Source organism: Odocoileus virginianus, chromosome X, assembly GCF_023699985.2.
Source record: "Odocoileus virginianus isolate 20LAN1187 ecotype Illinois chromosome X, Ovbor_1.2, whole genome shotgun sequence".
Taxonomy (NCBI): Eukaryota; Metazoa; Chordata; class Mammalia; order Artiodactyla; family Cervidae; genus Odocoileus; species Odocoileus virginianus.
The window spans coordinates 9,030,890-9,175,068 of NC_069708.1; positions in this window are offsets into that span (position 1 = coordinate 9,030,890).

Here is a 144,179-nt window from a genome sequence, read left to right on the forward strand (position 1 = left end):
AACTATGTTCACCGTGGAGACTGACATCAACAGAATGGTGGACTGCTAGGCTCTAAGCTCTTGTTGCTCCAAGGAAACAAAGTTGAAGGGTTTATACTATCAGATTGTACTTTTTTAAAGAAAATGATTACATGTACATATATTTACAGTGAAACACTATTCAGTAATAAAAACACTGAAGAAATAAAGAAACTGAATTTGGGATTACCATAGGGGAAAGGTGATTGGGGGAAGGGCTAAATTAAGATGTTGGAATTAACATATATACAGTATCATATATAAAAAAAGAGGGTAAAGAATCTGCCTGCAAGGCATAAGACCTGGGTTTGATCCCTGGGTCGGGAAGATCCCCTGAAGAAGGGCATGGAAACCCATTCCAGTATTCTTCCCTGGAGAATCCCATGAGCAGAGGAGCCTGGCAGCCTATAGTCCATGGGGTCACAAAGAGTCAGATGCTACTGAGCAACTAACATTTTCACTTCACACATGGGAAGAGAAACTGAAAAAGAATATATGTGTGTGTGTGTGTGTGTGTTACACACATATGGGTTTCCCTGGTGGCTCACCTGGTAAAGAATCTGCCTGCAATGCTGGAGACCTGGGTTCAATCCCTGGGTTGGGAAGATGCCCTGGAGAAGGGAATGGCTACCTACTCCAGTATTCTAACCTGGAGAATTCCATGGACTGTATAGTCCATTGGGTCACAGAGTCAGACACAACTGAGCGACTTTCACTTTCACTCACACACACACACATATATACACACACACACGTGATTGAATCACACACACATTTATACACACACACATATAATGGAATCACCTTGCATCTGAAACTAACACAACATTGCAAATCAATTCAATGAAAAAGAATGAAGTTCTAATATGTTCTACAACATGGATAAATTCTGAAAACATGCTAAGTGAAATAAGCCAGATATAAAGCATCAAATATATATGACTCCATTTATATGAATTATCTAGAATAGGTAAATTCATATAGATAGAGAATAGCATATAGAAGTTACCAGGGGCTGAGTGGAAGGGTTATGAGGATTTATTGTTTAATAGGTACTGAGCTTCTGTTTGAAATGACAAACAGTTCTGAAAATGGATAAAAGTGATTGTTGCACAACATTAATATACTTAATGCCAGTAAAGTGTACCCTTAAAATAATTAAACTAATAAATTCTGTAATACATATTTTACCATAATGAAAAATCATAGATGTCTGGTTTAAAATTTATGTAAATTGAATCACAAAGGCTATCTACTCTGTTGTGGCTAGATTATTTTTGTCTGTGTTGTTTGTAAAGTTCATCTATGTTAGTACATATAGTTGCAGACCATTTACTTTCATCGTTGTATAATAGTCCACTCTGTGGATATAGTACTATTTATATATCTATGCTACTACTAATAGATATTTCAATTGTTTCCAATGCTGGGTTATTATGCATAATAATATTCCGTTTAGTGCGGTCACTCAGTTGTGTCCAATTCTTTGCAACCCCATGGACTGCAGCACGCCAGGCTGGCCTGTCTATCACAAACTCCTGGAGCTTGCTCAAACTCATGTCCATTGGGGTGGTGATGCCATCCAACCATTTCATCCTCTGTCGTCCCCTTATCCTCCTGATTTCAATCTTTCCCAGCAGCAAGGTTCCAATGAGTCAGTTCTTCGCCATCAGGTGGCCAAAGCATTGGAGCTTCAGCATCAGTCCTTCCAATGAATATTCAGGATTATGAAGCAATATTTTAGCCTCCATAATAGGAGGAAAATGAACATGCTTTTGTCATTACACATTGTAGATAAATGGGACAAAATACCATAATAATTCTCAGAGGTGATTAAGCCACAGTGAAAAAACTTAAGGTGTCTTATATATAGGCTATTTATTATATAGTTGAATTGAAATATTCCCAACTTATCTTCAGCTTATACCTGCCTTTCATTAATTTCCAGCCTCATTCTTACTTGATTGCTGTGTGTGAAAAGGTAAATAACTTCCCTAGATACTTATTTTTGCCCCAAGTACCATATACCCATATGAAAATTAGGTACATAAGATCAGAGTGAAGATATTTCACTGAGAGAGTTAATTCAAATTCTTCCTGCTTCAAGACTCAGACGTGCACTGTACTTCTAGAACATATTTACCTAAGTGTTATAGCAGTGATTTGCCTACATATACGTATATGCACATACACACACACACACAGTGTTTAGGTTAGGTAATAATTGTGAGGATGTTTTAGGCTTGGAAATTTATTTCCCAAAGCAGGCAAGAAAAGGAAAGCAAATACAACTATGGTGTTTTACAAGCACTGGAGATGCTGTGCTATCTCATAGGCTACTGTGAGGATGAAGTTAAATGGATCTGTCTCTTCAAGTAGAAAATTTCTTCACATCATCTTGCAATTTTTAGAACTCTTCTAAATTTTGACTTCAAGATAGTATTTTACAGGACAGGTTGTCAATGCGATCCTGTCAAATATATGTATAATGACAAATCTAATTTCATTTCTCTGGGTTGTTATGAAATTACCTCTCCAGAAGTGAGAAAGTACCAACTTCTTAGAAAGCATTCTATTCAGTTAAATTAGCTTAGGAACCTTATTGCCTCTGCTTTAGGTTAAATCTGCTAAGTTAACATTGCTATGTCTATACAAACACTTCAGTGATGATGGGTTAGGTAAGATATGTTGACTTTCAATTCCAAAGTTACTCAGCTTGGAATCCCTGATCTGTCTGGTATCCATGGATACCGTAGGCTGGCCACAGCATCTTCCATCATCTGAGTAAACTCACATGAATGGAGATAACTATATTAATTACCAATATAACACAGTTTAACCAAAGCTAACAAAGAGAAAAGTAATTATATGTACTTTAAAATCGAGCTGGTCACTCATGCAATGTTAGCAATCTTTAAAATATGGCATTTAGTACCTAAGTAACAAAACACTGATTTTAGGGAATGTTTAGAAAATTGTTTTCAGGAGATCACAACAAGTTGTGGAAAATTCTTAAAGACATGGGAATACCAGAGCACCTTATCTGCCTCTTGAGAAATCTGTATGCAGGTCAAGAAGCAATAGTTAGAACTGTACATGGAACAATGGACCAGTTCCAAATTGGGACACAAGTACATTAAGGCTGTATATTGTCACCTGCTTATTTAACTTATATGCAGAGTACATCATGTGAAATGCTGGACTGGATGAAGCTCAAGCTGGAATGAAGGTTGCCAGGAGAAATATCAGTAACCTCAAATATGCAAATGACACCACCCTTATGGCAGAAAGCAAAGAGTAACTAAAGAGCCTCTTGATTAAGGTGAAAGAGAAGAGGGAAAAAGCTGGCTTAAAACTCAAGATTCGAAAAACAAAGATCATGGCATCTGGTCCCATCACTTCACATCAAATAGATGGAGACGCAATGGAAACCATAACAGACTATTTTCTTGGGCTCCAAAATCACTGCAGATGGTGACTGCAGCCATGAAATTAAAAGACACTTGCCCCTTGGAAGAAAAGCTATGACAAACCTAGACAGCATATTAAAAAGCAGAGACATTACTTGCTGACAAAGGTCCATCTAGTCAAAGCTATGTTTTTCCCAGTAGTCATGTATGGATGTGAGAGGTAGACTATAAAGAAAGCTGAGCGCTGAAGAATTGATGCTTTTGAGCTGTGGTGTTGGAGAAGACTCTTGAAAGTCCCTTGAACTGCAAGGAGATCCAACCAGTCAATCCTAAAGGAAATCAACCCTAAATATTCATTGGAAGGACTGATGCTAAAGCTGAAGCTCCAATACTTTGGCCACCTGATGCAAAGAGCTGACTCATTTGAAAAGACCCTGATGCTGGGAAAGATTGAGGGCAGGAGGAAAAGGGGACGACAGAGGATGAGATGGCTGGATGGCATCACTGACTCAATGGACACAAGTTTGAGCAGGCTCCGGGAGTTGGTTAAGGACAGGGAAGCCTGGTGTGCTGCAGTCCCTGGGCTCGCAGTCGACCACAACTGAGTGACTGAACTACAACAACACAAGGAAGTAAAAATGATTGAGACTATACGGCTAGGACATGACCTCTCTAATAACTCAAAGGATAGATATGTAAGATATCTACCTTTTCAAATTGGAATGAGATTGAATTTTAATAATCACCTACCACTTCTATGCAAATAAAAAATTTCTAACATAGAAGAAATGTCAATTGTCCACATAGGATATTTATGAATTCTCATTGTTAAAAATTATTTTTTCTTGTTGTCATATATAAGATAATCTTGGTATTCTTAACCTTTGCAATACTTATAAAGATAGAAATGGAAGCAATTCATTATTATCCCTCGAGCACTTGCTCAAAATGTATTTTAAATACTTAAAGGAATGGCGTAAAGAACTTTCAGTCTTAGAATAAACTGATCACTAATTGCTTCCCCCAATAATCTGATTTCACACACTAACCCTGTTGGTAAGTACATTATTGTTGAAAATTCTATGCTTCGTTGAAAAATATGAGCTGCTAAATAATTTTATCTAAAATTATTCTGGCATACACTTTCAGTTCAGTTCAGTTGCTGAGTCGTGTCCGACTCTTTGCAACCCCATGAATTGCAGCACGTCAGGCCTCCCTGTCCATCACCACTTAGGTTTTATTAATTACATCAGCTATTTTTCCAAACTAAAATGCTGTAGCCCCTGGAAAGTAGGTAAAATAGCCTGACAAATATAGCTACAGAATTCATGGTTGTAGACAGCAAAAGGTATTCAGTGATAGAAACAGCATATTTCTTTGTAAATATTCTAGTTTTCATTTCCTCCCCAGTTTTGTGTGAAACACATGTCATCATATCCTATTTTCACTTATATCTATAGGTTTGTCACTAATGGAATGATAAAAAAAATATGTAAAAACTCACATTACCATAAAATTGAAGCTTCTTGAGTTTTCTTAATTTTGCTCAATGATACAGCATTATTTCCAGCATGAATAGTGTCTGCTGCACAGGGATCCAACAATGAAGGTTTCAAGGGCAATGGGATCACTTATTACTCTGCTAAATGACCCGAGAATAATCCTTATTTCTTAAATTGTGTTGAGAGATGTTACTAGGTTTTTCTGTATGTTAGTTTTCTATTGCCCAATCAGTTTGTAAGAAGATGCAGGTAACTCTGTCTAACTCTTGGGCATTAACAGAATCTATTGAAGTCTCTCAATAGTCTACAGTACTATGTAATTTTACTTAACCTATAAATTCTCAATCATCAGATCTCAAACATCTGATCTAATCAAATTGCGCTTATCCTATTGTAAAACACTGGGAAATCCTAGTGTAGAAGAGTATGTTTTTACAAGTATCTCATTCTTAAGAGTATTAATTATTGCTTAAAAAATGGAAAAATAGAAGTGTACCCAATATTTAGTGGCATAAAATAATCACCATATGTGGGTGAGGTGAATGGGCTGATCTTGGCCAGATCAGAAAAGTCAGCTATGCTCCATGTGTCTCTAGCCCTCCTTAGACTAAAGGGTTAACAGAGGCACATTCTTTTCATGTTGATGGAATAGGCATGAAGGAGCAAATAGGAACACTTGAGGCATATTAAAGCCTAGATTTGGAACTGACACACTTTCCAAATTGCCTCATTCTATTTCAAATGCAAGTCACATGGCCAAGCACAAAGACAAGGGGGCAAGGAAATATTATTTGCTTTAGGGACAAACAATAAAGTCACATGAAAATGGTATGAAGTAAGAATGGGTGAAACACTAGGACCAATAACACAAGCTATCGTAACTCTTCTCTCTCATTTGAGATTGTCAGCTCTCAATTCATATTGGCATCATTGTTACTGTTTCTGATGTACTTCTGATGAGATTTAGGCTGGGGAAATAAATCACAAATATATATGCAAAGTAAGAATAGACAGGTTCTCATCAGAAGCTGTCTACTTGTTTTCTTATGAATAAAATCTACTATATGTAGGAAATAAGTTCGGGGCCATATATATTGGGCAACCCAGGCTGTCTGTCTATTTTCCAGTTCCTCACACCTGAAAAAGAGGTGACATGTAAGGTTTAGATCCATATAAGTGAAATGCTTTTACTATCAAAGTTTACTTTTCTTACTGGCAATTTTTCTGTGCTTAAATTATTATTATGTGTATTACCATTCAAATAAGGATATGTCAAAGAAGAAATCAGTGCATCACAAACTTTAAGAACCATCTTAGTAAACAGGAACCAAGCAACTCTGGAAACAACAAGATCATTATTTTTGTTAATTATTTACTTTCTTCTTCCATGTACTAGAGTTCAAATTGACCTTTTCTTTAGCAAACAAGACTTATTTTGGTCAATGGATGGTAAGTGAATACAATGTTTGGAACATCTAAAACAGAAATGTTTAGAGCTGTGACAAACTTCCATGTGTCTTCCTCCTCTCAGTCCTCTACATAAAATGAGAAAATTCCAAATTAGAGCTCACCCTTCAGTCTAGAGCCTGGAAATAAGACATGTACAAAGCCAACTTGATTCCAGCCCACAGACTGAAATGAGTTGAGCAACAAGCATGTCTCAAGAAAGGAATAAGTATCTCTTGTTACAGGCTGAAATTTTGGAGTTGCTTATTACATATAATAACCTGTAGAAAAGACTACTATATACGATTAATACAGGAGTATGTAGGAATTCTTCATTAGACTGCAACTTAGTGCTAAAAGAATACAGAACAACAAAACTAGAAACCTGAAGAGATGATTAACAGGAACATATATAACCGTCTTAATCACTTCACTGTGGTTTTGCTACTCTCAACATTTTGTTCTAAACTGAAACACGAGCTGAATGGATTTGTGGGAAGTGCCTTTTAAGAAATATTTTTGTCCCATGTAAAATTCCAGTGTTTTAGCCCTATGCCCCATGTTTTAGGCTTCTTTATCACAAGTAGAAGCAGCACAAAAAAATAGTCAGACTTGAATTTTGATATACTGCTTATCATACGAAATGGAAGGCAGGATGAAGCACAAGCTGGAATCAAGATTGCCAGGAGAAATATCAATAACCTCAGATATGCAGATGACACCACCCTTACGGCAGAAAGTGAAGAAGAACTAAAGAGCCTCTTGATGAAAGTGAAAGAGGAGAGTGAAAATGTTGGCTTAAAACTCAACATTCAGAAAACTAAGATCATGGCATATGGCCCCATCACTTCATGGCAAATAGATGGGGAAACAGTGGAAACAGTGACAGACTTTATTTTCAGGGGCTCCAAAATCACTGCAAATGGTGACTGCAGCCATGAAATTAAAAGACGCGTGCTCCTTGGAAGAAAAGCTATGGCCAACCTAGATAGCAAATTCAAAAGCAGAGACATTACTTCGCCAACAAAGGTCCATCTAGTCAAGGCTATGGTTTTTCCAGTAGTCATGTATGGATGTGAGAGTTGGACTATAAAGAAGGCTGAGCGCCAAAGAATTGATGCTTTTGAACTGTGGTGTTGGAGAAGACTCTTGAGAGTCTCTTGGACTGCAAGATCAAACCAGTCCATCCTAAAGGAAATCAGTCCTGAATAATCACTGGAAGGACTGATGCTGAAGCTGAAACTCTGATATTTGCCCACTTGATGCGAAGAACTGACTCATCAGAAAAGACCCCGATGCTGGGAAAGATTGAAGGCAGGAGAAGGGGACAACGGAGGATTAGATGGTTGGATGGCATCACCAACTCGATGGACATGAGTTTCAGTAAGCTCCAGGAGTTGGTGATGGACAGGAAAGTCTGGCACGCTGCAGTCCATGGGGTCACAAAGAGTCAGACACAACTGAGAGATTGAACTGAACTGATGAGCTGTATACTAATTACAAACGAACCTGTTCTACATTTGAAATATTTTCCATCTGAATTAACTCAGCTCTCTGGCTCCAGTATTCTCTAATCTTAAGGAAAAAATGAAAACTAAATTGGTCAACAACCTTCCACTTACCATGTATATACACTGCACTATCTAAAGGAGAAACTGCAGTGTACATGTGTGTGTTAGTCACTCAGTCGTGTCTGACTGACTCTTTGCAACCTCACGGACTGTCTGTCCATTGGATTTCCCAGGCAAGAATACTGGAGTGGGTTGCCATTCCCTTCTCCAGGGGATCTTCCCACCCAGAGATCGAACCTGGGTCTCCTGTATCACAAACAGTTTCTTTACCACTGCACCACCTTAGTTTTCAATTTTGGGCTCATTGTGCCTCATATACTTTTCTAACAACATGAATTCTTATGAGTATTACTAAGAGGAAGTTAAAGTATATCATTTGTTAACTTAAGCATATTTAAGCATTTTAATAACTAAAGTGCTACATACATATTTCAATTTATCTTGCATTGTACATTTGCATTATTGGTAAGCAGATACAAAAGCTGTTACTTAATAAATGCAGGTTTCTACCACAAACATGTGGGGCCCAGGGTGAAACAGTCCTGTGGGTCAGTAGTTTTTAATCACTTTTTATTGGACTACAGTTGATTTACAATATTGTGTTACTTTCTGCTGTGTAGCAAAGTGAATCAGTTACACATATACATATATCCATTCTTCATTAGATTCTATTCCCATATAGGTCATTACAGGGTTTTGACTAGAGTTCTCTATGCTATACAGTAAGTCCTTATCGGTTATCTATTTTATATATAGTACTGTGTATATGTCAATTCAAATCTTCCATATATCCACTGCTCCTTATCCTCCCCTTGGTAAACATAAGTTTATTTTCTACATGTGACTATTTCTGTTTTGTAAGTAAGTTCATTTGTACCATTTTTAATATTCCATATATAAGTGATATCATATGATATTTATTTTCTCTAACTTACTTCACAATAGTTTTTAAACTCTGGGGATTAGCCACACTTTTAAAAAATACAACAATATATCCTCTACACTTCCCAGTCATGGGCTAGGAGCAAGGCAGAAATGATGAAGTAAAGAGAGTATAGGAAACTCTACATTGTCTTCTTAAATTACAGCTCAGTAGAAACTTTGCTGGCTACTTCCTGGATAAGATAAATATTGCCAACCCCTTATTATGAAAACTCAGATGTTTAAATTATTGTATGCCCTTATGAAAACATATGCCACTTTACCTTACAAAATTGTGGAAGAGAACACTTTAATTGAAAACCACACCTATCTATCACCTGTTAAGCTAAAATCCACCCTTACAGTGCACAGAAAATTACTAGGTTACCCACCATTGCAGCTTTTGATGCTGCATGCCAAATCCCACACCCCAATTCACTGTAACCTTATAAGAATGTATGTCATTAGCTGCATACTTTATTTTGAGCTTAACTTTAAGATTACACTATATTGCTGCTCAGACAGCTTGCAAAGTATTGTCTGAATCACTATTACAATAATTATATATAGTGATAATTTTAGACATATTTCTTGCTTTTAAGTAAGGTACTGAAAAAAATTTCAACTATAATAAGGCATGTGTGCTCAGTTGTGTCTGACTCTTTACAACCACATGGACTGTAGCCTGCCAGGCTCCTCTGTCCCTGGGATTTTCCAGGCACGAATACTGGAGAGGGTTGCCATGTCCTCCCCACAGGGGATCTTCCTGACCCAGGGATCAAACCCGTGTCTCCTGCATTGGCAGGCAGGCTCTTTACCACTGAGACACCAGGGAAGCCCCTATAAGAAGCCAATGGTTTCTTAATATTCTCTAAGCATAGGCCCTAAAATTATAGTAACATATTCTTTAGAAACTAAAGTACTAGAGTCAGAATAAAAAAGAGTATGTTGCCTGCAATCTGAAAGAATACATATTTAAGCATCACTTTCCACATAGACAGCAGGGCATTTTAATTTTATAAGGTCAAAATACATTAATAAGTAAACCATCTGTGTCCAAAGTTACTGTGTACAATCCTGAATAGAAAACTTGCAATAAAGCACATATTACTCATAATGTTCACCTCCATGTCACTGAAAGACTAAGAGAGTAGCATGTGTGCCGATTTTAATTTCACACAGTAAGAAACATGTGGTCTCATATAAGGTACTTCACCAGAATATGAGGATAAAGCCATAAATCGTCCCTTGAAACTAAAGGAAGATTTCTCAACATAAAACTCACGCTAGGTACGGCATCATCTACATGCAATGTAGATTTGTTTATAAATGACATGTGCAAAGACACCTCACATTAAATAATGTCAGACATAAAATGTTTTTAAAAAGTAGAATGACTATAGTGTTGGAGAAACAGAAAAATAAATTATAATCTCACTTTTGAGACTAACTTTGAGACACTGGATAATATTTGAGTGCCCATCTTTTTATCTAAAAAGGGAAAATAATGATTTCTCTGACAACCCTTGTAAATACTAACGTATGTCTCATCACAGCATGCATACATCAAAATCATGTCAGAGACATAATACATTAGAAAGTGAGACATGGTCCAGTATATGGTGGGGGAATGGGCAACAGAGGTGTAGGAAACAAAGTCTTTGCCTGGAATTTTGACTTATGTAAAAGAACACTTGACTCATTCATTCCTCTGTAGTTTTGCAAGTTGCCTGATACTCTAGTTTATATAAGCCAGTGGGCTTCCTTGGAACTTCTCCTTAAAGGGCGATTTGACTACCATGACTGAGTCTGATGTTTGATATCAGTCATCAATTTAAAGGACTAGATCTGATAGACAGAGCGCCTGATGAACTATGGATGGAGGTTTGTGACATTGTATAGAAGACAGGAATCAAGACTATCCCCATGGAAAAGAAATGCAAAAAAGCAAAATGGCTGTCTGAGGAGGCCTTACAAATAGCTGAGAAAAGAAGAGAAGCAAAAAGCAAAGGAGAAAAGGAAAGAAATACCCATTTGAATGCAGAATTCCAAAGAAGAGCAAGGAGAGATAAGAAAGCCTTCTTCAGTGATCAATGCAAAGAAATAGAGGAAAACAATAGAATGGGAAAGACTAGAGATCTCTTCAAGAAAACTGTAGATACCAAGGGAACATTTCATGCAAAAATGGGCTCAATAAAGGATAGAAATGGTATGGACATAACATATGCAGATGATATTAAGAAGAGGTGGCAAGAATACACAGAAGAACTGTACAAAAAAGATTTTCACGACTCAGATAATCACTATGGTGTGATCACTCACCTAGAGCCACACATCCTGGAATGTGATGTCAGGCGGGCCTTAGGAAGCATCACTACAAACAAAGCTAGTAGAAGTGATGGAATTCCAGTTGAGATATTTCAGATCCTGAAAGATGATGCTGTGAAAGTGCTGCACTCAATATGCCAGCAAATTTGGAAAACTCAGCAGTGGCCACAGGACTGGAAAAGGTCCATTTTCATTCCAATCCTAAAGAAAGGCAATGCCAAAGAATGCTCAAACTACTGCACAATTGCACTCATCTTACACGCTAATAAAGTAATGCTCAAAATTCTCCAAGCCAGGCTTCAACAATATGTGAACTGTGAACTTCCAGATGTTCAAGCTGGTTTTATAAAAGGCAGAGGAACCAGAGATCAAATTGCCAACATCCGCTAGATCATTGAAAAAGCAAGAGAGCTCCAGAAAAACATCTATTTCTGCTTTATTGACTACACCAAAGCCTTCAACTGTGTGGATCACAATTAACTGTGGAAAATTCTTAAAGAGATGGAAATACCAGACCACCTGACCCGCATCTTGAGAAATCTGTATGCAGGTCAGGAAGCAACAGTTGGAACTCGACATGGAACAACAAACTGGTTCCAAATAGGAAAAGGAGTACGTCAAGGCTGTATATTGTCACCCTGCTTATTTAACTTATATGCAGAGTGCATGATGAGAAACACTGGGCTGAAGAAGCACAAGCTGGAATCAAGATTGCCAGGAGAAATATCAATAACCTCAGATATGCAGATGACACCACCTTTATGGCAGAAAATGAAGAAGAACTAAGGAGCCTCTTGATGAAGGTGAAAGAGGAGAGTGAGAAAGTTGGCTTTAAGCTCAATATTCAGAAAACTAAGATCATGGCATCCGGTCCCATCACTTCATGGCAAATAGATGGGAAAACAGTGGAAACAGTGGCTGACTTTATTTTTTGGGCTCCAAAATCACTGCAGATGGTGATTGCAGTCATGATATTAAAAGAAGCTTACTCCTTGTAAGGAAAGTTATGACCAACATGGACAGCATATTAAAAAGCAGAGACATTACTTTGTCAACAAAGGTCCATCTAGTCAAGGCTCTGATTTTTCCAGTGGTCATGTATGGATGTGAGAGTTGGACTATAAAGAAAGCTGAGCACCAAAGAACTGATGCTTTTGAACTGTGGTGTTGGAAAAGACTCTTGAGAGTCCCTTGGACTGCAGGGAGATCCAACCAGTCCATCCTAAGGGAGATTGGTCCTGGGTGTTCATTGGAAGGGCTGATGCTGAAGCTGAAACTCCAATACTTTGGCCACCTGATGCGAAGAGCTGACTCATTTGATAAGACCCTGATGCTGGGAAAGATTAAGGGCAGGAAGAGAAAGGGATGACAGAGGATGTGATGGTTTTAATGGCATCACTGACTCAATGGACATGGGTTTGAGGGGACTCCCAGAGTTGGTGATGGACAGGGAGGCCTGGCGTGTTCATGGGGTCGAAAAGAGTCAGACACAACTGAGCAACTGAACTGAACTATAGAAGATTCCTAAGTTCCCCATCATCAGGCTTTACCTGTGTGAAAGGATGTTCCCCTTCTACTGTTTTATAAAGATCTATCTGGATTCCTTTCCCAACATGTCTTATTCTCCATTCTGGAAATGGTTCTACTGTCCATCTAGATACCTAGAAATTATTTATTGCAGGATGCGCCTTAGCATCCAACTTCAAAAACCAGTTGGTGTTTCTTTTTTTTTTTTATTTTTTAAAAATTTTATTATTATATTATTATTTTGGCTGTACTACATGGCTTGTGGGATCTTATTTCCCCAAGCAGGGATTGAACCCATGCTCTTAGCAGTGAAAGCATGGAGTCCTAACCCCTGGATTGCCAGGGAAGTCCCAGAAATGCAGTTTTAAACTGAAATACCTTTTTTCTTTTTTTTTTTTTCTTTTTATTTTATTTTTTTTTCCCATTTATTTTTATTAGTTGGAGGCTAATTACTTTACAGCATTGCAGTGGTTTTTGTCATACATTGAATTAGCCATGGATTTACATGTATTCCCCATCCCGGTCCCCCCTCCCACCTCCCTCTCCACCCCATCCCTCTGGGTCCTCCCAGTGCACCAGGCCTAAACACTTGTCTCATGCATCCAACCTGGGCTGGTGATCTGTTTCACCCTAGATATACATGTTTCGATGCTGTTCTCTTGAAACATCCCACCCCCGGGTTCTCCCATAGAGTCCACAAGTCTGTTCTATACATCTGAGTCTCTTTTTCTTTTTTTGCATATAGGGTTATCGTTACCATCTTTCTAAATTCCATATATATGTGTTAGTATACTGTAATGGTCTTTATCTTTCTGGCTTACTTCGCTCTGTATAATGGGCTCCAGTTTCACCCATCTCATTAGAACTGATTCAAATGAATTCTTTTTAACGGCTGAGTAACATTCCATGGTGTATATGTACCACAGCTTCCTCATCCATTCATCTGCTGATGGGCATCTAGGTTGCTTCCATGTCCTGGCAATTATAAACAGTGCTGCGATGAACATTGGGGTGCACGTGTCTCTTTCAGATCTGGTTTCCTTGGTGTATATGCCTAGAAGTGGTATTGCTGGGTCATATGGCAGTTCTATTTCCATCAAGACAGTATGGTACTGGCACAAAGACAGAAGTATAGATCAATGGAACAGAATAGAAAGCCCAGAGATAAATCCACGAACCTATGGTCACCTTATCTTCGACAAAGGAGGCAAGGATATACAATGGAAAAAAGACAACCTCTTTAACAAGTGGTGCTGGGAAAACTGGTCAACCACCTGTAAAAGAATGAAACTAGAACACTTTCTAACACCATACACAAAAATAAACTCAAAATGGATTAAAGATCTAAATGTAAGACCAGAAACTATCAAACTCCTAGAGGAGAACATAGGCAAAACACTCTCCGACATAAATCACAGCAGGATCCTCTATGACCCACATCCCAGAATTTTAGAAACAAAAGCAAAAATAAACAAATGGGACCTAATGAAACTTAAAAGCTTTTGTACAACAAAGGAAACTATAAGCAAGGTGAAAAGACAGCCCTCAGATTGGGAGAAAATAATAACAAATGAAGCAACAGACAAAGGATTAATTTCAAAAATATACAAGCAACTCCTCCAGCTCAACTCCAGAAAAATAAATGACCCAATAAAAAAATGGGCCAAAGAACTAAACAGACATTTCTCCAAGGAAGACATACGGATGGCTAAAAAACACATGAAAAGATGCTCAACATCACTCATTATCAGAGAAATGCAAATCAAAACCACAATGAGGTACCATTACACGCCAGTTAGGATGGCTGCTATCCAAAAGTCTACAAGCAATAAATGCTGGAGAGGGTGTGGAGAAAAGGGAACCCTCTTACACTGTTGGTGGGAATGCAAATTAGTACAGCCACTATGGAAAACAGTGTGGAGATTTCTTAAAAAACCAGTTGGTGTTTCTAATCTCAGAGTCACACTTGAGTGTAGTTACACTCAAAGGTGTTATGATTCATGTTTGTTTGTCCATTGGGCCATGACTATGGAGAATGTTTCTTTCTAACTATTATGCATTGGTTGAACACTTCAAGCTTGTTTGTGCTGTGCTGTGCTTAGTCTCTCATTCATGTCCAACTCTTTGTGACCCCATGGACTGCAGCCCACCATGCTCCTCCGTTCTTGGGGATTCTCCAGGCAAGAATACTGGAGTGGGTTGCTGTACTCTCCCCCAGGGGATCTTCCCAACCCAGGGATTGAACCTAGGTCTCCCACATTGCAGGCGGATTCTTTATTAACTGAGGTGCCAGGGAAGCCCAACAATACTGAAGCATATATCCTATCCTATTCCTTCACCAGGGGATCTTCCCAACCCAAGAATCAAACTGGGTTCTCTTGCATTGTAGGCAGATTCTTTACTAGCTGAGCTACCAGGGAAGCCCCAAGTTTGTTTACCCATGTCATTATTTAAGGATGCAAAGCTATAAGTATGATGGATGATGGGATTACCCTAATTTTACTTCCAAAACTCGACTGTAATATGTTAACCTACTCTGGCAAGCCTCAGTGCCTGGCAAAGTTGGTAGGACAATTCACGATCACTGGGTCTATGGTGGTACAAATCAAAAGCAAACAAAACTTAATTTTAATACTATCTCTGCTACTAACCCAATTTCTTCATCTGTACAAACTGATGGTGAAGACTAAATGGTATCACTCAAGTAAAAATGGGTAGCACAGAGATTAGTTAGTATAGTTAGGACATTTAAGAAGAGAGAAAGGATCTGGCCCATACCTTTAAGTACCTAAAATCTTCCTGTGATAAGATACTGGAGAACATGAATCAACTGCAAAATAATGTTATTAGTAAATAATTAAGGGCTAGATGATGAGCTATAGAATTTATCATGTATGAGACACTCAGGCAATTTCTCTTTTGAGATAAGTGTGCATACTAAGGATTTAAAATAGAGGATTAAGTTTTAAAGAATTTATTTTATTTTTTAAAGAATTTTTTAAATTCAAAGGATTTTAAAATAAAAATCCTTTAAATTTAAAGGATTTTAAAATAAAAATCCTTTAAATTTAAAGGATTTTAAAACAAAATAAAGGATTTTTAAATTTAAGGATTTAGCAGATGATAAATATGACCTTACCAAGAGTAAGACTTGGCAATAAAATCCCAAGAAATTCAAAATTTTCCTTCACATTCCTTACAGTAACATGACTTACTTAAACTTTGTAACACTTAATCTAAGAAGATAAAATCAGTTACACATTATGAAAGTTTAGAATAGAAACAGTTAAAAGAAAAATGAAAATAATATGTGAATAGCTTAAAGTCAAGAAAAATATATCAATTAAGTTAGAGGCCTAAGGAATCCATGAAAATTAAAGTAGTGTTTATCTATTAACATTCTATTTTCAAGTTCTAGATCCTAAGTTTTGATAAAATAAAAATTATAGAAACATTTTTCACATTCATGCACAGAATGTTGAAACTGTACTATCAGAGTCATCCAACTCTTTTGCCATCTACAAATTTTAATGTTATTACAAAAAAGATACATACTACTATTACAAAAAGCAAAAGAAAACCCAAGTACAACTGAAATAACATACTGAAGGATGTATTTAAGTTTCCAAATTTTCTTAATGTAATTTAGGGACAACCCTTTTAATCCTGAAAGGCCAAAAACGAACACACTAGGACCCTGAGTTTTTTAAGTTGACTTGCTTCAAAAAGTTTAAAGTTCTTGCTGGTTTGCTTATTTATTTATAATCTTTTGCAAATGATTTTTTTACTTATTTCTAATCAATAGATTGCATCAAACTTGTTTAATAACCCATGCCATTATCTATGAGCATAAATCTGAAAATATTAAAAGTAACTAGGTCTTTCTTATTTTATTTTTAATGATTTAACATAATCTGCTTTAATCTTTTGTGGCAGTCAACACTAAATCCTTCAAGGAAGCATTTTTTCTATTGATTATAAACTCATTCCATAAAACTCACTTTATAATGAAGAAACTAAATTTTCTTCATTCACATCTATAGGCTTCTTTTCAAGAGGAGAACATATTATTAAATATTCTATCATACATTCATTCTAAACATATCTTTGCTCCAGGATGACTGTTATGAACACTCACTGGAAACACTTTAAAAATCCATTTGATTAAAAATAAATTTAAATTCACACACATACATCTATATTCATGTATAAAACTTGTGCCTTCTTACATATACACATATCTAAATATGGCATACACACTTCCAGTATGTCCTATTTTTCCCTAAAAATCAAATTCACACAAAAGTATTCCAACAGGCCACCAATCTTTATCATAACTTCTAAATGCAGGGAAAATATTTCTGACTTCAATGAAACAGGTCTGGGACTCTCTATGGTAATTCAGTGACTCAGCACTGTACCCACTGATAGAGGAATAACAAATTCAAGACTCTCAAAGTCATGTGGAAATGTATAGCTGAATATTATAAAATTGTCTATATTTAATAACTGTTTTGACTATATGACATCTTATATGGTTCAGCCATATAAAATGTTTTAATATGGTTATAACTTCTGATAAGGGGTTAATATTCAAAATGAAGAACTCATACTGCTTACAGTGAGAAAACAATTTGAATGAAAATATGTAGAGGATTGGAAGTAGTTTTTCCAAGGAAGATATACAGATGCTGAATAGGTACAAGAAAAGGTGCTCAATATTATAATCAAGGAATTGCAAATCAAAACCACAATGAGGTAACACCTCATATCTATTAGAAAGGCTATTATCAAAACTGCAAAAAATAACAAGTGTTGGTGAGTAAAGGGTTCTTACCAAGTAAAGGGTTGAGCAAAGGGAACCCTTATGCACTGTTGGTAGGTATTTAAATTGGTGCAGTCACTATGGAAAACGGTATGGAGGTTCCTCAAAAATTTTTTAAAAATATATACAACTACCATATGATCCAGCAGTCCCACTTCCAGGCATTTACCCCCTCAAAATTAAGACACTAACCTGAAAACATATCTTCACCCCCATGTTTATAGCAGCATTATTTACAATAGCTAAGACATGGAAACAAGTGTCCACTGGTGAATGGATAAAGAAAATATGGTATATATGTAAAATGGAGTATTATTTAGCCATAAAAAGGAGGATATCTTGTTGTTTGCAACAACATGGATGGAACTTGAGGATTTATGATAAGTGAAGTAAGTCACAGAAAGAAAAATACTATATGATCTCCCTTATATGTGAATCTACAAACAAATACATCCTATCAAGGTTATATAGATTGGTGGTTGCCAGAGATAGGGGGTGGTAGATGGGGCGTGGCTAAAATGGATAGGGAGGTCAAAAAAGTATACACTTCTAGTTAAAAAGTAAGTAAGCCATGGGATGTAACGTACAGCATGGTGACCATTGTTAATAATATCATACTGCATATTTGAAAGTTGCTAAGGGAGTAGTACTCAGTCACGCCTCACTCTTTGAGGTCCCATGAACAGTAGCCCGTCAGGTTCCTCTGTTCATGTTATTTCCCAGGCAAGAATACTGGAATGGGTTGCCACTTCCCACTCCAGGGGATCTTCCCAACCCAGGGATTGAACCTGCGTCACTTGCATCTCCTGCACTGGCAGGCATATTCTTTACCACTAGCATCACCTGGGAAGCTGCTTTTATCTCTCTCTCTCTCTCTCTCACACACACACACACACACACACACACACACACACACACAATGTAAGCATGATGACAGATATTACCTAGACTTACTGTAATTATTACTTCACAATATATACAAATGTCAATCATTTCATTGTACATCTGAAATATATGTCAGTCTGTTTCTCTAAAGCAAAGGTCTACCAACTATAGCTGTTGGACAATCTCACCTGATATTAGTTCTTATGAATTTTATTGGAACACAGCAAAAAAATAATAATATTGGCATAGAGGGCCAATTACTTAAGTCCTAGTCAATTAACTTTCCCAAATTTACTAATAGTGCATAGTCTAGGGTAAAGCTTCCTATTTTCAGAAGTGCAATAAGCATTCAGAGTAGGTCTTTGAAGAGCAAAAGATACAGGAGGGAGTGGGGTATGGTTTAGTGATAGAAGCCATAGACAAGGAGATCATAACTTTGCTTGAAATTCTGTTTCAGAGTTGTCTAACTAAAGACTGTTGAAAAAAAATTAAACAAACCTTACTCAGAACAAAGTCTGTCTCTGGTTACTTCATTCCCAGTGCTCTAAACACCAAGATTTTTGCTGACAATGATTTTTATGGTACCCTCTCTACTTTATACCTTAAGCAAGCCCTCTGGTTTTCTTGCTTCAACTAGAACACAGTTATCATTCTTATATATTTTCTAGGTTAGAAAAGGATCATTTTGCACCTCTTCAATTTTTATAGAAGCACATACAACTTTCTGAAAGAAAAATAAGCATACACCCTGTACCCTACTTCCTGTTTGGACACTGCCAAATCTGGGAAACTATAATTTCATCAGCATTGTGGTAGGCAGAATGAACAAGATGACCCCCATTGAGGAGTCACACCATTTGCTTTCGGACGAGCACTGCCCAAATAGCTCCTGTTTTCAGAAAGAGTTGTCCTGGGGAACAGAGATGAGCATGCTCTCAGTCTGGCGTCAAGTCCAACCAAGTTCAGCTTAGATGTAGTCTACACTACACACAAACCAATGAATGAGATAACAGTGTTTGTTACTGTCAATCACTGAGATGATTGGTTATAATTCAATAGCATTATTGCTGGAAGAGCTGATAAATACACGAAGAAAACGAAAGATTGCAGAGGATTGTTTAAGTGTGCATACATGGTAATTCACTTCAGTTGTGTCCGACTCTGTAATCCTATGGACTGTAGCCTGCCAGGCTCCTCTGTCTATGGGATTCTCCAGGCAAGAACACCGGAGTGGGTTGCCATTTCCTCCAGGGGATCTTTCTGACCCAGGAATTGAACCCATGTCTCTTACATCCCCTGCACTGGCAGGCAGGTTCTTTACTGCTGAGCCACTTGTTTAAGATCACATAGCAGAAAAAAACGACCAAGCTGGCATATAAAGCCGAGCTATCTTACCTCTACAGCTCTGCTATTAATCTCTAACCTGTATAATCCTTGGAAATCATTAGTACAGAATAGATTCTGAGTAACCAATCTAAATTTTTAAAAGCATAGATGAGTAAAGCTACCATCTGCAAAGCAAGTAACATTTACTTTACAATTAACACCACTGACTCGGAATATTCTAAGACGAGCCATACCAAAAACAGAGTAACAGCAATTTAACAACACTTGTACATATATTGTATGTACACAAGGCATTTTCCCTAATAATTGTCTCACTATGATTCATGTTAAATAGAGCTGGCATTCTGGAAGCACAGACAGACAAGAATTAGATAGACAATGGGAGTGCTCTGATCAGAGGGATGCAAGTCATTTAGGGATCTACCAATTCCTGTAATTCACACAATGATGACAGTGTTGATAACATCACTTGGATTTCTTGAATTCTTCACACATCAATCACTAACCTGCAGATCATGCCACATTTATTTCTTTTTTCTTATCAAATACTTTCTAAAGGGAAAAAAATGTTTCTTTTCCTTCCAATAACTATCTTTTCCCCTGAATCTAAAGAGTAGAATACGAATATATTTTTCAAGATATAGGGTAATTAAAGATTTACAACATTTTTAGCTCAGTGTATTCATTTAAGGTAATGCTTTATTTTTTTTTTGAGATTTTAATTTAAGAAGCCTCAGCTATAACAGATAAAAATACAATGGATTATTAATTATTTACCTATCAACACCGTAGGTAATATAACACAGTAGATAAAATAACAATCAAAAGATAGAGGAAACCATAGGAAAATAGAGAATCATCTTTTCAGTATAGTGAGAAGCTCCTAAAGTTTGCTGGAATACAATGTTTGAAGATACCCAAAATACAAAGGGAGGTTATACACTTGATGAATAAACTTTACAGTTGTGTGAGTTGTCACACAAGTAATTGCCAGAGTGAAGGTGATTCTGTTCTTTGGATCTGGGTATAAGCCTTAAGAAAGTCAAGAAAGTTCTTTCTCTCAGCGCTGGAGAAAAACGGATGTTCATCGACTAAATAAAACTGGCCTAAAGTGAAAGTGTTAGTTGCTCAGTAGTGTCTGACTCTTTGTGACCCCATGGACTGTAGCCTGCCAGGCTCCTCTGTCCATGGCATTTTCCAGGCAAGAATACTGGAGTGGATTCTACAGGGGATCCCTGAGCCAGGAATCAAACCCAGGGTCTCCCACACTGCAGGCAGATTCTTTACCATCCGACCCACCAAAACTTGCCTAATCCAATGGCAAACTTACATACAGGGCGACAACTACATTTATCACCTCTGACATAGGATATATTTACTTATTTCCTCTCTCTGATTGTAAACTGTATGAGTTTGGGAACTATTACTTTGGTTCAGTGTTATATATACTGTGTCCGGAAATATGAATGTATATCATAAATGTACAGAATAATCATCAAAACAGCACTGGAGAGAAGAAAATTAAGGTACAAAGATAAGATATTAGACCCCAAAGAGAATTAGGATTATATTCAGGACATATATTTAGTTGCCTTAAGTCTCTATCAATTGTAATCTTCCTTACACTGTAACAAAAAGATAAGACATAGGAAAACTAGTATAGACAAAATGATTTTTAAAATGATGTAAAGGGCTTTATTTCACCATGTAGAGAACAAAATAAATACAATGTTCATGATACTGACTGTAAGGCAAAAGACTTTTTTTTGAAAGTGTGAGGAAAGGGTAAATACTTGATACATATAATGTCAGAAATGATTTAACTTAAAATGTAATTTTCAATGTAAATACATAAAATGAAAAATTGCTACACTGTGATATCAATACTGGGAATACTGTACAAACGGGAATTGTAATATAAGCTTCAGAAATACCAACTATTCTGTATCAACACATGATAAATAAACAGCGACATTATGAATAGCTATTAATACAGAATTTTAAGGCATAGAACTATAAAAATCCACCACAAAGGAAACTCTTTAAATATTTTTCTATGTTGTGACAGCTTGTGAAAAAAATCACTGAATGACTTTATTCATTAATATTTATGAAATGTGCTAGGAGTTAGCATTCCTTATTTCAAAGAAATACCATCTTTTACAGGAGGATGAATGAATAAAGGGATGATTAGTGGCAAGAGTGACGAGCTCAGAGCTCTTTCTATGGTAGTATGACAACCGTGCAATAGGTATCTGACCCAGACATGGAGGTAACGGGTGGTTGGCAAGGCTTCTTGGAAGATATGAAAGTTGAACGGAGCCTTAAAGGATAAGTAAACATTATCTGGGACTTCCTAGGTGGCTCAGTGGTAAAGAACCTGCCAGCCAACGCAGGAGATCCCTGGGTTGGGAAGATCCGCTAGAGGAGGGCGTAGCAACCCCCTCCAGTGTCTTTGCCTTGAGAATCCCATGGACAGAGGAGCCTGGCAGGCTACAGTCCATGCAGTCACAAAGAGGCAGACACAACTGAGCGACTAAACAATAAAAACAAGCATTATCTTAGGGAGAAAGAAACGAACGGGTGAAGAGCAACCTAGAGAGTTAAAGAGAGCAGGTGGCCATGGATACTCACGGGAACATGAAATAAGTCGGGCAAATTCAAGGGACTTCAAGCAGCATGGTGAAAAAAGCGTATAATCTGAAGTGGATAATGCTGACACGTGAGACTGAATCAGTCATATGTAGATCATACACAATGCTAAGTAGATTGAACACTATCCACAAGTCAATGGGGAGTTAGAAACTACCATTGTCAACAAGGCGACAAAACTAAGCAAAACCATGTCCACCATTTGTTTGTAGGGAAAAGGCTTCATCCTCCCAGACCTTCCCTCAGTTTCCAAGGGTAGATTCAGTTACTATTAATAATTAGGGAAGTGAGGGAATGCAGAACAAAGGAAAAGTAGTCAAGAAACCACACTGCAGTCATAAAACAGACTCCTAGCTCTTTTTTAGGGGATATACATAACATTCTGATGCATCTCTGCGAGTTCTTCCATAAGAACTAGGCTGCCACTCAGGTAAAGGGTGGGAACTTTAGGCTGAGAACAAGCACAGACCCCAGACTGGCTGGAATCAGAAGCCTGATGACTGAGATTCCTGTAACACCACCCTCTTGTCTTACCACCAGCCAATCAGAAGCAAGCCACATACCCTGCCGCCCTCACCCCAAGTTTGCCTTTAATAATTTTTCCCTTAAAACCTGCTGGGGAGTTTGGAGTTTTTGAGCATAAGCTGCCTGTTTCCCTTGCTTGGCCCTTGCAATAAACTTTTCTCTGCTCCAAACTCCATTTCAGGTTGTATGGCCTCACTGTGATGGCCAAATGAAATTGAGATCAACAATAGTGACAGGACCATAGCTGTGTATCAGAAATGAAAACTGTAGGAATATGATATAAACAGAGCAAGAATGGGAAAAGAGTACCTGATGAAGAGCACTACAATATGATTAAAAAATAATTAAAATTTAAAAATGGAGGCTAGTGGAACAGATGCAAGAAATACCACAGAAAATAAGCTAAAACTTTAGTAAAGCCCTTAGAGCTGAAATAGAGTAGGAAATAAAGAAGTAACTCCTTGCTGTCTTGAATGGTCATCTAGGTAAGTAATGCTGCTGTTTGATGAACTATACAAAATATGAGAAGACAGGCTTGCAAAATGAGAAGAAGGGGCTGAGTTGATGAGTACTATTTATAAACTATAGGGTTTTTGAGGTCTGATATCAACTTAGAAATATTCAGTGGGGCATCCCAGTTCTAGAGCTTATGAGGCAAAAGATAAAGCAGATGGATATATAGAATTCAAGATCATCAATATAAAGTTGGTAACTGAAACTCAAGTGAAAGACAAAGCCTATGAGGTGTGACAAGGGGGATTAAAATAGAGCCTTGAGAATTACCAATATTTATAGGAGAGACAGAGGAACCATAGTTAAGACACGAGGCAAGATGAAAACTGCTAAGAAGATGGAAAAAGAAAGAAGAGTGATTTTTCACAGGACTCAAGAGATGAAATACTTTCAAAGACTATAGTATAGGAAACACATGGTGATTTTGCCACCCAGCATGCATTCAGCTCATGTCTGTTGGATACAAGCACACCATTTCCTTTGGGAAACTATTTCCTTTTACTCTCAGGCCAAATTTTTGGAAGATCTTTCCATCTAGCAACATACATCTAGTTTGGGGTCTGTGCCTGGAATGTTTATGTCTATTTGATATGCCTAATCCTCCTTTCAGTTATTGATTCATGAATGATCATGTGACAAAGTTGAATCCAATGATAATAAGACTCTTTATCTGAGAATTCTCCAACATAGGGTACAGCTGTGACTTTGTAACCAGAAGTAGAGACCATACTGTTTCTGAAAAACCACCAAAGGGAGACAAAAAGAAGGGAAACAGAGTAAAGATTCACTATAACCTGCCCTGACGCTGCTACTTTTATTTACAGGGATCAATGAATTCCGTTTCTCTGTAAGTAGGTGTGAGTCATTCTTTGTTTTGTTTTCTGTCTTCTTACTTTAAAAAGAAGTGTTCTATAGTATATAAGGGGGTATTCAAGAGTGTTAAATACTAGCCAAAATAAGAAAATATAAAGACAGACATATTTAGCAACAAATACATTTTTAAACTTGGACAGATATTTTTCATTGATGATTGTGAATAAAAGCAAAAACCAACATATCCTGCTCTACTAAGAAAGTTAAGAAATGGGACATTAAGAGAAGCAAGTTTCATGAGGAAGTGGGAAGTAACAGCATTCAAAGTTTATGTCTAGAAATATAGAATATCAATCTCTGAACTACAGCCTCCCAGTAAGAAAGGTTTCATTGGGCATTAAGTTTACTTGTAGTACTCAGCTATAAAATGTGCAGGAAATATTAGTGTAAGTGCAATCATTCCTATCTTATATTCACAAAATTATATTTTCTACCACCAGAAATACTCATTTTTAAACACTCCTAATACCTAATAATTTTCCTATTATTTTCAATTATTTGCATAGCTCATTTTTACTTTTAATTTCAAATAGTGAAATTTAAATAAAACAGGATAAAGAATAAAATGTGTATACTAAAAAATACATTGTAATATAAATCATAGATCCTTTCTTGACACTGTCAACAATGATTAATAGCCTTACATTCTATAAGATGTTCTCAATAATTAAGAGGCTATGATAAGATAAACAAAAAAGAGAAATTTAAGCATAAAATCAAATGGTAGCACCTATTTTAAATAATGTCTACAAAACGTGTTTTTCTATTGCAAAAAAAAAAAGATGTTCATTAATTCAATTAACAATACTGTAGTACTTTAAAGGGTGAAGATTTTAACAATCTTGTTTCTGATTACCCTAAATAAGTTCTAATTTTAATAGTTTAAGTACTCACATGTCCTTCCACTTATTTTGGGTAGTTAGAATCTAGTCTCCAGACTGAAAGTCTTTGAAAGAAGGAACACATGAGTAAGACAAACGTCCTGTCAAATTAATGTATTTTGTAAACATTATATAATGAGCCTCATATAAGTGTTGCCTGGTTTCAAAACATATTACTAAGTTATGCAATAAAAGCAATATGGTACTAGCATAAAGACAACATATAGACTGATGGAAAATAGAGACTCCAGAAATAAATCTGCACATATGTGGTCAACTAGTCTTTGATAAGGGTTCTTGAACACATGATGGGAAAAAGATAATCTCTTCAACAAACAGCCCTGGGAACACTGGATATTCACAAGTAAAATAATGCAATTCAATTGAGATCTTATACCAGACACAGAAATCAACTGAAAACATGTTAAAGACTTAAATTTTATACCCGAGACTTTAAAACTTATAAGGAAACTTGAGGTTTCGGAAAACTTTATCACATTGGTCTTGTCAATGTTTTCATGAATACGACACTAAAAGCACAGGCAACAAAGGCAAAAATAGACAATGGACTATATCAAACTAAACATTTTTACACAATAAAGGAAACAAAATGAAAAGTCAACATATGGAAGAAGATATTTGAAAAGCCATATATCTTAAAAAGAGAATCTCTAAAATATTTATGGAATTCCTACAACTCAACAGTGAAAAAAACAAAAAACTAGCCTCTGATTAAAAACTGGTTTAAGGACTTAGGCATTTCTCTAAAGAAGTTATACAAAAGGTCAACAGCTATTTGGACAATGCTCAATGCCACTAATTTTCAGGGAGATACAAATCAAAACCACAATGAGATATCACCCTACGCATGTCAAATTGCTGCTTCTCCATTTGAGGTTAGTACATGGAAAGTTCTGTTTTGTCTTCCAGATAACTAGGCCTCCAGTAACTTTCATCTGGTTCTTCAACTCATCGATCTAGTGAGTTCTTATTTTGACTACCATGTATTTCCATACAAGTATCTCTAATTTGTTCATCTTTTAATAATGTGGTTTTTTCTATTTTGTGCTATCTTTAATCTCAAATTATTCATACTTATAGTCTTTTTCTACTTGATTCACTAAATGTCTTTGTCTAGTATAATACAGTCTCTGTTGTTGTTATTTTTATTTATCTTGTTTTCTGTTTTGTTTTTTTTTTTATTATAATTCTTGGACATGACATATCTTGTTTTCCAAAATGGGCTGATATTCCCCTGATTGTTTCCAAACTTTAGTTTATAATTTACATTTGGTAATACAGACTAAGGCAAAATTGTTGTCTGAGGAGGGCTTCCAAAAGCTGAAAAAGAATAGAAGCAAGAGGCAAAGGAGAAAAGGAAAGATATAACCATCTGAATGCAGAGTTCCAAAGAGAACTGCAAGGAGAGATAAGAAAGCTTCCTCAGTAATCAATGCAAAGAAACAGAGGAAAACAATAGAATGGGAAAAACTAGAGATCTACTCAAGAAAATTAGAGATACCAAGGGAATATTTCATGCAAACATGGGCACAATAAAGGACAGAAATGGTATGGACCTAATAGAAGCAGAAGATATTAAGAAGAGGTGGCAAGAATACACAGAAGAACTATACAAAAAAGATCTTCATAACCCAGATAACTATGATGGTGTGATCACTCACCTAGAGCCAGACATCCTGGATTACAAAGTCAAGTGGGCCTTAGGAAGCATCACTACAAACAAAGCTAGTGGAGGTGATAGAATTCCAGTTGAGCTATTTCAAATCCTAAAAGATGATGCTGTGAAAGTGGTGCACTCAATATGTCAAATGTAGAAAACTCAGCAGTGGCCACAGGACTGGAAAAGGTCAGTTTTCATTCCAATCTGAAAAAAAGACAATGCCAAAGAATGTTCAAACTACCACACAATTGCACTCATCTAATATGCTAGCAAAGTAATGCTCAAAATTCTCCAAGCCAGGCTTCAATAGTACATGAACCATGAACTTCCAGATGTTTAAGCTGGATTTAGAAAAGGCAGAGGAAACAGAGATCAAATTGCCAGCATCTGTTGGGTCATTGAAAAAGTGAGAGAGTTCCAGAAAAATATCTATTTCTGTTTTATTGACTATGTCAAAGTCTTTGACTGTGTGGATCACATAAACTGTGGGAAATTCCTCAAGAGATGGGAATACCAGACCACCTCACCTGCCTCCTGAGAAATCGTTATGCAGGTCAAGAAGCAAAAATTAGAACTGGAAATGGAACAACAGACTGGTTCCAAATCGGGAAAGGAGTATGTCAAGGCTGTATATTGTCATCCTGCTTATTTAACTTATATGCAGAGTACATGACACAAAATGCCGGGCTGGATGAAGCACAAGCTGGAATCAAGATTGCTTGGAGCAATAACCTCCAATATGCAGAGGACACCACCCATATAGCAGAAAGTGTAGAAGAACTGAAGAGCCTCTTGTTGAAAGTGCAAGAGGAGAGTGAAAAAGCTGGCTTAAAACTCAACATTCAAAAAGCTAAGATCATGGTATCTGGTCCCATCACTTCATGGAAAATAGATAAGGAAACAATGGAAACAGTGACAAACTTTATTTTCTTGAACCCCAAAATCACTGTAGATGGTGACAACAGACATGAAATTAAAGGGTGCTTACTCCTTGGAAGAAAAGCTATCACCAACCTAGACAGCATCTTAGAAAGCAGAGACATTACTTTGCCAACAAAGGTCCATCTAGTCAAAGCTATGGTTTTTCCAGTAGTCATATATGGATGTGACAGTTGGACTGTAAAGAAAGCTGAGCACTGAAGCATTGATGCTTTTGAACTGTGGAGTTGGAGGAGACTCTTGAGGGTCCCTTGGGCTACAGGGAGATCAAACCAGTCAATCTTAAAGGAAATCAGTCCTGAATATTCACTGGAAGGACTGATGCTGAAGCTGAGGCTCCAATATTTTGGCCACTTGATAGGAAGAACTGACTCATTGGAAAAGACTCTGATGCTGGGAAAGATTGAAGGCAGGAGGAGATGGGAATGACAGTGGGTGAGATGGTTGGATGGCATAACTGACTCAATGGACATGAGTTTGAGCAAGCTCCAAGAGTTTGTGATGGACAGGGAATACTGGCTTGCTGCCATCCATGGGGTCACAAAGAGTCAGATACAACTGAGCAACTGAACTGAATACAGACTAAGGCTATTATGAAGTTTTTATCTCTGTTGATGAGTTTATGGAATAGGTCTGAAAACATACCACAAGATGAAATACCTCTGGAGGTATATTCTGGGCTCAAGGAGTTTCCACCCATTGCTTCTCACTGCTGGTGTTTTCTGAGAATTTCCCCAAGACCTCTCTGTAGGGCCATGTTTGCACTGGTGTGGATGAAAAGTGGGATGTCTGGGGACCTGGCGAGTATGCTTTCTCCTATTATCCATTCCTACTACAACCAGATTTAAGAGCCACTTTGACTCCATGAGCAGTATTAGCCCTTTTCTGTTCTTTCTCTGCCAAACAGACTTTCAATGAAAAGGGGAAATTTGATAAATAAAAGCACTCCATTTCAATATAAGACATTTATAAAATACTCAGTTTTTTAAAAGAAGTGAGTAGACTTGAAAAGACTTTTTACCAACTAGTTTTGAAATTCACTCTATTGCCCATGCACTAAAGAAAAAAAGCCTTAGATAAAATATTTACCTTTACATAAATAAATGAACAACCCCAAATTAAGGATACAGCCTAAAACTTGATCCTACAACTATCACAGCTGGGAAAGTCGTTAAGAGGCAGCTGGCAGCTGAAACCCTGCCAACCTGAGTCTATCATTCTCAATGTTTGTGGTATTAGAGGGAAAATTTAGTTCCCAATAAACACAATCTCTAAAGCTCACCCAGTTCTTCCAACTTCTTGACCTTTAACAAATTGGCAACCTACTGTCTAAATAACTTGATGATTTTGATGATCTTTGGCAAAGGAATATTAAGGCCTCAGATTATGACTTCAAAAACTTACACCCAATATGACTTAATGACTAACTTACAGTCAGGCTACTAATTAAGTTAGACAAACATTTACTTAGAAATTTAGCATATTATATGCTTTTTCCCTTCTCCAGTATTCCTTTTACTATTAAATAATTAGTACACAACTAAAGAGCACAAGATGGTTGACAAACTCATAGTCTTTATACCAAGTTATTAAAATTAATTATGTCCAAAGCAATACTGTTTGAACCCTGAAGCTAGTACTCACATAAAGAAATTCCACAACTTAAGCTTAGGAAAATACATTAAAAAGATTGGAACACATGGAGTTATTTTGAGATGCTACCCTAATAAAAATGTCAATTCAAATTGTCTAATATGGTCCACGTGATTAAATATACAGATGTAATTAGTAATTTACTGTTTTAGAAATACTTTTTATCTCTAGAAAATGAGTTTGCATTATATTTAAAGGAGAATGGGCAAAAGGCAGAAATCACAAGTATATATCCCAACATATTTTCTTCTACATACATCATTTTTAAGATGAAATGTACATAATAAACAAAACATGCAAATAATTTCAGCTTCTTAAACAGCTTTGAGGTATAATTGATATACAAAAAACCTGGACATGATTAACGTATATCATTTGATGAGTTAGGAGATTTGTATACATATGTGAAACCATCACCAAAATGAAAGTGATAAATATATCCATCACCTCTAAAAGCTTCCTGCTTTGTTTTGTTTTTGTGGTTAAGAACATTTAACATGAGATCTATTTCTAACCATTTTTTTCAGTGTACAATACTGACTTTTTAGCTATAGGCATTATACGGTATAAGAGATCTCTAGAACTTGTTCATCTTGCATACCTGCAACTTTATAATTGTTGAACAGCAACGCCCCAATACCCCCATCCTCACCCTCTGGCAAACACCATTTTATTCTTTGTTTCTTTGTGTTTCACTACTTTAGACAGTGAATCATTCAGCATTTATACTTCTGTGCGTGCATGCTAAGCCACTTTAGTCGTGTCCAACTCTTTGCGACCCTGTGGACTACAGCCCACCAGGCTCCTCTGTCCATGGGATTCTCCAGGCTAAAATACTAGAATCAGTTGCCATGCCCTACTGCAGGGAATCTTCACAATTGAGAGACTGAACCCACGTCTCTTACATCTCCTGCACTTACAAGTGGGTCCTCTACCACTTGATCACCTGGGAAACCCATTTATCCTTCTACAGCTGGTTTATTTCTCTTAGCATAATGTCTACCAGGTTCATCCATGTTGTCACAAATGTCAGAATTTCCCTTTTTAAATGGCTGAGTAATATTTAATTGTGTGTAATACCACATTTTAAAAAAATCTATTCATCTGTCAATAGACACTTAGGATGTCTCCATGTCTTGGCAGTTGTGAATAATGATGCTACAGTTGACATGGGAAGGTAGATATTCCTTTCAGACTCTGATTTCAATTCTTTTGGCTACAGACCCAGAAGTGGGATTGGTGGATCATAAACTATCATCTTTAATTCTTTTGAGGAAGTTCCATACTGTTGTACCTAGTGGCTATACCATTTTACATTCCCACCAATAGTGTAGAAGCACTTCAATTTCTACATATCCTCATCCACACATATTACCTTTATTTTATTTCTTTATGGATAATATCCATCCTAACAGGTGTTAGGTGATACTTCATTATCATTTCTATTCACATTTCCCAGGTGATAAATTACATTGAACATCTTTTCATATACCTGTTGGACATTTGCATGTCCAACAGTGAATTCAATGCTATCTCCATCAAAAGAAAATGGCATTTTTACACAAATAGAAACACAATCCTAAAACTCATATGAAATCACAAAACACCATTAGCAGCTACTCAATCTTGAGAAAGAAGAAAAGCATTCCACTTTCTGACTTCAAAATATATTAAAAAGCTACAATAATCCAAACAGTATGATACTGGCATAAGGACAGATATATACATCAATAGAACAGAATACAGAGCCCAGAAATAAATCCATACATATACAATCAACTGAGCTATAAGAATGAAGAATACACAATAGGGAAAGGACAGCCTCTTCAACTAATGACCCAGGGAAAACTGCATGTCCACATGAATATAAAATAAAATCAGATCTGTATCTTATACCACACACAAAAATCAACTAAAATGGATTAAAGAGTGAAATGTAGTATCTAAAACTGTAAGAACCTAGAAGAAAACACGGGAAAAAATAACTTCACATTTGTCTTTACAATAATTTCTTGGATATAGCAATAAAAACAAAGGTACCGAAACATGAAGAGAAAAGTGGGACCACATCAAGGTAAAAAGCTTCTACACAGCAAAGCAAACAGAATGAAAAGACAATCTAAATAATAGAAACTATTTTCAAACCATGTATCTGATAAAGCATTTATACCCAGAATATATAAAGAACTTCTAGAATAACTAAACTGTAAAATAAACAAAAAAATAAAAATTAACAAAGGCCTTTGATATTTTTTCTAAGTATTATTTTTAAAAATTTAGTACCAATGTTGGATAAAGAAAACTGCATTAACTACTCCCAAATATATACATCAATTTGTTGTTTCTTAAACAGAAAAAAAAATCACTGAAAACTATAAAAAAGCATTATGTATAAAACATTTTCGTTCAATTTAAGTTATTTATTCTTTACAAAATATTCACTGCAGCATTATAATACAACACAATGGTTATGCTTTGTCAACTTCTCTTCAAATTTTAAGTTTTGTTAAAGCAAATTATATCCATGACATGATTTGGGGTTCCCTGGTGTCTCAGACAGTAAAGAATCCGCCTGCAATGCAGAATACCGAGGTACAATCCCTGAGTTGGGAAGATCCCCTGAGGAAGGGAATGGCTATCCACTCCAGTATTCTTGCCTGCAGAATTCCATGGACAGAGGGGCCTGGCAGGCTACAGTCCATGTGGTTGCAAGACATTATTATAGTTATTGTTCTCAGTCATATAAGACTCTTTGTGGCCCCATGGACTGCAGCCTGCCAGGCTCCTCTGTCCATGAATTTTCCATTCAAGTATACATGAATTTTCCAGTCAAGTATACTGGAGTAAGTAGCTATTCCCTTCTCCAGGTGATCTTCTTGACCCAGGGATCAAACTCATAACTCCTGGGTCTCCTGCATTGCAGGCACGTTAACCTCACCAGGGTTGTTTTTATTTTTGTTTGTTTTTAATTGTGTTGGTGAAAAATTTCATTACAGTTGTTCTCTAAAATGTATGGAAAAGTCCAAATGAACTTTTGGCCAGCTCAACAGATCCTAATGGTTTGTTATAGGATGGACTATTTCTGTCATCCTAATGGATTGCTCTCATATTAGTGAAATTCCCTTGAAAATATTCATTTCTGATTCAAACACTTATGAACCAAAGGCTTGACACAAAATGTACATTTGTCTCACAACAAAAGCCTTTTTTTGGGGGGGGCGTGCAGCATCACTCACAGATTTTAAGGATTCATTACAAAACATATGCCTCATATCTGAAACTATCTTTTAGCATTTATTTACTTATGGTGTAAATAAGAAGCATTAGAATCCCAAATTATGACAAGCTGGCCCATGGGTTTGATACAGTTTGCACTGCTTCTCCTAATCCTCTCCACCATTTACCCCCTCACCATAAATTGTCATCTAGGTAGGACAGGTAACTCCACCAAGCTTCTCCAGTTGAGTAATCCATGGAGATTATTATTTTAAAAGAGCTACTCAAGAAGGTAAAAAAAGCAGAATATTGGTTTTGTTAATTCTGTAATCATTTAATCTAGTTTAGAACATGTATTTATTGCCATGGACTCTGATGCCAGGCACACTATAATTTTTTGTGTGTGAAGTGTCTTATTAAAAGAATAATGAGAAGAATGTATTTATGAACTTAAATGTTAACCAGGAATATTCAATAAAAAATGATAAAATCACCAGTTTTACCTGTGTAAAATATCCAATACCAAGAAAAATGATGACAGTATACTGCAATAATTAGGTGTGCAAGCTTCTAGACACAGACTGAGTTGATAGTCAAAGGTTGTTACAAATTGTATGCCCTTGGGAATGTCACCTGCCACTATCTGACTCAATTTCTTTGAGAAAAGGATATATACTATCTTGAGTATTAAATGAACTTTAACTTTAAAAGAGCATTTTACATCATTCTTGACAAGTAGCAAGCAATCTCAGTTCAGTCGTGTCCGACTCTTTGTGACCCCATGGACTGCAGTACGCCAAGCTTTCCTGTCCATCACAAACTCCCAGAGCTTTCTCAAACTCATGTCCATCAAGTTGGTGATGTCATCCAACCATCTCATCCTCTGTCGTCCCCTTCTCCTCTCACCTTCAATCTTTCCTAGCATCAGGGTTTTTTCAAATGAGTCAGTTCTTCGCATCAGGTGGCCAAAGTACTGTAGCCTCAGCTTCAGCATCAGTTCTTCCAATATTCATTCAGGACTGATTTCCTTTAGGATGGACTGGTTTGATCTCCTTGCAGTCCAAGGGACTCTCAAGAGTCTTCTCCAACACCACAGTTCAAAAGCATCAATTCTTTGGTGTTCAGCCTTCTTTATGATCCAACTCTCACATCCATACATGACCACTAGAAAAGCCATAGCTTTGACTAGATGGACCTTTGTTGGCAAAGTAATGTCTCTGCTTTCTAAGATGCTCTCTAGGTTGGTCATAGCTTTTCTTCCAAGGAGCAAGCATCCCTATTCCTCTGTCCATGGAATTGTCTAGGCCAGAATACTGTTTCCTTCTCCAGGGGATCTTCCCAACCCAGGGATCGAACCCAGCTCTCTTGCAATGCGGGTGGATTCTTTATCATCTGAGCCACAGGGAAGCCCACGTAAGTAATCTAATTAATGATTGATTCATTTATGAGTGAAGGTATGATATTTTATTTAAAAAAATCACGGACACATCCATTGTATTAATGCTTAATGTACTATGCATAATATATTAATAGGTTCTTTAGAACATCACATGGTTAAGACAAGCAACTGAATATAAATAATTTAAATTTGTAAAATAATTATATCCTGAGATACTACATAATATCTATTTGCTTAGGCATTAAAAAAACCACCAATGAAGAACCAATTAATATTAATACATTTCCAAAGTCACAGTGAATAAGGTAGTTACAACTCTTTGAATTTCTAGTTTTCCTTCATTCTTAGCTGATGAAACTATTTAAAAAATCAACTACCAAGAAAAAGCATTTCAACTGAAAGACTCAATCAAAATATGATCAACACAATCCAACATAATCTAACATTTTAACACTCTTTTCCTCCTGCATGCAGTAAATACTTTTTCTTATTGGGAAACTAGGATCATTACAATGATCTCATTCCCCTTGCAATTGAGGAACATTTATCTCAGGGCAAACTGTACAATATTACCTTTGTGATTTTACAAAAAATGAAAAGCAAGCACGATTAATCAGAATACTCAAAAGGGGCTAGTGTTCACCACTAATTCTGCTTTCTCTATAAAATGATTTCAGGAACAAAATGAAAACTGAAAACTAACCCATTCATATAAGATGTCAAGTTGCTAACTCATCTGACTTACTAAAATGCAGTTTTTGTTCCATAAATTTTAACCTAATAGTAAGCCTTTAATTTCAACAATGTTAAATAGTACAATGGACAGGTTGACTAGAGCAAGGAGTAAGAGACCCACGGTATGAGACCTTGTTCCATAACTGACAGACTGCACAAACTTGAGAAAATCATTTCAGGTTCAAGTGCTTACTGCTAAACTCTCAGAAGTATTTTAAGATAAATGATCATAATTCTCCAACAGATGAGAGATCATGGTCGTATAAACCTGTGGATGCTCAGATAAACATTAATTATGACACCAGTCAAATTCAATTAAAAATGCAAACCAGACTTTAATTTTAGTATTAAGGGAAGCCAATATGAATTTCATTAAAATGCTAACAGCTGGAAATACTACAAAAGTAAGGATTACAATGCTACTATTGAATAATATTTAAGAAAATACATTCACATAACATTTTTACATTTGAAAATATATCACATAAGAGTATGAAGCACAAACTAAGTAAGATTTTAGAGGTATCTTAACAGACTTCAAAAATTGTGTTAGGTTATATTCTGTCAAAAGCCAAAAAACTGAGGGTCCAATTTTTTAAATACTTAAATTACAAACAATACATTTTTAAAAATTTCAAAAGAATCTGCTTCAGTCAGAAGAAAAAAATCAACTTCAAAACGCCAGCTTTTTTTTTTTCTGAAATAGTTATAAATGCCATCAGTTTTTGTGCATCTCTTTAAAAGTTATTTAACATCTTAAAATTGAAGTTGAATCTGAGCAAAAAAAAAAGGACTAATTTAAAATAGAAAAGCTTCAAGAATATGTTTTGTGAATGACAGAAAATGCTAACAAGGACTTCCTAGCAAATTATTGAAATGAATAAATCAAAGAGGGGCTTCTGAGGTAGTGCAGTGGCAGAGAACTGGCCTGCTAATGCAGGAGAGGGAAGAGACGCGGGTTCACTCCCTGGGTCAGGAAGATCAACTGGAGAAGGAAATGACAATCCACTCCAGATTTATTGCCTGGAAAATTCCACGCACAGAGGAACCTGGTAGGCTACAGTCTATAGGGTCCCTAAGCGTGGGACACAGTTGAGCAACTGAACACACATGCAAAGCAAAGAGAGAAATCCTAAATGCAACTCTGGATAGCCAGATATTTACAAACATACTGTTTCTTAAACTGATTTGATATGTGCTCCCTGTAGGGAGGGTTTTAGAGTAGCAAAACATGCATATACACGAACACACGTGATAAAATTGTTTCCAATTTATATGGCCGTAGATAGAGAACCCCAGCAGAAACTGAGTAGCTTCCTTGGGACAAAGGAACATTACCTACTGGTGACTTTCACATGATCTGAGAAGCTTCTGAAGCTCTCAGACTCAGGATTTATACTGTAGCTCTAGAAATGATATCAACAGCACCGGTTCAGTTCAGTCACTCAGTATGTCTGACTCTTTGCGACCCCGTAGATTACAGCACACCAAGCTTCCATGTCCATCACCAACTCAGCTCCTGGAGCTTGTTCAAACTCATGTCCATCGAGTCAGTGATGTCATCCAACCATCTCATCCTCTTTTGTCCTCTTCTCCTCCCACCTTCAATCTTTCCTAGCATCAGGGTCTTTTCAAATAAGTCAGTTCTTTGCATCAGGTGGCCAAAGTATTGGAGTTTCAGCTTCAACATCAGTCCTTCCAATGAATATTTAGGACTGATTTCCTTTAAGATTGACTGGTTGGATCTCCTTGCAGTCCAAGGGACTCTCAAAAGTCTTCTCCAACACCACAGTTCAAAAGCATGCTCCACTAATTCAGTGTATATTTGTTACTCATAGTATTTCAAATGAACTCAGAAAAGTCTCCATCATCCATCAGCAGAAAAGACAACCAGTGCTGAAGTGGCCTCAACTAGAAGATTTCCATAAGTTTGTAAATACTGTTTTTGAAGAAATATTTTCAGAATTAATATTCCACAGAATATGTTTTCAGTATGGCTACTCTGAATAATTTGAAGTTTAGCCTTGGATCATGACAACAGGGTGGGGAGGGGGAGGGTGCACATAAAACACAGAATTGGTTTCACAGTATTTCATCATGAACTTTTATGGTAAGAAATAGATGTATGTAATATACTATTGTAATTATTACAGAGCTGTTGAACAGTGATACCTAGCCCTCAGTACACCTTAATCTCAATACCTGCAAAAGTTAGGGATTTTATGTTTATTTACATACAACAGAAACCTCACTTGGCTAAAATGAGAGTATATGATGAGTTCTTGCTGATTTTGCTAGAATTCCAACTTAGAAGCTAAGGGAAGCAACAAAGAGAATGTCTAGACTCAAATTAATTCTGATTCAAACAACAAAAGCTGGTAGACAGCATCAAAGTTGTAGGAAGCTTGTAAAGCTGTGTTAAAAAGAAATGAAATGCTAGAAGTAGATATATGCTATTAAATATTAGGAAAGCACATTCAATAGAAAGTCAGATAAAATATCGATTTGCAAGCATGGATAGGCAGTGCAGAAGTATGAATAAGGACTCTGGAAAAAATTTTCTACCTCCAAAACAATGTAAAATGCTGAGTTCATTTCTAGTGGCATATTGAAGCAAAGTCCCATAGAGGAAAAAGAATCATCTGTAGAAAACAATATAGCTATTCTTAGGCTACTTATTAGCTAAAATTCTGAGAGACAGACAAAAGGAGGTAGAGAAAATGACCTAAAATAAATGGGAATAAGAATAAATACACTATGGAAGTAAGCACCAAAAAATGTAAACATACAAAGTGATTAGGCACCCTAGAGTGTCATGACAAAAGAGAATGTATCAAGCAAGAAGATGAATATGAAACCCCTAGCTCAAATGTCCTAAAGTTATTAATAAATTCTATTTAACAGCAGAGATGATGAGTTTTCAATCCTTATGTGGCTTACCTATTATCACCTAGAGAGAGCAATCATCAAATTCTAGAGCCCAGAAGACACAAAATTAAGCGAAGGTAGATAACAAGTTATCAAAGAAGAATACTCATCTTCTTTCAATAAGACCAGATGTCCAGGTCTTCATTAATCCAATCTCATGGCACAGAAGAACTACCAAACATTACTGTAAACTCATTATTGGTAATCTATATGAAATCATGAATATTTCATCAAGCATTAATTCTAAAGTCAAAAAAAGTTTTTCAGCTTTTACAGTAGAAAGAAATGTGGAAGGACCACTTAGTCCAACATGAAGCAATATTTGGAGTAAATGCTTTATGTGAATTTAGAGAAGGGAGCAATGGATTCTGTAAGAACAAATCAAGGCAAAGTGATCTTTCTTTTCTGATATGAATACAGATAAGTAAATCAAAGGGAAACTACAATGTATTTTTCTATTGCTTTAGTAAAAGTTTTTTATTCTAAGAAAATATGTATTTAAAAGATTTTTGATAACAACCTTCAACAACCTTTATGTATTGTGTAGTTTTTCATCCATTTACTGATCAGTCATAGCCAGAAGTGTAAGACACAGCTCATAAGTACATATTCTTGAATCAGACTGCTCAGGTTTGATTCCTGCTTCATGCTTCTTAACCATATGAACTTGTACAAGCTATTTAACCTTTCTTAGTTGTATAAGACTATGTGAGATAACTGATGGCCAAAAATCCTTGTTCAATATCAACTTTAATTATTAACTTATTTAATACTCAACTCTCACAAATGCTATGAAATATACTGTCTCCAATTTTAAAAATAAAAAAATGAAATGAGTTGCTGAGAAATCACAACCTATGTCCTAGGTTATCTAGGAATAGCTCATCACTTTTTTAGTGTACTTCCTATGATTTAAAAGCATATTTCCGCAACAACTAGAAAATTTGCAATTTTAGATCTCAGGCCTAATTATCCTAATTTTAGTACTATTAGAGTCCCCATATGTATGTAACTTTGCATTCCACTAAGTTGTATCCTATACTGTCCCTAAAACAATGATTGAAAAACAAGAAATTTAATAAACATTAAGCAAAACTAAAATTTCACATTGGCTTAGATTCTTACCACCATCAAGATATGAACACACATTTACAAATCATGTTAAACAGTTCATATTTCCCCAAAATACTTTTTTTTTTTTTTTTGTCATTGCTATTGTTCTGTACTGTTCTGTACTATTGACTAAAATACCACTGATGAATACATAAACTCCCTCTCTTGCGACAAATGAAGCATTTCTATTTGGCTTTCATTAAAAAGTTAAGGCAATGAGAAGCATTTAATATGAAGCTGTGGATATCCCTGGGAACCTTTGTTCTCATCCTACGTTTCAGTATTTTCTACAGCAGTTCTGTAGAAAATAGTTCTGTCTGCCTGCGACTGGAGGAAGAGTACTGAGTTCTGGAAATAAAGCTGTCCTCCTGGCTCTTCACGGAGAAGGCAATGGCACGCCACTCCAGTCCTCTTGCCTGGAAAATCCCATGGGCGGAGGAGCCTGGTAGGCTGCAGTCCATGGGGTCGCGAAGAGTCGGACACAACAGAGCGACTTCACTTTACTTTTCACTTTCATGCATTGGAGAAGGAAATGGCAACCCACTCCAGTGTTCTTGCCTGGAGAATCCCAGGGATGGGGGAGCCTGGTGGGCTGCCGTCTATGGGGTCGCACAGAGTCAGACACGACTGAAGTGACTTAGCAGCAGCAGCAGCCTGGCTCTTCAAATAAACTTAGAGTTATCTCAGAGAAAATTCAACTAAATAACTTACCTGTTTTTTTTTCATTTATTTTTATTAGTTGGAGGCTAGTTACAATATTGTAGTGGTTTTTGCCATACATTTTGACATGAATCAGCCATGGATTTACATGTGTTCCCCATCCCCATCCCCCCTCCCACCAATAACTTCCCTCTTAGAATGTGCATGTGGCATACTTAGGAAAAAATCTGTGTAAGTACAAACTGGGAATTTCAGCTTTGATAACTCCTTAGTGATTCTGAGACGTTATTATACATGTACTCAGATTCCAGAGTACATATGGCAAAGAATCTAGAGGCACTTCCCTAGATGGGAACAAATACAGACTTTAGCATCAGAATGACCTATGTTGGAAAACCACTTTATTCACTAGTTTGGTGTTTGAATTTACTTGCTTACCTGAGATTGAGTATATTTACTTGTGAAATGAATGTGATGAATGATGTTCACTTCTGAAAGATTTTCAGTGAAATGAAATAGAGAAATATTACACTGAATACAATAGGAAGGGGCTCAGCACAGGCTTGTTTTCTTCCATTTCCTTTCTCATCCACACCCATATCTAAAGGTCTGTCTTCTCCTTTGATGAGATTTCAAGCAAGGTGTAAGTTGATCCTCGAACAACACAGGTTTGAACTGCATGGGTCCACTTTTATGCACTTTTGATACATACATATGACAGTCCTATACAATCCATGGATGTGGAAACCTAGATATGGAGGGCTGACTGTACAGTTACCTGTGAATTTTCAACTGTGCCAGGGGTTAGTGCCCCAAATCCTTGCAGTGTTCAAGGATAAGGAAATCAGAAACTACATCCAGACAGGCAAAAGTTAAAATACTAGGGAAATTTATGATATTAGTAATCATTAAGCAATATTCATTTAAATTATACTATTTGTTAAGCATTGTACTAAAATGCTTTCCACGCATTATCTCATTTATTCTTTCAAAATCTGTTAATATGACAGCTAATTTTATCTATAAACTTGACTGGGCCAAGAGTACCTAGACATTTAGCCAAACTACTCTGGTTGTGCATAAAGATTTTTGTGGAAGAGATTAACAATGAATCAGCAAAGTGAATAAAAAAGATTGTCTTCCTCAGTGTGGGTGGGGCCCATCCAATCAGTTGAAGAAAGACCTTATTAGCACAAAAGGCTGAGTAAGAGGAAACTCCTTCTGCCTGACTACATGAACTAGACATTCCTCTTTTCTGGTCTTCAGAATTAAACTGAGAAGAAGGAAAAAAAAAAAAATATATATATATATATATATTTCTTTTTTTTTTCAGGGGAGGTATCTGGAGCCTGTCAGCTTTCAAACTGGTATGTGCCACTAGTTCTCCTGGGTCTCACCTGCCAGTTGCATTTCTTGGGAGTTGTCAGTAGCCATAGCTGAGAAACCAATCCCTTACATTCTTTCCCTTCCCCCTTCTGTGCCTTCTTCCTCTCCATCCTCCACACCTTCCTTTCCTTTCTCTCTGTATTTAACCCTACTCTATGAGGAACACCAACTAATAAAGTTAACTTCTGCTGCAAACTCAATTTTTTTATGTAGCTTTTAAAGCTGTTATGGATCACAGTGCTAGTTAAGTGGGAGAGCTGGAACTTATAGCTAAACCAAGTGTACATTCAAAGTTCATGTTGTTAATAATAATAGAATGCAGTGTTTAGGCAACATAGGCCAAGTGCAACTCACTGCATCTGTTTTCTCACAGTCCAGAAGTTGGAATCTACAGGTGTCAGTTACAAAAAGATCGGAACACCTTGGCATAATACACAGAATAGCTCCAAGGCAATGGGAGATGATGGACAGTCTGCTTCAGAATGGAGAGAATAGAAGAAGTGGTAGAAACTGTCAAGGACAAACCCATGTTTCCCCAGTTTGAAGAGAGCTGCAGGGAAATAGCTCCATTCAAGTCTAACAGTGTGAGAAGGAAGGACCAATAGTGCCAACTGTTTCAGCTTTTCAAGAAGAGCCAGAAATTTAAGTTTGATGAGAACACACAGTTTTTCAATGTTGGCAAATAACACAATTTGTGTTGAGAAACAGTAAAATATGTCTGTAGGCCAATTGCAGGCAAAGACGAAGGTAGAAGGGAGATTAAAAAAAAACTACATACACAGGAAGCATACATACACATGCATACATATATATACACATTATATTTTGTATATATATAACTGAACCACTTTGCTATACACCAGAAACTAACACAATATTGTAAAATATACTTCAATAGAAAAAAAGTGTATATATATATATATATAAACATTTGATATGTATATATACATCTACAAAACAAAGATCCACCTAGTCAAGGCTATGGTTTTTCCAGTAGTCATGTATGGATGTGAGAGTTGGACTATAAAGAAAGCTGAGTGCTGAAGAATTGGTGCATTTGAACTGTGGTGCTGGAGAAGACTCTTGAGAGTCCCTTGGACTGCAAGGAGGTCAAACCAGTCCATCCTAAAGGAAATCAGTCCTGAATATTTATTGGAAGGACTGATGCTGAAGCTGAAACTCCAATACCTTGGCCACCTGATGCGAAGAACTGACTCATTTGAAAAGAACCTGATGCTGGGAAAGATTGAGGGCAAGAGGAGAAGGGGACGACAGAGGATGAGATGGTTGGATGGCATCACCAACTCGATGGACATGAGTTTGAGCAATCTTCAGGAGTTGGTGATGGACAGGGAAGCCTGGTGTGCTGCAGTGCTTGGGGTCACAAAGAGTCTGAAACGACTGAGACACTGAACTGAACTGATACATACAATATGTAACAACATATAGTATGTGTGCATATTATAATATATATATATTGATATTGCAGATACTATATTATGTTTATAATATATACACCTATATAAATATGTACTAGAAATTTCAGGTTTAATTTAATCAATGGATATGTACCTCCTTGGTATGTATAGAGATTCTGTTTTTTAGATTCTTCTAGGTAACGTATGGCTTGGTGTTAGGAATGCATTAGGCCTTTCATTAGTGATGCATGTTAGGGAGGTAGGTATGGTAATAATCATTTTTCACGTCACTTAAATGTTTTCCAGGGCAATGTTTTAGGCACAATGTTTACACACATATATATTACACCTCCCAGCAGCTCTAATGTAAGAAAGTCAAAGTAACGACATATTCATTAAGTACACTAAAAGATACAGTATGCCAGGAAGACAGTAGGAAAAGAGAAGAATGAACATCACAGAACATGTACTGGGAGTGTGCATCTACTAAACTGATCACATGGGAGTTGACTTTTTGTGGAGTTTGCTCAGCGTTCAAATGTTCTTTCGATGAATTTATAGGGGAGAAAGTGGTCTCCCCGTCCTATTCCTCTGCCATTTTCAGGAGTTGACATTTTAAAGGTTTGAGCTCAGAAATGAGGACGATGGACAAGAGTATTTTGATGCCTCTGCAAGATCAAGTTATTGTCAGTCACATACTCTTTCTGCATTTGATTCTAGTTATGATCTAACAAGAAGAACCAAGCAATATAGCTAACACACAATTTGATGGATGTCTAACAACTATTTTCTTACCATGTTCTTCCTCAGTCAAGAAATAAGCTGCAGGGGAGGGACTGGGAGTTCGAGAACAGCAGATGCGAACTATTAAATACATGATGGATAAACAGCAAGGTCCTACTATATAGCACAGGAAACTATATTCAGTATCTTCTGACAAATCATAATGGAAAAGGATATGGAAAAGAATATATATATGTATGTCGAACATGGGACATATATATATATAGTATGTTGGACAGGGAAGCCTAGTGTGCTACAGCCCATGTGGTTGCAAAGAGTTGGACACATCTGAGCAACTGAACTGATAAAGTATGTATGTATAACTGAATATATATATGTGTGTGTATATATGTCTGTATGTATATGTGTATATATATATGTATATAGTCATATGTATATAGAGTCAGTGTGCTGTATAGAAGAAATTAACTATGCTATAAATCAACTATACTTCAATGACGTTTTTTAAAAGTGAGTTGCATAATAAGGGAGGAGGGAGACCCCAGACACGCACTTAACAGTCTGGGGAGATAACCATAACATCTGTGACTGTTTCTGTAGAACCCCATATGCACTGCATATTTCATTTTAAATGTGCTCCTACAATGATCCTGTTGATGAGGAATGACTTAGGGACTGAAATGTTCAAAGATAATATTTGTAATGGAAGAAAAACCACTTCAGAAGCAAAGGCTCTTGGGTAAGAAGAATCAATATTCCAAGCAGCACTCAGACCTGGAAGATTGATTTCTTCATCCCAAGCATATTAATAGTGTTTTTCAAAACTTGTCTAAAGAACATGTATACTCCAGCATCTCCAGGAGTGCCTGTTAAAAATGCAGACCCCAAAGCCCAGAAAATAATACTTAACCCATTACTTGTCCTAATTTTTTGCATTCCAATATTAGAGTCACTGAATTAGGGAAAAAATTTTTTTCCACAACTACCACAAAGGGCAGTCATATGCAAGTTATTTCACAAAGTAAACTATCATATTCTGATTTTTAAAGTATTATTTATGAGAAATGCACTTCTGTGTTAAATAACCTCTTGTAGGAGAGATGACAGAAATAAAAATGGCAGTAACATTAAAAACACTCACCCTACTATTTAGAGGCCAAACTTCAAACTTTTAGAAACCACTTAGAAAACGTGCTTCTTAGCCAATGCAGATATAGTTTCAGAGCTAGATTCAACTGGCATATTGGCAGGTAATGGAACTTAAAAAGACTATGAGAGACATTCTTGGCCAACTACTCAGAAACTATGTTCATCCCTCACCACTGTTTAATGAGAACCAGAATTTGTTTAGGTATCACCAACTTCTTCTAGAGAAGAATCTAGGCCTCTCCTTCACATCAGGGGTGAATATTTTGGGCCATTCTGATGATGATAATTATGTAACAGGGAAGAGGCAATTTTGACTCCATGTTGGATCTGTTTCTATGACTTTAACCTTTGCTGCCCATTGCTTTTGTTATTATAACCATATATAATGGCCTGGCTTGGGGAACTCTGCCCCTCTGCCTAAATGTTAAAACAAAAATGACTTTGTTCAGGATGTAAACACCAGTGGATGACTACAGGACGGAAGAAGTGAATATATCCCCCCAACAAAGGCTGGCCACTCCAGAAGGTAGTGGTAAGATTAATGGCTTTACCCCCTCACCTTCCCTCTCTGTTATATAGAAGAACCTGGTATCCAGACTCCAATTAGATGGTTGTTTTGAGACATTAGTCTGCAATCTTCTCTGCCAGGTAGCTTTCTGAATAAAGTCATATTCCTTGCCTAAACACCTCCTCTGTAGACTCATTGGTCTGTCATGCAGTGAGCAGAGTAAGCATGGACTTGGTGACAATTACACTCCGCTTCTCCATTGTTAGTTTAGGGAAATGTGATATACTTAGGCCTGTGATAAACTTACAATAAAAGAAACACAAGACTGTCTGGTGGGCAACTCCTGAGGATGGTCTCCTTTACATTCTGGCCTCCACACCCTTGTGTGTGGATATGATGCTTGGATTTGTGGCAACCATTTTATAATAATGGGAAACAAGCCTAGAGACCAAAAAAAAAAAAGTACTAAAAACATTTCAGAAAGAAGGAGGAAGGAGGAATAAAGGAAGGAAGGACTACAAAGAATGAGAAATATCAGCTCTTTATGGTATCTCTGAACCCTTGAATAAACCAATTAATAACACGCCACATGATTTTGCAGGCCCAGTTAGCAGAGTCATCTAAAACAGCTGGTATATTACCCATTCCCTCCTTTTACTAAGGGAATGCTTCTAGATAAAGAAGGCAGGTGACACAGTTTGTTTTCCTTGTAAATATGCTAATAACTAGGCCTACTTTACAAAATCTAATGGGTGGCTTCCCTGCTGGCTCAGTCATTAAGTATCCACCTGCCAATGCAGGAGACATGGGTTCAGTCCCTGGGTTGGGAAGATGCCACATGCTGCAGGGCAAATAAACCTGTGTGCCACAACTATTGAACCTGTGCTCTTGAGCCTAGGAGCTGCAACTACTCAACTCCCAAGCTGCAACCACTGAAGCCTGCACGCCTTAGAGCCCATGCTTCCCAACAAGAGAAGCCACCGCAATGAGAAGCCTGCACCCCACAACTAGAGAGTAGCCCTACTTGCTACAACTAGAAAAAAGACCACATAGCAACAAAGACCCAGAGCACCCAAAACTAAATCACTAAAAATTATTTTCAAAAAAGGAACGGATATGGGAAAACAAACTAAAAAAAAAAAGATCAAACGCTATTTGCTATGATAAAGAGCTCTAACATCTATAATGCTACCAAGCAGGATGTCCATGGATAAGGACATGGAATTATGAAGCATGACTTACTTAAAAATATTACTTAAACCAGGGTCTAAAAATGGAGATATTTCATAGTTTAACCACTCCATGCTTGTCAGATAAAGCATGACCCTCACGTGATACTTCCTCTTTCACTGAACACAGAAAGGAAAGACATGAGGAGTCAACAGACTTCCACTGTATTTGTCTAATCCTCCCTTTTGCCTGCATCTTTGAAATTATTAGTAATGCTGACACTGCATAAGACACTTGACTCAAATGATTCTGATTTGACAAATCTTAGACTTTGTGTTGGCTCATCTTATTGGATAAGATAATGTCTCCTCATTTTGCAAGCCATTTTGAACTCGGTCTTCTGCATATCAATTGGGATGCCTCCTGTGGGAAGTAATAAAACTACAATGGCCAATGAAAGAAGCAAAAGCATTAATGAAAAACAACAGTTCACATGGAAAATATAAGAGGCGTAGAAAAATCTGGAAGAGAAACTGCTCTAGATAAGAATTTCATCCACTGATAGTAAAAACAGATTGTTAATTAGCACAATAACCATGTCAATATTTTATCTATATTTTTAAAATTTACTATTTGTGGCTCAGATGGTAAAGAATCTGCCTGCAATGCGGGAGACCTGGATTTGATCCCTGGGTCAGGAAGATCCCCTGGAAAAGGGAATGGCTACCCATTCCAATATACTTGCCTGGAGGATTCCACGGAAAGAGGTGCCTGGCCGGCCACAGTCCATGGGGTTGCAAAGATTTGGACACAAGCGACTAACACTTTCACTTTTCACAGATAAATAGTATCTACTATTGGGGGTTCTTCCATGCTATAAGTATATGCTATTTTTCTCCAATCCACACAGATGGGTACCTATTGCCTTGGATAGATTATCAGACCATACCTGGATACCTGACAAAGGTGCACCAATCAGATACTCTTCTCCATGAAATTTTAAATAGGACTATGTCTGCAACCAATCTTTGTGCACTGCTGGACATGTAACATGCAAACATGGGAACTGCTAGAGTGCTATTTACTGGCTATGACACTTAGCAGAAAAAATTCTTATGCTGAAAAAAGTAGGTATGCTATGAGAAGGAAGAGTGAGAAACAGCTCAAGCAAAATTCTCATGAATATGTCTATAAATATTTAGTTACAACAACAAAAAGATTTAAAACAGGATGTGGTTGATTTAGTTAGTTCGGTATGGTTTTGGTTCTCCTTAAGCAAGCTTACAGCTTTCCATATTAAACACTGATTTTAAAAAGTCATTTCAAACATTGTATTGGCGAACTGACAGTTGAGTTCATTTTCCTGGGGACCAAAATGAGTTCTCCAAAAAATCTCTCCTTACAGTCAAGGACAATTCCCACTTGCATGAGCCAGCTCACATGTGGTGTTCTGACTCAGAAATCAAATGTACAGAAACTATCACATGCAGGTTGTGCATAAATCTGAACACACTTGCAAAAATATCAGACAAATATATGGGATTGAGATACTGGAAAGATGAAGAAATTAAAGTCTTTTGTATACAAATGTTCTCACCATTTGTCTGTGTGTGTGTGTATGTGAGAGAGACAGAGAAAGAGAGAGCCAAAAAGCAAGAAGTAAAGATTTTAAGTGGATCTTTAAGTGGGAGGAATAATGCTAGCAGCTGCAAAGAGAGACAGGAAAGGCATCAAGATGATAGAGTAGTTGCCTCTAAGATCAAATATTGTGGTTTTGCAAACTCAATTTATTGCATTAAAATAGACTTGAGCTTTACTCAACATCAAGGAAGTAACACAATGTCCTCTATCAGTCCTTCCTTTATCTCATTGGTAGAGAAAATTACTTGTGAGACTCCTCTGGTTCAAATTTGCATAAATTCCCAACTTTAGGGGAATATATTGGAGCTTCAGGTCCATGCCTGACCTCCAAGTTAACATTAGTTCCTTAAAATAAGGACATAACAAGAATGCCAAAGAAGTCAAGGATTTTAATCATGATATAAAAGCAAAGACAAGATACAAAATGCCTGGAAGAAAAAAGTTTTAATTAAATAAATGAAATGGCAGTAGAAAAATCCTAGACTGGATCAACATGGTGGAGCAAGGTGTGGAGCTCTGCTCCCACTCCACCCATACCGCCTCACAAACACATCAAAATACATACACGTGTGGAACAATTCTCACTGAAAACTAACTGGAACCAGCAGAAGGACCCCTAAACACCTAAGGCACACAACAAAATGCACAAAGAATTGGGAAGGAAAAGAAAAGTGATTAGGTCAGGACCTATGCTCCTGGGATGGGACTCATAGGAAAAGGGAGATTGCATGAACAGACACACTTCCTGGAGAGTGAGTGATCAGAGCCACAGAGTGGGCATGCCAGTTTCAGGGGTTCTACGCGGGGAAGATGAGCCCCCTTGGTGCTTGGACTAGGAGGAGGACTAGGAAGACTAGTCCACTATGGACTAGTAGGAGGGCTGTGAGAAGCCTGGACTCTGCTCACGAGGGCCATGTTTGGGCTGGCTTGCCCCCACAGAAGGGCAGAGAGAGCGCTACCTGAGCAGCTGCTGGGTTTCTCATGAAGGCTTAGTGCACAACTTGAGCCAAACAAACACATCAGCCCCACACACTTGACATCACAGCGCGGCACAGGATCTGAGGCAGTCTTGACTGGGGAGAAGACTTAATCACGGGTTGAAGAAGTAACTGGTCCCAGGGGGGACCTGGGTGGGGCAGCAGCAGTCATTATGGGCACTTACTCGAGCAGCCAAGATCTCTAACAGCAGCCATGATACCAGAGCTCAACCCCACACGTCCCAAGAGTCTCTGCAGGCCCTGTAGGCCTTGCAGTGTGACTCCTCCACAGGCTGGGGTGGCAGAGGCTGACAGTGATCTGCTGTGAGGGACCAAGGAGACATGCACAAGGCAGCATCTGAGGGTAGCAAACAATTGTGGGCACTTGGACAGGCATCACATTGAGACCACTCAGACCTCTCTCTGTGGCCAAAATGACCTGAGACTCAGCACAGACCCCGTGTGCTTTAGCACCCCCCATTTCTGAGGTAAGTTTCCAGGTATGTGGAGAGGGGAACGCATACTTAAAGAGAACAGAGCCAAGTAGGGCCTGAAACTCAGGGCTTCCCTGCTTCAGCAACTTGGAATCAGACCCTAACTCTCACAGGGTGGAGATGGGCACTGAATAGAGACCAAGTCTTGCCTCACACTCAGCTCCAGCTCTAGCCCCTCCATCTCCAGTTCCACGCACTGCCAAGGTGATAGCTGCCTGCACTTGCTGAAGAAAGAAGTGACACATGCCCATGTCAAATCCAGCTCTCCCAATGAAGGTACTGGGAACATGCAGTGTGTATAGCAGCACACCCATGTTAAGAACACCCCTTCAAGACCCCAACAGGTAACTTTCACCTCAGTTCATTGAGGCAGTGAAAGTTAAGCAAAATGAAGAGGTAGAGGAACTGCTCTCAACTGAAAGAAAAAGATAAGACACTCAAAATAGTATCAACAGAAATAAACACATTATCAGATAAGGAATTCAAAGCATTAGTAACAACAATCTTAACTGAATTAGGGAAAAGAATAGATGTACAAAGCGGAAAATTCAAGAAACTAGAAAATATTTAAAAGACCCAGTGAAAAATGAATTTGATAGCTGAAATTAAAAATACACTGGAAGGAATGAGTAATAGAATGACATGGAAAATGCATAAGTGATCTGGAAGACAGAATAATGGAAATCTCTCAATTGGAACAGCAAAAGAAAAAAAAAATTAAACATTCAAAAAGAGTTTAAGACATCTGTATGATGCCATCAATCATACCGAGAAGGATGAGAGAGATAGAAGGGTATCACAAAATTTCTTTCTGGAAATTACAGCTGATAACATCCCAAACCAGAAAAAAAAAAAAGGAAAGATACCCAGGAACAAGGAGAACAGAGGACCCTGATAACATCCCAAACCAGAAAAAAAAAAAAAAGGAAAGATATCCAGGAACAAGGAGAACAGAGGACCCCAAAAATGATGAACCAAACATCTTCACACCAGGACACAAAATTAAAATGGCAGAAGTGAAAGATTAAGAGAATTCTAAAGGCAACAAGAGAAAAATAGAGTCATATACAAGGGAATCCCAATAAGGCTATTAGGTGATTCTCTGAAGAAACTTGGCAAGCCAGAAAAGAGTGGCATGATATCAAAGTGCTGAAAGGGGAAAAACCTGCAACCGAGATACACTACCCAGCAAGGTTACAATTTAGAATCAAAGGACAGATAGAAAAATGTTGCAGACAAGCAAAATTAAAAGAGTTCACCAACACTAAACCTACTCGAAAAGAAATGTTAAAGGGTCTATTCTAAGTCGAAAAGAACTAAGAAGCTACAGGATAGGGGAAAATCCCACTATGAAAGGCAAATGCCTTAAAGGACTGAAGATGAAAATATAGACAGATATAGAAGGATGTAGATATAGAAGGATATAGATGGTAGATATATATATAAGCCAGTTCAAAGATAAACAGCAAAAAACTGTAAAAGCAGCTCTAACTACAATAAACAGTTAAGAAATAGACATGAAGATGTAAAATGACACCAAAAGCACAAAACATAAGGGGCATTAAAACAGATTTTTTAGAATGTGTTTGAACTCAAATGGTTTTAAGTTACTACCCAGTTTAAAACAAGTAGATATGGTTGTATGTCAACAAACCACAAATCAAAGACTTCCAACAGATATACAAAAGATAAAAAGAAAGGAACACAAGCATATTACTAAAGAAAAACATCAAACCACAAGGAACTCTCATCAAAGTGGGTAGAGAGGGAACGTATTTCAACATAATAAAGGCCATTTATGACAAAATCATGGCTAACATCACACTCAAAGGTGAAAAACTGAAAGCTTTTCCTTTAAATTTAGGAACAAGGATGTCCACTCTTGCTACTTTTATTTACATAGTATTGAAAGTCCTAGCCACAATAATCAAACAAGAAATACAGGGCATCTGTATCAAAAGCAAAGAAGTAAATCTGTCGTATTTGCAAATGACTTGATACTATATAAAAACCCTCAAGTCTCCACCAAAATAAATAAATAAATAGATGAATTAAGGAAAGCTGCAAGACACAGGATTAATATACAGAAATCAGGTGGGTTTTTTTTATATGTTAATAATGAACTATCAAAAAGAGAAACTAAAGAAAAAAACATTTAAAATCACATCAAAAACAATGAAATACCAGAAGTAAACTTAGCCAAGGAGGTGAAAGACCTATACACTGAAAACTATAAAACACTGACGAAGACAACTGAGGATGATGCAAAAAAATGAAAAGATATGACATGCTCTTGGATTAGAAGAATTCATATTGTTAAAATCATCAAACTACCCAAAACTACCTACGGATTTAATGCAATCCCTACCAAAATACACATGACATTTTTCACAGAATTAGCATCATCTTAAAATTCATATATAACTACAAAATACCCTGTATTGCCAAAGAAATCTTGAAATAAAAGAACAAAGCTGGAGGTACCATCCTCCCAATCAAAACAGCATGGTACTAGCACAAAAACAGGCACATAACAATGGAACAGAATAGAGACCAGAAAAACCTACATATTTAATGATTAATTGATTTGCAACAAGGGAGGTAAAAATACACAATGGAGAAAAGACACTCCCTTCAATAAGTTGTGCTGGGAAAACTGGACAGCTACATGAAAAACAATGAGTACATACCATATATTAAAAAATTCAAAATGGATGGAAGACCAAAATTTAAGACCTAAAACCATAAAACTCCTAGGAGAACACACAGGCAGAACATTCTGACATAAACCATGGCAGTATTTTTTATGGATATGTCTCCTTAAGCAAGAGAAATAAAAACAAAAATAAATAAAAACTAATTAAATTTATAAGCTTTTGCACAATAATAGAAACCACCCATTAAAAACAAACAAAAAAAAACCTGTGGAATGGGAAAAAATACTTGCAAATGATAAGAACAACAAGGGGTTAATATCTAAAACACATAAATGACTCAAACAATTCAATGCCAAACAACTCAATCAAAAAATGGGCAGAAAACCTGAATAGACATTTCTCCAAAAAAGACATACAGATGGTTCACCAACACATGAAAATATGCTCAATAGTACTGATCATTAGAGAAATGCAAATCAAAACCAAAATGACCTATCACCTCACAACTGTCATAATGGCTATCTCCAAAATATTTACAAGTAACAAATGTTAAAGAGGATGTGGAGAAAAGGGAACACTCATATACTGCTGGTGGAAATGTAAATTAGTGCAGCCACTGTGGAAAACACTATGGAGGTTTATTTAAAAAATAATAGAATTATCATATGACCCAGAAATTACATTCATGGGTATGCATACACACACACACACACACACACATATATATATATATGATGAAAATCCCAGTGTTCATAGCAGCATTATTTACAATACTCAAGATATAGGAGCAACCCAACTGTCCATCAACAGATGAATGGATTAAGAAGATGTGGTATTTATGTACAGTGAAATATTACTCAGCCATAAAAAAACAATGAAAGTCTGCCATTTGCAGCAACATACATAGACCTAGAGAATATTATGATTAGCAAAATAAATCAAAGTAAAGTACTATATACCACTTTTATATGGAATCTAAAAATGAATACATATCATAAAATAGAAACAGATTCACAAATATAGAGAACAAAATAGGGGTCACCAGCAGCAGAGGGAAGGGTAAAGGGGCAAGACAGGAGTATGTGATTAAGAAGTTCAAACTACTATGTATAAAATAAGATATATTGACATGGGGGGAGGGGGGGGAGATGTATGGAGAGTGTAGCGAGTGTAACATGGAAATTTACAATACCGTATATAAAATGGATAGCCAATGGGCATCTGCTGCATGACTCAGGGAACTCAAACAGGGGCTGTGTGCCAACCTAGAGGCATGGGATGGGGAGGGAGATGGGAGGGAGGTTCAAGAGGAAGGGGACATACGTATACCTATGGCTGATTCGTGTTGATGTTTGGCAGAAACCAACACAATTCTGTAAAGCAATTATCCTTCAATTAAAATAAATTTTAAAAAAGAATACAAAAATAACTAAAACAGGATATACTATATAGCACAGGAAATTTTAGCCATTATACTGTAACAAATTTTAATGGGATATTATTTGTAAAAGTACAGAATCACTATGCTGATCACCTGAAACTAATATCACTGTAAGTCAAATATAATTCAATTAAAAATAAAAAAGAGTCATTACTGATACAATTGGGAAAAAGGAAAAACAGAAAACCTAATAGAGTGAATGGAGGAAAAAAAAAACATGTAATGTACATGAGATCAATTTGCCAACATTCCTGGGTTTGTGGAGAAAGTAATGGAGTTCCAGAAAAACTTCTGTTTCATTGACTACATTAAAGCCTTTGACTGTGTGGCTCACAACAAACTGGAAAATTCTTAAAGAGACAGACCACCTTACCTGTCTCCTGAGAAATCTGCATCCCAGTCAAGAAACAAGAGAACCAGGCATGGAATAATGGACTGATTCAAAATTGGGAAAGGAGTACAACAAGGCTGTATATTGTCACTCTGCTTCTTTAATTTAAATGCAGAGTACATCATGTGAAAGGGCAGGCTGAATGAAACACAAGCTGGAAACAAGATTGCTAGGAGAAATATCAATAACTTCAGATATGCAGATGATACCACTCTCATGGTAAAAAGTGAAGAGGAACTAAAGAGTCTCTTCATGAGGGTGAAAGAGGAGAGTAGAAAAGCTGGCTTGGTACTCAACATTCAAAAAACTAAGATGGCATCCAGTCCCATCACTTCATGGCAAATGGGGAAAAAGTGGAAGCAGTGACAGATTTTGTTTCCTTGGGCTCCAAAATCACTGCAGATGGTGACTGGAACCATGAAATTAAAACATGCTTGCTCTTTGAAAGAAAAGCTATGACCAACCTAGACTGCATATTAAAAAGCAGCAGAGACATCACTTTGGCAACAAAGGTCCATATAGTCAAAGCAACGGTTTTTCCAGTAGTCATGTACGGATGTGAGACTTGGACCATAAAGAAGGCTGAGCACCAAAGAATTGATGCTTTTGAACTGTGGCATTGGAGAAGGCTCTTGAGAGTCCCTTGGACTGCAAGGAGATCAAACCTTGCCGTCAATCCTAAAAGAAATCAAACCTGAACATTCATTGGAAAGACTGATGCTGAAGCCAAAGCTCCAATACTTCGGCCACCTGATGCAGAGAGCCAATTCATTGGAAAAGACCCTGATGCTGGGAGAGATTGAAGGCAAGAGAAGAGGGCAGCAGAGGATTAGATGGTTAGATAGCATCACCAATTCAGTGGACATGAATTTGAGCTAATTCCAGGAGGTAGTGGAGGACAGAGGAGCCTGGCTTGTACATGAATACTAGTTTGTTATATCTCAATCTTGTAGGTTTTGAAAAACTAATTGCAGTTGAACAAATCACTATGCTATATTTACATTTTTATTTCAGTATGGCTAATGTAATCTATTCTAATTTTAATTTGTATGTTTTAGAAAAACTCATATACAATGTTTTTCTTATCTACACAATAGCACAACCATAGTCAATATAGTCTACCTTTTTGTTTTGTTATCTACCAGTATTACTTGACAATGATAGAAATATAGAGTGGCATTGGCCAGCAAGGGAAACATGAGAAACTGTTGTGTATGAGTTAATTGTACACATTTTTGTTCTACAAAATGTATTACAGCATTATACACGGAATGCTTGAGAGAATTAAATGTAAATTTAAGCTACATGATACTTGGGTAACTATGCTAAATCATTTATGAAGCCATATTTAAGAAAAAAAAGAGCTGAATAAGCTCTCCATCTTGATGACTCAAACCATGATCAACATATAAACAGAGAGCAAACAATTATTCTTTAACAGGATGGCCTGATCATGCAAGCACCTCACCCCTAGTTTTATTATGAAATCTCTTCTAAATTTTATCAGAAACTTTACCTGGTTCTGAGCAATAATTATCTAATGATCATCTACATATTCCAGAATTTAAGAAGCTAATGCTTTTCACTTAAGCTACCAGTACTTTTCAAAAGTCAGTGCCATTTGATAATCTTAAAAAAATAAATCAAACAAGACACAGATTTAGCCAGAATCTTGGATTTTTTTGTAGGCCTCTCATCAATCAGGCACAAAGAATAGCTACAAAAACACAGCAGAAAGACCTTTCTAAAATTTGCATAGTTCAAAACAATTAAATACACAACTACAAAAAAATATTCTCTTCCTTAGACCATTTCAAATTTCCATTCTAGTTTCTACTTCTTCCCACCACAATATTTGGTGTGGTGTTTAGTCGCTAGGTTGTGTTCGACTCCTTGTGACCCCATGGACTGTAGCCTACCAGGCTCCTCTGCCCATGGAATTCTTCAGGCAAGAAGACTGGAGTAGGTTGCCCTCTACTTCTCCAGGGATCGAACCTGTGTCTCCAGCTTTGGCAGGTGGATTATTTACCACTGAGCCACCAGGGAAGGTGCCACAATTTAGCCACTCACAAGTCATACAACATGGAAGCTGGGAAAGAGAGAGACATCAGGAGAAACAGTGGAGTAGCCCAAATCGCAGAAACTTGTAGACTTTGTCATGAGAAAGTTCCTTTTATCCTCTGATGAACTATAGGAACCTTGAGCTATTTCCTCCAAAAGTCTTAATGACTTATTCTTTAACTCGTATCTCTGGGATTAGATTTCTTGCCCATCAGTGGTTCAGCTGAAACATATGCTCACCTGTCAACTAATCTGCTTGGAGAGGGAGAGAGAGAAAAATATTCTTTAGTTAAGAGCACAGGCTTTTACTGAGCATGTTCTGAATCCTGACTCTATGACTTATAGCTGTGAGACCTTAGGTAAATGATTCATTTGCTCTGTGTCCCAATTATTTACTTGCAAATTCATAATAAAAGGTTATTTTCATCATGTAATTTATGAGCATTACATAAGATAATATTGGCAAAGTGCTGTGAAAAATACCTAACCAATTATTATGAGGACAATGGGAAAGCTATTTGTAAGAAAGGAATGAAGGTTATCAAGTGGTGTATCAAATCGTGGGTCTGTTTGATATGCAAGAGGGACAAAGTGTATTTAAAGAGCTATCTGAAATAGTGATGTCACAAAGATGGCAATATAAGTGGTTCCTGATTTTGGTTCCCCTCACAAGAGCTGAGAGTGGGGTGGGAGAGGTGAGGCTGTATCTCAGACACCCAAACAGACTGCATTAGATAGTGAGGCAGTTACTGGTTGACTGCATTGCCCCTCCCCGCGGCCAGTGCAGCTCCACATAGAGAGGTCTCCCCTGAGCCTCTGGTTCCTCAAGTGGGAAAGGGAAACCCAGGGGAGACAGTCAGCTTCCCCCAGCATTGTGGGTCACTTTGCAGAAGAGCTCAACTATGATCTTGCACCTTGAGAAGTCCAGGGGAATCAGCAGGACTCGAGCACTGGGAATCTGTGATGGAAAAGAGGGGAGGGGCTTGCACCAACCAGCACAGGCATCTCAAGTTCCTGTGCGTAATTCCCAGGCAGTAAACCCAACCAATGGCTGGGTTCATCTGCAGGACCAAGTCAGTGGCATACTCTGACCAGGGCCTTCACAGGGTGCAGATTGACCTAATTAAGATTTTCAAATAAGGAGGTCTGCCAGACTTAGGGTCTGATTTTCCCAGGGAAAGATCTGAATCATAGCCCCACGTGCTGTGGAAAGTGTCTTCTCATTTCATCTGACCAGAGGACTGACAAGAACTCCTAGAAGCAGTGTGGCCCAGTAGCACTTGAACCAAGAGGCAGACAGGCAGGCAGAGCTGGTCACCCCCACAGAAAAGTCACCACCAGGCATGGAGCATTTGAGTGCTGCACACAGACAGGGGGACTAAATCAACGTCAAGTCTGAGAGGGCCTCCCAGCCCTTCCTAACTGGAGATCCTTGTCTGGGAAATAGAGTAGCCTGGAGTTGCCACTCCTCAACCATGCAGGGGCAAGGGAGTTGAGACACAGCTCCACCCACTGTGCTAGAAGATAGTGTCTTCCAGCCCCATCTAACCAGAAGGGCTGGAGAGAAGTCCCAGAAGATGTGCAGCCCAGCAGCACTTGAGCCAAGAAGTGGGTAAGCAGAGTTTATAGAACAAATCCAGTGGTCCTGTTTACCCAGGGAACTTGGGGTGCTGTTCAGCTTGAGTTAAGACAACAAAGAGCTTTGCTGGCTTTAGAGCTGCTTGTCTCGGGGCAGGAAATTGGATTTGTAGTCCCACTAAACACTGAATATTTCCTTCAGCTCACTTACCCAGAGTATACAGGAAGCCGCATAGCCCATACAACAGTCCTATATACAGTAGTGATTGAAAAGAAAGTGCAACCTATGGTTTCCCCCATTTGTGGAACAAAACTGATGGCCTCACTTAAACAGTGAATTCAGTTCACTCTGGCCCTATTCAGGTCCCCAAACAACAAGCTGTACAGGCACTGCTGCCCTGCCTGGAGAAGGAAGCTAAGTCATAGTCCCATCTACTACTGAATATACTATCCTGTCCAACCCATCTAGTAAAGCCTTATCAGAGAATCCAAGCAACCATGGAAGTCATCCTACAGCCTCAGTTAGGTAGGGACTAAGCAAGTAGTCCTATACAAGTGTTTTCAGCCAGTGACACACACCCCCATCCTCATTCTCAGGGCTTGAACACTTTTCCTTTCCTCAAAATAGAACATACTAACAGGCCCCACCTGCCCAAGAACATTACCAGCAGACACCCTCAGAACTGAGTTGACTGAGCTGACTGGTGAAGATCTATCTCAGCCAAAACAAACATGCAAAGTCTGGAAGAGGAGCCTGATTATTCAGATGCACAAATACCAATGTAAGGAATCACGAGATTGTGAAAAATAAGGTAAATATGATACCAAATGGAAGTAATAAAGTGCCAGTAATTGAACCTAAAGAAATGGAGAACTATGAACTCTCAGACAAAACCTCAAAATAATCCTGTTAAGGCAGTTCAGTGAACTAGGACAAAATGCAGGCAACTAAATGAAAGAAAATAGTAACCATCAAAAACAAACAACACAAAACAACCAGAAATCCTATTAATAGAATTGAAAATTACAATAAATAAACTGAAGAATTCAATAGAGAATTTCAAAAGCATACTCAACCACATAGAAGAAAGAATCAGTGACCTGGAGAATAGAACATTAGAAATTACCTAGTCAGAGGAGTAAATAAAGTGAAGAAAGCCTATGGGAACTTTGACACACAATGAAAAGGAATCATATTCAAATTTTCAACATTTCAGAAGGCAAACAGAAAGGAATCAAAGTATATTAAAGCAACAATGGCTGAAAATTCCCTAAACCAGGGGAAAGAAATGAACATCCAAATCAACATGGTTCAAAAGATCCCAAATATATGGAACCTGAATCAGGCTACATCAAGACATACTAAATGTTCAAACTCAAAGGATCCTAAGAATAGCAAGAGAAGAGAGAGATGTTACATACAAGGGAATACACATAAATCTATCAGTGGATTTCTGAACAGAAACTTTGCAGGCCAGGAGACAATGAGATGCCATATTTAAAATACTGAAAGAAAACAACTGTCAACAAAGAATTGTATACCCAGTGATGATGTTCTTCAGCAATGAAGAAGCAAAACAAATGCTGAGGGAGTTCATTACCACCAAACCTGAGTTACAGGAAATTCTGAAGGGAGAGCTTTGAGTGGAAGTAAAAGAACAGTAATTAACAGCTTAAAAACATAAAAAGGTAGTGTAAATCTCACTGGTAATGAAAAATATACAGTCACTGATTCTGCAGTAGGAAAATAGTGATGCATAATTCACTTACAACTCTTTTTTTTTTTTTTTAAGGAAGGTTAAGAGCGTCCTGATATTTGTGACTTATTTTAATGATTAAGCACAGATATCTAAAATCTAATTGTGTATAGATGTTTCCCTTGTTTTGGGAGGTGTCACCCTGATACCTTCTGGTCAAATGTTCAAGTTATATTTCTATATACTAACACAGGAAAGTGAACGTTGGCCATGTAACCTAATACAACCCACTAAAACCTAATACTGTACACAGGCAACTTATGTTATAAACCAATGACACCTCAATGACATAAATAAAATGAGAGAGAAAAGTAGTACTTAAAAATTTAACCAACTTCTGGTTTCCCATCCAGTGTGTAGGAAGCTTGGAAGATGCCATACTATACAAACAAGGAAAAAGTCTAAACAAACAAAAATCAGCAACTCTTCCTTGGTCTCTAAGAGAATTGGGATCACATGGCAAACTGCTACTCCCTGCCCCCCTGCACCCCACCAAATCGTTGAAACCACCAGTCTCCTTTCTTGCTTGTTGGCAGAAACTCACAACCAGATTTATATCCACCACAGCTAACCCTCAAGCAGAAAACCAGAAGATTTCCTTCTGGGCAAACAGATGTCACAACAGAAAAGACCTTAACATACAAACATTCAGAGACCTCCTAAAGAAACAACTGGGTCTATGCTCAATCACTCTACAGTAAAGCACACCTGCTGACAAAACCTGCCCATGTGTAAGATGTGCACTAACATTTTAGTCTCTGTGTCTTAAGCCTAAATTGGCAGCCAAAGAAAACCAGGTGTCTGAGAACCCCAATATGAAAGAATAATCAAATCTAAAAAAAAAAACAGTAAAAAACACACTTGTAGTAAAGAAGACAATGTAAAACCTGAAGAATGCTTTAAACTTGTAATACAAGTAGAGAGATAGAATATGTTGCATAACAGAAAAGAACTTGAGACCATAAAAAACAATGTTGAGAAATCTAAAATACTTTTTGAATATGGTATATATGATAGCAAAAATAAAATCAAAGCCAATATAAATATTTAGAGGTTATTATGAGGATGCTGCTCATAAAAAGACATGGAAAAGAGTAGAGAAAAAAATGTACTAACTATATGCAGGCATAAATACCCAATAATGCAATTTCATAATGACAGGGGAAAACACAGGGCAGGGAATATACTAAGAATTAATATAAGAAATTGAAAAAAAAAAAAAAAAAGAAATTGCCTCAAGTTTACCAAGAGCTTAAGTTTGTAGAATGAAAGGGGCTTAAAGGGTCCAGCATGTGAATAGAAAGTGCCACTCCAAGGCAGAAAATCATGACATTTCAGGACACTGGGAATAAAAGTTACAACCATAGAGAGAAAATCATAAATCCAATCCCTTTCTTTTCCTTTTTAAAGTTATGGCCACTATCTAACTTCTATGCTACCTTACAAAATAAAAGAACAAGCATCAACTTTAAAAAAAAAAAAAGTAGTCCTCCTAAAATACTATCTGAAGATTAAGATAAATTTAACATTTCCAACTTTATGATTCCATAGCACTGCTACAATATAATTCAGAATTTTGTAGTCAATCCTCCCTAAAACAAAATAACTCTTAATGGCCTATGACCAAGGCAGTATTTTTACCTCAATCCTTTTCCTTCACTTCTTACTTGGTGACAAAATTGATATCAAATGCATATAAATTATACCAACTATTTTCTCTAGTGAGAAAATCTGGGCTATTTTAACTGTTTTACATTTTTACTTGACTATTTTTTGAGGTCTAGATGTTACAGGAAAGAACTGACTCCATGCTGGATCTATTTCTTTACTTTTAGCCTTTGCTTCCCATTGCTTTTGTTCAGTAAAAGGATACAGTTTATACAAAATGGCTTTCCTTGGCAAATCTTGCCCTTTTGCCTGAATGTTAAACCAAAATGCTTTTGTTTAGACCCTGTCCACCTGTAGATGGCTACAGGAAGGAAGAAATTAACACATCCCCTCCCAAGGCCGGCCATTCTAGAAGATACTTGCAAGATTAATGACATTTTTACTTAATTTCCTCACCTACCCCAAACTCTATTCTATAAAAGAAACTGGCATCCAGACGCTGATAAGATGGTTATTTTGAGACCTTAGTCCGCCATCTTCTCAGTCTGTTGGCTTTCCAAATAAAGTTGTATTACTTGCCTCAACACTTCGTCTCAGATTCATTGGCCTGTCCTGAGGCAAACAGAGTGAGCTTAGACTTGGTAACATAGATATGGACACATTTTCTCCAAACAACTGAGTATAAAATTCTCATTTCTCTATTCTTATGAGTTCATATGTTTAATTTTGCTTTTATAAGTTTAAGTAAATTCCATTTGCCTTTCTTCTCAAGAGATTCAAAACTATTTGCCTTTTTCCCAGCATATACATGACCATGATATCAACATGATCAATGTGAGAAGCAATGAGCCACCATTTGCTCATGGAGCTTTACTCTGCAGACAAAAATTTACTTAGACTTAGCTGAGGTGGCATCAAAATAATTGTCTATAGAAACTGCATTTATTGAGTACTTAAGCCACTATTCTCTGACCAAGACATCTCAGGAAACTTCCTCCAAAGAGGACATAGAAAGATAGAAAGCTTCTCCTCTAAAGTTTTCTCTTTAAAGTAACAAGCATACAAACATTTAAATGAAACTCTTATTTATATTGATATTTAGTTGTACAGAAACACAAGTGGCAGGATTTCAGATACATGAAAGCTGTGAATTTATCAAAATAAAGTTTAAATAGAACTATTCAGCTACAGAAAACCTATTTTCCAAACCCCACATCTAGATGCATGGTCTGACAGTAGGAATGAACATTTAAAATTGAATTTATCCCTGAACATTTGGGAACTTAATTACCCTATCTGTAGCTATAAAGCAGGCTCACAGACAGTTTCCCAAATAACAAGTCATTTTTTAATAGTGAAGATTTCAGCAAGTCTAGAAAGTGTAAAGGGACCTTAGTTTAAAAAAAAAAAACCTACACAGAACTCCTAGGTTCAAGTGGTTCCCTTATCATAAGCTCCAGATGTCTTCATTCTTAGTCCTGGGACTCGCTCATCTTTCTGTGCGATCACATCAGGAGGAAGACGGGAACAAGTTTATAGAGAAAAGAAGTGCCAGTGTAATGGCGCTGCAACCAGATAATGCAGAGATAGCAAGTCATGTTCACAGAGCAAAAGGACACACGTTTTCTAAAATAGGAATTCTAATCCCACTGGGCTTCTGTGTGTGTGAATTTAACCTTTAGAATTCAAATTTTTGAACCCTTGGAAATGAACTAATGCTTTGTGTAAACTACAGAAAACAGATGGAAGTGTGTTCCAGGCAGCACATTTAAATACAAAGACCATTTCTGTACCTGCAAAAACTGCTGTGCTGCCTCGAAGGGTAAATCTGAGTTTAACAAATCAGATGAAGCTACCCCACAACACGGCTCCAGTTCAGAGGAGACAAGTACTACTGTGATTTCCCAAATATTCACATTATCACAAAAATGAGAAGTGCACACTTGGTCTGACATATAGAATAGATATTTCTTATTCTAAAAGCATTCAACTGAGTCTTCATGGTGCTACAAAAAAACTTTTAAGTTGCTTCATCACCAGATTAATAATTACAGGTGTTTCCAACTTTTAGTACTGACAGTTAGCAAGAGAAAACAGTTATTTGAAAAACCATCTTGAGTCCAATCATTTTTGTACTTAAAAGCCAAAGTTTTAGAGAGGTGAAAAAATAATGTTTTACTGTGTTATATTCACAATTCTTTGATTATTGCATTAAAATACATATTAAATTTACTAGCAACATTTTTAAGTGTACAATTCAGCTGTATTAAGTACATTCATACTGCAAAACCATCATCACCATCCATGTCCATAACTCTTTTCATCTTGCAAAAGTGAAACTCTATACCCATTAAATAACTCTCCATCCCCTCCTTCCCCTCAGTCCCTGGAAATTCAGCATTCTACTTCCTGTCTCCATGATTTGATCACTCTAGGTACATCATACAATTGGAACAATATAGTACTTACATTTTTGTGACGGGCTTATCTCACTTTGGATGATGTCCTCAAGGTTCATCTACACTATAGCATGAGTCAGAATTTCCTTTTTAAGGCTGAATAATATTCTATTATATGCACTTACTAAATTTTGCTTATCCATTCATTCAGTGGCCAATTGGGTTGCTGCCACGGTTTAGCTATTTAAGGTTACTATGAACATGAACAATATTTAAATGAATGTTTAATGCAATTCATTTCCTAAAGAGAAGTAGGTTTATGTTCAAAGTTAGCAGCCATCTATATGATATACCTTAAAATCACCCCATTTTTGTTAACAGGCAGATACCATAATTGTGATCACCATAAATATACTGAGAACCCTAACTGAAAATATACTAGCAGCAGGATAAGAGATGCAATCAATTGAAGGTTTTTCTTGTGAAAGGATGAAATTAAATGAATGAGGGAAAGTGAGTCCAAGTTAACTGCAACACTGTGTGGATTCCCAAAACACATACACAACATTAAAACCTAAAACATATGCCAGTGAGAAAGAAGGAAGAAAGGGAAAAGCTTCAGGGTATTTTAAGGTGGAGATGGGACAATTTTGTTCACATAATAAACCTTAAATTTTACCTTGTGATTAATTACATTGCCTTTCTCTCGACAACATGGGCCACAGACTGAAATAGAACAGAACTAGGAGTTGACATTTTGCAGCTATGCATATGCTGTTTTGACATCCTTTGTAAACTGTCAAAACACATTTCTCATACAAAGTTTCTGCATCTTACAAGGAAACCAAAGATGGTAGACATGCACTTTATTTTCCAACTATTTTTAAGGCTAAGCCTACACTTTGAGTTAGAAATTTTTCCATTTTACTGCTAGAGAGTCACAAAGTCCAAAGGCTAGCCTTTTGCCAGCTTTATTGAACAATTTTAGGTAATTGTGGAAACATCTTTTTTGCTCCTAAAAATTGCAACTCATTATCTGCTCTCTCCAGCACTCAACCTAAACCTGTAGTACTAATTTTAACCTCTTATGTTATGTTAATAAAACCTAACAGCAGGCATTAGTGTATAGGACATAGAGGTTATTGAATCAAAACACCTTATAGACAATCACTACTCTACCCTAATACAGCAAACTCCAAAAAGATATCTAACACCAGAAGTTTAAAAACCTGAGAAAACTGAATATCAGAACTTGTGCATCAAGCTCAATCTTTTAAAATTAATGATTTTGTGGTTGATGTAACAATTTTACATACAAAAGACCGAACAGTATTAACTAAACAGAGGAGTTATAGCCTACGGGGTGTATGTGTGAAAAGACATCACAGGGTCTGGAAATTGCCACCTTCCTCTCTATCCACCAAATCATTTCTGCTGAGAGTTAACTTAGAGTTCAAAAATTTCCAAACTATTTTAATCTTTGGGATCTGAGAACAAGAACTCAAGAGTTCCTTGGAATGTTCATCAACTCATAAAATCCTAAATTATTCCTAAAAGTTATTTCTAATGCTTTGTTTTCTCTTTACTCAGTAGGGATATATGCTGCTGTTGTTCAGTTGTATCTGACTCTTTACGACCCCATGGACTACAGCATGCCAGGCCTCCCTGTCCTACACCATCGCCCGGAGCTTGCTCAAACTCATGTCCATTGGGTCGGTGATGCCATTCAACCATCTTGTCCTCTGTTGTCCCCTTCTCCTCCTGCCCTCAATCTTTCCCAGCAACAGGGTCTTTTCTAATGAGTCAGTTCTTCACATCAGGTGGGCAAAGTATTGGAACTTCAGCTTCAGCATTAGTCCTTCCAATTAATATTCAGGACTGATTTCCTTTAAGATTGACTGGTTGGATCTCCTTGCAGTCCAAGGGACTCTCAAGAGTCTTCTCCAACACCACAGTTCAAAAGCATCAGTTCTGTGGCGCTCAGCTTTCTCTATAGTCCAATACTCACATCCAGATATAACTACTGGAAAAACCATAGCTTTCACTAGATGGACCTTTTTCAGGAAAGTAATGTCTCTGCTTTTTAACATGCTGTCTAGATTGGTCAAAACTTTTCTTCCAAGGAGCAAGTGTCTTTCACTTTCATGGCTGCAGTCACCATCTGCAGTGATTTTGGAGCCCAAGAAAATAAATTCTGCCACTGTTTCCATTGTTTTCCCATCTATTTGCCATGAAGTGATGGGACCAAATGCCATGATCTTACATTTTTGAATGCTGGGTTTTAAGCCAACTTTTTCACTCTCCTCTTTCACCTTCATCAAGAGGCTCTTTAGTTCCTCTTCGCTTTCTGCCGTAAGAGTGGTATCATCTACATATCTGAAGTTGTTGATATTTCGCCTGGCAATCTTGATTCCAGCTTGTGCTTCATCCAGCCCATCGTTTCTCATGATGTACTCTGCATATAAATTAGAGAAGAAGAGTGACAGTATATAGCCTTGTTGTACTCCTTTCCCAATTTGGATCCAGTCTGCTGTTCCATGTCCAGCTCTTCTGCTTCTTGACCTGCATACAGGTTTCTCAGGAGGCAGATAGGTGGTCTGGTATTCCCATCTCTTTAAGAATTTTTCACAATTTGCTGTGATCCACACAGTCAAAGGCTTTAGCTTAGTCAATGAAGCAGATGATTTTTCTGGAATTCTCTTGCTTTTTCTATGATTCAATGGGTGTTGGCAATTTGATATCTGATTCCTCTATAATGCATGATCAATAAAAATATTAACTTTACAAAGAAATACACTCAATAGTGAATATTAAACTATCGGAAAATGCCAGTGAACAGTATTGAGTAGTACTTTAAGAACTAACATTCAGACTTCCTGGAGAGGTTAATTTCATCAGTGCACAGAATCATGTGTTGAAATCATCAATTTGAAGACTTATTTGTTCTCAAACACATTATTTCTTGGAAGATAACTAATAGCATTTCTATTAAGTATACTATCCATATAAACTATTGATATTTTATTTATAAGAATGTTTTGCTAGCAGCAGGCAGATACACATACACACATACACACACACCCTTACAGCATTTAGATCTCTACCATGCTTCCATCAGTGCTTGGTTACTGGAAATGTCAACTACATCTTCTGTCTCAGAGAGTATGTATTCCCTCTTCTGGTTTGATTTCCACTTGGTTACACATCTTTCACCTCTGTAACATTTTTAATATCCATTTTCCATCTTTAATTCCCTTAGGTGGATTGTAACACATTTTCTACGTGTTCTAAATCTCCTGACTGTTGTTTTCTCATAATTTGATACTGAAAAACACAAATTTCTGAAGAAACACTGGGAAAAATTACTACACGGAAACAAAACTGAGAATCGTTTGTGACCTGCTGGAGAAGGTATGGGTACTGTCTTTACCTCATTAGAATTTAAGGCCAGTCCTAAAGGTGACTTTACCTCCATTACAAAACACATGACTTTAGAAGAAAGGAGGTTACATATGAAGCATAAAATTTCTTAATAGTAGAAAAACAATCTATTTCTTTGAATACTGAAACTATACATAGACTAGATGAGAAAGTATTAATGCAACACATAACCTCAGTACCTACAGACTATTCACATTTCCATCCACTCTCTTCCTTCCACATCCATACTTGATGTTACACTCTACACACAGAGAACTATTACACATGTTGATCAATCACTAACTCTGCCAATGAATTTAGAAGATATATCAATTGCTCTTATGATTGCATTATATTTATGTGGACAACAAAAAATTAAATATTACATTCATTCACCTGTTTTCTAATTTATCATTATGAAAAACAACTTCAGAATACCTTTTTGCATCTATATTTTTGTACCTTGCATGGTCAATAAATCTTAAAAAGTTATGTGTAATCAATTATAATTTATCTTAAATATTTTTAATGAAGCAAAAATTGCAATTCTTTATATTTTGATTCTTTTTCTTATTCTAGTTATGGTTGTTTATTGTTTCTTATATCTAATTCACTTTCCAGCAGTATTATCTTTTAACTTTGAGAATTTATGTCCAAACAATAAAAAAAAAATTCATTTGTTAAAGAGTTGGATTATGTTACTTTTTAATGTCACTTCCTATAATATGATTTAAGAACTATGCTAATATTTTACATCATACTATATTTAGCAATAAGGATTAACATTTAGAGATGAGGCTATTTCTTACAGATATTTCTACTTCTGGGAACTTCCTTCAGCCTGTCTAAATATTTATTACTGTGAAACTACATGGCATACAAGAGTAACTTCACTTTTAGATAAAAGGCAGAGGGCTATATTTGTATGAAACAACACAAACCGTAAATTACCATATTTATTTAGGCGAGCAGGGCCAATGAAAGTTATTTATAACTATAGATTAATCAGTAATAACATTTTTAAGATGTCTGAGCATATGCTTAATATCGCAGGTCTAGGCTGTCATGAAACTTTTATTGCCTATAAGAAATGCTAGTAGTTTTCCAGGGTATAAACTTTTGCTTCCTAGAGAGTAGAGCACATTATGAACATGTTTTTAATAGGACTTCATTTTCTGATGATGGCAATAATACAGATGTGCACTCTCACTTTTTCTGCCCTAGGCCAGACACCTTTGGATATTACAGATGTTTCATCTGAGAAAAATTTGCAACTGACTTTAAAAGTAGATTATATCTAATTAAAATGCAGATCTTCTACTATTTAAAAAAATTAAAGATAGTGGTGCATAAGAAAACAAATAAATGCTTTGAGAGGTAGGATGGGAAAGAATTGAAAAGGAGGAAGTTTAATAAGCCCCTATAGAGAATGATGTGATCTTGTATACAGGGCCTCTTGTTGACAAGAAATCTCCCAATCTGGGAAACATTTTATTAAAGAAATACTTTTTGATGGCAAGGGTCAATCCTAGGTCAATGAGGACAATAAATGGTAATAATTGTGTGCAGTATAGTATTAAACCATCCAAGTTTACCATTTTATCTGTGTTATAGTAACGACGCATTAGATAGCAAAGCATACAAATAGGCCAAGTATGCTTTGTCTCAGGCCTAAAATGAATTAATTTTGGAATACATGGCTAATTTTATTATTATTGCAGTTTGGGTTCACTGGGAATCCAAGTCTGAAAGAGAATTTCAGGTGTTTCTGACAGTGTGCCCATTATTAATGGGGTAAACACCTTTAGAGTGAAAGAGCAAAGAATCAAGAGTAGAGAGAGATCGACTACACGACCAAGCCAGAGAGCACCTCCTGCCAACCCTAAAGGAAATTCTGTAGCTGGAATTCCTCCTACTGAACGTATGAACTTTGTACGAAATGAAAGGGCCTTTATATTCCCTCATACATCAGTCTCTGAAGGAGATCAGCATAAGAAAGTGGGCTGACTCAAGGTATCTCTGCAGCTGAGGCAGCCTCCACAAGAGCTCATGAGCGAAGGCAGTCTGCAATAGGGCTTCCATCAGGTCGGGTAAAGCCTATGCTCTGAAAGCGAACCTGGGCAACATTGCCGCATCGACCACAGAGAGTTTACTTTGCACAAAATAGATGGCATTTCCTAAATCTCTTTCTAGTTAGCATTTTCCCACAGGATGAGAATATTAAAAAATGATCCTTTTTTTTTTCATACTTTTCTGGCTCCACTCTATAGAGTAACCAAAAGTTTTGATAATTGACCTTTCTTTAAATCATACTGCTTGAAATAACTTAAAAGATATGAAAAGTAGTTTCTGTTTTTTAAATATGTACTCTTTGTAGAAAAAGACTTGAGTAATCTGTCAAACAAATATATATATATATAAAATAGGAATTTACATATGTGCTTAAGTATAGTTATATATTACAAACTTTATTAAGGAGATAAAAGCAATATTTAAAGTGAAACAATTAAAATGGCCAACAGGTTCTTTCTCCACACAACAGAAATCTCATTTTCAAAAATACTGAAGGACGCCTGCCTTGCTTTCAAAAAAGTGAGTCTTTTATTTTTTTTATTTATTTTTATTAGTTGGAGGTTAATTACTTTACAATATTGTAGTGGTTTTTGTCATACATTGACATGAATCAGCCATGGATTTACATGTATTCCCCATCCCGATCCCCCCTCCCGCCTCCCTCTCCATCCCATCCCTCTGGGTCATCCCAGTGCACCAGCCCTGAGCACTTGTCTCATGCATCCAACCTGGACTGGCGATCTGTTTCACACTTGATAATATACATGTTTCGATGCTGTTCTCTCAGATCATCCCACCCTCGCCTTCTCCCATAGCTTTTTAACCTGATTTGTTCAAATGTCCATCGGTATTTTTAAAGATATAGCCGTTGTTTTAATTCAGTGAGTAAACTGAGTTTCATATTCAGAATTTCAATGCAAATCTTTAAGAAATATGCGTAATATGACCATTACTTTGAAGCAAACTGCAATTGATTTAATATATTAGAGAATATAATAGCTATTCAATTATGAAACATGTATTTCTATGAAATGGAAAAGAAAGCATTTCTCACATTTGACTAGCTATAATTAATAATATATTTTCTCATGGGGTTCATTTTGGAAACTTTCTTCGTAAGAGATTTCCACTTGTTATTCAAAACTAGCCTGTTTCCAAACTTATACTAGTTACATGACCTCAGTAATTCACCATGTATAAATTTTAGAGAAAATGCATTTAGAGATTTTAAGGTGATTAATATATGTTAACTGGTAATTTAATGTATTTTATGGTATATATAACTTAAGCCAAGGCAAATATTGCCAAGTCTGCTTCTTAATTTTAAAATAAATTGCTCATGTCACAAAAGAATAATTTTACTAAATTCATTCTATTGAGATTAAGATATCAATTAGCTATATAATTGGTTTTAATTTAACTTTTGCAGGTCAGTTGTCGAATTCAGATTGCTATCTTATTAAAATACGTGTAATGATCAAAATACTCTGCAGCACAAATCACTTAAACTACAGGACCACGTCTCCATAGAGCGTTTCTCTCCATCAGTTCTCAACACGCACGACTGCGTCTACGGCTTCAGTCAATGCTTGTTCCAGTTAAACACCTTTGTTCAAAGTTCTGCAGAGTTTAGACTTTTCTAACTTCATTTGATGTCTCTCTGAGTCACATGCCAGGGCTAGTATATTCATTCTTATTCACTAAGTTTCATTGTGCACAGTCTTTTAGATCTATTTAATTATCTCCCTCTGTATGGATCTCTGACTGGCCAGGAATCAATTCAGTTCCTATCTGTCATTTAGAAATAGAAACATTTAACAAGATTTAAATAATTCACATAATTATTAACCAATTCAGGGTAGAAACTGAATTTTAAGACATTTTATGAAAACATCTTTTCATGAGTGGATGTGAGATCTCACCTCCAACTCTCCCCACAATATATTGCACGGTAGTTTCAAAAACTCTGGGGATATGCATAGCTCTTTTTTTAAATTTTTTAACTGAAGATAATTGCTTTACAGAATTTTGTTGTTTTCTGTCAGACCTCAACATGAATCAGCCATAGGTATACATATATCCCACCTTTCTTTTTTAATCCCACCTTTGTGATTCTAATATGCCACTCATAACTGATGAATGAGTGTTGTCAAAGAAAATGTAATAATGTGGTAATAGGCTTGTATTATATTGACATACAAAATAATTGTAAATATTACAAAATTATAAACTAGTAGCACAATGTTTATACTCACATCTGTACTACCACTTACAGAGAAGGCAATGGCACCCCACTCCAGTGTTCTTGCCTGGAGAATCCCAGGGACGGGGGAGCCTGGTGGGCTGCCGTCTATGGGGTCACACAGAGTCAGACACGACTGAAGCGACTTAGCAGCAGCAGCAGTACTACCACTTAATTATATGTCATCTATAAAGACAACTTACTGCATTTATATAAAATCCACTATATAATATTAATCATATATTGTGTCTGCAAAACATATGAGTGTTTATATATATGTGTAAATATGTACATCCATGCACATGCAAGTCACAAATGTTAATAGTTTCGATGAGGGTTATTTCTGTGATTTTTATTTTATATTCTGTTGATTTTTTACAGAACATTGTCAATTATCATTAAAACAATGATATGCTATTAAAAAACAATTAGAACAATCCTCATAACTGGAAGACTTTTCTTCCCCCTACTCAAGGACTGAGACCTCAAAGCCTTTAGAGAAAACACTGGCCAGTGTGGAAGGAAAGGGTATTTCAAATCAGACAAGTCAGCTGAATAAGCCAATGAATCAATGGGTTCCTATATTCTAATTTATTCACATCTACACTTTCTATTTCCCAAACTGAGCTCCATGAAGCAACAATGCACAAAATGCTTCTCAAAAAGTCCATGACAAAACATGTTCAGAAAACTCCAATCTTCTCTTCATGTTTTATCATACACTTAGGCACAATGAAATTTCTCAGAAACCAGACATTAAGAAACTTACTTTGTTTACCCTATGTGTCCCAAACTCATTTGATCACTAAATAGTATTAATAGGACATGGAATTCCATCAAGTACAAGTCAGTAAACTGTTAAAATTTGAAAGGAGAGAATAATTTAATAAAGAATTTAAGGGGGACTTCCCTGGCGGTCAAGGGGTTAAGACTCTGTGCTTCCAATGCAGGGGATGTGGGTTCAATCCCTGGTCAGGGAACTAAGATCCCACATGCCATGCCACAAGACCAAAAAATAAATAAAAATATTAAAAAAAAAAAAGAATTTAAGGGAAAAAATTGACATTGTGATGCATAATAAAATACTAACTAAAATACCTTTGGCTGGTGATATTTCTTTGGAAGAATTTTGGATTTTATTGAAAGACATTCTTTTTAAAATCAATTTATGTTAATTGGAGGCTAATTACTTGACAATATTGTAGTGGTTTTTGCCACCCATTGACATGACTCAGCCATAGGTGTATGTGTGTTCCCCATCCTGACCCTCCCTCCCACCTCCCTCCCCATCCCATCCCTCTGGATCATCCCAGTGCACCAGCCCTGAGCATCCTGTCTCATGCTTCGAACCTGGACTGGCGATCTATTTCACATAAGATAATATACATGTTTCAATGCTACTCTCTCAAATCATCCCACCCTTGCCTTCTCCCACAGAGTCCAAAAGTCTGTTCTTTACATCTGTGTCTCTTTTGCTGTCTCACATATAGGGTCATCGTTACCATCTGGAAGACACATTCTATAGCTAGCTACGTTTAGTGGTTAAGAGTATGCCTGGGGAATTTGGGGATGGATGGGAGGTTCTGCTGCATTCCTGGCAAAGTAAAAGAGCAAGGGAGAGCACTCGGTGTGGGCAAACGTCTTAATCAAGAACTTGGGCCATCTATATATCACACATGTATTGGTGACATCAATGATGTACACACAGCATATAGAATTAGTTGTATCAGATTTAACAGTAATTTAAAAGACAAAGAATATGTAGAATTTATGATTAATTTTTTAACAAGTACTCATGCCTATTAAATACTTATGTCCTTGGTCATGGCAATTGCTTTGGCCTTCTTATGTCAATCTACAGATAGAGCCAGAAAGGATTTTTGAGCCAGAAAGGGTTAAGGACCACTCACATTCATATTCATTACTGGGACTTAGGGTAGTAGGAATAAGTCCACCTTCAATAGCTCTGAACAGTGTTGTATTGTCCTTTGCTTCCTGGAACTAAGAACTACCTACTCCTTCAGGTTTTTTGGTTCATTTGTTTTTTTATCAACCAGTGATGGTTCACTAATTCCTTCCTAACTTTTCTAATAGAGAGTGTTTCTCAAAGTGTTGTCTTTAGAGCAACAGGATCAGCAGCACTTGGAGGTCTGGTAAAGTGCAAATTGTCAAACCCTCTTCTACAACTACTGAATCAGAAACTCTGAAGGTAAAACACCTTGATCTGTGTTCTAAGCCCTCCAGTGACTTTTGATACACACTCAAGTTAGAGAACCACTTCACTAAAGAAGTATGATTCTTGTCTGTCCTGGATGTTTCTAATAACCACATCAGATAGCCCTTTATAATTCACAAACCTAATTTTAAATGAGCCAAAAATTTTAAACATAGCAGTTCTGTTGTAAAAATAACATACAGGCAGTAAAAATTTGTACAAGATTTAACTGAAAATTGAATTCAAAGTTGGCATAATGAAACTTGGAACAGATTTCCCCATAGACCTAATGCTGCAAGATTGTGGCAAAGGAACAAAGCCATTCCAAAGAAGTCTATTTGTATCAATTTAATTGTACTCCACTATTGATAGTATTAACTTCAGTTCCAAGAGAAGTGACAATGAAGTTTAAGAAGGAAATGAGAAGGTTGAGAAAAGGAGAAAAAATAAAAAGAAATAGGTAATGAGGTGAAATAGTTACTCCTATTTTTTGATGTAGTGATAACTACAGGTACAATGCAAAAAAAAATTCTCTGCATTAAAACTTGCTACATATATCAAAATCTTAATTTTTATCAAGCCCTCTTTACAATAGAGCTTTATTTTCTCCTCAAATCTTCTACATCATAGTAATAAGGTTGAGTGTGCATATTTTGCTTTAAGCTCTGAAACTGGTGAAACAAAAATGTGCCTCCTAGGTTTGAGCAAGAAATATGAGTTAAGAAATATAATAAGGAGTAACATTATATATTGCTCCAATATAATAAGGAGCATTGGAGCTCTCAAGAAGTGCAAGCTCTAAGGAATCCTTTTTCCATTTTTGACACTACATCTCAAACAGAACACATCTCCTTATCTGTGTACCAGTTTGTGACCGCTACATAAAAAACAAACAAACAAACAAACCCCTTTCTATCTGCCCCATCCCCAAATCCAAACAATGTGGGCGATGTTAGAAAGAATGCAACTGAAAATTATTTACCAGATATTAACTGGTAAATTCAGGCAGTTATTCCTGATTTTTAGGTTATTCTCCACTTTTATCTAACTCATGAGTCCTCTCCGATTTCTATCACAATAGATATAACAGATATTGCGTGGCATTTTTGGAGCATCTAGAGAAGGGATATATGCAACTTTCGTAAGTGTCAATCACTGAAAGCTTGGAAATAGAGAACCACCACTGATCTTTTCTCTACTTTCATAATGGGGAAAACAGGAAACTAACTTCAACAGTCACTACAAACAATCTAAGAAGGCTCCTGCAATGATTAAAAACCAAAATCAAGTTGAAAAAAAAAAAAGCCAGAGCTCCTCAAAGTTGGGGGCTCATAAGAACTTCAGGGGGAGACTGAGGACGGAGACCCATACACCCCAAACAACTAGGCATTCATTTTTTAAAAAATTTCCCAAGTAGTTACATTGCTCAATACAGAAAATTATTGTCAGGAGTAGAATTACTCCAACATCTAAATCTCATGCATAAGTGTTAATTCCTGCTTATGAGTTTTCTAAAGGGCCTGACCAATATTCTTTAACTTAGAACATATAACCATAGGTACTCAGGGGCTTCCCCACCAGATGAAACCTACCACCTATCTTTTCACATCTTGACTAAAATTCAGTTACCCTTTAATCCTTGGCGAACTTGTACCATGGATGTAATCCCTGTTACAATTTGCTTTTGAGTCAGAACTTCTTTAAATGCATTTGCGTAAAATTACACAATTTTACATATATATGCCAAATACATTTATGTAAAATGTATTTGACATATACATTCGAACCACAAAATATGTTTTCTTTCCCATTTTCCACTCCTATTTTGTATGGTTTGACATGTGAAAGACAATTCCAAGGTACAGACACATGATGGTAATAGAACTCTCCAACCCTCAATATTACAAATTCAGAATTGATAGCTCATCTTCAGTACTGCCTCAAACGATGTTAGAAGAAAGGGCAATGGGAGTGCGGTAGTGTGGGGAGGACACAGCAGATGGGGCATTTTACAGTAAAAATTGTTTTTCAAGTGGACCAGTTTTCAGTTACTATAATGACAGAAAAAGTACAGAAGGTGTTCAAAAGTAGTCATTCCAGCCAGATTTCTTTGACTAAAATATAGCCCTATACCATCACAATGTACATACGATGCTTGTCTTTGGGCATGCCTGCAGTTGCTAGCCATCTGTCAGAGTGAAATTATGCCCATTCTCAAAATAGCATGCCAGTTTCCTGGGATCAGACAGGTCAGGTTTCAGTGGATAACAGAAATGAAAGGGTGACTTAATGTCTCTAAACTAGAGACAGATTCATAGCTATCAAATCTAAGTCCATTCTGTACGATGAGCTTCACCTGTTTTAAGAGATAAAGACAAGAGAGCTCATAACCCAAACCTCACTTCAATTTATGACTGCATAAACAGCAACTCCTGAGGGTTTAAATTTCCCTCTCTGCACTAGAATGACAAAAGGAACAGCAGTAAGAAGTAAATGAAATAAGCCAGTTCCTGTGACAGGACACCCTCACACCACTGTTACTCCCTTACCCTTCTCCTCCCTTACCAAAATCCACTAGAGGGTATAAAGGCTCAATATTCACAGTCTTAGCATCATTTGCATCTAAGGATGACCATGGAACACAGTGTTTGCTATGGATAGATATAAGCACCAGTTCAATGGAGTGAGTCTAGAAGATATATAACTGGTGGCTTTCTTTTCTTCCAGCCTTAAGTAGTATCTGAACAGTAGCTGTCAACTTGTAATCAGAAAGAAAAGGCCAAGAGAATCAGACACACTAGCCCTGATATCACAGAGATGTCAAGCCAATACCAGAAGCAGCCTACCTCCAGACACCTTGTTCTATAAAATTTGTAAAGACCACGGTTAGCGGGGGAGGCTCTTCAATTCAACAAAATGCATAAATGATACACAATCTCAACATAGTGACTTTTTTCCCAGTTGAAATTTCTATCATTCATATTTCTAGTGTTGTGCTCGTGAATACTTAACAACTAGCTCCCACAAAAGGAAAAAAAGAGAAAGTCCTGATTACTAGCATTTGCTCATTTCTCATAGAAATTAAGAGACCACCAATGATGTCACAAAGTGCAGATAAGAAAGGATTCACACAATCTGATCTCATGAGCCAGTGCAAACCACCTCCACTACATCACTAGATATTTCCTCATTAGCTAACTACATGTTCACAAAACTACTACAGTTCATTAATGTTATTTTCAATTTTGTTATAATATAGAACAATTTCTACAGAGAGAAACAGCTCAGAATTACTCAATGTCAAGATAAATTGGCTAAATTTATTAAATCGGAAGGAGCTATCAACTTTAAGAAAAACTTTAAGTGGAAACTTAGAAGTTGTTTTCAGTCTCAAGCCAAATGTACTTACTAACTCAATATGAAAATTTCCAATTTTCCTCCTTGGAGGAAAGAACAGAATTGAATTCACTATCACAGCAGAGAAAATTTAGGACACATTTGAAAACATCGGTATAATGTTAAAAAAAAAGTTGCATGAAAACATATTCTATCTCCCATAAATTTGCATGGCTCTATCAATAATCCAGAAAGGGAAATTTTTCCAGTCTTGTAATCTTTGGGTCAATCTATTTCTGCACCAGGGTTGCTGTCATACTCAATTACCTAAAACAGAATAAAACTTACACTATAGTACAACATACTTTAGTAGCTGTTATCTATGATAAGTAATCCCTACAATTTCCTTACCAAGGTCTCTGTGGACAGGAATCCTTATAAATTAAACGAAAGCAAAATCTTAGCACTCAGGATTTTGTTTTCTTTTTTTTTTAAGCACCAAAGTGGTTCTTGTATAAACAGGCACAATGAATTACCCCACTCCTTCAATATGACATGAGCATATAATTTTCTTGGAATGGATAAGTACAGGCTTCATTACCAAAGTGATTCTTTAGATATTAAATGGCATTGTAAGAAAACATTTCCAATTGAAATAATTGGCAGTTCTGAAAGGGCGGTTATTCAAAATGTCTTCTGATTTCTTACTTTCTCCCTTGTAAAATCCCTAATATCTCCATCTAATTTGATTCTTGGTTTGTTCTAAGAATATCTAATTTTCAGTGGCATAGGGTATAATTTAAGAGCATTAGCTCAAACTGAAAAAAAGTAAGTTCACTTATATTGCATTCTTGTTTTTAATAAGGATTGTTAAAATACTAAAGAAATATGCCACGTGTGTTTTAAAATAGTCATTTGGCCTAACTTTTATGTACTATTCTTCACAATAGGCTCTTTATAATCACTATAAATAAGCAAAAACAAATTACCAAAATTTGGGTGTAACAATCTTCCATATTTGGAATAAAATAGGAGTCTATCAGTGTAAAACTATCACCAGAAAGATCTTGTTATAGTGGACTCCAAGATCAAACCAAAAATAATATTTATATTTTTAGACAAAATTTGCTCTAATTTTATTCTCAAGAAAATGCCTGAATTTATTTCAGCATTCAAGAGGTTAACAAAACCTTCTGTGACACAAATCCATAGGTACACTTTACTCAATTATTCATGTATTATTCTATGCCAGTAAAGCATCTAAAGATCTGCCAGGAGACGCCAAATGAAACAAACCACACATACACAAAAATCATCCTAAAAGAAATCAGAGTTAGTTAAATTCACATCTGGCTTAAAAAGATTAACAGCATGGAGCTGTTTATGTTACACTGAGCTATTTCTAATTACAGGAAAGCGTACCCAATCAATAGGAGATCAAGTGCCTGAATTTAAGTATCCAAACAAACAAACAAAAAAACCAACAGCTGTAAATAGATTGTAGTGAAATACTTACAAATGGTGAGATTTTACCTTTAGGATACCTGCATTTTATACAGAGAGGCAGTCCTGGTTTGGGTTAGCCATTTATTCTGTTAACAGTTTTCACCCAAGGCATGGGATTTCTCATGATTACCGAGGTAACATATGTAAACCATAACCTCATCAAAGTTCTTGGTAGAAATGAGTTCAGAATATGCAGTTGTGATAGGAAAAAATAAGAGAGAAAGTTCCACACTGTTGTGACTTCTCAAATCATGAAACCATTGTATAAAATCAAAGAACTACAACTATGTATTATAAATATTTATTATAATCATCTTGTGTCTTCAATTTTTAGAAGTTCTACTTATTAACTGTGTGAGAAACAATCTCCAATAGTGCCACTAAAAACATAAACATCTTATGTAAAGCTTATTTTTACATCCTTTGGGGCACTGTAAAATTTCCCTTGCCATTTAACTAGGTCTAGAAACAAACATATATGACATAAATTGCAGGAGAAGAGGAGACAGCAGAGAGACATAGGTATTGCCAGTGTAACGAGTTCTTCGGTTTGCTTTTCTTTGGCATCACTGTTAATCCCACCACATGTTTTGCTGTGCATAGCAATTGGCTACAAGAAGTATGTATTAATAGCAACTGCCCCTTATGCTTCAGAATTAAAAAAAAAATCAATACCTAAAAAATAATACAAAACAAAACCACTGGTTTCATAAAAGTACAGAAACCAAAATATTCAAAGCACAAATTCTACTTTATGGGATGGTCTCTAAACCCTGAGACGGACCTATCAAAAAGAGAAAGTCTGGCAATGAAAATTAGACAACCTGTTGGACCTCTCACTCACTCCACTTTGAAGTTCTCCTAGTTCTAAAAGCTTAATTTCACAAATGTAAAAGAAAAAAAAAGTAAATAACTGGATTTAAGAAAAAGTGACTCAAAGTAGCATCTGATATGGAATCCAAAGTTATAGAAAGGCTTAATTTCCTTTAGAGATGGATTTAGACTGTCCATCTCCATATACACAAGCTCACACAAACCTAGTTTTGAGAATTAACCTGGAGATCTTTTTCTGCTTCTCTCACGCACTGACAATTCTTTGCAGAATTAATTCTTAACACACTTTTCCAAAAATAATACTCTAACAGATTTATAGTAGATATCATTCTGCATAATTCAGATAGTTATAGCTACATGTTACTGTCTAATAAACTGCATAAACAATAGCCATTTTAAAGCAGCGTATGAAAGTATTCAATGTATTTTTTTTCAAGTTGTTATTTTAGGGTGACTACCTAAAGCCATTCTATTATCCTACATATTGAATGAGAAGGTCATTCCGTTTAAGACAGTTTACTATTCTTCTCTTTAAAATCAGAGAAGGATGTTAGGTTATTAATGAGACCAGAAGAAGCTAACTGTAATTTTTAAATTAAGAACTATTTGTCCCAGGTACTGTCAGAAACAGTATCAGAGACCATTCTTTCTTGACTTATAGGTATCATTACCAATTTATACTACTAGTGAAGAGAAATCCTGCTTTACCCTCTTCTAACCTCTGCTGATGTGTAGTTTTACCAAATTCCTGTGTCTCTTACTCATTTTTTGTTTTCGACTGTGTTATTTTCTTGAACCTCATGTCATAAATAGACTTGCACAGTGACTTTCTACCTTAATCCTCTTCAGCATCCAGAAATACATGTCAAGAAACCTGGAAGGGTCCCCTTACGTTGCCGTCCACGATTTGGTGCATTTCCAAGGAGTGAGCGGATTCAAGCAGCTGAAACTTCATCCTTTGGTAAAGCTTAACAGCTGCTTGTATTTACAGCTTTAATGACCTATCCTAGTTTACAAGTGTTTGCACATGTAGGCCAGACCACCAAATGCTAGAAGATTCCTTACAAATGAAATTTACACATGGGAGAAAGTTCACTGTGGTAACGCCGCAAAAACAAAACAAAACAAACAAACAAAAACAAAAAACCACAAAAAAACCCTTAGACTTTTCATTCCTGCTTCTTCACTGGCTTTCAACTCCTCTAGTTACGCTCCAGGCATGCAAGCCTTCCTGTCACCCCCTCTGACATTTTCCTTCAGCACAGAGGAAACTTCTCAGGTTTCTTAACTCTGCCCTTGGCCACACCCTGACCAGGCATGCCTTCTCACACCTCCCCAACCCTTCCTGCTGAAACACAACGTAGGACAGTATTTCTTTGAAATCGGCCTGCTCATTCCTTTATATTTTTAAAACAAGTTCCGTTCTACCATAAAACAGATCGTCGGCGGCTTTCTTTAAAAAAAAAAAAAAAAAAATCTCCCACCACTACACCAGGATCTACTTGACCCGACAGGGAAACTTGAGTGTCTGCTTCTCCCGGAGAACGACACCCCTTCCCCCTCCTCCCCTGGACGCGCCCCGCGTGGTTCCCCGCCCGCCCCGCGCGCGCGGGGGCGCGGTGACAGTCCCCGGCTGCTCCTCAGCTCTGCGCCACAACAACTTTCCCAAACCCCGCACTAACTTCCAGGGCACAGCCTCTACGGAGAGGAGCCGGATCGCTCTCGATACCCCCCACCCCTCCCCCCCCCCCCCCCCCCAAAAAGAAGCAAAAGCAGCAAGGTCCTACCGGCGCGGCTCCTGATGACGTCGGTGAATCCGTCTCCGGCGGCGGGTTCCCGGGGCTGCTCCGGACCCCCAGGCTGAGCCATAGCCACACGCCACGTGCCCCGGCTCCCCCACGCCCCAAACTTTGGAGGCAGGTGGGTCCGCGCAGTCCGCCTGCTGCTCTCCAAAGCAGGTAGCGAGCTGGGGATCTGGTGTGTGTGAGGGCGGTTGGCTCCCCTCCCCAGGCCCTCAGCCACCGAAACAGGGATGCGTCGCGGGCGGGGAGGGAGGGTGCGCTGGGAAAGACAGAAACACCGAACGACACCTGCCTTGGTGGAAAGGGGAAGCCGTCAAATGGCCCAGCCCATGCTTGGAGAGGAGGGAACAGGTGTTCCCAGCTCCTACCCACCCCCCCAAATAGAGTGGGCGAGGCCTGGCAGGTGAAAGCTGAGGAGGGACCCGGTGGTCAATAAATCCACAGGCAAGTTGGAGACTCGCTTTTCCACGCTGCGCAGAATCGCTGCAAAGACAGGAGCAATTAGGGAGCCGCTTGCCAAAAGCAGCACATGAGGTCATGAATGATTTAGTATCGCCACTTATAAGAGGAGTACGCTGAGGAGAAGGGTCTTTGGCTTTTGCTATCTGGGTCACTCACACGTGTGTACCCGACAGTGGTATCCTGACTCAGATGCCCTACCAGAAATAGGAAATATAGGCTGAGCATAATCATATTTCTTAGGATATTTCACCAAAGCTACCCACCCTTCTTTCAGTGCGTATATTCACTCCGACTGCCTCCTCCATCCCTTCCTCCCACCACTGAAGCTAGAATTAGATTGGACTATAAACAGCTCATATGACTTTATTTTCTAAAAATTTCAGAAGTGACTTTCATTTGGTTAGTATCCTTACTCCTCCCTCCACCCCACCCCAACACACATATAATTCATCCTGCACGTCTTCCTGCAGAAGCTCAGTCACCCCAAATTCTGCCCATCACCTACCATAGACAAATTAACTTTACAAGAAGAGCTTGGCAAGGGGCCTAGCAACAGCTAAAGATTTTCTTTTCTTGTTTTCTCCTGCGTTTTTTTCCAGAGTAGATTCTTAGCTTCTTCTAAAGCACTGGCTCTCTACCATTGCTAGACAGCAAAATCATCTGGGATTTTTACAAACCACTAAGGCCTGGTTTCCACCCCTGATTTTCATTAAGATGATGCTTAATTGTTCTAGACTCTTACCTGCCCATCAGGAGTGTAAAAGTCTTGCAGGTAATTCCAATGAGCAATCAAATCTGAAAAACATCATGATGAAAGAACTTATGAACATCCAATTGGCTGCCTTCATCAGGACAATTTTATCTGTAACCTTCTTCCATTCCCATTATAATGCCTTAGATTAAAAACATATTTGCTCTCCTGTATTCCATTGCCAAATTGGCCTTTTGCATGACAGTGGGTGATTTAGGTTGACAAAAATATAGTTGTTAGGCTTAGCTCCAGAATTTCCTTAGATTAAACATAGAGCAATGCTCAGGATGGAGTCTCCACTAGATATTTCTCAGTTGGCGTCAGCCTGAGATGCCTGTTGAAAATCTCTCTTTACTGCTCTGTACAGGCAGACGCCTTAGGTTTCCCAAACGCCTGTTCTTTTCAGACATATCTGTTCTCTTTCTAACAAGTTCATCAGATGGGAAATACACAGCATAGCTCCTATATCAGAAAAGAAAAAAAGTATAACAATCATTAAGAATTTTTTTTTAATCACAAAGATTGTGGCATGCTACTTTATATATTATTATACTACTCTAATCAGAACAGTAAGGAATTGGTACAGACATAGACAAAGTGATGGAACAGAATAGAATCCTGAAACATATCCAGGCAAAGGAAATTCACTATGACATTTCAGTTCAGTCATTAAAAATGGAATATAGAATAATGGTGTTTCCATAAAGTTAGACTCCTATAATTTAAACTATATAAAAATAAGCTCCAGATAGACTGAAGATCCAAATATACAAAATAAAAGCAAAGAAATGAGGAATCTGTAACAATTTAAGTTATGGGGGCATTCTTAAAGCAAACACTAATCTGAGGTGACGTTAAGGAGAAAGTTGTCACTTTTAAGTACATAAGAAATAAAATTTTCCATAAAGCCAAAGACTTTATAATAAGGCATAAAGACAATAAACCTGAGATAAAATATTTAAAACATCTGAACAGAGGTTTAATATCTCTACTTTAATAAAATTGTACAAATTGATTTTAAAAAGCAAACAATCCAGTAAGAAAAAAAATGAATACATAACCTGAACAGAAAATTCACACAAAAAATATGCAAATATCTAGTGAAACTATGAAATGTTATCTACCTTCTCATAGTCAGGAAAAGGCAAAAGGAGATAGTATTCCCCACCCTTCGGACAGAGGATAAAGGAGATGAATAGAATAACAGTCAATTTTGGAAGTAGGGTAAGAAAAAAAAGCAACTCATATACCACATTGGAAAAATATTGATAAATTTTAAGAAAATAACGTAAAAATAGCTATTAAGATGTACATAATCTGTTGCCCAACAGTTCCTCTTAATGAATCTATCTGACAGAAATAAAATCACCAGTATATGAGGATATACATAAGGTTCTTTATTAAAGCCTTATTTCTAAGAAGACATTCACTGAAAACCACCTAAATGTGTTTTAGTTGGGAAACTATTGAAGCAATTATATCAGATCAATCAATGGACTATTATGCAGCTACTTTGAAAAAAAAGGATATGATTTGTACCCTACATAAATCACTATCAAAATAAAACAAACCCAGTACTATATTAAAATAACAATATATATGTATCACAATTAACTTCATTTTATTTGGACAAGCCACCGTTCATTTTAACACACGAAACCCAAATATCTTGATTTATCACATTAAAAACGCAAAGGGTAAATTCACACTCACAAAGTTTTAAAAATACAAAACCTCCTAGCAAACTAAGAATAGAAAGAATCTTCCTTAAACTGCTAAAATGTATCTATAAATAATAGCAAACACTACTTTAATATACTAGTCAGTGTAACAAGAAAACAAAGTTACAAAGTTTGGAAAGGAGAATGAAGTTTTTATTATTTTCAGAAGACATATACATAAAAAACCCAATCATCAGATAAAATATTACAATTAAGTGGATATAACAAGGTTTTTGGATGTCATTAAAGTCCAAAAATTAATTGTTTCTAGAAACTATTTTAAATGATATTAAAAAAATTCTATCAATAAACATATTTGCAAGAACTCTAAATACAAATTATATAAATGAGAGGAATTAAAGAAAACCTAAATAAATGGAGAACTATACCCTACTCATGGACTGGTAGGATGGATGTTGTAAAGATGTAAATTCCCCCAAAGTTGATCTGCAGCCAGTGAAATCCCAATTAATCCCATCAAGTGTGTGTGTGTGTGTGTGTGTGTGCATACATTCTAAAATGCATGTGGATATGTAAAGGGGCAAAATAGCCAAGATAATCTAAAGAACAAAATTGAAGGACTTTTCAGTAATAAATCTTACAATAATGATCCAATTCAGTCGCTCAGTTGTGTCTGACTCTTTGTGACCCTCTGAACTGCAGCATGCCAGGCCTCCCTGTCCATCACCAACTCCCAGAGTCCACCCAAACCCATGTCCATTGAGTTGGTGATGCCATCCAATTATCTCATCCTCTGTCATCCCCTTCTCCTCCTGCCCTCAATCTTTCCCAGCATCAGGGTCTTTTCCAATGAGTCAGCCCTTCACATCAGGTGGCCAAAGTATTGGAGCTTCACCTTCAACATCAGTCCTTCCAATGAACACCCAGGACTGATTTCCTTTAGGATGGACTGGTTGGATCTCCTTGCAGTCCAAGGGACTCTCAAGAGTCTTCTCCAGCACCACAGTTCAAAAGCATCAATTCTTGGGCGCTCAACTTTCTTTATAGTCCAACTCACATCCATACATGACCACTGGAAAAACCATGGCCTTGATCAGATGGACCTTTGTTGACAAAGTGATGTCTCTGCTTTTCAATATGCTATCTAGGTTGGTCATAGCTTTCCTTCCAAGGAGTAAGCGTCTTTTAATTTCATGGCTGCAGTCACCATCTGCAGTGATTTTGGAGCCCAGAAAATTAATGATATTATGGAGTTAATTATTGTAATTCAAACAGTGTGCTTTGGTGTGAGGACAAATACTCCAATAGAACAGAACTGAAAGTACAAAGTCACATGTATGGTCCCTCGATTTATGACAAAGGTGGCACTGCAATTCATCGGGAATGAAAATTCTCAATAAATAGTGTGGACTCAATTAGAGACTTAGAGACTCGAGTTTAGACTAAATGTGAAAAGTGGTAAAGGAAAAACAATAAAAGTGGAAAAGGTAACATAGGAGAATAGCTTCATGACGTTGGGATGGACATTTTTTTTTTATAGGACATAAAAATACTAAGATTAAAGGGAAAAGATTGGCATTAAAATGAGAACTTCTATTTGTCAGAGGGCCTCAGTAAGAGACTGAAAATGAACATCACAGAGTGGAAGTGTGTGTGTGTGTGTGTGTGTGTGTGTGTGTGTGTGTGTAAAACCTAAAGGTACCTGGAATATATAGAACACTCATACAAATCAAAAAAAGCAAAACCAAGTCCTAACAAAATGAATGAAATCTTGAATAGCTGTTTTACCAAAGAGGATATCCAAATGACCAATAAAAATATGGAAAGATGTTAAACATTGTAAAGGCACCAGGATATTAAAATTTAAACCACAAAGCAAAACAACTACACACCCATTATAATGGCAACAATCAAAATCAAAACAAAACTGAAAACACTAAATATTGCTGAAAATGTGGTGTGATTGGAATTCTTATGCACTTTATGGAACTGAAAATCACAACTTCTTTGAAAAACTGCAAAATACATTAAAGCAAAAATTATGAATACTACATGACACGTAAATCCCAACTTTAGGAGTGTTCCCAACAACAACAAAACCATAACTGTATCAAAGACAGGAACAGTAACTGCAGCATTTTATATAACAGCCAAGGTTAGAAACAACCCTCATATCCATCAACAGTAAAACTGATAAAAATACATGGCTATATTCATAAAATGAATGTTATAGCAATGAAACTAATGGGCTACTGCACCTTGCAATAACATGCATGCATTCCACAGGCATAATTTGAGCGAAGGAAACAAACACTAAAGGCACATACTCTATATGTCTATTTATATAAGGATTAAAAGCAGGTAAAACCAATTTATGGTGATAGAAGATAACACTATCTTTAGAGGGATGCAGTCATTGGGGTCAGGCAACAGGGAAGTTTCTGGTATTCCTGGTATGCCTGTTTCTTGTTCTGGGTGATAGATATACTTGTTCATTTTGTAAAAATTAGTTAAGCTGTGCATTATAAGGGCTTCCTTGGTGACTCAGTTGGTAAAGAATCCACCTGCAATGCAGGAGACCACATGCAATACAGGAAACCCATGATCCAATCCTGAGTTGTGAAAATCCCCTGGAGACGGCATGGCAATCCACTCCAGCATTCTTTCCTGAAAAATCCCATGGACAAGAGCCTGGTAGTCTACAGTCCATGGGGTCGCAAGAGTCGGACATGACTTATGCATATTTATATTTTTCTTTATGTATATTTCCATGTAAAATTCCATTTTTAAAATAATCATAGGTTAAAATTACATGCAAATATGTTTAAATATATCTGTGAAATATTGTTAAATACAACAAGCATATTTTAGTTTACTATTTATAGTATCTCATTGAAAAAAAAATACTATATCAGTGTATATACCGTTTGTACAAGTAACTGTAGAAAAACATACATATGAACATACAACAGGGAAACTATGACATTTTTAAAATGAAGCAAGATTTTGTGAACCTCTGAGATGCTTAAGCTTTGAAAGACTGAGAGAGTAGAGCGCTAGAAATGTTGCTCATTATTTTATTCTATTAGAAACATCTTCAAAAGTTATTTTCAAGTCTGTGTGGAACCCCTCTGGTGTAGATCATCAAGCAATGAAAAGGAATCCATTGCAAATCTCCCTTCTCCCTAATCCATACTATTTATGTATTTCAACAAATAAAGAAGATAGACTTTGTGGCATTTTCTTATTCAAAAACTAAGGTTAGAGAGGTTAGAATGCTTCTCTTTAGATGAGCCAGTTACTTCTGGGTAACTGTTTAAAAGACCTATAGAAATTTCAGATTGTTATTCAGAATATTATCCCAAGTAAAAGAATGCCATGGACCCTGCTAACCTTTCAGTTACTCTACATCAGAAAGTGTTTGCACCAGAGAAATAAAAGACATTCAAATATATCATGTCAAAGGGTTTCAGATTACCACCTAAAGACATTTATTTTATGAACTGTCCAACTAGGAAATGAATAGCATGGTATGATTAACTGAAAGTCCACACCTTAATATGAATAGATCATGGCATCCTAGAAGCTCCCAAAGATGGCATATCCCTATTATATTAAAAATAAGCACATCATATAGCTTCCTTTAACAGATAATGCTGAAACATATTTTATATGTCCATTTTATGCTGTGTCATCACTTTTATATAGAAGTAGCCATTGATTGCTAGCGAGAACTTTCATGAATCAACACGGCTATTAGTTGGTTTCCTCTTAACACAGATATTTCAGAAAACTCAGTTTGAAATAAATATATTTTAGGGATGCAGAGAAAGCATTTTTTTCCCCTAGGAGACTGGAAGTTGAGTTGATATTTTTAGATTCCTGTCGTAGAATCTGCAAATTTTTCTAAGAAACGTTTTCTACACAATCAAGGGTAATTTGAATCACTACACTTTCCCATTCTTTCCAAAGACTTTTTTTAGGGATCTCTTTGAAATTTTGACTACTAGAATGCTCTAAATTTAAGCATTCTCTTCTGGCATGTCCTAAGACTAGGAGTATTTTAGGAGAAGAAGGAATGTTGTCTTGATACTGAGGATCTAATGATATTAGAGGGCTTCCCTGGTGGTTCAGTGGTAAAGAATCTGCCTGCCAATGCAGGAGACGTGGGTTTAATCCCTGGGTGGGGGAGATCCCCTGGGGAAGGAAATGGCAACCCAACCCACTCCAGTATTCTTCTCTGGGAAATCCCATGGACAGAAGAGCCTGGCAGGCTACAGTCCATGGGGTTGCAAAAAGTTGGATGTGACTTAACGACTAAACAACAACGATATTAGCACTAAAACTTAGGCATTAAGATTTTTCTATTCACTATCTGTAAAGTTCCAATATCCCATGCTGCTCAAGATCAGTTTCCTAGGTTGAATCTGGTAGTAAGATTAATTTTCCTCATCCTGCTTGTTACCATCAAGTTGCATCTCAAAGATGGGGGCTCACATGAGCTTTTAAAAGCCTCTCTACCCTAAGCAGACACCACTTTTTGTTCATGCAAAACAGACACACACCCATACACTACATGGAACAAGCACTGAAGTTTTCCATGAGCTTCCACATCATAAATATACTGAAAACGGTATATGATGGGTCAAAGAATAAGTCCACCCTCTTATCTCTAAAAGTGATTCTCTTGTATCCCCTGACATCTCAATTCCAGTTCGACTCTACCCCTGTGGGATCCTGCTGAAAGATCATTTCCTTCTGGATTACAATGCCAACACAGTCTATACGTGACTGACATGTTTAGAATGGTCTTGAGACAGTTCATTTTATTGGAACATTAGGCAAATACTCGTATGACAAAGAGAGCAAATACACAATGCACATTAATTAGGAATGTAGCAGAGGTCGTTGATGCCACGTATATCCTCTTGGCACAGTTTCTGTCTGTGCCTGCAGCCTCTGAGAGCAAGCATAGGGGGCTTTGTGCCTGAGGGCATTCTCTGGCCTTTGGAGTCTGCTAGGCCCATCCTCAGAGCAGGCCATGCACACTGGGAAGGTAATGCCCTCAAAGCAGTCTGCAGCAATGACAAATGAGAGGAGGTGGGTGATTCTCCAACTTCCTTCCTTCCCAAGATGAAATAACGTGAAAGGGAAGGTGTCAGTCATTCAGTCGTGTCTGACTGTTCGCCACCCCATGAACAACAGAGGAGTTTGCCCACCAGACTCCTCTGTCCATGGAATGCTTGAGGTGGGAATACTGGAGTAGGTTGCCGTTCGCTTCTCCAGGGAATCTTCCAGACCCAGGGATCGAACCTGGGTCTCCTGCATTGCTGGCAGATTCTTTACCAACTGAGTCACTAGGGAAACCCAAGATGGAATAACTCTGAGGCAAATATTCTTCCCAGTCTCCTAAAAGCCCTAACGAGATTGAGACCCAGTTATCCATAGCAGAAACCTATTCATTAACACACAGTATATTAGGTTTTGTCCTTTGCCTCTATCACTTCCGTTTCCTACTAGAGGTATCGCCTCTCAATGTAATCCTTTGTTTTGAAATTTATGTCTTAGCATCTGCTTCCAATTGTAGCTTTGCCACTATTTTTCTATGTAGCCTAAAGAAACTTCTGGATGTCATTTATTTATTAAAGGACTGGAAATGACTGCTTGGTAATTAATGTCACAAACAGTTCTAAAATTATAATTGTGTCTGGAGACCCAGAATTTGCCAAAAATTATCAAATGTAGAGCCATGCTTGATTAGATAATTGAAGAGGAGGAGGAGTAAACTCTTTTTCTGAGCTATAGTTGTAGTAGAAATGTTTTCAGAAGTCCATACTGTCAAGTAAAAGACCATCCTAACAGCCAATACAGGAAGCATACTAGTTTCTCAGTGAAAATTTCTGGTCAAATTAAAACCCCAAAAATTAAAGTTGCAAACAATAGTGGTTTCTTCAAAATGGTCTATACAAAGAAGAAATAACTTTGACATGAGTGTAGTCACAAAATAACTGTTGGTCATACATTTTTATTTCAGAAGGAAATCAAAAAGGACAATCATCAGTTTCATCTGCAAACTGATTCATTTTGCAAAATATGCCTGTGTTCTTGCCCAAATCTGCCTCTTAACCACACTGACCCTTTTCTTTTTTTAAAAAAATATTCATTTATTTGTTATTTTTGGCTATGCTGGGTCTTGGTTGCTGCGCGCAGGCTCAGTAGATGTGGCGCTCAGGATTAATTACCCCACCTCACGTGGAATATTCCCAGATCAAATCTGCGTCCCCTGCATTGGCAGGCAGATTCTCAACCATTGGACCACCAGGGAAGTCCTGTCTTTTCATGTGTGTGGCAGATTGCATTTTTGCAATATTTTTGATTCCACATACTCTACCTGAACCTTGGCATTACCCAGTCAAGGAGTATAGCCTCTTTCCCTTTCCTTGGAATTGGGTGGGCCTTGGTGATTGCTTTGATAAATTTAACATGGCTGAAGTATGCCGGGTGACTTCCAAGGTTAGGTCATAAAAGGTGATAAAGCTTCTGCCTCGTTTTCTCTTTTGTGATACTCACCCTTGGAACCAAGCCACCATGCTATGAGGAAGACAGGCAGCCACCTGGAAAGGCCATGTATAGGAGTTTTAAGCACAAGGCCAGTAAAACTCCCAATTAACAGCTGGTGCCAAGCATCAGACATGAGTAAGGAAGGAATGTCTTACATGATTCCAGCTCTCAGCATTAAGTTGCTTTCTATGACATCATATGGAAGAGATCAGATATTCATGTCAAACTTTGCCCAAATTTACAGATTCGTGAGAAAAATAAATGCTGTAATTGTTTTAAGCAACTAAATTTTGAGGTGGCTTATTATGTAGCAAAATATTACCAAAAATAAATGGTAAAGTGGAAATATTACCCACTAGAGATGTGAGGATTAATGAAGTAATGTTTGTGAGAATCATTTGCTAGCTGTGAAATGCTATGAATATGAGGAATTCTCATTTAAATCTTACCTCTATAGAACTTATAATACATTGGACATATAAGGTATACACATAAATATTTGATAAATACATTATGAATTGTTTAAAAAGTCGCTATAAGAAGCTACATTTGTGTGTGTAGTTGTGTCCAATTTTGCAGACCACATGAACTGTAGCCTGCCAGGCTCCTCCATCCATGCAATTTTCCAGGCAAGAATACTGGAGTGGGTTGCCATTTCCTACTCCAGGGGATCTTCCAGACTCAGGGATCAAACCTGCATCTCTGCATCTCCCGCATTGGCAGGCAGATTACCACTGAGCCACGTGGGAAACCCATAAGAAACTAGAGGGAAAGACAACCCTGTATGCAACAAAAATTAAGTATGAGAGCTAATACAACAATCAACAAATATTTCTCTGCGTTGTATACATACATTTGGATCTGTATGCAAATTGTTCATCTATGCATGATCCAAAGCTGAACAAATTTGATGTGTGACAAGAATTTAAGCCTTTGAGACACTGGGAAATTGTCCTCTGTAAATTCATGGACAACACATCCAGTCCTATGCTTTCAAATATGTTGATCTCACAGCTTCACCATGTCCCATGAAATCTAGACTTGTCATTGAACTGCCTATTCCATTTGTCCAGTGAGATATTTAAAGGCTGTTTCAAGTTCTTGACTGCTCTCCCTTACCTATCAATATGCTCTTCACCTATCTCAGTTAACATCTCCATCATTTACCCATTGCTTAGGCCTAATACCTAGGTGATAACTATTTTTTTCTATGACATCTCATGTCTACTGCCTTCTCTCACATGGCAAATCAGCCTATCAGCAAATCCTACAAACTTTACCTTCAAAATATACCTCATACTGCGAATTCTCATAACTTCGATCATCCTTGTCAAAATTGGTAGGTTCTATTACCTAACCACTGCATCAGCTTCAGAGCTGTTCTCTGGGCTTCCCCTCATATTCCACTATAGGTATGTTTTAGGTAATAGCAAGAGGGATCTTTTAAAAATATTTAGCAGATTATATCACTTTGATTCTTTTCTATCATTTTTTTTTATTATTTTATTTTATTATTTTTTTTTCATTTATTTTTATTAGTTGGAGGCTAATTACTTCACAACATTGCAGTGGGTTTTGTCATACATTGACATGAATCAGCCATGGAGTTACATGTATTCCCCATCCCGGTCCCCCCTCCCACCTTCCTCTCCACCCGATTCCTCTGGGTCTTCCCAGTGCACCAGGCCCGAGCACTTGTCTCATGCATCCAACCTGGGCTGGTGATCTGTTTCACCCTAGATAATATATATGCTGTTCTCTTGAAACATCCCACCCTCGCCTTCTCCCACAGAGTCCACAAGTCTGTTCTGTACGTAATTATAGTTGATTTACACTATTAGTTTCAAGTGTACAACACACTGACTCAATATTTTTATAGATTATGGATTATTTAAAGTTTTTATAAAATATTGGCTATATTCCCTGTGCTGTACAAAATATCCTTGTGTCTTATTTCTTTTATACATAATAGTTCATAGCTCTTAATCCCCTACCACTATATTGCTCCTTCTCCCTTCCCTCTCCCCACTGGTAACCAGTGCTTTGTTCTCTGTATCTGTGAGTCTGATTCTGTTTTATTATATTCATTTGTTTGTTTACATGATTTTTGGTCTTAATTCTTGTAATGGTTTCTCATCACACTTGGATTGTAGTCTTACTTCTTTGAGCTTATTTCCTACTACTCCCTTCCCTCAATCACATTGTTCCAGCAATAGTCATGCCTCATAAAATATCCCACCCTCAAATCTTAAGAGTTTTGCCTCTTAATGACCTAAACCACCAGAAAAAGACACAAATGTTTTGCCATATGGGCTTGAGGCTAATTTTTCCAATACCTCATTTCAGCCTGTTTACCTCATTTTCTGAGTGCTTAGCTGGATGTGTGCAATAGGACATATATTGTCTTTGTTTAGTTGTTAAGTTGTGCCTAACTGTTTTCCAACAACAAGCTCCGCTGTCCATGGGATTTCTCAGGCAAGAATATTGGAGTGGGTTGCTGTTTCCTTCTCCAGGGGATCTTGAGGACCCAGGGGTTGAACCCACTTTCCCTGCATTGCAGGCAGATTCTTTACCGCTGAGTCACTGGGGAAGTCTAAGGATATATTTTATACATATAAATATCCTAATATATATCCTAGGCACTGTGCTAAATGCTAGGAATACAGTGGTAAGTAAACACTCTGTACCTAATGGAATGTCCCATCTTCAGGAAGTTAGGAAAGCAGTGATCAAATAATCACAAAAACAAATGTAAACTTACAGCTGTCAAGGAGACTATGATAGCAGTACATGGCTTCCTTGGGGAAGCTAAGGAGGGTTTCTTTGAGGAAGCACTTATTTATTTGAGATCTGTAGATAACAGCTAACAGGATCTTTCTTTGGAAGTCCTGTTAGAGCCAATGGCCTGTTCATGGTCCTCCCTGAATATAAATCACAAAGTCAATTATGTCCAAAATATGGCTCTTATTCTCTCCTACTTATTTCCACCAGCTCTGCTCTTCCAAGTACCTTTTCCAGCACTTACACAGTAACACCAGTATTCCAGTTCCTCAGGCTACAAGAATTAATGTCATTCATTTATCATCACTTCCTCTCTCACACCTCACCTTTAATATATATCCAGAATCCAAGTACGTCTCCCCACCTGCAAAGTGGCTTCCCTGATTCAAGCACCATCACTCCTGAATTATTTCATACCTTCCTTTATGTTTTGGAGGAATGTCCTTTATAGACGGGAAATTTTAATTATCCAAATAATTAATTTAAAAATAAGACAAAGATACTTCTCTATTAAAAATTTTAGTGGCTTCTTATTTCATTATAAAAAAAAGTCAAGCGTATACTCATACAACAGCCAGTAAGAGTCACATATTTAACCCTTGTTGTCTCCATTTCCCTTTAACCTAACCATCTACTATCATTCTTGTTCACCCAATCCCAATTCTGGCTGTTAAAACATTTTCAGCACATACTCATCTCAGGACTTTTGTACTTGCCCTTTTCTTTGCCTGGAAGTCTTTTCCATTTATATTATGGCTTGCTTCCTCACCTCCTTCTGGTATTTGATCTCTTTCTCACCGAGGCCATTTGTGACCTGTCTATTTAAAATTGCTGTCACCCATCCTCACTGTCCAAAATTCTCCATCATCTTTGCCTATTTTCTGTTTCTCCATAAAACTTACAGCTTGTGACATACTGCACATTTTTCTTACCTGATTATTTTCTCTCTTCCCTGACTCATGATACAAGTGACCTCCATTAGGGTAAGGATTTTCTTTTTTGTCCATTATGTACTCTGCACAATCCCCAGTGTCCAGATAGTTGCTATTACATAGAAGTTAATGAATAAATTGTTGACTGGTTGGATGGTTGGGTGGACTGATGGATGAAATAATAAATAAATGAAGGTATGAAAGGAAGAGTATTCCAAAGAGTGACAATGATACACAAAAAGGAATGGAAAGCTATTGGATGCATTTAAATTTAGGAAAGGCATGGAAGACCCAAGAACTTGTAACTGAAATCATAACATCTGACTCTTATTGTATTTAATAAAGTGTATAAAATAAACTTTAAAAGGATATTGCATTAGCTTAAATCTAAGTGTCTCTTCTTGGAATAGAGCCATGATCCTTACACTTTCAGGATTTCTGGAAGCATACATATGAGGGGTTTCTTAAGTGCCTATGAGTTATAAACCTAAGAGAAAGACCCATCGGTTTTCCCTCAATCTTTTGAAAGGTTGTAGCATTCTCGAAGCACTAGCTTTAGACTCAGAAGTTTTTATACTATCCAAAATTATGTATGAAACTCTTGTTTTTATTAACAATTGAGTGCTTAAAATATAAAAACTAAACAAATACTTATCCTTTAGATAGAAAATCTTACTAAATTTAACACATACACACATACAGAAGTTAGCCTACTATAGTAGAAGTAGGACAAGTAAAAAATAAGCTATGCTGCTTATATTAATGTAGTAATGAATTTAAAATAAGTCTGATGATATAATTTGGAAAATTGTTCTTAATTAAAAGGGAACTCAATGAGTAGAGTCCAAGGAGTGCATGATATATTTTTTCATAAACAAGCAATTCTAATAATATCCTTTGGGATTTCTCAAGATACTACTATGGACCTGCAGTTATTTTCAAATATTTCTATGACCTTCTGTAAAAAATATAATTTACTTTATATAATGCAAACTAGAACACACAAAGATACACTCATATGCATAAAATTGAATTAGAATTCTCCTGAAGCAATAATTATTCTTTTTCTGTGAAAGGCATGCTAATGTTTCCTATTCTGTTATACCCTATTCTATTTTGTTTTTAAGTAACATTTGCTACAAACTATTAAATTAACTTTATAATCAACTAGTGCATTTGGAATTCATAAATTTGTAAACCCATCCGATACAGGAATAGGTGCTTCTGCAAAAAGGACACTGGTGAAATTTTTATAAACTTCAGAAAACAAATATTGAAATAAACAAGAAAGCATCTAATTGTTTTATTTACCAATATGCAAATATTCAGGAAAGATATTACTGATATTATTTACATTGACATGTAAATAAATGAAACATGAAAGTCACGTGGACTTTCAATCCCATGGACTGTAACCTACCAAGCTCCTCTGTCCATGGAATTCTCCAGAATACTGGAGTGGGTAGCTTTTCCCTCCTGAGGGGATCTTCCCAACCCAGGGATAGAACCCAGGTCTCCCATATTGCAGGTGATTCTTTACCCTCTGAGCCACCAGGGAAGTCCAAGAGAATGGGAGTGGGTAGCCTATCCCTTCTCCAGCAGATCTTCCCGACCCAGGGATTGAGCCGGAATCTCCTGCATTGCAGGTGAATTCTTTACCAGTTGAGCTACCAGGGAAGCCTATAAATAGATGCTGCTGCTGCTGCTGCTAAGTCACTTCAGCCGTGTCCGACTCTGTGCGACCCCATAGACAGCAGCCCACCAGGCTCCCCCGTCCCTGGGATTCTCCAGGCAAGAACACTGGAGTGGGTTGCCATTTCCTTCTCCAATGCATGAAAGTGAAAAGTGAAAGTGAAGTCGCTCAGTCGTGTCCGACTCTTAGCGACCCCATGGACTGCAGCCCACCAGGCTCCTCCGCCCATGGGATTTTCCAGGCAAGAGGACTGGAGTGGCGTGCCATTGCCTTCACAATTGCTATTCAAGCAGTCTCATGCTCAGAGTCACTCATGCTACGCTACAGGAACACTTTGAAGGACATTCTTTTCAAATTTTTGTTTGGAACTATATGACTGTTGTGGTGAAAAGGAATAAAAGGGAAGTGAGTTTTTCTCTTTCCCTTTCCTGAGAATGAAGAAGATAAAGAGAACAGTGAGCAGGCCTGAATAATTCTAGGGTTTTTTTTGTTTTTGTTTTTGTTTTTTTTACTGTTAACTGCTCCCATCTCTGTATCTCTGTAACTAGTTTTCTTTTCTGCCCCCAACTCTGTAGGAGCTATACTTCACACCTATTTTTCCTTTGACTATATGCTAAACAGATCCTGTGTCTGGTGTTTACCCTAGTCAATTACTGGGTTACTGACATCAGTTTATGACAGTCTTTGAAACGATGCAACAGGAAGAAATCAAGACCCTAACACCTTTGTTCCTCACCACCAACTCCTGACTGTGAGCCCTCATCTTATATAAGCCCCTAGACTCCTCATGGGGATGGGCACAGTTCTTGAGGTATGAGCCTACCATGTTACCCTGTCTGCTGGCTGAGAATTTGGAGGGATTTCTATTTCCTGCAAACTCTGTCTATGTATTTTTTATTCAGCTTTGGTGGGCAGAGAAGGCCAAGATTTTGGCCAGCAACATGACTCATGCTATAATATGTATTTTGACTCCAGAAAGCCTTTTAAATCTTTATCTACAGTTTTTAGAAATCTCTAACTTTCTTAAGAGTAATTAATCAGAGAAATTGCAAATGCTCGTTCTGAACTTACACTATCAGAGGACTAAATAACCGTGAATCTAAGTCATGTATGTGCCCTCCTGTGCATCTGCGGTTACTGCAGTTTCCCCTTATGTTGTACTTTGTAGAGGTTATTCAAGAAAAAGAGTTTTAAAATAATAGTGTATAAAGGTGTCTCATAAGAGGTGTTGGTACAGACAGCAATCCAGAAGGATACTAACTCATGGGTTCCAGTAGATCCAACTGCACATTATCTTCAAATACCTGGGCCAGTCATCAGTGGGTCTAGGTGGGACGAAGTGACCATGTGTAGCTAACAACAGTAAATGCAAAAGAACTCACGCAAATAGACACTGAAACCACTCAATTCTTTACCTTTGGCAGTTAAATAAAATATATAGCTTCTGTTGCATCAAAAGGCACACATTTTAGACCTAAGTGTATAGCCTAAACATTATTTTAGATCACAACAAACTGGGAAAATATCTCTATCTGATCAGGATATGAAATGCTGCTATAAGGTTGTAGTAGTAGTGTTTTCTTAAACCTTTTTCATTAAAAGATGAAAAGCTGCCATTTCAAAGCTTCAAGGAGTTCTGAGTCACAGGAATTGAAGGTTGATTGTTTCATTGTTTGGAAAAAATAAAAAAAAAAACTATAAACATCTGAAAGGATGTTTTAATTTCACATATGCAAAGTCAACGCCCTCTTTGGAAACAGATTTGAAGTGCTGTGGTTTTTCCAATATTGTGTAGGCAGAAAGCCATGTTTCCTTTTGAGAAATGGTTATTGGCTCTGCATGGATTTAAAGTTCACTGTATGTCAATTGGTGCTTATTCTCATGAAGTGCTACATAATCTTGTTTGAGTTATTTATCTCCCAGAAACAAGGAGCTGAGAAGGAATTGGATTTTTAGAACAATGTAGGGACAGGGTCCTCATCTTACATGCAGCAAACTGTAAATATTAACAATATAGGCTGTTGATGATCTATATTGTATTAGCAGCAGTGGACATCCAGAAAGGATGACTGTACCCAGATAGCAATCATCTAATGCAACACAGCAGGAGAGGTGGACTACAGTTATCTAGAAGATAATGCAGGGGTGGGGGATAGATTAGCTTGCTAGGGCTACCATAACAAATTACCACTCACTAGGCGGCAATGGCACCCCACTCCAGTCCTCTTGCCTGGAAAATCCCATGGGCGGAGGAGCCTGGTAGGCTGCAGTCCATGGGGTCGCTAAGAGTCGGACACGACTGAGCGACTTCACTTTCACTTTTCACTTTCATGCATTGGAGAAGGAAATGGCAACCCACTCCAGTGTTCTTGCCTGGAGAATCCCAGGGACAGGCGAGCCTGGTGGACTGCCGTCTATGGGGTCACACAGAGTCGGAGACAACTGAAGTGACTTAGCAGCAGCAGGCATCTCAAACAATAGAAACTAATCCTCTCACAATTCTGGAGGCTACATGGCTGGCATCAAGGCTTGGCAGGGTTGTGCTGCCTTGGAAGCCCATAGGAAGAGTCTTTCCTTGCCCTCTTCCAGCTTCTGGTGACTGCCCGCTATCCTTGGTGTTTGTTGACTTGCAGCCTCATCCCTCCAATGTCTGCCTCTGTCACCACAGAGCATTTTCTCTGTGTCTAAATTTCCCTCTTCTCGTAAGAACAGCAGTCATTAGTCACCCTAATTGAGTACAGTTACACATTAACACAATCACATCTGCAAAGACTTTATTTCTCAATAAGGTCATGTTCACAAATACTGAGGATTAAGACTTGAACATATCTTTCTGAGGGACAAAATTTAACCCATAACAGGGGGGAAGTGGTAAATTTCTACATGAATTAGTCTTAAATAAATAAATGTGTGTACTTAATGGAAGTCTGACTTACTTATGCTTCCAGCCTATTGAGGCCTGGATATACTATATATACAAGTGTTCAATAATATTGAATATAATCCATGCTCATTGATTCCCAGTAAGAACTAACCAAATAATCAGATAATAAAGGTTGAATGAAAACTATTTAAATCAAAAGACACCATGTGAAATACCTATCAACTGAAGAGGAAAAGTTAAAATTTTACATAGCCTCCTGCCTTCTGGTTCTGTAACTCAGCTTGCTCCTTCTAAAGTCTGGATCAGGTAGGTCACATAGTCTCAGAAAGTGGGGACTCACAATACTAGGAACTGGAGCTTATCTCACTCACTCTTGTCTTGCTCTTTGCAATCGCCCAGCCCCTGCAAACCCACTTAATCATGCCTGTCTGTGTGTAAAAACTCTGTAATCCCTTTGTTTGGGGCTCAGAACTTAGAGTGTTAACTCCTCTGGGCCCTCCAGTGTAATAAACCTGAGTTCTCCAACTCTCTGAGTGTGGTGCCTGGTTTCTCGAGTACTGGTTTCTGCAAAAAACCTTGTTAACTTTTATGATGTGACCTGGAAAAAAATTAGTATTTTGAAATTTGCAAAGTACCAGCATTAAGTTCAGTTATTCTCCTTTTCAAGAATAGAGAATACATTTACTTTTATATAGAAAAAAAATGCCAAGCATTAAATATTAACCATACTCCTGAAGATAACACCAACAATGGAATTTCATCATTAGTGGTTTTGTTCCAAAAGACGTAACATAATTCACATTGTGAAGTATTTATTGAGCTGTCATGTGTCTATGGCAGAGCTCCCTGGGGAGTTTGACACTAGAGATTATTATATTAACTTAAAGAAGGTATATTTTGTAGAGAAGTAAGATGAGTCAAAGGATACCAATTCAGTAGCAAAGCTGGAACTGGAAGACACATCTAATTCAAATACTGTTTTCACATTTTAGTAATTTTTAATCACATATTATTTCAAAAAAGTCATCATGATTTTTCATAAATTAAGCTTAATATTTACCATATTTAAATTATAACAATATTATAGTATTTAAACTCAATTTATATTTAAAGTATGTAAATCATAATGTAGTTATTTACTAAAGCTATATTATAACAGGAAAAATCTTGATGGCTTCATATTAAATAATGTTTAATGAATAATTATCATATACAGAGTAAAGTAATAGTATATTATATGGATTTGGTAGTACTCTGACATTTGTTAAAGTTTCACGGCACTTTGATAGGCAAATCTTAATACTGGCGTCCCCTCTAAGACTACCTGAAGGTTACTGAATGGTGATACCAAGCAGTACACTGTGGGACTCTGGCACAAAAGCTTTTCTGTGTCCTCCATTTCTTGATTACAAGAAATAGGTTTCCTTAAGTCTCCATGATATTTCCAGAATTACATCGTGCAGGTTCAAATATTTGCTAATTAGGGAAGGAAGGGATGTGGAGACAAGAGAGCAACAGTTAAAAAAAAACAATAGTAGAGCCTTGGGGCTGAGTCCTGCTTCCTCCTCAAGCGATACACATAATATCTTTGAGTTATTTTGTAGATACTGAAACCTCTGCCAGTTGGGAGAAGTTAACTATATGCTGCCCCTAAGGACACAGACTCCAGACCATCTGGAACCAGAAAGTTGATGATGCTGACTCCCACTTATCTCACCACACAGAAGAATGTCTACGATCTATCACACCCTCTTTAAACTACTACTACAAAACTCCTCCCTACTCCCTCCAGGCTGGGACACACAATTTTGAGGGCATTAGCTTGCTGTGAGCCCTTTGTCTGACAAAACAATAAAGCTATTCTTTTCCAATTTACTCAAAATTCTATCTCAGAGATTTAATTCAATGTTGGGGATTAGAGGCTAGATTTGTCTTCAGTGGTGATAATGATGGTGATGATGAATATAATAGCTACGTTTTAAAAATTAACTACTTTATTAATACCAAGGTAATAGCCCTGAAATCTCTAACGCAGCACTTCTCCGGTAATCTGCATGGGAACATATGCTTTAGTTTTAAAAACCAAAGTAAGGTTTCCTGTCACACAACCATTTCAAATTTCACTCCACACACCTGACCTGGCTCTTGTCAGTTTTCTCAATAAGATTAGGAGACAGATGTTTACCCTTTAGGGATATAAGACAGCTTGGCACACAGGGAATGTAAAGTACAGGAGCAAGGCAGCACATCAGAGCTCAAGGGTCAATAATTTCTTCTACATTTCTGATCACTCATTTTATTCACTTAGGAAAAGCTCAGTCTCTTGAGGCACCAGGGGACAAAAACAGTTTATAATCCAAACCATCTTATAAAAGCCATCTGTGAGGGTTTTAAAACATGGCCACAATTCAATATAATCCCTATCAAAATTCCAGTGGAATTTTTCACAGAAATAGGACAAACAACTATAAAATTTTTTGGAAACTATAAAAGGCCCCCAAAGGCAAAGCAACATTGAGAAAGAAGAAAAGACTTGGAGGCATCATATTCCATGATTTTACACTATATTTCAAAGCCATAGTAATCAAAACAGTATGGTATTGACATAAACATAGACATATAGATCAATGAAACATAACAGAGGGCCCAGAAATAAACTCACATATGTATGGCCGATTACTTTTTGATAAAGGAGCCAAGAATATATAATGGGGAAAGGACAGTCTCTACCAAAACTAGTGTTGGAAAAACTGTACAGCCACATCCAAAAGAATGATACTGAACTACTGTTACACCATACACAAAATATTGTAACAATTCAAATTATAGAACTGGACATAAGACCTGAAACCATAAAACTCCTAGAAGAAAGCATATTCAGTAATCTACCTGATATTAGCCTTGGTAATGACTTTTTTTTGGATATGACACCAAAAGCAAAAGCAACAAAAGCAAAAATAAATGAGACTACATAAAACTAAAAAGATTCTGTACAGAAAGGGTAATCATCAACAGAATGAAAAGGCAGCCCGCCGAATGAAAGAAAATATTTGCTAACCATATACTGGTAATGGGCTAATATACAAAATATATGAGAAACTCATACAACTGAAAAAGAAAAAAATCCAAACAATCCAATTTAAAAACTGGGCAGAGAAACTGAATAGACATTTTCCCAAAGAGGACATACAGATGGACAGCTGGTACATGATAAAGGGCTCACCATCACTAATCATCAGGGAAATTCAAATCAAACTACAAAGAGATGTTGTTGCACACTTGTTAGAATGACTTTTTGTCAAAAAAAAAAAAAGACACAAAAAGTGTTGGCAAGGTTGTGGGAAAAAAGGGAAATCTTATGCACTGTTGGTGGGGATGTAAATTGCTGCAGTCACTATGGAAAACAGTATAGAGTTTCCTCAAAAAAATAAAAGATACAACTACCATGCATGTGTGCATGCTAAGTTGCTTCAGTTGTGTCTGACTTTTTGTGACCCGATGGACTGTAGCCCGCCAGGCTCTTCTGTCTATGGGATTCTCCAGGCAAGAATACTGGAGCGGGTTGCCATTTTCCTCTCCATGGATCTTCCCAGCCTAGGGATTGAACTCAGGTATCTGGCATTGCAGGTGGATTCTTTACTCTCTGAGCCACCAGGGGAGCCTTTTTATACAACAGTGAAGACATTTAGGCAACCTATGTGTCCATCAGTGGATGAGTGGATAAAGAAAATGTAGTCTCTCTCTACATATAATTCAGCCATTAAAAATTGACACCTTGCTATTTGTGACCACATGGATGGACCTTCATGACATATAAACTAAGTGAAATAAGTCAGACAGAGAAAGACAAATATTATATGATCTCACCTATATGTGGAATATAAAATGAAAAAAAAGAATAATAAGTCATAGATACAAAGAACAGAACAGATTGGTGGTTGCCAAAGGTGGGGGGTGTTGGTGGGCAAAAATGGATGAAATGGTCAAAAGATACAATTTCCAGTTATAAAATAAATAAGTAATGGGGATGTAATGTGCAGCATTGGTGACAATAATTAATAATACTCTGTTGTAAAATTTGTAAAAAAGTAGATCTTAAAAGTTCTCATCACAAGTAAAAAAAATATAACTATGTATGGTGATGGATTGTGTAATGATTCCCCAGTATATCCAAATACTGAATCACTATGTTGTACGCCCAAAACTAATAAAATGTTATATGTCAAATATCTCTCAATATATAGTAAAACATGGCACCAAATTATTTGACACCCTGTTCACTGAAAGGTGGAATATATATCCTCTTCCACTGAATTTAAATTGTGAAACTTCAACCAATAGAGCACGTGGAAGTGATGCTGTGGCTTCTGAGGCCATGCAGAGTCCTTCTTGTTTGCTGGAGCACTTGCATTTGGATCCCAGAGCCACCATGCAAGGAGTCTGAATACAGGATAGGCCATGTCAAGGTATTCCTCCTGACAGAAACCACTGAGTCCAGCAACCTAGCCACCTCTGTCAAGACAACAGACCAAGTCAGGCTATCTGAGTAGATCAGGCTATCTGTTAACTGAACACCCCTGGCCCTGTTTGAATTTCTGACACAGAAGTTTGTGCTATAATGAAATAACTGTGGTTTTAACATGTCAAGTTTTGATGCTGTTTATGTAGCACTAGAAAACCCAAACTTCAGGAAAATAAGCTTTTTCTTTATATATATATATGTATGTATATATATATATTTATATGTATATGTATATATATATTTATATATATATGTATATATATATATATTTATATATATAATTTTTCAGAGTTTATTCTTTTAAAACATTTTAATTGAAATACAGTTGATGTACAATATTATGTTAGTTTTAGGTATACTACATAGCGAGTGAACATTTGCATACATTGAAATGTATGAAATAATCACCACAGTAAGTTTAGTAACCTTCTGTCCTCATAGAAATTTCTATAAGATTACTGACCATCTTTTTTATGTTGTATATTACATCCCCTGGCTTATTTATTTTATAACTTATTTTATAACTAGGGGCTTCTATTTCTTAATCCCCTTCACCTATTTCACCCACTCCCTATATTTTTATTCTTAACAGATATTTAGTGAATGTCTTCTACACACTCTGTCTTTTTGGGGTCATGAGAATATAATGGTAAAAAAAATAACACCAGAAATTCCTATTCTCTTATAGCGTATATTCTACACAAGAAAGAAAATAAAAATAAAATATAGTCAATATAACAAGTGTTGGTAATTTCAAATGATGAAGCAAAATAAAGCAGGATAATATGATGAAGCATGCTGGAGGTCATGGATGGCCTCTTTGACAAGCTATAGTTTAAGCAAAGATCATATTGCAATGAAGTGAGAATGTGACTCATGTAAGTATCTGAGGGAAGAACATTACAAGTGGAGTGAACAGACACTACAGAGGCCCTGAGGTAAGCCCATGTTTGACAAGTTTGAGGAAGGTCTTAAAGAGGTCTGTGTAGCTTATGTACAGGGATCTGTGGGGAAAAGAGAGTAACTTCAGATAGATTGCAACCTGTTGAATCATAGAAATTTTCTTTCTTTTCTTTTTTTTTTTTTTTTTTGAATCATAGAAATTTTAAAGCCAAAGCTGTAGCTTAAATTTTTTTTCTTCTCAATGAGAAGAAAAGTCATCAGAGACTTGTAAACAGTGGAGGGGTGTCATGCCTTCATTTAAATTTTGAAAGGGGTTCTCTGGGAGCTAAAGAGAGAAAAGAATGTAGGGGACAGTGAGCATGAAAAGAAGGACTAGTTGTAATTTCTGAAATAGTGTGAGTGAGAGATGATGATGATAGCCTAATGTGACCCTTATGATGATGAATGATGGCAAAATGTTCAGAACATATCTCAAAGATAGAGTTGGCATGAATACAGTCCATGGGACAATGCCTTCTAGGTAAAAATGTCGAGTGCCTGTAAAATGTACAACATTTAATTTATTTAGATGTCTACTAGATTAGGGACAAAAGTTAGCTAGATTAAGCATACAAATTCCTTACATTGCCTTTTGCTTACAACTCCAAAACCAGCTCCTGGTTATATCACTCTTTATCTAATCCTCATCTCCCCTCCCACAAGTCACCCTCCATGTGGAAACTATAGAATTGGTCACTTTCCTCCTATTTACTTAGGCTCATAAGCTTGTAGATTTTCTCATTATAACATATATGCCAGGCTATAGTCATCGTGAACAGGAGCTGAGTATCCACAAATTCATCTTTGTAAAGAACATCACTCGTCCAAATGCTTGCCATGTCCTTGGCTCATATTCAAACATAACTAGGTCTTCTTTATATCATTTCTGTCAGTCAGTTGTATACATTTCAGTTATATTGATGACCAGGATAATATTGGCATAATACATACAAATTTCGAAGCACATATGTCCACATCTATCTTCTTTACATGGATGCTTAAACAAACTTACAGGAGTTTACTAATGTTTTAACGTATACTACTTTTGTTCTTATTATAATATTATGTTTCTTTCTTCACCTTTATCAGATTCTATCAACCTTGCCTCCAATAAAATATAGCCCATTCAGTGACTCAGATACTGAGTAATTTGTTCAATGTCGTGGTTTTGGTACAAGTTTAAGTGTTTGGGTATATAGGTGATTACTAGGAAGTAGGTAGAGCATGGACAAGGGTTTTCCCTTCTTTATGGGACATTTATATAACACAACTCAAGAAGAATTATTATCTTTTCTTCCTAACACATATGGCCATAGGTTCTAAAATATTTTTCTGTTCCTAAAGAAGTACAAAATACTGATAATTAATTCCTGTATTAATAGTAAGTAAAACTAGAAGCAAGAGTTTGAATCAAGAAACTAAGATATACAATTAGAGTGAGAATGAATTTGGAATGTGTATATTCATTATTTACTCTTTCATATATCTAGTCATATATACACATATACAAAGTCCTAAGCTTTTCTTACTAATACCCACAAGATTAGTAAAAAGACAGAATATATACTATTATCTAGTGTGATAGGGTTAAAAAATACTGATAAGTATAGCAAATCATGGGTAAATTGATACTATGTCAGAGAAAATGCTATGTGTTCGTCAAATTTTACTTCAATTTCTTCTTGATAAGACCATATTTCTCATCCTCCTTAACAACTCAGTAAGGGTCGAGTGTCGTTATCAGGCCTGGCCATAAAAATATCTGTGCAATTCATCTACATTCTCTCTTCCATCCACCATGACAGTCCTAGAAATCATGTGCTTTAGTTTAAATGTTTTAGCCACATGATGGAGGGAACTTGGATCCCTAAATCACCACTTTGAGTACAACCCAGGTAAGCCACCCAGCTCATGTTGGTGTGTGACAGGAGGAAGTAATAAATATGTGTTTCATTATACTACCGGGATTTCAGGGCTCACTTGTTACTGCAGAAAAACCTAACCTATTCTCATTTATTAAAGGAAGGGAGGAAGGGTGACAGGAAAGAAGGGAGCGAGGGGAAGGAGAAAAAAATGAAAAAAAAAGAGAGGGAGAGAGATAAACTCATCCTAGGGGTGAGGAAGGAGACAGGGAAGATATTTTCTTGATCAAAAGAGATGATGTATTAGGCATGTGCAATTCTTTCATTCTAATTAAATACCCCAAACATACAGTAAACTACTGGCCAGAATATAACCATTTGCATATGTCAAGGTGACGATTATCACTTGCCACAAGGTAGTTTTGATTTGGCTATGGCTTTTGCTTTAGATATTTTATAGCGATTTCTCATTGGTCAAACTATTTTAGTGAGTGGTAGAGAAGCATCTACTCTGCCAGAAACTTAAACTTGCCTCATTTCAAGTCATTACAAATTGTTAGCTGTTTTAGTAGTAGTTAAGTCGTGTCCAACTCTTGCGACCCCATGGACTGTAGTCTGCCAGGCTCCTCTGTCCATGGGATTCTCCAGGCAAGAACACTGGAGTGGGTTGCCAGTTCCTTTTCCAGGGGAGCTTCCCTACCCAGGAATTGAACCCAGGTCTCCTACCTTGCAGGCAGATTCTTTACCAACTGAGCTATAAGGGAAGCCCAGTAGCTGTTGAAACAACTGTTATCCAGCTTCTGCCAATATTCTGTGGAGACCAAACTTCAGAAACTCATTGATTTCAAACTGGTGTCCTCTAAATTCTTGCATTTTGATAAGCCTTTCCTTTTGTTGCCTTTACATATAAGGAAAAGTTGGAAAGTCATAAATTTAGATTCAACACAGGATTAAGGTATTTGTATAAGTGAGACATCATTCCTGCTAAAATATCCATATCTTTATTATTAAAAATTGTAAAATCATTACCTTTACTCTCTCTAGACATTCCCAAACACTTGTCCTGCCCATATTGACTTTTGTTTTCATGTTGCTTATTCATATACAAAACTCACCAATTTTTGATTGAATAGATCAGTGATGCCTGCCCCCACCCCACTTTTACATTGCTGTATTTGTTGAGAGTATCAAAGCAATATCTCCTGTTTTTTAAGAGGATAAGAAATTAAAGACATTCCTTAAATTTTATCTTAAGTTTTAAGGAGTTGAAGTGAGAAATAGATACATTACCTACATTCCAATGTCAATGCATTTTTTTTATTATGTAACATACTAGTACTATCATGTAGAGGTTTTTGGACTTAATGCTTCTGCCCAAGCCACTTCACTGAGTATTCCTGATTTGCTAGAAACCTACACATCATACCAGTCTTGCTGATACTATGATGCAAAAGGAAGCTCAGAGCTCACAACATTCATGTCACATCTCAAAAGGCAGATGGGATTAGTGAGTATGACTTCATATTTTTGGAAAATATAAACATGGCAATAAATCTCCATGGTTTTCTTCTATGGCTAGCTCAAGGCTCATGAATACTGGAAATAAAACAAGTGTAGAGGCTAACTGTGACATATGCAACAAATCCACAAAGTCTAAGTTCCTTGACCTTGTCTAATGTTGGCTGTATCCATCCTGTGGAATTTAATTTTGATGCCATCAATGAATGTTAGTGGGTGATAAAAGAAGTTATAGGTAATCACAAAAATATGTTGGTGAGAGATGTGTGACATTGAAGTTAGAAATTAAATTTTCTGTGGGAAAAAAATGAAAGGAGACCCCCACTGTGACAGGTCTAAATTAATTGATTAGAAAAAATAGATTAAATGTATACAAGACTAGTGACACAAGAGTCATGAGGAAAGTAAAGCTATGAGAGAAGTGATTAAAACAGAAAGTGAAGGCATTTGAGACATGAAAAGTGATCTAGGTCCCCCAAATTACAAACTGCCTATAATGTATTTTACCAAAGTTAAAGTACCGCGTTCTTTCTCCTTGTGATTAATCATAGCAGTAGCCCGTGGGCGCATGAATTAAAGTGAGACATAAATCAAATTGACCCAATCACTACTGAGAAATTCTAATGACATAAACAAACAGCCAGCCTCTTCTTGATTTCTCCCCAACATATGGAGACCATACGGTAGACCATAAAGAATACTGGAGTATGGAATTCTGGTTTTAGAACTATTACTAGTTTTACAAAATTAAACAAAAAAGGAATCTTGTGGCTGTTCAGTTTTCCCAACATAATGAAAACAAGAGTGTCAATTCTTTCTTACTATGCAAGTAGTTGCAATTGTCAAATAAGGTCATTTATGTAAAAGTATATAGACAACTCTAGCACACAGGACAATTGTGACATATTAGATTACCTCCAGGGAAAAGTGTTCAGATGCATAGTGGTGGTCTTCCTCAGGAAGAGAACTACTGGGCGTTGATTGTAATCTCATTTCTATAGATCTGAGGTGAATCCAGACCAGGTTTTAATCATTAGAAATTTAATCATTTTCATTTTCACCAACCACATATATTGATGTGATTATGCTCACAGCAATGAACTCTGCCAGACAGATTTAACAATACCAAGTGCAAAATTAAATACAGTATAGCCATTTGCCAAGCAGCATTGCAGGATTTTGCACTTCAGTTGGGGAGGAAATGGAGAAGGAAATGGCAACCCACTCCAGTATCCTTTCCTGGAAAATCTCATGGACACAGGAACCTGGTGGGCTGCAGTCCATACGGTCACAAAGAGTTGGGCACGACTGAACAACTAACATTTACTTGGGGAGGAATGGGCTAACATAGATAAAGCAGTTAAATAACAATGCTTCCTTTGCATCTATTGGAAAGTTCCAGTTTGATTTTAAGAAAAAGACAGTCTGTTCCACTCCTCCCCCTCAACAAAAGATGCTTTGAACATCGAATTTCTGATGATATTTAACACAGGATAGACAACATTCTGCCTTACTTAAGTCATAGAATATGTGCTTTCCTTTTTGGCTTTATAAAAATCTATTCTCTTTCTTCTTCAATTCTTCTCAAAGTTGTAGAAGAGAAGTCAAATGTAAGTTCTTGAAAAGGTAACAGGCTATATGTTTATGTAAGGGCAAAGCCATCTGCAGTGAGTGATTGTGATTGAAATTTGAAAAGTAGAAGATACATTTTCTGTTTTCTTGCTGTCTCATAATACTTCCTCTCCAATTGTTTCTCCATGTCACTTTCCCATTTCTATTTATGACAGGCATGCCCACTTCAAAACTTATTTTTCTTTGCCTTTTTCCCTTCATGTACCACATCCAAATGATTTGCTAAGCACCATTCTACCACTGTATCATCTTTTCTATCACTTCTCTTGATTTCCACCAAAAAAATTCAGAATTTAACTTACTTTAAATTTCTCCTTCGAGTATCATGCCCCCACCCAATTTATTCTGTAGACTGTTGACACTCTAACTTTTCTAAAATGTTCTCTTATTGTGAGGACCTTGCTTAAATATCTTCAATGAATCTTATTTAGAGAAAAGTCCAAACAAACTTTTTGGCAAATCCAGTATTTTTGTTTTAAAATATATTATAAATTATTTATTTGGTGATATATAGGAAATATTATTACTCAAAATCTTGACAATTAGTATTGCAGAGATAAGATATCTAAAAGTTACTTTCAGTTTCTCAGATTGCACATGGACATATATAGAATGACTATTAATCTTATGCTCCCCAAAGGGGCCCACAAAAATAATGAGAGACCTTCTCTTAGATGGATGACTTTTCATTTTGCAATTAAAAAGGGGTAAGGAGGTCCTTCATCATACTTTTATTTAGGGGAGAAGGGATGTCATGAAAGAACTTAAGGCCATTACTAATTAATAATATAATGCTACAAAGCAGAAAAAAATCACAGTTTCATTGACTTCCTGCAGATTTTAAGTAGCTTCATGGATTAGATCTTGATAGTGATAAGATTTCCTGGAAATATGTAAGATACTTTATAATGTGTTCAGATCTTTTAATTACTATTATTTATATGCATGGTTATTTTTGAAACTATATAACTTAAATGTCTTATTTTAGCAAGCAGACTGTTTATAGTAAAGGTAATACTATATTTTGCAATTATTCAACTTCTATTTATTGCACAATCCATTAAAAGCATGTTTTGTTTGCTAGACTAAGAGATGCTTTACCTTATAATTTAATTTCAGAGATTCTCTTTGCTCTAGAATAAACAACTTTACTTCAAGAAGTCTCAAATATGCTGGACTGGATTGGTGACTTTATAACTGATTTCCTTCACACCTTGTCTCTCTTTTAAGAACATTTGTCACATTTATTTTAATTATTTGTTTACATATGTAGTCTCCCTTACCAGACTATTCATTTGATGAGGATAGTCAACATATAGTTTTTTTTTCCTTATCTTTTTGATCCTCAGCACATAGCATGATGTTTTGAATATAATTGTATATATGAGGCAAAAGTTGATAAAATTTTAGACAGTATACATATTAAAAACACAACTTAAAATAATAGTTTATTTTTTGCAATACAGAAAGTGGTAGATGAGAGTAAATTCCTTAACCATCTAATCTGGATGTACAAAAAATAATGATAAAGTCTACTGAAAATTGCAGATGTGAAATAGCTGTAGTCTATATAACTATATTATTCTCTGTTCCCTGCAATTTGCTGACATTTTCTATAGTTTCCTTTCATTGTTCATCCTCCTGTTCAAGTCAAAATTCAAATGTCATGTCCTCAGAGAGGACATTTCTGACTACTCTATTTTTCTCTATTTCAACATCCCATTTATTACTTTCATAAATATTACCACAAAAATTCAGTCATTTTGCATACTGGTTTACTATCTAATTTTCTCTCACTAATTTAAATTCCACATAGGAGTAAATCATGCCAATTTACACCATTGTATCCATAACATCTAGCAGAATGCCTGACACAGTTAACAAAGGAATAAATGAATGGTTGGATGGATGGGCATGCAAATACATACATGTGTCACACATGTTCAATACAACATTGTTTAGGAAGATATGGGAAAAGTAAATAAAGTAAAATGAGATGGAACTTATGTACATCATAAAATAATTCCTGATATATTTTCACTTTTGGACCTGTGATTGTCTGCTTGAGTCCAAAATTTATCAAATCCATCTTTTAGTCATCTAGGATTGTATACTATTCTAAAGCTATAATAAAAATTATAAAAATCAACCTCTAATTTGATAGTTTAGGCCTTGGTGCTTTAAAGCCTAGATTTTGCTATAAAAAGGATGTTGGCAATTTGATCTCTGGTTCCTCTGCCTTTTCTAAAACCAGCTTGAACATCTGGAAGTTCACGGTTCACATATTGCTGAAGCCTGGCTTGTAGAATTTTGAGTATTACTTTACTAGCGTATGAGATGAGGGCAATTGTGTGGTAGTTTGAGCATTTTTTTTTTTTTTTGGCATTGCCTTTCTTTGGGATTGGAATGAAAACTGGTCTTTTCCAGTCCTGAGGCCACTGCTGAGTTAGTGTTTAATGAGGACAGAGTTTCAGTTTAGGAAGGTGAAAAATTCAGGAGACGGATGATGGTGATAGTTGGCCAATAATGTGAATGTACTTAGTGCCACTGGACCGTACAGCTAAATATGGTTAAAATAGTATGTTTTATATTCTGTGACTTTTACCACAATAAAAAGCAATAAAAGTGGGGGTGCTTCATCCCAAAGTTGTGGACAGGTTTTAGGGAAGCAGCAAGTGGTAATACAGGGCCTAGACTGACACTGAAAGAGAGTCACTAACACCACAGATGTCAGCCTCCCAGGACAGATCAATGCAGAGAAGTATAGAAAATGGAGCAGACCACTACAATATTGTAAAGTAATTAGCCTCCAACTAATAAAAATAAATGAAAAAAAAGAGAGATAAACAGTAAAAAAAAAAAAAAAGAAAAGAAAATGGAGCAGAATGGATATACAAATTGGGACACAGCAAAGTATAATGCACACGAAATAAATTCTGGAAATTCTTGATTTTGATACTAAAGCTTTTTAAATTTTGAGAAAAGAAAAAACTAGTAAGTTTTACTTCTCTTTTTCTCTCTACTTCTCCCCTCAAGGAAAATACATTGTATCTAAAAGGGAAGATGAGTCAGGTGGTTGAGAATAGGCTTTCTTATACACAGATGTTCTGCTGACATCTTTAACTTTTGAGCACAGTAAATGTAATAATATAAACTAAGGTCCAAACGATATTATCTGCAATCCTGAAATCAAAGAGATGATGTAGATTTGTCTTACAGTGAAATAAATGCATGCTAAAGATAATTTGAGTACTTTTGTTCCTTAAAATAAATATGCCTTCAGAAGGTCCTGTTTCCTACAGAGCAAGTTCCTTGATTCACTCTTTTCTGAGTGTGTTACATATGCAATTTGAGTGGCAGGTATGCATTTGGGGAGTTTTAAGCTAGAGATACAATAAAAGTATACAAGAGGAGTTACGTAGAGTATCTTAAGATCACAGTGGTTTCAAGGTAATTCCTAGCCCAACAAATCCAGAAGGTTACCACATTTTGTTCCTCTTTGTGTAGGACTGGTTGGCAGTTGAAGATGCTTTCTACATAATTAATCTTATCAAGTTTACCTTTATGGAATTTTCTCCAGCTTTCAAATAACTCTTCATACAATGGAGAAAAATGGGGATATAATAATAATGTACATTTGACCATCTTTAGTAAAATACATGGGAGCACAGTCTTTATATAAATGGAAAAATTAGAGAATAAGATTGATTCAAATCAGGGGAATTCTGCAAAGGAAATCACTCAAGAGTTTTCTTTTCTTCCTTTCATTCTTCCTTCTTCTTTCTCTTTTTTCCCCTCCTCTCTCTTTCTTCAATCCTCTCCACTTTCCCTTCTTCTCAAACAGAATATACTAACTTTTCACTAGGCAATGTCCTGAATGACTGTAGGGCAATACAATAGATTCATTTTGAAATATATATTCTACTCAAACATTTGACACTAAGGTGGAAATCAAGCCCACACTAGATAATTGATAATGTTGCAGAGTTCAGATTAAAGTTTCATTAGGTAAAGCTTCTATTCAGCACCTGTTCTACAGACACTTGTTAGATAGTTAGAATTTTCAAAATGGGTCTAAATATTTTTAAAACTTCAAATAACATAATTCACTTCTCCTTAAATCATCTTTCTTTTTTCCACTTGCAAGGTTGAACCACACAACTTATCATCCAACAAGAGAGGGAGTAAAGGAGTATGTGTCACTAAAAATAAAGAGGTCAAATGATAGCTTTGCCTCTAAAATTGTTCTCTGCTTATGAATTGTGCAGAAAAGTAGCCTTTTCAAAGAGAATATAGGTTTCTTAATTTCACACACTTTTAACAAGTCAAGAATCAGGCATGGCTAACTAACTAGATCTATTAATATTAGAGCTTAGAAATTTCTTTCACAATGTACTGAAACTATGCCTTCCACCACTAATGATAAACCATGAAACTTATTGGCTCTAAAAAAAAAAAAGGAAGAACATGATATGAGAGGAATCCTTACTACAAAGGAAAAGACACACACACACACACACACACAATGGGAGAGTGGAAAGCCCACACATTCCCTTTTGGATGCCAGTTGGAAAGAAAAGGAATAAAGATGAAGTAGAGAAGGAAAGAAAGCTAACAGTGAGATCCATAGGCCTTTTATCTTCTCTCTCCACCCTTGAAGGGACGTGGCTTAAGTTAGGGAGAAGAAAAAAGGAGAGATGGTCTTTTATTACACCTTGTCTTACAGAGAACTTTGTAATCCTGCTATATTCCAGAAGCCACTTGGGCATGCTTCAGGGTTCTGTAGCAGAATAATAATTGCCTCATAGCATGGTTAGAAAGACTTCAATTAGGTATTCATGGAACATACTAGATTTGGGGAGGGATGATAAGGGTAGGAGAAGACAGAGATGAAGAAATACCCATGCACCCTTCCCCCCCCACCAAAGTTGAATCACAGAAGTCAGTCCTTCATTTGGCTGATATGTTAGCAGGGAATTTACCCTATATCTAAGGCTAGCCAGAAATTCAGTTCAGTTCAGTTCAGTCGCTCAGTCATGTCTGACTCTTTGCAACCCCATGGACTGAAGCATGCCAGGCCTCCCTGTCCATCACCAACTCCCGGAGCTTACTCAAACTCATGACCATTGAGTCAGTGTTACCAACCAATCATCTCATTCTCTGCCATCCCCTTCTTCTCTTGCCTTCAATCTTTCCAAGCATCAGAGTCTTTTCAAATGAGTCAGCTCTTTGCATCAGGTGTCCAAAGTATTGGAGTTTCAGCTTCAACATCAGTCCTTCCAATGAACATTCAGGACTGCTTTCATTTAGAATGGACTGGTTGGATCTCCTTGCAGTCCAAGGGACTCTCAAGAGTCTTCTCCAACACCACAGTTCAAAAGCATCAATTCTTCAGCACTCAGCTTTCTTTATAGTCCAACTCTCACATCTATACATGACTACTGGAAAAACCATAGACTTCACAAGATGGAACTTGCTGGCAAAGTAATGTTTCTGCTTTTTAATAGGCTGTCCAAGTTGGTGAACCTAGAAAGATGAACTCCCCAGGTCGGTAGGTGCCCAATATGTTACTGCAGATCAGTGGAGAAATGACTCCAGAAAGAATGAAGAGACGGAGCCCAAGCCAAAACAACACCCAGTTGTGGATGTGACTGGTGATGGAGGCAAGTTCTGATGCTGTAAAGAGCAATATTGCATAGGAACCTGGAATGTTAGGTCCATGAATCAAGGCAAATTGGAAGTGGTCAAACAGGAGATGGCAAGAGTGAATGTCAATATTTTAGGAATCAAAGAACAAAACTGGACTGGAATGGGTGAATTTAACTCAGATGACCATTATATCTACTACTGTGTGCAAGAATCCCTTAGAAGAAATGGAGTAGCCTTCATAGTCAACAAAAGAGTCCAAAATGCAGTACTTGGATGCAGTCTCAAAAAAGACAGAATGATCTCTGTTCGTTTGAAAGGCAAACCATTCAATATCATGGTAATCCAAGTCTATGTCCCAACCAGTAATGCTGAAGAAGCTGAAGTTGAACGGTTCTATGAAGACCTACAAGACCTTCTAGAATTAACACGCCAAAAAGATGTCTTTTTCATTATAGGGAACTGGAATGCAAAAGTAGGAAGTCAAGAAACACCTGGAGTAACAGGCCAATTTGGCCTTGGAGTACAGAATGAAGCAGGGCAAAGGCTAGTAGAGTTTTGCCAAGAGAAGGCATTGGTCATAGCAAACACCCTCTTCCAACAACAGAAGAGAAGACTCTACACATGGACATCACCAGATGGTCAACACTGAAATCAGATTGATTATATTCTTTGCAACCAAAGATGGAGAACTCTATACAGTCAGCAAAAACAAGACCAGGAGCTGACTGTGGCTCAGATAATGAACTTCTTATTGCCAAATTCAGATTTAAATTGAAGAAAGTAGAGAAAACCACTAGACCATTCAGGTATGATCTAAACCAAATCCCTAACAATTATACAGTGGAAATGAGAAATAGATTTAAGGGATTAGATCTAATAAACTGAGTGCATGATGAACTGTGGACAGAAGTTCATCACATTGTATAGGACACAGGGATCAAGACCATCCCCAAGAAAAATAAAGGGAAAAAAAGGAAAATGGCTCTCTGAGGAGGCCTTACAAATAGCTGTGGAAAGAAGAGAAGCAAAAAGCAAAGGAGAAAACGAAAGATATACCAATTTGAATGCAGAGTTCCAAAGAAGCAAAGAGAGATAAGAAAGCCTTCCTTAGTGATCAATGCAAAGAAATAGAGGAAAATCATAGAATGGGAAAGACTAGAGATCTCTTCAAAACAGTTAGAGATACCAAGGGAACATTTCATGCAAAGATGGGCTCAATAAAGGATAGAGGTGGTATGGACCTAACAGAAGCAGAAAATATTAAGAAGAGGTGGCAAGAATACATAGAAGAACTGTACAAAAAAGATCTTTATGACCCAGGTAGTCACAAAGGTGTGATCACTTACCTAAAGCCAGACATTCTGGAATGTGAAGTCAAGTGGGCCTTAGGAAGCATCACCATGGACAAAGCTAGTGGAGGTGATGGGAATAAAGTTGAGCTCTTTCAAATCCTAAAAGATGATGCTGTGAAAGTGCTGCACTCAATATGCCAGCAAATTTTGAAAACTCAGCAGTGGCCACAGGACTGGAAAGTCAGTTTTCATTCCAATACCAAAGAAAGGCAATGCCAAAAATGCTCAAACTATCGCACAATTGCCCTCATCTCAAACGCTAGTAAAGTAATGCTCAAAATTCTCCAAACCAGTCTTCAGCTATACGTGAACCGTGTACGTTCAGATGTTCAAGCTGGTTTTAGAAAAGGCAGAGGAACCAGAGATCAAATTGCCAACATCCAGAAAAAGCAAGAGAATTCCAGAAAAACATCTATTTCTGCTTTATTGACTATGCCAAAGTCTTTGACTGTGTGGATCAAAATAAGCTGTGGAAAATTCTGAAAGAGATGAGAATACCAGACCACCTGACCTGCCTCTTGAGAAATCTGTATGCAGGTCAGGAAGCAATAGTTAGAACTGGACATGGAACAACAGACTGGTTCCAAACCAGGACAGGAGTACATCAAGGCTGTATATTGTCACTATTCTTTAATTTATATGCAGAGTACATCATGAGAAACACTGTATAATGAGTATAATGAGAAACACTGGGCTGGATGAAGCACTAGCTGTAATCAAGATTGCCGGGAGAAATATCAATAACCTCAGATATGCAGATGACAGCACCCTTATGGCAGAAAGTGAAGAAGAACTAAAGAGCCTCTTGATGAAAGTGAAAGAGGAGAGTGAAAAAGTTGGCTTAAAGCTCAACATTTAGAAAACAAAGATCATGGCATCCAGTCCCATAACTTCATGGCAAATTGATGGAAAAACAGTGGAAACAGTGGCAGACTTTATTTTGATGAGCTCCAAAATCACTGCAGATGGTGATTGCAGCCATGAAATAAAAAGACGCTTACTCCTTGGAAGAAAATTTATGACCAACCTAGCCAGAAATTAGGGGGTCTGGAACTCCAGGCGCTGTAAGATTGAGCTTTGTATGCAATGAAAGATGAATAGGAGAAAATTTCCTGTGCCATGAAAAACAGTGTATGTGGGATGAAATCATGAGGAAGATGAAATAAGAAAGCCATGTTTTCTTTATGCTTCTGAATGTAGTAATATTGCATTTCTGACTCTACAACATGTCAGGACTAGCCTCGAGTATTTAAGAATCTGGGTATAACAAGAGTTTCTGTGCATCGTGGTTAAGATGAAACTCCTAAAGTTAGTGTGAGAAACCATGTTAAGGCCTTGGCTGTGCTTGTGAAACAGTTTCATTTGCAGAATTACATATAGATAGAAACAATAGAGGAAATTGTCATGTTTAAGAGTCTGTCCTAACTCTGTATTTTTCAAAGGGCTGAACTCATTTTCAGAAAATAAAGTCAACAAAGTCCAATTTCAGCAGCAGAAGCTCTCCCATTAGTATTATTTGGGATAGATTCGTGCTTGGGAGGGAGAAAATAACGCTTATTTAAAAGGTTACAGGAAGCAAGAAACTGGTCTGAGCAGAGCTGATTCCATGAGTGACCCTTTCCTTCTTGGAAAGCAGAGGACAGAGATTATACAATGACTCTTGAGGAAAGCAGGGATTGGCAAGAAATTATGTTAGTGGGGAAGTCTCCACTTATTGCTGTTTTTAGGCAGAAGCAGCTGCATGGGCCCTGCTGTAGCAGGCCCAGCTGAGGCTTATTGCCATATCAGGGAAAGGATCTGATATTTAAATCTCATGATTTGCAACAACATAGACGGACCCTGAGGACACTATGCTAAGTGAAATAAGTCAGACAAAGCCAGATACCTTATGATCTCACTTATATGTGTTTCATATATAGATAAACATAAATATTTTATATATGTATATATTATATATTTATATTACATATATATTTATAAATATTTATATATGTAAATTCATAAATAATACAAGCTCATAGATGCTGAATACAGATTGGTAGCTGTGTGTATGTGTATGTAGGGGGCAGAAGAAGTGTGAAGAAAATCAAAAGGTAAAGACCTCCAGTTACAAAGTAAATAAGAAATAAGTAAATAAGTTATGAGTCTATAATGTACAGCATGGTGACTATGGTTAATCCTGTGTTGAGTATTTGAAATTTGCTAAAAGAATGAAATTTGAAAGTTCTCATCACAAGAAAGAAAATTCTGTAACTATGTATAGTGATGGATGTTAACTGGACTTACTGTGGTGATCATTGCTTGTGCACATATACAAATATCAAATCTTTACTTTGTACACCTGAAATTAATACTATGCAATAAGTCAGTTTGGCTTCACTGGTGACTCAGTGGTAAAGAATCTGCCTGCAATGCAGGAGACTCAGTTTCAATCCCTGAGGTCAGGATATTCCCTCATTCAGGAATATCCTCTGGAGAAGGAAATGGCAACCTACTCCCATATTCTTGCCTAGGAAATCCCATGGAGAAAGGAGCCTGGTGGGCTACAGTCCGTGGGGTCTCAAAAAGAATCAGACATGACTTCGTGACTAAACAATAACACAATATGTCGATCACATCTCAATTAAAAGAAAAAAATCTAATGGTGCACCACACCAAATTTAATCCATGTCTAAAAATGTTCAGATTAGGCATTAAGTAAGCTATGATTTATTTATCCCTGTGAATATAGTGAATAAGCTGGTGGAAAGGAGCAGGACCCCCGGGGCCTTCCTAGGACAGACCCCTCCTCCATATCCTCTACTTCAGCTCCTCTCTGAAGTACCTAATGCACATTTCCTGAGTTGTTTTGCAGGTGTAAAACACCTCCCCCTCTCCAACAAAGGGAAGGTGTTAAGTACTTGATGACCAAGGGCTTTTGAACTGTGGTGTTGGAGAAGACTCTTGAGAGTCCCATGGACAGCAAGGAGATCTAACCAGTCCATCCTAAAGGAGATCAGTCCTGAATATTCATTGGAAGGACTGATGCTGAAGCTGAAACTCTAATACTTTGGCCCGCTGATCCAAAGAACTAACTCATTTGAAATGACCCCGATGCTGGGAAGGATTGAAGGTAGAAGAGAAGGGGACGACAGAGGATGAGATGGTTGGATGGCATCACTGACTCAATGGACATGAGTTTGAGTAAGCTCCGGGAGTTGGTGATGGACAGGAAAGCCTGGCATGCTGCAGTCCACGGGGTTGCAAAGAGTCAGATGACTGAGCGACTGAACTGAACTGATCACGGGCACATAACCCCAAGCCTCCTGGAGCCTTAAAATGGATGATTTCAACCCCTGTAACACCACCCTGTTAACTTACCATCAGTCAATCAGAGACCTGTGCACAAACTGATAACAGAATCTGCCACCCCTTCCGTCACGTGGTTTTAAAAAGTGCTCTGCCAGCCCTTTGAGGAACTGGGGCTTTATAGGGCTTAAGCCCACTCTTCTTCTTGCATGGCCCTTCAATAAACCTTTCTCTGCTCCAAATTCCAAACTAGGCTTCCCTGGTGGCTCAGTCTGTAAAGAATATGCCTGCAATTCAGGAGACCCAGGTTCAATCCCTGGCTTGGGAAGATCCCTTGGAGAAGGAAATGGCAACCTTCTGCAGTATTTTGCCTGGAAAATCCCATTGACAGAGGAGCCTGGCAGGCTACTGTCCATGGGGTTGCAAGAGTCAGACATGACTGAGTGACAAAACCACCACCACTGCCCCAAATTCAGTCTGTTTGCCTTCACTGTGTGTCAGGAACATGAATTTGGGTTAACACTGGAACCTGACAATATTTCTCATTAGTACCTTCCTTCTTCTCCATATAGCACTTTTTTCATCATGGTCTTTCCTACTGGTCACTGTCAACTTTGATCTCTGTTTGAAGGCCAGAGTTTGAAATAGATAAGGTGCAAAATTATCATTGGAAAATGTGATCGAAATGGAATGAAAGCTAACAACTGCATAGGCAGCTTTTCCTAAGGATGTGTCATGTCTTGGGGCTTCCCAGGTAGCACTAGTGCTAAAGAAGCCACCTGCCAATGCAGGAGACCTAAGAGACAAGAGTTCGATCCCCAGGTAGGGAAGATCCCCTGGAGGATGGCATGGCCACACACTCCAGTATTCCTGCTTGGAAAAATCCCATGGACAGAGGAGCCTGGCGGGCCATAGGGTATAGGGTCACAAAGAGTCAGACGTGAGAGAAGTGACTGAGCATTCACACACGTGGCATGCCTTATGAAATTACTCATAAATGCATGACAGGCAACCAGAGAGAGGAAGAAAAATGGGTGAGGACGACTTCCAAAGGGCTTCCCCGGTGGTTCAGCAGTAAAGGATCTGCCTGCAATGCAGGAGATGCAGGAGACATGGGTTGGAAATATCCCCTCAAGGAGGGCATGGCAACCCACTTCAGTATTCTTGCCTGGAGAATTCCATGGACAGCGAAGCGTGGTGGGCTACAGTCTGTAGGGTCGCAGAGTTGGACACGACTGAAACAACTTAACTAGCCAGCAGGACTTTCCAAAGCTTGGAGCTGTAGGAATCTCCAAGAAAGGCCAAGTAGTCAAAGATATCAATAAAGAATTGCCTGAACCCTGAGTAGACATCTGACAGGCACTATCTCATTCAAAGTGCAAGGACAAAGATGGGCTTTGGACCAAACAGAGAACAGCTGAGGGCTAATGTAGACAACATGGAAACTGCAGCTGAAAGAAAACATTAAGCCCCCTAATGGGCTGTAATTTTTCTAAGAGGCATAGAAATACAGCAAATCTGAGTCAGTTTCAGGTTAAGAATCTGAATAGCTGGATGGAGCCCAGACAAGGCTGAGTCAAGGAGAGCAACTGAACTGTAATGTTCAGTAAACTATGTCAGCCAAGTCAAACTCTTGCTAGATTTTTATTCCTTTAGGAATAGGCACTTTTCCCTCCGTTTATCAATTTTATTGTTTTTATCCTTCCCTTTCTATTTTGGCTATTTCATTTTTGGCCTCAGGTTTTGGATAAGATCCTTTGTAAAAATGTCTTTTTTTTATTATTTTTAACTAATCTGAAGAGAAAGCAGGGTTGTCTCACATAACTTAAGATGTTTAAAGAAAATGGAGTGACAAATAGAAATGTTCCATTGCAGGAGGTTAGAGTAAATGGCACCTGTTTGCCCAAACAAAGACAGCCTGCGTTCAGATGCTAAAATTCACATTCAGATGTGAAGCAAGAGTCTAGAGCTGTTTACTGGTTATCTGATTTTAGAGGTAGCCATGTTTTGTTTACCTCGTACAATACTTAAAAAAGTGTATTTGAATATCTTGAGTTGAGATATGGGTTTTCATGTTAACCATGGACTCACCACTGACTGTATTTTACATTGAAATCTATTTCATTTATCTCTTTTCTACATTTTCCTGTATGATTTGGATGTATAATTCTTAGAATATACCAGTGTATTACTATCTTCTCCCCCACCAAAATGTAAGCTCCACTGGGACAAAGATTTCCCTCAGGTTTATTCAATGCTATACTCAAGCAACTAAGACACTGTCAGATGTTCAATATACATTGAATGAATGGATTAATAATAGGGGACAGTATCCTAGATTTAAGAATAAATTTCAGTGGTTGAACTTCTAGCATTATAGATAGAGTTCTTACATTACACCTCAGGGGCTGCTCGATTTTGAAAAAATTTGTACTAATGAATATATCATACCGTTCAGCCACTTATACTTCCTTGCCTGCATATTTGCCAAGTAGAATAAAAGCCATAGTTTTACAAAAGTATGCTGGGATTTTAATATTTTAATAAAGCATAGATATTAAATTAAGCACATGAAGGAAGTGATAACTGAGTTAGGAATACTTAGACCAAGATATATATAGAAAGAATTTGATAAAACTGAAAATTAGAGTGTAATGAATTTATCCCTCTGCTTGCAATAGCAAATAGATATCATGTAGAGCTGGTTTAAAGAAACCAAAAGCCTGTGAATGTGAACATGACTTTTGCCTGGTGAAATTTACCTGGTAAAAGTATATCATAGATTAAGAATTTAATAATTATAGGGACCATTAGCAACTGTTTAGTTTACTGCACATAGTTTACTTTACTTTTTTTCCTTACTCTTATCTTTTCCCATGGCATATGGTTCTCATCAAGCTACAAAATAAAATAAACTGCCCTGATCATTGGATAGCCACGTGACCCAGTCTTTCCCAACCACACTCATCAAAATGAATGCTGAGAAAGAGAAAGATTCCACAAAATAAAGTTTTAATTTTTGACTACCCTAGGCTGGCTTTCCACTGTTACATGAACTAATAAATTATCTGCTTTGTACCTTAACGATTATACAGTGGAAGTGACAAATAAATTCAATGGATTACATTTGATAGACAGAGTGTCTCAAGACCTATGGGCAGAGGTTTGTAACATTGTACAGGAGGTGGTGATCAAAACCATCTCCAAGAAAAAGAAATGCAAAAAGGCAAAATGTTTATCTGAGGAGGACTTACAAACAGCTGAGAAAAGAAGAGAGTAAAAGGTAAAGGAGAAAAGGAAAGACATATACATATAAATGCAGAGTTCCAAAAAATAGCAAGGAAAGATAAGAAAGCCTTCCTAAGTGATCAATCCAAAGAAATAGAGGAAAACAACAGAATGGGAAAGACTAGAGATCTCTTTAAGAAAATTAGAGATATCAAGGGAACATTTCATACAAAGATGAGCACAATAAAGGACAGAAATGATATGGACCTAACAGAAGCAGAAGATATTAAGAAGAGGTGGCAAGTAAACACAGAAGAACTATACAAAAAAGGTCTTAATGACCCAGATAACCATGATGGTGTGATCACTCATATGGAGTCAGACAGCCTGGAGTGTGAAGTCAAGTGGGATTTAGGAAGCATCACTACAAACAAAGCTAGTGGAGGTGATGAGATTCCAGGTGAGCTCTTTCAAATCCTAAAAGATGATGCTGTGAAAGTGCTGCACTCATTATGCTAGCAAATTTGGAAAACAGCAGTGGCCAGGACTGGAAAAGGTCAGTTTTCATTCCAGTCCCAAAGAAAGGCAATGGCAAAAAATGTTCAAACTACTGCATAATTGTTCTCATCTCACACACTAGAAAAGTGTGTTAATTTTTAATGCTAAAAATTCTCCAAACTATGCTTCAAAAGTATGTGAACTGAGAACTTACAGGTGTTCAAGCTGCAATTAGGAAAGGAAGAGGAAACAGATAAAATTGCCAGCATCTGTTGGATCATAGAAAAAGCAAGAGAATTCCAGAAAAACATCTACTTTTGCTTCACTGACTATGCTAAAGCCTTTGACTGTGTGGATCACAACCAACTGTGGAAAATTCTTCAAGAGATGGGAATACCAGACCACCTTACCTGCCTCCTGAGAAATCTGTATACAGGTCAAGAAGCAACAGTGAGAACCCGGCATGGAACTACAGACTGGTTCCAAATAGGGAAGGAGTACATCGAGGCTGTATTTTGTCAACCTGCCTATTTAACTTATATGCAGAGTACATCATGTGAAATGCCAGACTGGATGAAGCACAAGCTGGAATCAAGATTGCTGGGAGAAATGACAATAACCTCAGATATGCAGATGACACCACTGTTATGGTCAAAAGCGAAGAGAAACTAAAGAGCCTTCTGATGAAAGTGAAAGAGGAGAGTGAAAAAGCTGGCTTAAAACTCAACAATGAAAAGACAAAGATCATGGCATCTGGTCCCATCATTCAATGGTAAATAGATGGGGAATCAGTGACAAGACTTTATTTTGGGGGGCTCCAAAATCACTGCAGATGGTGACTGCAGCCATGGAATTAAAGACACTTGCTCCTTGGAAGAAAATTTATGACCAACCGAGACAGCATATTAAAAATCAGAGACATTACTTTGCTGACAAATGTCCATCTAATTAAAGCTACGTTTTTTTCGGTATGGATGTGAGAGTTGGACCATAAAGAAAGCTGAGCACTGAAGAATTGATGCTTTTGAACTATGGTATTGGCGAAGACTCTTGAGAGTCCCTTTGACTGCAAGGAGATCAAACCAGTCAATCCTAAAGGAAATCGTCTCGTCAAGGCTATGGTTTTTCCAGTGGTCATGTATGGATGTGTGTTGGACTGTGAAGAAAGCTGAGCACCGAAATATTGATGCTTTTGAACTATGGTGTTGGAGAAGACTCTTGAGAGTCCCTTGGACTGCAAGGATATCCAACCGGACCATCCTAAAGGTGATCAGTCCTGGGTGTTCATTGGAAGGACTGATGCTGAAGATGAAACTTCAATACTTTGGCCACCTCATGCGAAGAGTTGACTCATTGGAAAAGACCCTGATGCTGGGAGAGATTAGGGGCAGTAGGAGAAGGGGACAACAGAGGATGAGATGGCTGGATGGCATCACCAACTCGATGGACATGAGTTTGAGTAAATTCTGGGAGTTGGTGATGGACAGGGAGGCCTGGCGTGCTGCAGTTCATGGGGTCTCAAAGAGTCAGACACGACTGAGCGACTGAACTGAACTGAACTGATGAGTTAACTTGAGTTGATCTCCATCTTGTGTAACTGAAAAAATTATGATTTACGGGCAGTATGAGGATGTTAGTTATACAAGAGACAGAATTGTGCTGAGAGAAGTTAAGGAAATTACTCTCATACCACTTTACTATTTAGTGAATGGTTCAAGAATAGCCAGATAGCCTAATAAGCAGTCTTCTTTCTTTAAACTTGTCTTTTAAACTTCCCTGACTCTTTTCTTGCTTCTGCTATTGCTTCTTCCTTTGTGAAAACATCGACTTTTGTACTATTTCTGTGTTGGGATATCGATACTACTGGGTCCTTTTCCTTAAGCACAATTTCTGTCACTTCTGCAATTTCATAACTATTTAGTGGATCAGTAGCATCAAATTTCTTAAAATAGCTGTTTGTAGCTTATTACAGAAATGGGATTAATTTGCCTTAGGGATTCATAAATGAGCTTCAGAAAACTCTAGATGTCTTCTCCATTTGGAGCTTTATACCAATTTTCTCTCACCATTTCTGTTCTTTTTTTACTTATTCAGTTAGAACAGAAAGGTAGAAAAAGACCATAATCATCATTAACCATGACTTTGTCATTCTTCTAATTCTATACTACTAATTTTTCCCATTTTAATACTAACATTTTTAAGGACAGATATCCTTAAATCATTTTTAGTCAAGTGCACAGGAAACTTCCACTAGCCAATAAAATCAATTCTCCCCCCTAGAGTGTTAACAGCCCTGAAAAACGACTGGCAAGAATAAGTATATTTGCATGCCTAGGTGTTGCCATGAGACTAGTTTTCAGCAATGGAATTTGAGTGGAGAAATGAGAACCATTTCTGGGGCAAAGCTTTGAGAAAAAAATATGCTTCTTTTCCTTTTTTCCTCCTTCCATGTACTAGATATTTTAAATGATGAGGCCTAAGAGTGTACTGTCTGATACAATAGTCATTAGCCATATGTGGCTATTTAAGTTGAAAATAATTAAAATTAGACACAATTATAAATAAGTTTCTCATTCATACTAGCTACATTTCAAAAGTTTTATAGCTACATGCTCATCACTGCCGGAGAAGGCAATGGCACCCCACTCCAGCAGTCTTGCCTGAAAAATCCCATGGATGGAGGAGCCTGCTAGGCTGTGGTCCATGGGGTCGCGAAGAGTCGGACACAACTGAGCGACTTCCCTTTCACTTTTCACTTTCATGCATTGGAGAAGGCAATGGCAACCCACTCCAATGTTCTTGCCTGGAGAATCCCAGGGATGGGGGAGCCTGTTGGGCTGCTGTCTATGGGGTCGCACAGAGTCAGACACGGCTGAAGTGACTCAGCAGCAGCTCATCATTGCAGAACACACTACTGAATAGCACTGGCTCAGATAATGGTAGAGACGCAAGATGGAGAGAACCTTGTTCACTGAATCTTAGGGAGGGAAGGAACTTCTCCACCAGACATTTATGACACTGTGAAATAGCCTCTGGTTTAGCCAAGTATACATTTGTGTATTTTAGTGTTCATAATTCATAGTATTTTTGCCTATCCTAATTAATACAGAAACTTAAAAGATATTTATAAAAGGTTATTTTAACATCTTGTCAGACATCTGAAAGATCCCCTATATCCATTTGTATTTTGTTAGCTGGATTCTTTTTTTTATACAATCAAAATAAAAAAAATAGAATATGAATTTTAAAGCATATGAGTTTAAGCTATAGCATAATCAAGAAAATGGTTTAAAAGAAGTTTCTCATGGAAATGCATTCACGGTGTGGGAGCAATAGTGAAACTTCAGGTTTCTGCTAACTCCTGCTTTTCTTATATTAGAAGATAACATCCTCATAAACATGAGGTCATGAAGGGCATCGTCTTTGGATTCAGAGTCTTTGGGTTTGAGTATTGGTTCTTTGATATCTGGAAATTTTATAGTTTTATGATTATCTATAAATAACAATGATTGAATCAGAGGAGTCAGGCAGATAAAGATGGGCTATGTTAGTTTAATTACTGCTGAAAGCTGGCCTGGAGAATATGGATTAAATGTGTGGCAATAATGAGCTTCATGACACTCTTGACTACACCAGTTTAGATCCTGTCACAGCCCACTCAAGGGAAAGTATGAGTCTTCTGACAGGAGTTATTTAGGATTATTTCCTCTCACTGAGGGAGGAAGCTGAGAAAGAAGGCAGAAAGAGAGTAATTCCCAAGCTTTAGGGATGATAGATTATCATTGCCCAATTTATAAATTCAAACTAAGGTCTATCTTTCCCAACTGGGTAACTCATTTCCCCACTGTAGAGAGGCAAAAAAAAAGTAGAGCAAAAGGCCAGAGGATATATAGAGAAAATATCTCCTCAAAAAAAACAAAAACAAAAACAAAAAACAAAACAAAACAGAGGAAAAAGAAAGTTTTGGCTTTGTGGACCTGTTTCTTTCTATAGAAAATGGAGATGGTAATAGTACTTGGGATTGCTGTGAGTATTAATGAGAGAATTTATACAAAACATTTAGTATGTTATAAACAGTAAACTCTTACTAGTTATATTATTAGTAATAATAGTAAAGTAATGCTATTATTATTTTCTATTTCCTGAACTTCCATAAGTAGCAGTTAACTATTCAGTAAACTTACTGGAAAACTTATGGTATTTATTTAGTCGTATATATTTTATTTTTGTATGAAATAGAAGTTTATTTTTTATTTTGTTTCTATTCTTTTTTTTAATAAAGCCAGTTGGAAAGAGAAACAGGTTAGATTCCTAAGGGAGGGTAACAACTAAAGGACATTTTATGGAATCTCTAAGCAATTTGAGTGCTTTACCTTCTTTATATATTTGTCTGGGTCTAGGTCAGCACTTAAACAATTGCTTACAAATCTATGAAGAAAACTACATATTTTAATAAAAAAAGAATGTGTTGATTTTTGAAATTAAAAGAGATAAAATATATATTCTTATAATTAACATTTAAAATTGTAAAACTATTAGGTAACATTGAAATTTCATAGGATTAGAATAATTTATCTGTTGAATTTTACTGATCCATTGGATAATTCTTTAGCATCATACATAGCATGTGAGAGTATACTATGGGACCATTGGGAATACAGACAAGCTTCATACTGATTCCACCTTCAAAAATATATAAACTGATATATGGTATATAATTAAATATTTTAATTCTGTGTAGAAAGTACTATCTCATAATACAGAGTAAAAACTAGGGCTTTGAGGGTTGGGTAAAAGTGTTTCAACTCTAGAGTTCAGAAAAAGTATTATTTTCAGCCTTGGTTATGGGGCAAAGCATCAAGGGAAGCTTCCATCAAGGGAAGCTTGAAGGAAGGAGCTAGTATGTAAACCATGTAACTTTTGGACAAAAGTCGTGGTGGCAGGGTGTTCCACGCTGACGCAATAGGTCATGTAATTATGAGAACCAGAATATCTCCATTTAGATAAGCTGAGGATATACAAATAAATCAGAAGCAGTATACAAGCTTATAAACAAATGATTTCCTAAATAAGCTATAGTTTTATTTAATAACATTATCAGAAAAATAACTGAAACTGATGATAGTAGATAAAACTTTAAAACCTAAAATGTTTAGGATTGACTTGAATTTAAAAATTTTTTTAATTGATTTAAAAACAAACAAAAGATACAAATGAGTTGGATATAGTTTCTGAAAAAAGTGTTAGAAGCTAATAGTGAGCCTGCCTAAATGTTGCCACCTCTTCGAAGGCATATTGAAATAAAAGTCAGTTACAAAGATACATACTCAAGGGGAGGGAGCGTTGCAGTAAAAATAAGATAGAAATCAGAGATATCAATCACTCTTTCAGACAAGCATAGAGTATATTAAAAGTAACTTGAAATATAGTAGAATCCATTGTCAAGGTTAAAATAAAGGCTGGGGTACTGAATTCAATTTCAAGTATAAATCTTAAAAATATATGAAAAACTCAAGAAAATTTATAAATGAACAAAACAGATCTCCAATGTTCTTTTTTTTTCAGTTTTAACTCAAAAGTTCTATTGTCAGCCAAGTTATCTTAAATAAAGGCAGCAGAAATAATTTTTCTGACAAAAGTAAGCTCATAAAATGTTAGGAACCACTAACCATTTTTGAAAATTTTAATTAAATACTCTGATGGAACAAAAACTATGTCAAAAATTAAGAATTTAGATATTCACATATGTAAGTCAAATCATTATGCTATACACTTTCAATGTAAACAGTGCTGTATATCAATTACATCTCAATAAAACTGGAAGAAAAAATTAAGAATTTGGAATTGTGGAATGGCAGTTTAAAATAACTGGCTTATTTATACCACTAAGGAAAATATATAACATATGAAGAAAAATTACTTGCATGTTACTCTAAGATTATTTAAAATAAATAAAAAATAAATGTTTGTTCTTTTATATCAGAGAGAAAAAAAGACAACATTATAGGCAGGCAAGAGTACACACACATGCATACACATATACACACATATATACATGGAGATGCACGTAAGGCATATACTGCATGCAAGTTATCTATGCATGGAAATTTTAAAAAATAAACTGGGATTGTTTGTTTTATCTAAAATAAAGATATCTACATTTAAAATTCCACTCAGTTTCAGTATGCTCATTGTATTTCAACATCCTATAATTTGTATACTGTTTAGGTTTAAATGCAATATTGAATCATGTATAAAAGCTAACAGTAAGGAAATGTCTATGTTTCTCCACTGGTCAGAGCATAGACTGAAATTGAATAGTGAACAATGAACTTTGTTGCAGTAAATAGAAGATATGCAAGCAGAATAGTTTGATGTAATTTAATGGCTCTTCAAACACTTTCAGTAATGGAAACATAGATAAAGGCACACATTTTTTCTTTGATCACCTAGTCACTTTTTCAGTGGTCTTCACACCTTTTATTCATGTCTCCTCTAAAAGGATTGTGAAAAATATTTTTGTCATTCCAATTTATAATGGGGTACCTATTTTTTTAAATCCAAGTTTAAGTAGTTACAAAAGATATAATTTCTGATATATTACATTCATTGACATTTTAAATTAAAGCAATTACATCTCTCTTTTAAAATGCATCATCCAAATACCATAATGATCTGATACAACCACACCATTACGAAAAACAATGCATGAACAAAACTTGTTTCACAGAAAATTTGTTAGTCATTTTCTTCTTAAAATCATATTAACATTGTACTTCCTCCACATAACTCTATCATCATATGAAATGTTTTATATTTGAAAATATTTTATTGATCACAATAATATGCTTCTGCTACAAAATATTTATCTAAATTGACACTGTTTCCATAAATTTGTCACCATATAGTTCTAAATGTTAAATTTTCTTCTGCTTTGTTACCAATTATAAATATTAGTACTAAATAATCAAAGAAACATGAACATTTCACAAATTTTGAGGAAAAGATCAAATAAAGTGCAAAAAAATATTGGAAGTGCATTCCTAAATGAATGAGTTACGCTTTTTTCTTCTTCAATTAGGTTATGTATCTGTATATTAATATTACTTATTGCTTTGCTGTTCTTTAGTTTCTAATTTGTGTCTGATGCTTTTGTGACCCCATGGACTGTAGCCCAGCAGGCTCCTCTGTCCATGGGATTTCCCAGGCAAGAATACTGGAGTGGGTTGCCATTTCCTCCTCCAGGGGATCTTTCTGACCCAGGGATTGAACCTGAGTCTCGTGCATCTCTTGCATTGGCAGGCAGATTCTTATCACTGAGCCACCAGAGAAGCCCCTTACTGCTTAGCCCTAGCCTACCAGCTCAACCGTGTCCAACTCTTTGCGACCCCATGGACTGTAGCCTACCAGGTTCCTCCGTCCATGGGATTTTCCAGGCAAAAATACTGGAGTGGGTTGCCATTTCCTTCTCCAAGAGATCTTCCGAACCCAGGGATCGAACCCGGGTCTCCTGCATGGTAGGTAGATGCTTTACCATCTGAGCCACCAGGGAAGTTCCACCTACAGTCAAAATAATATCAGTTCTAGCTCTCATTTTATAGAAGCCAGTGCTGAGTAAACTTCACAAACATAAATAGATGATAATCAAGTTATATTATAGCAGTATCTCTAAAATTTTGCACTCTTTCTGTGCTATTTGGTAATTAGATTAGACCATCTTCAGTTTTGTTGGAAGCAAAGAATTAGAAATCACTTGAATTGTGATTATCAGAGCAATCTGATACCTAGTCATTAATGGTATTAATTTATTTAACATTGATAACAATGTTAAATGCCCCTCCAAAGCAAATTGTAAATTGCCCCATTTTTAAACCTATAGGTATTTACACTACTGGTCAACCCTAATATGATGAGTAAATGGGAAGCTTTGCTTTTTTATAGTAAGAGAAAGGTGAAAGTGAAAAGAAAATGGGAACCAAGATGATGCCTTGACCCTAAGACTCAGTTTTTTGTACAAATCAGTTTTAGGATGGAATACACACAGTAGTTGAGGAGGTGGAAACTGCTTTTCTTAAAACTATCTATACCCCTACATCCTCTTGAAAGCCCTTAGCTATCTCCTGGATAACACTTTTCTAATAATCTTTTACCATTCCCATCTTACATTTAGCTGTGTTTCCCCTCATTTTTCCCCTATAACAATGGACATGATAAGAGTGGGAGCAATAAACAGAATAAATAAAAATAGATGGGATCTTCCTAACAGACAGGTGGGAGTGGCAACCAAGGAAATCTGACTGAACTTCAGAGAGCTTGAGTACCAAGGGCCAAACATATACTGGTGGCCAACTAGGATATTACTCAATTTGTACCATCAAAAGAAAAGAAAATCCAAATCCATTGCCTAGCTCCTAGACATGAGCTAGTTCTCAGATTTTGGATATGCTGACTGAAAAGGAATCATGACCTGCATGCAGCAGAAACGTAAACACACACACACACACCTTCAATACCTTGGGAAGGCATATACAGTAATGGTTGTGTTAGTTTTCCCCAAAATAACTTATAGCCATGCACTCAGTTATACTAGGGAAAGAGGAATACCCAAACATCCTAAGGACTGTTGAACAGTGTTGACAATGATATCAGACTCCCTAAGGATCAATATGCACCCTTCTCCCATTAGAGTGGAGGCATATAGGGAACTGGTAATCATTCTGCTTGAGGTCTGGCTTATTGTGGGTGCATTGGGTCTGTGAACCCACTTGCTGGTCATTTCTGTTGTATCTGAATGGATAAACGGGACTGAGATACTTGGGAGTTTGCATAACCTCCATACTGGGTGCTTGAACTGTGGAGGGAAAGGCTAAACTAGTGAGGAAAGCCAAGGGGAAGCCTCTGAAACTTTTTCACATCACCCAACTTAGTAAATTAAAAATAATCTTCAATCCTGACTGAGTTGTAGCAAAAAATGAGTATCCCCTTTCAAGATACAGAGTTTAGAGTGGTTGTCCCCATCCATATCTCCATTTAACTGACTAGCCTGGCCTTTGCAGAACCAGAATGGATATGTGGTTTGCATTCTTGCAAATGCATTCTTTTCTAGTAGTTTGCATTTCATTCAATGAACAAAAATCATCATAATTTTGCTCCAGAGTTCTGTTAACTCATTCGTCATGATATGGTACAAAGGGAACTGAACTATCTGGACATCCTACAGACTATCACATTGATCCGTTATAATATTTTACTAAGAAGTCTAGAGGAGCTGAAAGTGGATGGCATGTAGAAAACCTTGGTGATATGCATGTACTCAAGAGAGTGAGAGAAACTCAGTGAAGTTTCAGTAGTTAATTTTACATCCTTCAAACTTTCAGGGGCATGCTTGAATGCCCCTCCAAAGCAAATGTGACACCATTCAATTTTACGTCTCCGATCACAGAATGAAATGTCTGTCATACTGAAGAACATCTTCAGGCCATGAGGCAGCAATATTCAATCCCTACAGATATGGCTACAGCTCTTAAACAGTAAGTCCCCTACATATGAACCTCTGAGTTACAAACTTTCAAAGATACAAATGTGCATTTGCATTTCCAATCACATTAAGTTAGCTTGCAGTGTCTGGCATTCATTGCTCCATGAATGCATCTTGTACAAGTAGTTGTGCTTTTGTGTACCTCACTGGTGGTTCAGATGTGGGTTCGATCCTAGCATAGCGAAGGTCCCCTGGGGAATGAAACATCAACCCACTTCAATATTCCTGCCTGCAAAATCCCATGGACAGAGGAGCCTGGCATGCTGCAGTCCATGGAGTTGCAAGAGTCAGACATGACTTAGTGACTAAACAACATCAGCAACTGTATAGAGTACAGTGAAAGTGAAAGTGAAGTCGCTCAGTCGTGTCCGACTCTTTGCAACCCCACGGACTGACTATAGCCTACCAGGCTCCTCCGTCCATGGGATTTTCCGGGCAAGAATGCTGGGTACAGTAGCACATCTTTATTTCAAGCCCAAGATGTCTGGAAACAAGCATAAAAGCAGTGGTAATGTAGTTGGTATACTGTTCTTTTCAAGGTACTATACTATTAGATTAAAAGTGTTTTCTTTATTTTTGTGTTTGTTTTTATGTATTATTTGTGGAAAAAGTATTGTAAAGTTATTACAGTGCAGTACTATATAGCTGATTGTGTTGGTTGGGTACCGAGGTTAACTTTGTTGGACTTACTGTCCAATTGGACTTACAAATGTGCTCTTAGAACTGAACATGTTCGTATAAAGGAGACTTACTTTATTGAGTGCCATGAGTCTTGACAATAGCCTAGCATATAAGAAAACACTGCAGTGTGTCCAGGTGGTGAATAAACAACCCTACCTCTTGTACAACATGGTACACCCTATGGTATCTGAGGTCCTGCTGCGGGGATCTGATCCTGTGTGGGGATTATGACAAATTCCAGTGGAAGACTCACCATATAGGCTTCTCCCACTGCCCAGTCCTGCTTCTGCCCTCTCCATTCCATGAGTGTTGATCATTCATAAATATCATTCACTCCAAACAGTATCTCTCTCAAGGTCTGCTTCCAGAGAATCCAACCTATAGCAGAAAGCATGAAATATAGCTTCTTCTGTGCCCAGGAGGAAGAAAATGGTTTTGTGAACACACAGCATAAGTTTTACTACACACCAAAGCATTGCTTTCGTTATCCCTGACCATTTAGGATCATTTCTCTCCAGTATAATTTGGGAAAAGAAGTTTGTCTCATCATATCTATTTGAGTCATTATGCTGTTCACGTTTGCTCTGCTGTCTTCTATTTCCCTTCATTGCTCTTAGCTCTAGCAATAATGGTAATAGCTGTCACTTAATAGGTGCTTTCTAGACAGGCACTTTCTAAATTCTTGGTATGAATTGATCTACACAGCAGCCACACTAAACCACAGCCCAGGATACAGAGCACACTGAGGTTGTATAATTTGTTTGCAGTCACACAATTAAGAAGCAAAAGGCTGGGATTGGATTCCAAGTGGCCCACTAAAAAGGGTCAGTGCTCCTAACACTCAATTTTCAATAATTAGAACCATCATCTGTCCCATTTTGATCTGTGATAGATAGTACCCTTGATCTTTCCTACAACATGTCATTGACCAAACACAATCAGAGTTATCAAAGTTATAATGAATGTTTGGGGTATCACAGAGTGATGATTTATGTAGTAACATAAATTTAATATACAATGCTAGTCTTCAGTTTCCATAGACAATTAGCAAACTTTACCTGCCACAGAAGTTCCTTCTTTGCTGTTATCAGTCCACACTAGCTTGCTACTGTGATCTAAAAATCTCTGATTGTAAAATAACCATCCTGATACTATTATTCTTAATTTATGGGCACATTTTCCCTCAGTCATTCAAGAAACAACTCTGATATTTCTGCCATGTTATAAAATAGACCACATTAACCCTGTCTTTGCTTCATTCTCTTCCCCCACCCCCCACACAATATGCCACTGTAGGTTGAGAAGAAGGGTTGTTCCCTTTTAACACAAAAGATCCAATAAGATATTTAGCCCAGATTACAAGAAAAACAAAGCAAACTCTCTGCAGAGAATATCCTTCCCATATTCCAAAAAGTTTGAGACACCTGAATTCAGTCTCTTTTTAAAAGTATTCTTATAGTCTATGTTGTAAATAAGCAAGAGTGAGTGAGTGAGTGAAAGTCGCCCAGTCATGTCTGACTCTTTGTGATCCCATGGACTACACAGTCCATGGGAATCTCCAGGCCACAATACTGAAGTGGGTAGCCTTTTCCTTCTCCAGGGGATCTTCCCAAATCAGGGATCAAACCCAGGTCTCCTGCATTGCAGGCAGATTCTTTACCAGCTGAGCCACAAGAGAAGCCCATAAACAAGCATAAATAAATATGTGTTTTGTTTACATTGTTATTAATTCCTTTTGCCCTAACACAATATTATAATATTTTAGCTTTGCAATGTGTTTCCTTTCTTTAAAAGAAATACCTTCTGCATTTATTGTTCTTTTCCTAAATAATGGAAGCTCATTGTAGCCATTTATTCTGCCATATGAATCTAGAATAATTTATTAACTGGTTAAATAAAACTTCCATTGAGACAGTCATGTGAATAGCTTAATATTATTTATAATTCAACTCAGAGACAGCAGACATTATGAAGAGACAATCTAGTGCATCATTTTACACTTTTTATTGTAAAATAGAGAAGGAAATGGCAACCCACTCCAGTATTCTTGCCTGGAGAATCCCATGGACGGAGGAACCTGGTAGGCTACAGTCCATGGGGTCGCTAAGAGTTGGACAGGATTGAGCAACTTCATTTTCACTTTTCACTTTCATGCATTGGAGAAGGAAATGGCAACCCACTCCAGTATTCTTGCCTGGAGAATCCCAGGGATGGGGGAGCCTGGTGGGCTGCCATCTATGGGGTCGCACAGAGTTGGACATGACTGAAGCGACTTAGCAGCAGCAGCAGCAGCAATCCATACATCACGGAAGTGCATAAATAATATTTGATTAAAATTAATAGTGTAGTTTGTGGATTCAAATAGTCAGGATTCAAACTGCACTTGACCACTCACTCGTTATATGCAGGTTACTTAATATTAAAGAATCTTTCTTTTCTTCTCCATAAAACAGACTAATAATAGTACCCATCTCAGATGCTTGATTAAAGAATTAAATAAGGCAATACATGCAGTTCAGCATAAAGCTTGGCATAAAATAAGTGTTCAGTAAACTTTATTATTATTATTAATTTCATCATCCTTAGGATAAACACAAAATTTGTTAAATTTTCTTATAAGCTCTTTAATTATATTTAAATAAAATGAATGGAAGTTATTGAATAGGGGACAAAGATCTAGAGTTACATCATAGACATGAGAAAATTGAAACTAAGTAGCGGCTTAAAAATATGTTTACTTTTAAAATTACAGAGTATAGGTTCAAAAGGACAGAAAATCTTTGAGAAAAGCTTTGGGGCAGTTTTTGACCTAGTTTGCTGACTACAGCATTAGACCACACCAAAAGTTTTAGAAGAGATACTTGCATCTTAGAGGTCAAATTCCCTGGACTTAGATTCATTTCACTTTGAAGGCCTCTTGGTCCTTTGCCTTTGCTATTATCTTGAATGACATTCCTGTCTAAAGTTGGTGTTTATGATATTTAATTTTATTTGCTTCTAGGTTAACTCTTGGATGAAGAGTATCCCTATGGCTTCTTGGAGACTAATCTCAAGTCAACTGAATTTATTAACAATTTCATGCTTTGAAGTAAATGACCCATTAGTTTAATGCATATAGTTAGCTATTTGATAAGTATTGAGTATCATTAACCTGAAAAGAAACATCTTGGAGAAACACATATTTCTCCCAGAATTAATATGGTATTTCCATAAAATGCTTCATTTTCTAGGATGTGGTTCAGAAACGCATGCTCTTCCATTTCCATGATCAAATTAGACCATAAGTCACATGCTGGGTTGCTTTTTGTTGCTGTGGGATGTTGGTAGGCTATTATCTCACTGCTAATGGTAGCCTTAGCGGCTTCCCACGGTTTTCCTCCCAAAGTTTCCAGGCCATTGTTTTAAAAATATGTTTAGGTCTTTTATAGCAAATGGTTGTTAACATGTTGTTTGTAGAATAGAGGAGGAGTGGAATACCCCAATCTGTGCTAGTGGAGAGCCATTTTCAGTTCCCGCTTTGCTATTAACACAAAAGAATCTTAACAGTCTCTCGGAAAATTCAGTCCATTTTACTCAACTTACAATCTCTGTGGGGTTTATAGAATCTATAGAGGATAAATTTCTGTGTCTGAAAGAAAGAAAAGAGGTTATCTGTGGGATTAAAAATGGTACTAAAATGTATATTATATGTTTTCCTACTTATGCATACACAGATTGTTAAAAATGATGAATTCAGGTTGCTATATTTCATTTAAACATTGGTTGCTTTATGATTCATTGTCATTACAGAGATAAGTCTATAGCTTAGAAAGTAAAAAAGTGCAGAATGAATATCTTGCTAATTTTAAATATATAACAGAAGTATTAGACCCTGTAGAAATATATGTAGAGTGCTTTCTTGACTTAGTTAATTCAATGTGAGTAACTTCTTCTGACCAAATGTATTCATCTTTTACATATCACTACGGAATCATTTGAATTCTTTTGTTCTGTATCCATAAGAAGGATTCCAACAAGGATTCCGGTAACTAGCTATAGATAAATCATGCTTTATATAGAGCAAAACATTGAGAAAAGGACATATAAGTGATTACATCATTGATAACAAAATAGCATTGTCAGGGATTAAGAAATTTTCCTCTACCCTCATAGGTTCTTCTGGAGGATCTAAGAACTAAATTGATATGAGACAGATTGACAGGAAAAAAATCAAACAAAAAGTTTAATAAGATGACTACATGGGAGAGACCCAGGAAAACTGAGTAACTCACCAAAATGGTTGAAATGTTCACCTTAAATACAATTTTCAGCAGAAGACTGATTTGGGGGGAGGTATGATTTAGAACTTCAAAGGGAAAAAAGTTGATTCTTCAAGATGAAAAAGCAAATGCTCGGTAAATGTTTCCAGGGCCATGCAGAAACAATGGCACACAAGATGGATTTAAAGATTTTGTTAGGTTCCTCCCTGTCTACACACCTAATTCACACTATAGCTATCTATGCTGATAGCTCCCTTCCTGGAACAAGCCCTCTATCTATATTCTTTAGAGGAAAGTCAAAGGTTCTTCCTGAGTCGTTGGGGCCTTGATTTTTTTGGCTTAAAATAAACCTCAGGCCAAAGAAAACTTTGGGAATGGCAAATTTTGTTCCCTTAAAACATAATATATTTATTCATTTAATTCTTTATGGCATACCTGTTAAGTGCCAAGTATTGGGAATGCCTAAGAACAAAGAAAAAAAATCAGATGATTTTGGTGTTAGGAAAACCCGAGAGTGTCTTAGAAAGGAAGGGGATTGGTAAATGATGTCAGCACTGCTAAAACATCAAGATCCTAAGTAAGAGAAAGTCTGAAATATGTCTATCATATGCATCCGTAAGAAGTCATAATGAGCATATGAAAGTTGTGGGTTGAGTGTAAATGAATGTGAATAAAATGTACACAGGGAATACTCACATCAACTTCAGAAATGTGTACACAAAAGAGAAAGAGAAATGAGATACTGGCTAGAAAATCCAGGAGAAAGTTTATCTCAAGGCCCTGAAAGGTGGAGGAGTTTTGATTTGGTAGAAGGCCACCTCATCCCATTCCAGCAAGAGGAAATGCTAAGAGATGCTTCAGTGTGTGTGTTTTTATGTGTGTGTGTGTGTGTGTGTGTGTGTGTGTGTGTTAGTAGCTCAGTTGTATCTGACTCTTTGCAACCCCATGGACTATAGCTCACCAGGCTCTTCTGTCCATGGAATTCTCCAGGCAAGAATACTGGAGTGGGTTGCCATGCCCTTCTCCAGGGCAGCTTCCCAACCCAGAGAAGGAACCTGGGTCTCCCACATTGAAGGCAGATTGTTTACCGGCTGAGCCACTAGTGAAGCCCACAAATCCTATTTCAGAAGTTATACTCTTTGCCTCCTTTGTGCATTAGCATGCCTTGGTTCCTAAAGGTTATCAAGGTAAATCACTTCAGTCAGTACAATATATCCTTTCCTGTGTCTGCTAGTTTATTGGCATGAAAGTCCTAAATGGTTAGGTGTGAGTCATTGAATCATAGATTTCAAGACAAAATAACTCTCGCTAAATAACCAGCATGAAATAGTCCTTGCTTTCTCCTCGGAAATCAGAGTCTCTGTCCCAGCATAGCTTGATTTTATGAATATGAGAAATATGATTCTTCAGATATTTTTTGGAAGTGATACTGATAAACACTCTCATTTTCACCCATTTGTTCCTAAATATATTCACTGTAACTATTGAGGCCACATCACTATATCCAGTCATTATTTCAATGCACACACTACAATCTGGAGGGCAGCACTCCAAAATGCAGATTGTTATCACTGGACTGGTGACTTTAGCTGAACCATGAGTGAGTCACTATTCTATGCAATACTTGATCAGATCAAAATAGCTGTTTCTGGATGATAAGTATATGATAAGATCAGTAAATCTCATAAGCTGATCAGAGTCCTTGTGGCACCTCCTCTGTCTCCTTCTAAGACATTGTTAAGTAGTATACTACGCCAATAAATAAGGAATAGAATAAAATTGCACAATGTGATGCTGGCACAAACAACCAGACAGGAAAGGCAAGTTCATTTCTGGATTACATTTGCATTTAGATAGAGATTAACCCCTGACCACTCCAAGGAGAATGAGATCTGACATAGTCTACCAGTATCCAACTGATCTCCTACAGGAGATCAGCAGCAGTAGAAGCTATAACAGATATGCTGAGATTAAAGTCATGCTTTGGTGCTGATGCAAAACTTCCATCTTTATTTCATGGCCAAGTATCCATTGTGTGAACCAACGATCATGGAGAGTAGGATGAATCACACTGTTCACCTGTTTTCTGAGTAACTTTTCTGTGGTGGATGCTCTCTGAAATTTATGTGAGACACAAAAATCAAATTGCCATATACCGAACCCCACAGATACATTCACATTCGATAAAACAGGCTAAAGTACTTTATTCTCCAGCAGGTGACTAAATATCTCACCCAATCCCTCTTCAAGACAATAGCTGTGGGTTGAAGGAAAAGCATTAATGGAGCAGTTTGGGGCCATGAGAGTCTGGATTACATGTTCATGGGTCTTCTTATCTTTCTCAATCAAAGTCCAGAATGTAAAATTTCTACTTTACAAGGGATCATGTTTGCAGAGCCTGACATTATGCCTTAGTACTAGGATCAGTAAACTTTTTTCTGTATAGGGTGAGAGTAAATATCTCAGACTTTGTGGGCTAAGTTGAAACTACTCATTGATGTTGTAGAGGGAAAGCAGCCATAGACAATATGTAAACGCACGTGTATGGCTGAGATCTAATAAAATTTTACTTGCATAAACAAAGGAAGGTTGGATTTGGCCCATGGGGCCATAGTTTGGCATCTGCTTTGTGAAACAGATAACATCCACCTTTGAAAGGATAGGTGAGATTGCTTAGATATTTGGTAGTCCAAGATCAGGTGTTCTATCTGTCCTATGGACAATTGTCCACATGCAGATTCATTCTCTGCCAAAGTAGAAATTAGTTTTTTGCCTTATTCTAGAAATGTACTACATCTCTCTGATCTAGGCCAATAAGAGGCTCCATTTCAAGTGCTCAAGTGAAAGTCTCTCAGTCATGTCCGACTATTTGCAACCCCATGGACTATCCATGGGGTTCTCCAGATCAGAATACTGGAGTGGGTAGCCTTTCCCTTCTCCGGGGGATCTTCCCAACTCAGGGATCGAACCCAGGTCTCCCACATTGCAGGCAGATTCTTTTTTTTTTTTTTTTTTTTAGTATTTTTATTTATTTTCCATTTATTTTTATTAGTTGGAGGCTAATTACTTTACAACATTGCAGTGGTTTTTGTCATACATTGAAATGAATTAGCCATGGATTTACATGTATTCCCCATCCCGGTCCCCCCTCCCACCTCCCTCTCCACCCGATCCCTCTGGGTCTTCCCAGTGCACCAGGCCCGAGCACTTGTCTCATGCACCCAACCTGGGCTGGTGATCTGTTTCACCCTAGATATACATGTTTCGATGCTGTTCTCTTGAAACATCCCACCCTCGCCTTCTCCCAGAGTCCACAAGTCTGTTCTATACATCTGAGTCTCTTTTTCTGTTTTGCATATAGGGTTATCGTTACCATCTTTCTAAAGTCCATATATATGTGTTAGTATACTGTAATGGTCTTTATCTTTCTGGCTTACTTCGCTCTGTATAATGGGCTCCAGTTTCATCCATCTCATTAGAACTGATTCAAATGAGTTCTTTTTAATGGCTGAGTAATATTCCATGGTGTATATGTACCACAGCTTCCTCATCCATTCGTCTGCTGATGGGCATCTAGGTTGCTTCCATGTCCTGGCTATTATAAACAGTGTGCAGGCAGATTCTTTACCAGCTGAGCCACAGGGGAAGCCCAAGAAAACTGGAGTGGGTAGCCTATCCCTTCTCCAGGAAGGGATCGATTCCCAACCCAGGAATCGATCTGGGGTCTCCTGCATTGCAGGTGGATTCTTTATCAGCTGATCTACAAGAGAAGCCCAAGAGGCTCCATACAGGAAGCATATACCCCACATACGTCTAGCACTATTGGGTCTGCTGGGTTATATGGCCCAAATAGCAGGATAGCTTGGTCATCAAAAGAATAATTACAGCAGTATTTCCAAATGTGATACATGCTGCCTCAAAATCCAATTCGTCCACTAAACAGTGAGTCTCTTTGTTAGTGACGAAATGTGGGAAATTCAGCTTATTCTTTTCTTTCAAGGAAATGTGCTGATATGCCATAGTCTATTGAATTTCCAAACTCCACTAATGTGACTAGATTCTGAATTTTTGTGGGATGTACTTCCTGCTCTATGGAATACTTTTCACTTAATATGAAATATAATGTGATTGTAGTTCATGGTCACCAGATTTGATTAACATGATGTCATCAACATAGTGGACTCATTTGATATTTTGTAAAATATCTCTTTTAAAACTCATCATTAAGTCATAGCTCTATTTAAAGATTCAACAAGTTTCAATTGGCTATATATGGTTTAATTTATGTATATTTAGATGATAAGCTTTTCATCATTTATCCAATAAATACACTTTTCAGCTGCCTCCTTTGAACTCTTTAGTATGCAAACATAATTTTAAAAGTTTGTTGATACTTTTTGACTTATAAAAAAGCATGTAATAGACTTTAAGACAAGAGTAGAGGAAAAGATTCCTTATTTCTAGTTCATGGTAATTCCCCCCAAATTTCAACTGCATAGACTATAACCTTTCCAGGCAGTACTTTAACATGTGATTTTAACCTTCTGAGGTCAAGTTTGATTTAAAGAGCTGATGCATTGAACTCTTCTTGTAATAACATAAAGGGTCCAGACTTCCCTAAAGATCCCAATGGCATGTAACAAAACCTCAATTCAGATTGCTTCACAATCTAATTTTTTTTAGAGCCTTCTCCAAGTTTACAATTTACAGAGTATTTCCTTTGGTACTATAGAATAAAATCCTTGATTAAGGATTAATTTCCAATATGACCTGGTCAATGCCTCTAAATTGGCCAATTCTATTTTATTCATGTCTAAAATAACTCATGCTTTCTGAAAATAAGTAGATGTTCTGGTCCATATTCATTTTCAATTCTACCTGGAAATAACATGAGCTAGGCCCCAAGGTATTATGGGTTGACCTGTGTCCCCTCCTTCAAAAGATATGTTGGAGTCCTAATGCCCAGTGCCTCCAAATGTGACCTTATTTGGTGGGTACTTTATTTACAGAGGTAATCAAGTTAAAGTGAGATCATCAGAGTGAGGCTTAATCCCATATGACTCACGATCTGATTGAAAGGGACACTTTGGATACAAACATTCACAAAGGCATAACCCTTATGAAGATAAACACAGAGATTGGGGTGATGTTTTGACAAGTCAAGGAACAACAAAGCTTGTGAGAAAACTACCAAAATCTAAAGCAGAAACATGGCACAGATATACTCTCTTACAGCCCACAGATAAAAACAGTGCTTTGATCTTGGACTTTTAGCCTCCAGGAATTGTGAGAGAATAAATTTCTCGGTTTAAGCCATCTAATTTGTGACACTTGATTATGGCAGCCCTAGAAAACTAATAAGAAATGGATAAGAAGAAATCTCTCCATTTTAACAAACCTAGTGAAGGAAGAATTATTATGTGCTAGTGGTCCTCAAAAGGTTATTTCACATGAGTACTTGTTGCCTGGCCAGAAAAAGATGTAGGTCACTTTTAGTAGTTGTGAGGCCCTTTAAAACCACCAGCTCAGTATGATATTTTCATTTAGCATTAACTATACTAAATATTTTATTTTATTTTGATATAAAAAATTTAAGCCCATTTATTTCCTTAGTTACTAAAATTGTTCCTTTTTGTCCGATACAGCAGTAAAGTGAGTGCCACACCTTTAAAAAAAAGTCTGCAAGGATTTAGGTGTCACTCATCACTAGTCTTTTCTTATCAATCAAACACTGAATATTTTTGAGGGTTGGGTATTTTTTTGTATTTTTGTACCAGCCCATACTTAGATTGTTTTTAATCATGAAGAGGTAGAAAGATCAGGATGCCGAGACAGTTAACGGTCTTCAAAGAATCTTTTTCTTGAACCTAATCTATGAAAAGCAATATCCAGGTATTGTCTAAACTGTATAAATATCCCTACACAAAGGTGAGAGTTTTAGTAGTCAAAACAATTTTGATCCTCAGTCTCCCTGAATGACTGGCTATGAATGATGAAATATTCTGGCCCACAACTTTATGTAAAGAAAACACAGGAAACATTTTACCAAAAAGTTGGAGTATTTGAAACCTTTTTAATTAGTTTTGTTCTAAGGCAGAAATTGTGAATCCATGATTAAATAGTGACAGCTCCTTTTACCTTATTTGAAATACAAAAACATGCATGTCTCCTTGATCTCTATGGAGATATTTCTAGCATAGATAAAAGGTTCTGGATTTCTAAACTAAGAAAATTATGTGCAAATGTTAATTATTTTCACTCAATGTAGATTTACAGCTTATCTTTCACTCAATGTAGATATACAGCCCAACAAAATTTTAAAGAATAGTTTTCATTTTATTAGTTTAATCTGTTCTCACCAAAAGCATTATTTTATTTCCTGGCAATTTTGGGAATCTCAGGCCCTATTTAGGAAATGCACACTATAAAAAATTTTTTTAGAAATATGTTAATTTATTTATCTAGCTGTGTCAGGTCTTAGTTATAGCACATGGGATCTTCCTTGCATCATGTGGGCTCTCCAGATGTGACACAAGGCTCCAGAGCATGCAGGCTCAGTAGTTGCTCCACAGCATGTGGGATCTCAGTTCCTCGACCAGGGATGGAACTCACATCCCCTGCATTGCAAGGTGGATTTCTGACCACTGAGCCATCAGGGAAGTCCCAAGAATAGTAGTTTAAAAGGCATTTTTATGCTTATATATTTTTACTCTTTTTTTGTATTGAGGTAACTTTGATTTATGAAATTCCTTGCTGGCTCAGTTGGTAAAGAATCTGCCTGCAATACAAGAGACTCAGGTTTGATCCCTGGGTCAGGAAGATCCCCTGGAGAAAGGCATGGCAACCCACTCCAGTATTCTTGGCTGGAGAATCCCATGGATAGAGCTGCCTGGCAGGCTACAGACCATGGAGTCGCAAAGAGTCAGACATGACTGAGCAACTAACACTAGTACTTGCAACACTGATTTATAGCATTATATAAGTTTCCTGTGTATGACATTATATTTCTACTTCTGTATACCTGAGAGCATGCTCACAATCAAAAATTTTAGTTTCCACCCATTACCATATAGATGATCCCCTTTATTGTTTTGTCTTTCCCCTCCACT